Genomic DNA, 111,260 nt, shown 5'->3' on the forward strand with positions numbered 1-111,260 from the left:
CTGCCCTATGTTCTGCTGCACATACACTCCAGCAAAAAAAAGCAGCTTGGTATGGGAAGGGAGATGAGACAGGATGAGGGACCACTGTCTCCCACAAACACATGCAGCCAGAAGATAAAAGGGAATGGTTGAATACTAGATTAAATGCAAGCTTCGTGTAAATGATCACTTACAGAGACCTGATAAATGATTCTGTGCAACGCATTGTCAGAGGTTTTTCCCTGCCATTTTTGTTTTGCATGTGTATTTAGGAGCTTTTTCCCCTTGGAGGATAATGTTCAGGTTTTAAAATTTATATTAATCTGTCGCTACATTCAACTGTCACTCTGTGAAAGGGCTTCTTTTTTTTTTTAACAAAGTATCTTTTTTTTTTTCTTTTTAATGTGTTGCCTTATCAGAATGGAGTATTTAGGATAAGCCCTTCAACAGCAGTACTGCATAGGATGGGATGACACGTAGGAAGGCTGCTTTTTATAAAGTATGATCTCTTTTGACCCAAACAACTAATCAGAGTTTTAGAGGTTTTGTATTTACCCTCACTGGGGACTGGCAAGGGTCTTCACTGCAAATCTGTCTGCTCCTAAGGACAGTCTTCATTTCCAGAGAAAAGGAGGACTTGACCAGAGACAGAGGCTTGGCTGACAGATCCCCAACACTCCTTTCGGGCAAGAGTGCTGGCCCAAAAGCTCTCAGGGTGGTTTTTTTTTTCGTTTTGGTATGATTTTTTTCTTTTTTTTCCCCATTGGGTCAGGGGTGCTACTCTAAAGAAATTACAAATTGCTCCCTTCAGAGCAAAGGTCTTTGGCAGCCTCTGCTGGGTACCATCAGATGTACTCCCCTCCCTTGTTCTCCATCCCACCTTTCAGCTGGAGGTTACCCCACCCTGAGCTGCACTTCACCCACCCTCACCTCCTTGTCTGGTGCGGTTGTGAAAATCCCCCTGCGAGGTTCAGCCTGTGTGTTGACTGAGGCATACCATCAGCTCTGTCCTTCCACCTCTGCTTGGAACATGGACAGAGAGGGCACAATACGGGAAAGGTACTGAAAAAAAAAAAAAAAGATTGCAGAGGATGCCCATCAAATCCTCACATTTCTTGTTGTTGCTGTCCCAGATAGCCACCTGGGCTAACTGCCTGCCCGGGGTCTTGCTCAAGTCTGTACATTTGAGCCCCTATGGCCACAGAGGACACCCCTCTCTCACTCTGTGCTATCTCGATGCTTCGTATTCTGAACTTGTGACCTAACTAAAAATAGCATCAGATTACTGTGCCATGATCAATCAGTGTGTTCACTTCCTCTCATTCACTCTTTGCTATATACCTTCAATTATTCTTTCCCTCAATTGTTTTTTTTCTTCCCATCAAAATACCTGGAAGCATTCCAATAACTTCTTCCTGCTGCTAAACACGATCACTTTATTTGCTAATGTCCACTTGAATTTGATCTTGAACAGCACGATGGCTTTGCACATAATATTTCACATAGGGCCCTTGGTTTCAGTGCCGATTGCAAGATAAGAGATGTGCTAGTCCCACTTGTTTGAGTTCTGTTTTCTCCTCAGCTCTGGGAATTTCCATTTCACTTGTCTTCATTCCCACCAGCCACCCTGCATTTGGCCGTGTGATTGCTTTCCTCCTGGAACAGAGGGGACAGTCATTCAGCCTGCAGGTCATACCTAGATTATCTTTAATCACTAGGCACCTTCGCTGATAGCGATCTCATTTCTTTGTTCAGAATAAAGGAAAAACCCTCCATGAAAAGACAGAGGGTGTGAGGATGCTTCTGAATTAGTCACTGAAAAAAGGTCCAAGGCTCAATTCTTATTATCAGTCCCTCCAGTGGAAACACAGAGTAACTCCTGTAAAATCAGTGGAGCTGCAATGGTGTAGCTGAGATCCAGATCAAGATAGAGGGTTTGGAATATACTGCTCTGAGGTTTTTTTTTGTTGAAGACAGCTCATCTCCTGCTTTATGAGTTATTTTGAAGGTTTACTGTATCCGAGAAAGTAGAGCAGGAGTTCAGATTATGAACTTTGATTGCTCATGGTTTATTCAATATTTTTAATAAAGTTTGAAAAGGTTCCCTTCCATCAAAGAATGTCCCCTTTGATTAATCAATTGAATTTGATATTTTCTCCACAGAGAATACAAAGCAGTATACCCTTTTGCCAGTTGTTTACAGGCAGCTTCGCAACACAAAATAGAACAATTATTTTCTAAGTAAAAGAGCTGTGATCATAAATGTTAATAAACCACTTAATAGTGTAGGATCTTTTTCTTCCTTTAAAAAACACACAATAAGGACATATCAAGCCATTGTTAATATAATCTACATACTTTCCAAATAACATATTCAGGGAAACAGTCGTCATAAATGGCCTTCTTCACATGTACATCTGTAACAGCTGCAGTAGCAGCTCTGTTGGGCTTGATTTTATTCAGTGTTGCAGGATCAACATGAAATCTAGGCTGAAAATTAAAGGGAGTAAACGTCCCCCTGACAGTCAAGAAAATGGTTTTAGTCCAAGAGTATTTCTGGCCACAACTCGCTTTCAAAAGCAGCTTTGTCATTTGTGCCTGGCCAAGTCCCAATAAGTGCTATTATGATTTGTTACATTTTCTATAGAACCAGGGGACCATTTATTAGCCCCATGGTATTGTATTGAGCTTCAATTATGTAATAGTCATTATTCTGCTGAATATCCAAAGCTTTGTAAGAAAGTTTTAGTTATGGAAAGAAACGTATAAGGTTCTCAAATGATTTCGAGGAAGATCAAACTCCCCCTTTTTTGCTAGTTGAAAGAGGAAAGGTCCCTTCTTGATATAAATCATGAATAATTTGAATAGACTTTTTTCCTAAAGAAAAACTCCTTTTTCTTTGAAAGCCATTGATAGCTCAGGATTCAAGCAGAAAAGAATAAAAGAAGAAATAATAGTTTCTTCCTAGAAGAGAATGTGATATGTATGTTTCCAAATTAGCAAGATTTTAATTTAATTATAACTGAGGAATGTGCATGCATGTGTGATTTGCCTGCTAGTAAGTGAGGAATGAGGAGTGCCCCACTGTCTTGTTTGCTTGTTTAGCTGCCCAGTAAGGTTCAACACCACAAACTCTGCAAATTGAATGCCCATGGCCTTTAGTTTCCAACTGGTCTGAACCATCTGCATCTCCCAGACTTGTTGACAAATTACCTACCATAAAATATGTAGTTAACTAGTTACCTGACACCCATAACTTTTACCTGACTACCGTAAAATGATAACTAGTTACCTGACATCATCCTTTCTATCATCCCTTAGTGTTTCTTAAAAAAACACACCCCAAAACATAGATTTTAAAAAGCACTGACATCAAAATAACAATTGACCCTCTCCAAGCAGTTCTGCCCTTCACAAGCATTTTACATGACTGAAGGCTTCAACTTCCAGTTCTCGGAGGCTTCTCCTGCGAATTTTTCCCTGCTCTCTGTCAACAGCCAGACACTACCATGCTTGTAACCACCAGCCACCAGGTAAAAGTCAGTCCAGCTGTTGCCTCTGGTTTTTATTTTTTTTAAACTAATAACAAACACACCACACACACAACGCACGTACATCATACACGCAACAGCTGCTCTGCCTCAGAGTAGCAAACCCAGTTACTCGTAGGTATTCTCAGGAAATGGAAAAGCAACGCTCCCAAGGCTGGCAGTTTTCTGAAATGATCTTTCTATAATGTATGCTCAGTTTAACTGGTATGTTAGTAAAACGGCTCTAGCGTTATGCCAGTTGAAGAGAAAGTAGAAAGTAAATCCACAAGCTTTTTGTTCAGATAGACTTCAGTATCTCAAAAATTCACAAGCAATGGAAATTTGCTACCAAGGCTGAACCCTTGTTACAAAAACAACCAATTCAAACCCCGCTGCTACAATTCGATGTGACTACAGCCATTGCAGAGCAAGCATATGTATACTTGCATGTCCGTTTTGCCCTCTGTGAGGGCAAGCAAGCATAAAGCAGGTGATAATACATTTTGACCACAACCATGTCATCCCCCGGTTATTTTTGCAGTATAAATGAGTTAGATATCAATCAGATGCATTTGCATTTCATTCACTAATCCTACTCAAAGCAGCATTTAAGTGTCCTTATTTTTCACAATAAAAGAAGTTGGATACCCAGTTTATCTTAAAAAATGTGAATTGAAGTAAAATGCATTTGCAAGTTGCACATTTATTGGATCGAGTGAAATAAGGCATTAAGCCAGCATCTGATCTTGCTTGCCACTATGTAAACGATGAGTAAGTCTGCTAGGGTCAACAGAGCAGCAGCGGAGTCACATGAGTCACAGCACACTGCTCTTCGGAAAGATTTCTCCGTGGCTAAATATACTATTACAGTCGCTTCAGGAAAAGCTCTGCGTCAAGTTCTAATAAATGCTGGCAGTGATGCTGAGCTCTGAGCACTCATAAAGCCAAAAGGATGAACAGGAATTAACAAGTGGCCTTAAAAACCTATTGAGGAGAATGGAAGTTTTGTCTGCCCAAGAACTGAAGAATCAGAACTTTGGTAATGAAAATCATGACCTAATTTTTCTGCCACCCACATTTAGCCACCTTTTAAATAGGTCTGGGGAAAAAAAAGTAAAAAAGGAAACAGAATTTTCTTCAGGATCAAGTGCAGAAAATACCACTGAACTCAATAGCCTAGGTTTGTACAAGTTACCACTCAACTATGCAACAACATGGAGTTTGTTTCACTATAATTTTAACCAGGCTTGTCCCAGTAAATGGTGTCTTGCTCCTCCCAGGGGAATGCATTGAACAAACCTACTGTTATCAGTGCACGGGAACAGCCACACCGACAGAAGCCAATCCAACACCCCATCCCCGTGATCCAGCAAATGGTAATTCCAATAAATACCCTTTATATCTCCATCTGATATGCACAGTGCTGAATCTGGAAAAATGAGAGCTCAGTAAACCATAAAAGAGATGCCCTTTGGTCTTGTCTTTTTTCAGTGGGGTCATAATTTAGTGCTATTACAACAATAGTTCTAGGTAGCTAAAATTGCTTATCAAATGTAGTTTTTTTTTAACAAAGTAGTGAATTAGAGAATATTTCATAATTCCTTATGATTTTGTCTCCTACCTAGTCTTTCCACTGGAAGCCTGATTAAATGAGTATTATTTCTTCTTAAGTGGTTTTACAGGTCGTTTATCTTAGATTTATGAGTATCAACCTACTTTAGAAGGTATTAGATAGCTTTATCGTTTGACACGTATTCTCTAAATCATTTACAGTGCTCTCCATTTGCACTAGACGACCAGTAATCTTCTCAATATTAGGTTTTATTGACAATGCACCATATAGAGTTCTTATTATATGGTAATGATTTAAGATAGGTGAAAGATTGGGAACTAATAAATCCAAAAGCTCATTTTTGATTGTTGACACAGAGCTGAGGAATAACGTGCATCCATCTAAATCACTCCGTTTCTCAATAACGTCACACACATGCATGTTTAACCTGTTAGGAACACGGCGCAGAGATGTGCAAATAGTTCCTAATTCCTGCTTTGAGACTGGCGGACTCACGCTTAAATCTCTGTATTTACTCAGAGGAAACCACCAGTGGATGTGAGATTCCCCCGTCGTGTGGAAGCCCCTGCACTTGCCTTACACAGTGCGGCGGGTGTGGGTAATGATGGCCTCAAGCAGCCCGAGCACTCCTCTGTTATACCTGAGTCACGCCACGGTAAATATGCCTATCGAGATCAGGAAGCATTTTGCCTGAGTCAGGAGCTAGTAAGACTGAGAATAAGGGCTTAAAAATCAGCCCCATGATTTATATTTGTGAGACAGCATCAAAAGCTGTCATATATAACAAAGACATACCTTCGTGTAGCCCTACAAAATAATAATTGCACAGAAATACTGGCATTGATAGCAATTGAATTCAATTGAATAATTGATTCGACTACTTCAATAGATCACCCGCCGTATCTACATTACTCACAAAAAATTGGAGTAGAGGAAAAAAAAATTAAAGCAAGAGCCTTTGGTAGCAAATGAAAATCTCTCCATTGAGTTCCACAGAATTAAAGTCTCATCTGCAACCCTGTAATCCAAAGGTATGTCTTTGAAATGCAGTCAAGAGATCTGTATCAGTCCGGCTTTTATAGTGCGTCACTGGAAATGGCTTCTGGGGCACCGGAGCTGCGTGAACTGGCAATTTGTTAAGTTGAAACGTGGCATTTCGAAAAAAGGCTGGAATGATCTCGGAGCAAAACCAACGCAAAATCTGAATCCTGCTTTTATCCCCAACAGCCACCTGGTAAGAAAACTCCAGTGAAAAATTGGCATTAGTGGCAAAATTGTCCTGTGACAATTACACACGACTGTAACTGTGAATAGCAGGGCGGTACAGTAAAGAGGTGGCTTTCTCTCACCTTGCTCATTCAGAAAACAAACAACCCAAAAGCCCTTACTCAGGCGAGAGGCTTGGCAGGCTCACTCTGCTGTCTACAAATGATTTAGTAGCAGAGGAACTGGTGCCATGAAACGTTGAGAACTCCGAACTCCAACCAAAATAAAACACCTCGCTCAAAGCAATGCAGTAAGCATCGCTGTTACCTTGCCTTACTTCAGTAAAACCAGGCAGAGACTTGCTGGGGGAAGAGGGGGGGGGAGGGGGGGGAAATAATCTTCCCCAAATGAGCACTCCCCAGGGCTGTATGACACGAGGGAGCGCCTGCAGACCCCCAACCTAATAACGTATTAGCAGGCAATTTACTAACCTACTGTGAAATAGCAGAGACATCACAAGTTCCATTTCCCTTATTAATGGAGCTAACTGCATTCTGCAATGTGGGATCTACATTTTTGTAGGCTTGTTCCATTCACTCAGTTCCTAAATCAGAAAAATTTAGCAATCTTCAACATCTCTCAGTGATGAGTGAAATTTCTTTTACTACTGTGAAGAAGGGAGGAGGTCAAGAAGGCTTGGGAAAATTTGTTAGTACGATCTGTAATATGAATTTGGCAGAAAAAGAAATTGAGAACATTTCTTTGGAAAACAATCAAAGGGCGAAGTTTTCCTCTTGGAGCTGCATGGTAATTCATGACTTACATGCTCCAAAGAAACTTGCTACTCTGATGATGAGGATAGCAAAATATTCATGGTCTGCCTGACAGACCAAAGATGGTCATTTTTCCTCTGTTTGTCAGGATCTTTCTGTTCAGGCAGGGCCACGTGTGTGTCCCTCAACACACAGATAAAGATTGAGTGATGCATCTCTGCTCAGGAAGATTATAATCTAAGTTAGGTATGGCACAAAAAGTTAGAAACGACAAAAAGTAACAGGGCAGGTGGCAGAAATTTAGGCTCGGTCTTGTGGAGAACAACACATGCTTTCTCTTACCTGGATCTCAGCTGCTCCTCGTGTACATGAAAAGTCAGCGTCTTCGTGGTTAACCACTTACACCACCGCAACACACACAAGCGACCAATAAAACTGAGGACCTTGAGAGCCTCTGAGATGAGTGATCTTGAGCCTCCTGTATCCGTTCCAGCTGGGGTTCATCAACAACATAAAATTAAAGTGTGGAACTTCTTGCCATGGAATAGGCCAGGAGCAGAACTGAGTTCAAACAAGGACTAGACAAATTCATGGAGGAGATGTCCCTTGATTTCAAACCACTGTTGGGTCTTGGTGCATGCTTCAGCTCCACACGTTTCTAAAGCACTGATCAATGGAAGGCTGCGCCTTCAGGTGATGGATCCCTCTCAGGGTGCCCCGTTCCTATACTCTTCCCTAAGCATCTCCCATAGTCAATGCCAAAGGACCGACTCTGGGACACCTGGGTCCTGCTCTGTCCAGACATGACATTTCTTACACTATAATCAATGCAATCATAAAAATAGACTGTTTAGACAAGAAAATTGTGTTGGCTGCAGTTCAAAAGATATAAGATTCAAATTTTAAGAAAGTGTTGTATGAGACATCTTCAGAAAGAATTAAAAAGAGCTAAATGAAAACTTTTAAATATTCATATAGACTAACCTCAGTGGAGGGAGGCAAAATCCCAAGGCCTTCTTTGCAGTCACTGGAGGAACTGGCTCATATATAGAAGGTGCTTCAGAGCACCCTGCAGAGGCTCCTACCATCAGTCACCACCCACATCAGCATCCCAAACAGATACAGCTCCAGTAGCCTTTTTCTAGGAACAGAAAAGAACTATAGTCGTTTTAGGTGAGTAACTTTTATGGACCATTTTTCCTCGTAGCCTCAAAACAATCTTCTCCTGTTAGGCCACAGGTCTCCCCTCTTGCTTCCCCTACCCCACCTGCCGGGGTGCTTGTACCAACTCACATTTTCCTTTTTTGTTCTTTGAATCAGCTCATAAATACGGAAAATACGTACAACTATCAGCAGGCCTAGGCAACACTGTGAGTGCAGAATTCTACATGAACACAAGCCTCACGTTTAATGCAGTCTTTGTTGCGACAGTGACAGGGCAAGCTTTAAAGCAATGAGCTACTAAGTCAACTATGTAAAAAGTCAGGTTGTTTCTACCCTGGAAATATTTTACATTCTGTTCTTTCTGCAGTATTACTAATTCCAGGTTCTGTTTAATGCCCTGCATCTGAATGCGACTCTCAATTACATGAGTCACTGCAACCATCCTTTGATTTTTTTTCCATTTTTGTCACCTATGTGTAATCTGAATCCACAACCTGCTGGAGCCTGAAGTTCTGCACACGCGAAGTGCCACAACAAAATGGGCTGATATGTAACATTCAGTTTTGAGTTGCTGATGGCAAGCAACGCTGCCCGTGTGTTTTGTCACTGCTGTCACTTGCTTGTGAACCACAGCAGAGAAGTGGAGGTGGTTTCAGCTTGAACACAACCCCTCCCTAGACTGCTGGTGTACAGAAGAACTATGTGGTTGCACACTGTGGCACAGCAGGTATAACATCATCCTAAGGTGAGGGAGAAGGGAGAGGAACGAGGGTGAACTGCCCAGTCACCTGCAGTACTCTCACTGCTGCACGACATGCCACACTGACTGCTGCTACTAAAGAGTACAAACATCCCTTTCGCACCTCAGTAAATCTATAGGTGTTAGCTATGGATTCATTACCATCTTTGCCATGTACGTAACCCATGTTAAAGTTCTCTTCTACGGCTGTCTTCTGGGTTAGCCCAGGGTCAAACTGATGCTCTGGAGGCTTTTCAAATAAGTACAATAGGTACACCTGTATAAATGCGTTTTGGTGGTCAACTGAATCATGTGCTTAAGAGTCCAATTTAAATGGACCAATGCACACATTTTGTGGTCAGGTTGGCAGTGTGGGTTACTGAAGAAAACGTCTTTTTCTCACTTGTGAAAAGCTGAATTTGAAGCCTACGCACAGTGGCTTTTCTGGGAAAGCAAATTTTCTAGGAATGCCAGTTACAATTTTAGGAAGGAAACAATGTGGTAATTTTCAAATTCAAATCAAGGTTTGTCACAGAAGAAGAGAAGCAAGGCTTGAGAAGAAAAGGCCACGACAACCAACTATGAAACAGCTAAAAACCTGTTTTCTCTTTTTGTCTCCTTTCCCATCTTTTTCACGCCAGCTTCTTAACTAGAAAAACTGCTTTCCACCTCTCCTAAACTTCCGTCACTCTGTCAGTATAATGCAGGAAAGCACTGCCTAAAAATAGATCTTTTCTTTCACTAGAGAATAATTATTAATTGTTCACTGTCTCATTATGAAATCCTAGTGAAGACCAGGATTTTACCATGAAGATGCTAAAAAGCATCAATATTATACCTTACATGAGAAAAACTATAGTGTTTCATCTGTCCTCTGTCCCCTGGAAAACCATCACTTCTCTAGCACACAAGGTAGAACATAACAGCTCTTTCCTTCCTTTCTACAAGATCTCCCTGAGTTAAACTGAAAGCTCTGTAGGGTGGGAACCTGTCAGGAATGATGTTAAATACATGTATTGTAAAGAACTGTATTACATCAACAGTGTTGCAAAAAAAAAAAAAAAAAAAATCAGATTGTTATACCAAAGCCTCAACTGTAGGTCCCAGGAATGACAGTATAATTATTTTTAGAGATGACTATAGCAATAACTCAACATGACACGAGAGACCTGAGAAACAGCAAGCCTGATTTACACCAATGGAGAAGCCAGGAATGCAGAATGGAGACTGTTCTTAATGCACCATATTGCATCTGAACATTTTGTTCCTACCCATCTATCCAAGGCATGACGTTTTGCATTTCATATTAACATTCTGAAGACATTAAAGGATTCTTCAATTTGATGTTCATATGCTGTGTCAGAACACGCACTCTGCCCGCTTAGAGAGATGTCATGCTTACCTTTTACTCATCTTCCCTCCTTCAGCCTCCTGACCATCCTCCCTCCCACTCCCCAAAAGTCCCTGGGTCTAGTTTTATTGGTAACGTTATTTAGTTCAGCAGGAAGATAGTTACAAACACGGTTTGTGGGACTGGAACTTCGCTTGGGATTTCTGCAGTACCTCAGCTGTTATGCATATGTACTAAGACTGAACGCTAACAAATCATTGCAGTAATACTCGATGTTCTTCTACAATTTCTCATCTTCAAAGCACTTTAAAATTTCCCAGAGGTTCTACAAACTCTGGGAGAGGGAGGAAGAGATATGGGCAAAAAGCCTTTGTTTAGCATTGGTCTTTACATAAATCATGGTTAGTCCCTTTCTGCCTAGCGCTACAGCAGGAACGTTGTAGTCTGCAGATTGAAGTCTGAAGTGCTAAACAATGCTCAATTGCCAAGAACACATTTTTGCTAAAAAGTATTTAAAGTACTCTCTTTTTCATACGGACAGCTCTCTTCAGAAGTTCTGTTCTCACCTTTAAGTTCAAAACCAGGGAAACTCGTGACGGTAGCATAACATGTCGGGACGTGAATTTATGTATCAAAATAAAGGACATTTTGATTTCAGAGAGTTTTGGTAGCAAAAAAGTCGTATTTCAAAGCAATAAAACGACAAAGAACATAACCAGGAATCTTAACAATAGTAGAAGATTTTCAAAAGATTTTTTTTAAAGATAAAACTAATAATTCTCCAGGCGTGCCGTGGGTGTGCCAAGCAGACAGCCCGCCTGCAGCCGCTGAAGGCAGCTCGCACCGAGCGATCCTCGGGAGGGGCCGGTAGCGGAGCGCCCCCTGCCGGCCCCGCGCGCACCGCAAACACACTGTCGAGATATTTGCTTTTTTTTTTTTCCCCCCACTGGGCTGAGTCAGGCTTGCACACTTTTTTCATTATCACCATAAAAAATGAGGATGAAATGAAACAAAACCTAACTTTTTCCTTAATGGGAAACAAATATGAGACTGCAATGGATAAAACATTCAATTTCTTGAATATTCCGTTAAACATAACCCAATCCAGGCTTTACACTCGAAAGCCCAACTTGTAGTCAACACACTTGCTAGGGTGCAGAGTTCTGTACCGTAGCAATTAGTACAGGCTACGATTTTGAAGCACAGATGTTACTCACAAATACCTTAGGGCCGGGTGTCAAGAGGATTGGGCCAGACTCTTCTAGTGGTGCCCAGTGACAGGACAAGGGGCAACAGCCACAAACCGAAACATGGGAAGTTCCATCTAAATATGAGGAAAAACTTCTTTACTTTGAGGGTGACAGAGCACTGGAACAGGCTGCCCAGGGAGGTTGTGGAGTCTCCTTCTCTGGAGATATTCAAAACCTGCCTGGACACGACCCTCTGCAACCTGCTCTAGGTGAACCTGCTTTGGCAGGGGGTTGGACTAGATGATCTCCAGAGATCCCTTCCAACCCCAACCATTCTGTGCTTCTGTGATGTTAAACTGGTTCTTCTGAGGTCATTTATTTGGTTGGGTTCCTTTGGAGCTCAAAAAGTTTCTATAATGTCTGGCAAAATATGGGAACATTCTCAGATGAAAGGTCACATGCATTCCAGAAAAATTGCCGCTGAAATCAGAAGGAACTCTTCTTGGGAATAACTGTAAAAGTGCAAACTCTTCATTTATGCAGTTATTCATTTATGGTGGAAATAAAGAAGTGCAAGATATTAAATTTGTTTCAAAGCTTAGGAAGCAATTTAAAATGAAATACATATTATTAATGAATAACTACAGTGAAAAGGGTGTAATTACATGTTAATTAAATTCTCTCCTTATATCTGCAGTGCCTCAAAATGATGTTTTCTCTCTATGTATTCTCCCTCTAGCAAAATTTCCTGAAAAAACCCCCATAGGTGTAAAGCAGAAACTGTTAAATATTTCACAACCGGAAAAAGGAATGAAACTACAGCATTTCTTTTTAAATTAGGATTTCTATTCAGAAATAAACTGAACGTCAACATGTTTTAATTACACATCCTTCTGTTTATAAGCTACTTAAGTCTAAACTAAATAACAACACTGGCAGAACACAGTAAATTTGAGGAACTGGGATGAACTATTTCTAGGTAAATGTTAACAGAACCATTTTCCTTTACACAAAAATAATGACGTTCAGGCAGGGAGCCAGTCTTCTGTGCACACTATCCCCTACTGTCCAGTTCCTGTAAAATTCAACATCACTTTTCTTATCTGGCTATTTAGGACTTTTTAATTTTTCTGTTCTAAAGTAGAAGCTTCTTCTTGCATTTGCAGCTTTTCATTTATCTCTGCCTGTAAAGAAAATCAGAAGAAGGTGGTGGTTACGATGGAGCTATCTTAGGCTGCACATTGTCTTTGTGGTTTTGACACACTGTAGTGCAGTAAGACAGACATTATCCTACACACCTTCCTGTTTTGCAGACATAACGGTGTTTCAGCCTGTACTTCGGTGATAACACTTTATCGTATTACTGTGCACAACCCCGGTGTATGGTATGACTGCCATGCCTAGGAAGTGATCTGGGACAACCATTTCTCATGTAACCTTGGCTTGGGAGATAGGCTAATTTGCCTGTATTCTCAGACAGCCTTTACCAATAAACACCAAATCAGAAAAATTGCTTTGGGATTTGGTTGTTGCCACTGTTTTCCTTTGCTGCAGATGTTTGTTCTCTAGTGTAATACATTTTATTGAAACATTGCTGGAATTAGAAAGCATTACTGAAAATGAACAATAAAAAGCCCATATTTCTGTGATGCTGCTTGTCTGTCTTAATTACAAACACAATTATGAATGTGTATCTCATTCTGGAAATCCAAACTGCTGTAGACATTGAATGTTTAATTTACAATGTAACATTTGTGGGGAAGGTACAAGGGTTGTGACTTATTTTAGTGAAATGTTTGGCAATGATAATGCGTAGCAATCTTTAAATCTATATCATTTGGAAATGTGGGATCACTGGAAAAAAGGCCACAAATACTGGGGGCTTGTGTGGAATTTATGTATATTTCTCAGTATCAGCATTCATCACAGCAAAAATACATGAGAAATGGAAGGAGTACAATCACAGTCTCTCCAAGTGTCACAAAGTTTTGTTCAAATATCTGGAACAGGCTCAAAGGTGCTTTACAGACTCCACATAAACTGTTCCAAAACTTCTTAATGGACTTCATGTAATTTTGATAAAGTGAATGGATTTGGCCCAGAAAAGCTTGCAGTAACTTGCTGTTTTAGGAACTTTTTGGCTTGCCAGCCCTAGAAATCCCTACTGCTGCTATACTGCAACCTATCAATGGATAACCACAGTTAAAATGTTTTCAAAGTTCTCAGTAGCTCAGATTAGCATAAAAAAGCTGGAATTCCTCTTTCAACTTTGTCTCTGTAGAGATGGCCTTCACCATATTCAAATCCATCCTCCAGTATCAACAAATACATCCCCATCCCTTTACATTATGTGTATACTTAGCTGCTTTGCTGTGGAACACTGAGTCTCCAGGCTAACCCTCTCCCAGCCACTCCAGCTGCCTTTTCTTCTCCAGTTTTTATATGCCTCTGCCTCCAACTCTACCTTCAGTGAAAATCAGCTGCCACCACACTTCACTATGGCTGCTGTTGTGATCACTGAGTGTCAGCGCTGTGATTTCAGACTAAAAGTTGTTTTCTAGACTCAGCTAGAGCAAGTGATGCCTCATGTCCCCGGAGACGAAATGCAGATTGCGCAATCACAGTTCACACATAACAACAAAATGGTATGAGTTTGACCACGTATCAGGTAAAATTCTAATGACAAGATTACCTCAGAGGTCAACAAACTGAGAAATCAGGTGATACATTGGTGGAGGACTTCTAAAAACTACAAGGAAATTATTTTCTGTGTGTATAAGGAGATTTGCAAAAGAAATAATAATAAAAAAGAATTTTTCTAATCTGTGCAATTTTTGTAAAGAAAAAAGCTCTAAGCACTGAAGCTAATGAAATCAAGGTCAAGCGAACTATGCATTTCATTTTTTCTGTAGGTAGGGACAGGAATAAGACAACATAGGCAAGGTTCCCTCCTGTTTCTAAAGACATGTTGAAATGGAATATGAAATCAAATAGGTAGATCTAATGATGGCATCATTATTCCAATGTATATTCCCCATTCATACATAATCCATGTAAAGTAATTTATCAATATCACATTATTTTCAGACTATATGAGATATTTAATAAACTGCAGTTTAATAAATTGCTGCTTGATCAACAGTGTCCAATGTGCTGCATCAAAAGTTTAAAGTCCCTAATGCCACCTGGTTGTTGCAAACAAGACCAAATTCCACCAGTCCCTGGGTGGAACTGAGTCGTAGCTGGTTTGCTTTCAATAATTTCATATGCTTGAGGGAGCAGTTTACAAAACAACAATCAACTACGCTGCTGGCTTTCCACATGTTTCAATTTACAGACCTCCCTGCAGAGAAGCAGATCACCCTACAACAAACGTAAGTCCACTGACAATAGCTTCCTTCCCTTTCACGAACCCCAGAGAAAGAACTCATGGACTCCTCAGAGCCTGCAGACCACATACTGAAACGTGATGTGTTCCACTAAGGCAGCTCTTGTACAGCGATGCACCTACCAAATGAAGTCTAGAATTGGCATAAATGTGTTATTTCTTACACAGATTGAAGGATGTGTAACATAGATGCATCTAACAATTTATATTAAGCACACATTGCATATGCTCCATCACAGCAGCTGATCCTGAACCCCTGAAAAGGAATCTTATCACTGATACCACTGCGAGCAGGATTTGGCCCATGTTTCTTAACACATAGTAATGCTGAAGATATATGTTGTTATATTACTGAATATTTTTTATCTTATCACATGTAAGCTGACTAAGCTAGGAGTTATTTATAGAGGCTAATTCACATTTTTACAGCATATGGATGTGCTTTTTGCCAGCTTTAGCATGAATACAGTTTATGTTCATTAAGGCTGAGCTAGCTAATTAACCATAGACAGAATTAGTGAATAGCTTTCTAGGAATAGTACCTCAAGGTTGTCAATAATTTCATTTGGGATTTCACCCACTGCGGACTTCTCATCTTCAGCAGTGACGCCAGCCACAGCATCTGCCTTGAAGGACTCTACCTCTGGACAGGGCTCTTCCGGGCATCCCTCTTGGTCAGACCCCTAGCAGCAATCAGCCACAAGAAATACGTGAGTTAGAACATATTCCTGCTCTCTACAAGACCAAACAGTGTCAGCCCAAAGACACGCAACAATACGCGAAGCCTGCTTTTGAGAACTCCTGCTCTGACAGAGACCGTCAGTGTTTCTCACTGCCCAGGCCAGGCAGATCATGAGGTTATGAAGTCACGTGTGGAGAGCCCAGAGGTGCTGACTCGAATGTCCTCTGTTGACTGATCAATGCATTAAAAGCAACTTCATCCAATCTTAGAAGGGAATGCACACTATATTCTGAGGAATAAAGATCATCAGTGACTGGGCTCCAATGGGAATAAATGAGGTAGGAGACTCATAGAAAAATAGCTTTTTCCAAAAAAAAAAAAATGAACAAAACTCTATACTTTAGGTTCTGTCTCTGCAGCTGTTGGTGATATTATGGATGACGAACAGAAATCTGAAGGTATGCCTTCTTCCAGCAGAGCAGGGAAGGGAGGAACTGCAGGCTGGGCAAGTTCAATCATATACTGGCAGTATTTAAAAAAAATAAAGTAATTCAGGTTTAATTACAGCTCAGAGATTTAGAGCAGTTTTTTTTTAAATGGAAATGAAATGGCTGGGAAAACAACAAAAAACAATACCTTTTTTGTTACTATCCAGGTGCTCAGAACTGGAAAGAATACTGAAAATGATTATAGATCAGCTTTAATTTCTAGCTGCATCTCAAGGGGCCCTCTTTATAATACTTGGAAAGAACAGATGATTTTCATAATTTCATGACACTACAGCTTCTTACTCATGTGGATAATTAAGTTTAGAAAACACAGAGCTTAGGTAACATACAGTCTTCCCAATGCAAATTTGTCATTTCTGAACAGGGACCTTGTTGCATTTTGGAATTAAAGGGCCCAGCTGATCACCAGGGTATTCTTTCAAAGGAGTCAGCTGGAGTAAAGTTGTAGTGACACTGCCTCAAATAAGTCCTTAAGGAAAATATTTTAATATGTGACTATAATTTAAGAATCACTAACGGTCTGAGTTTTGCTGCTTCATCAGCTTGCTCTCATTTCTCTTCCCTGGGAACATGGGAACCACACTGGTATTCTGCTGGCGTGTGAACGGTGGCTCCAGGAATGCTCTGACAAGGAAATGGCTTTTCCCCCCAGAGCTGCTGGATGCAGCACTTAGTCCTTGCTTGGGCTCTCGTGAGTGATGCAGAAGGCAGCCCCAAGTCCTCTAAAGGGACAAGGTTTTGTGTTGTGTTTGTTTGGGTTTTTTTTAAAAAATGGATGACAGAGAACACATATGCCAAATAGGCGACAAAAGGCATTTTTGAACAAGCAAGGAACAGGGTACAATACTAAAATGGTGTGTTTGGGGCCTCTACAACACGAAGAGCCCACTGAGAATACCAGGCAGTTGTTCCAGTTCTGAGTCAGCTACTACAAACATGATTTTGCTTGGACGGTGTAAGTCAACTACATCAATTCACATCAGGGTAATTGCAGCTCCCATAAATGAATTTTCTCATACCTTTGAAATCATAGCTAGATTGATATTTGGTTTATTTAGTTACTTGCTACAGTTGAACATGCTGAAAATATTAAAGGTTCTATACATTCGCAAAAGTGATCGCAAACATTGAAAATAAACGTTGAGACCTAGCCATTGTACTTTATTGCATTAAAAATCTCCTTTCTAGTCCTAAAAGCTTTTCAGAAGTTATGATCGGACTCTGTCATTATCTTCAAGATTCCCTGTCATGTGTGAGCTCTCTAAAAAAGGTAGACAGTATTAGCCCATGTTTACAAGAACCCAAAAGGCTGACAGAAAGATTTCCAGAATTTAAGTGAGGAGAAAACCAGATTTTATAGAAGCATTTTCCTGTATCACTTGTGGCTCAAATTTTACAGCACTGTGCTAGTGCCTACAGACTCGCAAAGGGAATAGTCAGAAAGTTTAGTTTTTGCATCAAAACGAAAAAGCCTTAAGTTGAGCTAAATGTTATTCTAAAATAAAAAGAAGCTTTGTTTTCAAATTCTGTATTTTTTTTTAACTAGAGCTCTTTGGTTTTAGCAAATATTTCCATTTTCTCTGATTTCTTACCTTATATTTTCTTATTAAAAAATATTAGCTGAATTGGATAAGAATTCTCAATTACTTTCTGCTTCCTTAAAATAACATTTTTTGGTTAGGTAGTTAATTATTCACTCAAAATATTTTCTTTATTTAGATTAAATCATTATTCCATTTATTCCCTCCAGTCCAAATTTCAAAAAATGAAATAATGTAAAAAACTCGACCAGGTTTTAAAAATCAATTCCTGGCTGATCAAATACATTTTTGTAGCATGGATAAGATTTTCAGAGGTTCTGTTTTAGAATAATATTTTTACTTCACTCTGTCCTTTTAAAGAGAGCCATTTTTTTACTCATCTGTTCCACGTCTAATAATAACCCTTGGATCATTAAGAAATAGCTAAATTACAGCAGAACTAGTTGCTTTAATGAGCCATAATAGTCTCAACATTCAGCCAAAAGTTTTTTTAAAAGACTGTGAAACTTCAATGTAGAATATGAAGTATTTTGTTTAGTAATAATTAGTTTATGAGCAGTACTACAGTTTACAGCCAAAATATAGTGACCTAAAAATGCCATTCTGCATTGCTCCTTCCTATACATTGTGTCCTTAACAAGTCCAGGGGAAAATTAGAACGAATGAATTGTGGTGAGAGCCCGAAGCCAACAAACGTATTTAAATGAATCCTTCTGATGCAATACTTTCCTTTAAAAAATACAATTAAGTCTTTGTGTTTCCTTTGAACAAAACCTCATGTTTAATAGCACCAATGGCTCTGTAGTAAAATCTATTTAAAAACAGAGAAGGAGACACAGTAAGTTTTACACAGTTACAGTGGCTTTAAAAAATGTTGCTCGTTTCTGAAGTCTGAGTAAATTTATGGTGAATTACTTCCACTGACCTACATTAAAAAATTCATCCTCCTTTTTTAATTCCTGAACATTTGTCATTATGTGAGCATTATTCACAATGAAAAGATGTAGTACTCAAAGTGTCCTCTTGAATCAATACAACTATTGAAATGTGAGAAACAGTTTGGCAAGATGATAATGCCTTAAAATTCACTGGCAATATTTTCCTGCACGTTGCGGTCCAATGGGTCCATGAGAATTCAAACACAAAGAAATTGTAAGGCAGTTGCACAAATGCAGAGGGCATATCAGTGTTAGCTGCAGATAAAAGCATGCTCTGAAAGACACTGGAGGGAGCAGAAGTTAAATGCTATATTCTTGCTAACTCCTAGGTGCAGTGGGGTGCCAAAAGGCCGCTTGAATCTGGACAAGTTAGAGCAGGCTAGAGGCTGCTCTCACATTCAGCAGAGGTTAATGCAGGAAATATCATTCAGTGTCACCTTTACTTTCCCACCCCAGTTGCATCAAACCTCATCGTAGTCACAGCTGGGGACCGTAGCTAGTATTCAAACATTGCTCTCAATGCACAGCCCCATGCCACAATTTTTCTCTGGAATTCTTTCTAGTAAAAGTGCCTAAAGAGAAGTAAGCATAAAAAGTATCATGTTGTTCTGTACGTAAACCCACATACGTTTCTTGTTGTTGAGAGCTAGCAAATTACCTTTTTACAAATGTAGGCAGAGCAAAGACAATAAAATAGTATACAGGAAAATTTCTAAAACAGAATAATGGCAGGAAAGAAGACTGGTAAAGCATTCTAATAAACGAGTTCCACAGATGTGGTAGTTATTATAAAATTAGCTTTGCATAACTTACCAATATACCATTACATTTTCCCCCAGATGTTATCTGTTACTTAAATTAATTTTGCTTAAGTTACTATTATTGCAGATTTTATCCACACTGTATTTTATTATTTAAGTTTCTGTGGCATAAAGCAAGCCCTGGCTGATAGCATTACTTTTAATAATATATGTAAGAGGTTTTAGTGTTATACAAATGGCTGCTGGGTATATCTTAATAGTCATAGCACAGAACGTCTGCTCTCAAAATATTATGTAGATTAAAACCAGCTATTTACTTACACTCTAATTCAAGCCATTGGAAAGGTCTGCAGTATTTATGTATGTGGTATGAAGGAAACAATCTACTTGGGGAATAAATATCAGAGTTTGGAAATTAGCAAAGCTAAGGTCAAGGTCAGTTTGGATTTACTAACATACTTGCTGAAAATTAGAATTTATAGTTTATGTTTACTTCTTTCGTAAATGAGAAAGGAGACTGGGGAGGTGGTGTATCTGCCTCTGATACAAGGCTTTTGTATCACAGAAACATTTTAAAACCACCTTTTCAGCTTAATATTATCTGAAATTCTGTACTCCTCTCCACAGTCTTAACATAAATTGTCTGTAGCTAATCTTAACAAACATAGGAAAATAATTATTTATAAGGATTGGAAAAAACATCCCATGTTCAGTACGGACCATTTTTAAAGCCTTGTAACATCTTTCAAAGCCTTTCAGTGGATATGGATTTGATTTTATATGAATGACAGATGCATTTAAAAAAAGGGTGTTCTTTGTGTGCTATTCTCTACACATATCATCTGTGTAGTTTCTAATCGTATGCCATAGGACCTTACACTGCCAGAGGCCTGCACAGACTTCCCTCTTACATATGATCATATGTGAGATTTGCTATGAACCAAAATACGTAACACAGGATTTACATTAGTTTGCCATTCGTGCTAAGCATGCCCAGCTGCACACCTACAAACGCGCTGAGTTTCAGTTGCTGGAATCAAAGGCATTTACAAGACGTGGTTTGTTAGCTGCCTGTATTTCATGGGGTTGAATTTGAAGGAATAACTAACGGGCAGAGACGCACTGTCTCACAGACTCAAACCAGCCTGCCTTTGGATTTTTCCCCTCTTTAACCTGCCCACATATGCAAACACAACGAATCCACCCTACTTGCCGTCTGAGGCATCGCCCACCAGTGTTCTCACCGGTGAGGAGGCTTCTAGGAGACTGCTGATAGCTCTACAAATACATTTGCCATCCTATTTTGCAGCAATGCTATACACAAGGTCCAAAGGACTGAAGGATACTATGGAGCACTCAAAAACTTAATCTAGATACATGATCTGTGCAGTGTGACTGAGGTGGCAGAGCTTCCTTCTGAACGCCTTCACTGTACACATTTGTATTAATATTTAAAGTAGAATTAAGATCAATGAGGGACTAAACTTGGCTGCTGAAGTTTGTTCCCCAGTCGCTAATGATGCACATGGAAATTCTGTGTGCATGCTCCTGGGCAGGAGTTTTCAAACCACTATTCCTTAAATGAGACAAAAGTTCAGTAAGTCAAAGGTATACTTCATGCTCTTTTTCCTGCATCTCAGAATTCAAGTTAATAACGTTTTAAAGAGAGTTTTCTATGTTTCTGAGCTGAGATGTGAATTAACTTTGTTGACAATACACCAGTAATTAATCTAGTCCAAAATAGCGATCTGAAGCAATTTGGTGCCTACATTGACAAAACAGGATCTGCTCCTCCCCCCAGGAAGCTGTAAATCAGTCAGTGACATCTGGCCTCAAGGACATCAGAGTCATCTGAAATGTGGTAATTTATATTAATGAACATCAATATTAATTTTTAAATAAAAAGAATTTGCTACTGCCATTATGTTTACATACGGAATATTATTTATAGCTTGTGTTCCTCCTTTCCTACATTTTGCCCATAAATTGTTGTAGGGAAACACACTGTCATAGTTATAATTATTTTTCCTTGGAGTTAAAGCTTTTACATATCCTCTTACTGTTTTCGGTAACTGTATGAGGGCAACAACCAGGATTTTCTTGCTACTCCAGGAACTGCTGCCAATTTTAATGCTTGACAGAGGAGAAAAGGGTGGTTCTAAAAAAACAACCAAAGCCTTCCTCTCTAGAGATATCTTAATGCAGAATGCCCTCAATACCTAGATTCTGTAAGAATATCCTAACATAACAGAAAGAAAAATAATACTGAATTTACTGGGCTGCAGTCATCTACTTCTGCTTTTACCAAGCTTCCAATTATTACTGCCAATTTGCAAATTATTTAGAAAGACAAAATAAGAGAGATCCAAAAAAAAATCCCCAGCTGGCTTTTATGCTGAGGACACATTACTAAATGATTCACCTTGGAATGGTCACTCTGAATTCACATTGCGTTTAGTATTGCCAAATCTCCTAGAGTTATGGGATTACAAGAGAATCTCAGCTTTCATTTAAAAATAAAGTTAGTGTCTAGCTCTTATGCTTACAGAGGAAAGATTGAAAACATAAATCTTGAAAGCTCAAAACTAGACTGCAAGCAAAAAGAACCAAACAACAACTATTTTTAAGGAAGTCTCATGAATTTTTTGGGATCTGTCTCAGCATTTTAAACATTTGAGGTTAACAAACCCTTTTAAAAACAATGCATACAGATTCTGAGGAGGGGTGAAGGATTTTTTTTTTTTTTTTTTAGTACCTGAAAGTGCAACTCTTGCATTTCAGGGCTCTTCACAGTGCCGGCCCCCTCTTTCCACTTTAAGGGTAACCCATCAAACAAGCAAAGAGCAGGCAGCTCCTATTCTGGCTGTACAGTTATACTCAACAGGGATCTAAAGCCATTAAAAAAAAAAACAAACCAAAACCACAAGAACCTTTCCCACAGTAACCACCTAGCTGGATCTACAAATATTAAAAAAAAAGTAAGGCCTTTTTTTATTAGTCATGTGATCACATTAGAAAACCATAAAAGGAGGTTCTGTTGAACCCAATGCACAACAGGCAGTCTAATATTTTGGTGGCATACACCTTATCAGGCCAGAGCTTTACATTTCCTTGTTGTACATCTCTTTTTCCAAATCATTTAATCAGGAAAGATCTGATATGAATGCTGAAAACGTTACGATAAAAATGTGAACACATACTTGGCCAGGTGCATTTTGGTACCTCTTTCTGGGAGGAGGCTTCATACAAGACTTGCTGCAGTCTCATACTCTCAGAAAATCTATTTGCATGAGAGCAAGTGCCTTTGGCAACAAAATGGCCTATAAGAATTAAATTGCTTAGGGGGATGGTATTCATCACACCTGCTTTAGGGGCTTTGTCAACCCCCTAAACCCCTCCTTGTAGGAAGCACAAAGACAACTGCATGTCCTGAGAGACAGTCAGAGCAACCAAGATAAATGAAGAACCTAACAATTGTTTAATATACCCGCTCTGGACCAGAGCAAGCACAGCCTGTTACCTCTCCCATTGACTATACAGGGAACCTAGGAAAGCTGAGGTCCTCACTCAGGCTCCCCAGTTTGCCTGGTGCTGGGAAATATGAAATATTCCCCTTTTTTATTCAAAGGACCTCTGTAGAAGCTCAGCAGGGATTAACAGCACCACACATTCCTCCTGTAGCCCTGAGCACGTTCGGTAAAAGTCAGATGGCTGTTGGTACTATTCTGGGCTGTTTTTTCCAGGTGTTAACATCCGAGAGGCAGCAATGTCTCACCAACTATGACTGTTCCACAGGGCTTTAGGTCAGCCCTAAGAGTGCCAAAAAAATGCTAATGTAGACATGCCTATCTCCAGCATGTATGTCTATCTCTGGCATGGCTCACGCTCTGTACACGCCAGTTAGAGCAGGCGTGTGTCTAGGGAGCTGCGTGTTACCCCACCAGATTTCTCTTAGCTCAGTAAGCAGAGTCTTCAGGCTTTATCTAAATGCGAGTGCAACGTACATGAAAGAAGGGCACCAAGAAGATTCCCAAAAAACCTCAGAAAACATTAAAAGAAACTTTTGAAACAATAAGGATTCAAGAAGTGATTGGGAGCTCCTGCTGAGAAAGTCTGACAGCAGAAAAATAACCTTTTGCTGTTGATACGGTAATGTCTAATCACTGCCTTAAGTTGGACAGAGGTCCCACCTCCTGCCTTTGTCCACTGCCACTCATGAACAGCCGTCCCTTCCTATGGATTTCCTCTGAAACCAGCATTTGCTCCATGCAAGACTGGTCACGGACAAGCCCCTCACACAACTGCCCTGTACTCTGTACGTTCCTGCACCAGCAGCTGACAAAGGAACAGGCTCTGTCTAAACTCCTCTCAGTCACCAGGTGCATTAGATGTGAAGAGGCTTGTCTATATTGATTCACCCCTAGCTGATGCTACAGAAAAAAATAACTGCTCTAACATTTAAAAGGTTGCATTACAAAAAAAAAAAAAAAAAGAAAACAACCACCTAAAGAATATTGATTCTGAGCTAAGAGGAAAAAAAAATTGCTCACACAATTTAAAAACTACAATATAGATTTTTAAAAAAATATGCTACATTAGAAAACTTTTCAGGATATACAGTCACATAAAAATGGAGAGCTTGTGTTCTTTGTTATTACACCTAAAACATAAAGTCTTTGCCTGAGTGTGTAAGTTTCTGTTAAAACAACAATTTGTCCTGTGGACTGTAAATTCAATTACTGTTTTTATTGGAATCACATTTTGCTTTGGAAACAATCATGCAGAAAAACAACCAGTAACTTAGACATCTTAAAAACATCTCAAAACAGGCATGGCTCTGAGAACAAATCAGTTACGGTAATTCTTCCACTGTGAACTGCCATGTTTGTTAAATCCATTTCCATATTTTTAATTAACACCTAGTTCAAAAAAAAAAATCTTACTGTAGGTCATTTTAATCACAGATGGGAAAACAAATTTACTTTATCAGAAAATTGACTTGACACTATTTTAGGGACTTATTTTTCATGTTTTTATCATCAAAATTAAGTTATTAACATACATTTTCCAATTTGGGAATGCAGAAGTAAGCCAATTTTTCTCTCAAATTTCAGAGTTCCAGTTTTCAGTCACCTCTCTATGTGAAACTAGTCTATTTTAGCACCAGAATATTTGATCAATACACACAAAAACCCACAAAAGTAAGATATCAGTACTTCTTTACAATTGTGTTTCTGTATAACTTGAATCTGCAGTATTCTCACCATAGTTAGTCAAAAGAAACCATCACTTCCTTGTATCGGACTTAAATTTCATATCCCATTGTAAACAGGCTCTCCTTATTACAGTACATGTTCATAAATCTGTTTATACTGGAGCTCAGCTTGAATGCTGGGGTTAGTTTTAGCTCTATCTTATAATACTGTCATTCACATTAAATAAAAATACAGTTGGGGATAGGGGCAGGGTTAGTCTGGTGAATGCAAGAGTTAAACAAAGCTTTGTTTCAGCATAGCTTGGCTTGGTGGGTGACTTGAAATCTAAGACGTTTCCTCTTGGTAAACTGCCAAAGCCAACCACACCTTGGATGATGTGAGGTTGTTTTTGAGAAGGTAACATCTCCTTACAGATTATCTCCTCCCACTTCGACTTGGAAGGTTTCTGAGAAGAAGAGTCATCTCCATTTCTGTTGGGGCATGAAATGGTTTCTGGTGAAAAAGTGCATAAATCTCATTCTGCTTTGACTTTTTAGGAAGCTCATGACAAATCATATAATCAAATATGGATATTTCAAAATTTGTTTAAACAAAGGATGAGAAGAAACAAGCATTTCTACCAAACAATTTATCCCCAAATAAAAAAAAAAACACGAACCAACACTCACTTAACGCTGTCTCTCTTACAAACTCTAAGTTAACTTCATCTTTTAGAAAATTACCATACACACAAGTAACAAAACCAAAAAAATCTGACATTTGTTCAAAGAAGGTTTCTACAATCATACAGAATTTTAACACAAATCAGAATTGAGAGCAAACGCTTCAAACTCTGAAGTGAAAATCTTGAGTCGGTTATAGAACAAGTGAATACGGAGGGTACTGGATTGGCTTGTACACTATAGGCTTTCCTCTCCTTTGTCGTGTTTCATCTTTTTGAGAAACTGTTCTACAAGAACAGGCAAAGACAATGTGATCACAAAGTTTGCATATGGTTTGCCTGATGAGATAGAGACAATGTGTCTGTGACGGTCATCTTTTGATGGGAAAAAATGAAGCAATGATGTCAAAGGGATTCATCTATTTATTCCTTTTAGCAGCACATTTTCCCCGGCAGCATTCCTAAATAGCAACATCATAACTACCTAGAGGGAGCAAACGCCAAACAGCAGCACCTTCTCTTAAGAATGCACAGCTACACCCAGAGACATGACATGGCCTACTCTGAAGTTGCTGTCTTTCGATCTAACCCTCAGAAGAAAACACCTATCAGGAACATCAAACGTGTCTGGACTGCCAAGCAGAGAAGCTGAGGAGAGGGTAGAAAAATCTCTCATGGCTGGAAAACTCAGCCAGCAATAGAAAGAAAGGCGAGGCAAATGGGGACACAGGAACTAAATTGGTCCTGTGGAAGGAAAGACTCATTCAGCAGCTCAGGGAAAAGCGTGGGTCAATGTGCAGAGGAAGAGAGCGGGAGCAATGGGAAGTAGCTACAGAGCTGAATGTGTCACATGCGGAGGAGAGGCAGGGAGGCTGAACAGATCCACCTTCACCACTCTAGAAGCAAAGAGCAACTCTGAACTGTAATACTTGTTATTCTAGTCTCAAACTCCCCTTTGGCCCCAACTGCCAAGCATGCCAGACTGCACCAAGCAGCTGAACATCTGGTATCTCTTTTCACCAAACCAAGATTTAAACTTACTTTTCCAATAGATTCATAACCTGAAGATCATATCAAAGACGGCACTCTAAAGACTTCCGGAGGTGGGCCCTATTCACTTCCCTGTCTACGTCAGGCTATTTCCCTCCAATAATCCCTTGCTCCATCTAGACAAAATGCCATGTATCCCAGGTCCTCCTGTCATGATTATTTATTTTAATTTTAACATTTGGCAGAATGTGAAGCAACTCTCACCACTGCCACTGGGTTTGTGTTTTTATGTTGGCCCAGAAATATTCACCTATGCACTGAAATACAGTCTTTCTCCAGCTGACACAATCCATGTATATACACACACATATATATATATATCTGTAATTGCTAATTCATGTTTAAGCCTAGGACTAAAAAATCCAAACCAAAAAACAGCTTTTAAAGAAGGAATCGATACCAAGAGCTGAAAAGAGAAAAGACTCTACCGGAGTTCCTAAAGAGAAAAGACCTTACCAAATATAAAAGACAAATTTTCAGTATAGTCCCTCTGTACACACTATCTTCACATTTATAGGACTGACTGGATTAAGTGTTCTTGGCAGGTGTTCACTATATCACGTATACACCTTAATAAATCATATGGGATGCACAGCTTGGTGTGGAAGAAACAGAGCTGATAGGAGATACCTTTGAAAAACTTGGGCCCCAAACCAGAGACAGGTTATTTCTCCGTGACAACAAGTAACTTAACAGATATATTTGTCTCTCAATGGTAAATTAGTCTCAAAGCAACATCCTCCATCCGAGAAAGACCCTAAGGTGCTCTTAAAATACAAGTGATAGTCAATTTCAGCACTTTAACTGGATTTTTTTTACAGCCCTAAAATTATTAAAATTGTGAACTTTAAATAATTATATTTCAACCAGTGTTTTACTAGTTCTCTCCCTACTTTCTTCAATTTTAATTTTCTCACTTGTCAGCATCTCTTGGCAGTGAGAACAAGAAAGACCTCAAACCTTTGCTGATTGCTTTCCACGCAATCTGATTTCTATAAATTAGAAGTTGCTGATGGGGAAGCAGACAGCAGTACCCTTTGATCAAGATACACATCTTGATCTCTTTTATAATTTTTTTAAAAAACCAATAATATTACAACAAAAAAAAAGCCATCATACAAGCTTTTCGATCAAAGTGTGTCACTGTCTGCTTCCCAGTCAACATACTGACAGTAAATTGGCAAGGTGCCCGGGAAGAGCAGGCAGCAGCTGGTGGGTTTGATTACCATCTGTATAGCCACTAATGTATAAAATATTATGTCTCCATCTAGTGGGCACTTAGCAGGAAATTTGGAAATGGGTTGGAGTCTACTTCCGCGGATGGTAGAAGGAGCTTCGCTAGACTCCCCATCAGCAGAGCTGGGCTCTAAAGCTGTATCGCATTGGGAATCTATCTAAAGCAAGAAAGGCATTGAAGTGCCGCTGGTGGTTCCATCGCTGTGCTGGCACTTGCCCTTGAAATCATGTTTTCTCCAGAAGCATTCTTAGAATTCCTGTGCTTTCCCAACAAACCAGCTCTTTTTAACACTCTGCAGTCTTAATGGCCAAAATTTGAAAATGTAAAAGAGAGAAAAGGAAAAGGGAGGTGAGAGCAAGGATGCCATTACTGTCCAGAGCTCCTGAAATAAACAATAAGGAATGAGATGAATATGCCAAGACAACGTCTTCCTCTAAGAAGAATTAAACTACAGCGTATTAAAGCATTACCTCCCTGACTACTTGATGACAGGACATGCAAAATACTACGTTAACTTTCTCATACCATTTCAGATAACATCCTTGACCAAACAGCAACGGGCTAACATGAGATAGGCAAATTTGTTTTTCAGAAAACTGCCATGGAAACAGTCCTTGGGACACAGATTTTAGAATCCACATGGCCGCTCAAATAAAGGAGAAACTGAGGCACAAGGCAGCGCTGTGACAGCTCTCTCAGGACAGACACAGGACTAGAACAAATAGTGTTTAAAGGATGAATTCTACCGCCTTCATTATACCACCCTCCCTTTCATCGATTACCACCCTTTCTGACAAGAACTCCTCTAGCAATGCACTGACTGGACATATTTTATGCACAGCGTCTAGTGTGAAAACTGCATCCTAATGAAGAACTATCAGTAAAACAAAATGAAATAAAAAACAACAACAAGATCATACTATTGATTTTTTCCATCCACATATGGACTAGACCTAAATTCCCTTAGCTTGAGAAATCTGTTGAGATAACTCTCCAACATAGCATGATTACATTTCATTTAATGACTTCTCTGGATGCATGATAGGTCCTAAAATAGCTCTTCTTTTTCTGAATATCTTTTAATAAAGTTGTTTAAGATGCATTTTGATTTGACACACCTAAACTGCTTACAGTAAAGCATTTTCTACTTTTATCATATACTCCATTGCATTAGAAGTAAGCTTATTACTCTATAAATAACTCACTCAAAGCAACTTCAGTTTAACAGCACCTAATAGACACAATCACTTAAGGTAGCATGCTGGCAAATTTCAGCTTTAAATCAGAAGCCAATCTGTCTTTGTACAAAAAAAAAAAATCAACTCATCAGAAGAAAGCATCATTTTTAAGAAACTCAGGCATAAGCGCTTAAAAACGAAGTCAATACATGCCAACAACTTTGTGCTAATTTATTATATTGCTTGTTTGTGCAGGAAGGGGATGAGATTTCTTTCAGTCTAATCTAATTCCCTTTATTTCAACAGAAACTACAAGAATTAGAAATGAATGTTGTTCCCTCAACAATTTGCTATGATAGAAGCTTTATTTTTCAGGTCAGCACTCTCCATTTTTGATTGCTCAATGGGAGCATTGCACAACGGCTAAAAAAAGAAGGCTCTGAGACATTAGGAAATAGAAACTGCTGACTACCTGGTGAAGGAATAATGATTTATAATATATGAATAAGGGCAATAACTGGATAGCAGGCTGTACTCAAAAAAGCCTTAATTCACAGAGCTGACATCAGAAAGTCATAATCCATTGATCTAGCCTCAGAATGATGGATTATGACTTTTTAAGAACATGCAGACATGTCAGCTTCACGAGCATTCCGGGAATCGTAGTCCAAATTGTTTTACGGAGGTCATTTGAACAATTCCAGCTTTTTCCAATAAAGCCGATACACTAATATTTCGAAATGTAAAAGTTCTGTTGGATCCATTTGTTTCTTTCAAACCCTAAAAATCCTCCAACCAAATATCACAGGTTGCCATAACTTGTGATTGAAGAATTATTTTTTGTTAAATTACTTCAAGTCTGTGTAATTTTCTTACAGAGATGACAACAATTTTCCATCCTAATCGATTTTTATGTCAAAAAAATTTTGTATTCAAATTTGGAGGCGAAAAAAACAAGGCGCAAAGGGAAGGATTAATTACCATGTTTTCTTCCAGGAAGCGCACTGACATATACTATGCACATTCCCCCCTGGACTACTGCAAAAATATCTAATTTTTGACCTCTGACTCCTTCCTTTTTTGGACTCTGATTAGGTTTTAAACTATCACTGCCAAAAATAAAGTTATGATGTGAATTTAGATGGATTCTTTTATGAAAAGAAATAATACGCTTGCAATGTGTGAGTACCTAGAGGTTGAAATGTATTTTTTATAAAGAAGCTTATGACATACTAACTCAAAAAGAAATCTAGTCTCTTCAGTGAAATACTTGGAACTTCACTTTCCTCAAAAAGAAACACAGGCTAAGGTTATTGAGTGAAAAATTCAGGAAAGTTCCAGAGATCCTTTCACTGAGCATCACATACTTAGTTACATGTAACCACAATTTCATTCATAACATTCTATCACAAAATCTTCCACTGGCGTTTCCCCATTACAATTAAGTGAAACTACCTATAAATTAACAGCCGCTACATTAGACTAATTCAATGGCTCAGATGGGTAAGAGTTGTTCAAAAAATGCTTTCTGCTCCAGACAAGTGTTAGGAATAAAAAGAAAACCGCACATTAAATATAAAATATGACTAAATATTTTCAAGGTATACACATATTAAAACCATAAACAACCTGTGACTAAAACCTCTTCCAAAGGTATGAAAACTTTAGCATACAAGTAATAAGGCCTAAAGGACAAAAGAAACAAACCAAACCATGCCAGGGTTGCATATATCTATATTTTTCTTGCAAACTCCTTTGTATCTCCCCTTGTCTAGAAGGCTGAGTTTCTCCTTCTCTGGTGTTTCTCACCTTATTTCCCTTCTTACTGGTAAAATGTTTTTAAGAGAGTTTATTAATACAGTAACTACTTATGTGAAGCTTTTTTTTTTTTTTACTTTTGTATATGTTCATAACTAATGGCACTATGGAAAGAAGAAGTTGTCATAGGGCTCTTTTACAATGGTTGAAATGATTTATTTCACTAAAAGCCATGTACATTGAGCAAAAGCATCCTGGGTCCAGTCTCAGCCCAGATTTCAAAACAAACAATGACAACAAGACTAAAGGAAGAGAAAAGACAGCTGCAGAACAGTACCCTTTAAAATCTCAGTGGTTTATAGAACAAAAGGGAAAAATAATGCACTTTTTACAACAGTAGACAGAAGTAGTTTACTTCATTTTTACAACTAAATATGAAATGGCTAATAAAAATCACTGCCATGTTATACACACTCCTTCCTCTAAACACACCTAATCTTCTTTGAGGACTCCCGTAAAGGGATTGCATCACTGAAAAGCAACTACTTCTTTAAAGAAGCCTTAAACAAAAATAATGCTGCATAACTGATCAAAAGAGAGAGTACCTCATTCGATTAAGTTTACTGGGGAATTAACACTGGCAGGCTGTAATTACTCACTTGGAAGGCAGTCATGAGGACACCGCAGCCAACAGTTTTCTGCTTGTGATTTACATGCTTGAAGTAATGACAAGTGGTCAGGATATCAGTTGTGCATCTTCTTTCAAAGAGTCTGTTGTGCAGTGCCCTGGCAGCATCAAACCAGGTTCACTATTACTTCATCATCAAACCACCTTCTACCTGAATTTTCCTTGGATCCTTTCCGACCTAGTATTTACCCAGCTCAACTCAATTAAGCTTATGACATTAAATGAGACCAAATAGGGCAGCTACAACCTTCCTAACCTTTCCAGACTGAAGAATGAATACAGCCCTTAGGACTGCACACAGGGGAAGACAGGAGCCTGGTAAATTGGGTATCTCCTGATTCCTCCTCTTTTTTGGACCTATGCATTAGTCCTACCTCTTTTCTTGTTATTAAACTGATTGTATCCTTTCCTTGTCTCTACTGACACCACTAACTCATTTCACGTACATTATGAAGCAGCAGTCAGATGGTAACTTTCTGTCTTTAATGATGTGTGCTTGAACCAATGACCTTGAAGTGAAAGGCTCTGTAGATCTTTAGCATTCCCTTGATACTCCAGGCCCCTTTATTCATCTAGTTTATAAGCAAAACCTGTGTGCAAAAGGAACACTTACTCACAATTACTATTATGATCGTTCTGCTGTGGCAGTACATTACACTAAAAAAAATATGAATTATAAAGTGCATGGGTTAGTAAAATTTAAATCAAGCAAATGTTTAATATTAAGCCATTTCATCTTTTTCCAAAGTTCGGCAAATTTATTACAAAGCATTGAAATTGCACTTTAAGCCCTAAGGCTTGCAGTGTTGGAGCCTGTCTGATTAATGTAATTAAAAGAATAGCATAACTCAAAAATTATTAAAAATTAAATATATGTGGCCTTATTGTTTACTTCCAACTGATAGCATGATTTCTAGCTAAAAATTTGCACTGCTTAATACCTGACAAGTTGTTAAAGCACATCGCCTTTCTCCTGCTGTGCATATGATTAAAAGAGCAGAGGTTAAACATGGCAATAAAAAAATTGTGGAATTTATTTTTGGTCACAGTGGTGCTTAATTCCCCCTTCTCACTTTTACAATAAGCAGGTGCTGCTGAAGAGGTGGAAAGTCTCATGATAGGAGTGCATCAAGATGGAGAAGGGTAGGAAAATGCTTCCTTGGACAGTTTTCCTCCCTTCCACAGTCACTAAGTGTCTTGTATTGCAGCTTTTTATCTCAACCAAGACCCGGCTTGCAGGAGGAACCAAGCTATATGAATTAGATTACTAGCCATATGGAGCTTATGAGGCCTGATCCAGAGTAATGTTCAATGGGTGCAAAGCTGGCAAGTTTATGTGGCATTAAAGTTCTCTCTTAGACGGTGCTTGTGAGACACTTGCAAGTGTATGGCCAGCAAATGCTGGCTAGTGTGCTGGGGGATCCCAGAGGTCTAAGAGGCAGGTGTTATGGGATGGAAATCTAATTTTCTTTACTCTGAAACCACCGTAAAAAGGCTTACTTTTTTTGCAAATGTTGCCTGCTGATCTCCATTTTCTCCTGCAACAATTCTGCATTTTCCTTCAGCCATTTTACTGATCAGCAGCCCCTCCCAGTACGTGAGGTGGAAAACGAATGAAAAAATTAAAACAACTTGGCAAATGTACTTATATATACATATTTCATGTTAGCACAGTTATGCTTTAGAAATTATGGCAACAGCAATAGAATTTTGCTTCTGTGATCATGGATAATCAAAGCGACTGAAAAAAAAGCCAGTGCTGAAATATTTTCAAAGGTATGAAAGTCTTTACTGTTGTGTAATTTAAATTTACTTGCCATTACTTGAAATTTCCTTTTGTCTGTGTGATTAGAATTTAAATGCTTCCAAAGTATATTAACAAACTTAATTCCTGTTATATTGCAGAAATACTGCAGCAACCTTCTCTTAATGTTGAAAACTAACTAGGCTCCTTAATTTACTACATAAAATACAAAGCAAAATTAGTTAAAATGCGTTGAATGTGAAGTCTTATTTGGGAGTGATCCATAAGATGAACTAATACAGCACTTTCTACTCTACTTATACATACACATACATCACAAATCTATAGCAGTATTTTATACAACCATAAATATGGGATGTTTACATTTTTGCAAGAATATTTTTGAATTTAATAATTTTCAGTTTGAGGCCCAATTTTGCCACCACTACATACCATGTAGTGTCTATTTTAGATACAATCCTAGTAGATCCCCTGAAATTACTTGGGGTACAGTGGATTGAGGATACCTGAATTGGATTGTAAATCCGAACTGCACACTCAAAATTTATACCTGACAGCAGTAAAAGCAGCACAGACATCATGGGTTATCCCAGGATGCATTTGTCCAAAAGTCTCCATCTCAACGATTTCTTTAATTTTCAAATTCAAGATGTCATTTATGGGTAGGAATTACTGTTCTCTGAGGACAGAGTTCAATAGAATATTAGCGTCACATTGAAGTTTTTATGCAGCCCAAGTAAATTGGGTCTTAACAGGGAACTAGTTGACAGAGTCAATCTGACCTCCAGGTAAAAATGAAGCTGCAATACCCTGCTGCACCACTACTGCTTATTGTAGCGTTTGGCAAGTTTAGTGCACTCTTAGTGAGAACCTTTATTTATTCCCCCTGCCATACTGATCTTGCTGGACTTGACACACAGAATCCTATAAACGGCAGAAATCTATAAAAATGGCCTTACTGAATGCCACAGAGCAGGGTTTAGTTTGTTAACAGTCATGCTACCTTTTCTTTACTCTTCATCCATTCTTCCCCAATTAGATTTGACAGAAAGAGAAAAGGGAAAATAAAAAATAAAAAAATCAAACTCTGCCTTTCTGTATGGGTTGGAGGTATTGACACCTATCTGATTAAACAATTAATTTTGCTTCTAAAATTGGTAGTACATTAACAGATAAGTACTAAGGAAGAAAGCAGTTTGTCTTTTTAATTGGATTTATTCACTGCAAAGTGGAACAAGAACAATTCATGTTACAGTCTGCAAAGAGGTAAATGTATTAAAATGGTAATCGAGCACTGAAAAACTTTAGTGTCTAATTCCTGATTCCCAGAGCAACTCACAGTCCCCTGTTTAATATACCATGTCCTGTCGGCCATTTAGCGTACAGTCTTTAAACTTTCCTGTTTCCTACATAAACTTCCTTACCACAGACTTCTAAATTTTATTCTAACATACATGGTTTGCTGCTTATTAGTTTGTGTAATGTTCCTGCTACTACGAAAGAAAAAAAACATAATCCACACGACAAGTTCTCATTTTATCTTGCACTTGTCAAATATTAAGATTCTCCTAGTCTGTCAGACTTCTAAGCTTGTCTAATGTCTGTCATTTGTATCTAAAATTAATAAAGTCTATCCATGCTGTATGACTTTTCAGTTGCTCTGATTCTGATTACACACAATAATTTGTAATTTAAATTCACAAAAAATGTGCCAATGTAGCAATGTGTTTGCGTTGTCAGTTTTAAAGGCTTGGCCTTTATGACTCTGATACCAAAGCCCTGTTCTTCCGCTCATTACAAAGTTCCAGTAATGCTTGGACTGACCAATTACTTCTGGTAATTTGATTATGTACCCTCTTTCTTGTATTATTTAGCCATTGAACTGAGGATTGATCAGAACAAGAGACAATTAAATACACTGCAATAAAACCAGTATGAATAACAAGAGTAGGAACTGAAGTCAAACCAGCAGTAGTTAGGAAACAGGGAGATAAGACTGAAATCCTGTCTTTAACTTCTCCTATTGTGTTTTGCTGTGCCAGGGCTGCAAAGAAAAGGATATTATTTTTACATTCAGTAATTCAGAGAGCTATATTTGCAAGCACAGAAGGGAGGGAGGGACAAAAGATAAGATCTCTGTCATGGCAAAATGAGTAACATCTAGCTCCTTACTTCCATCTTGACAATTTCTTGATTTCTCAAACAAAATGTGGTTATTAAACAGAAATGAATGGTTCAGTACTGAGTTACATACCAGAATGCATGCACCTGTTAAGAGACTCAAGGGGTCATTCTCAAAATGGACAGAAACATAATGATGTTTTTAGAAATCCCACCGGAGGGCACCACAATGCACCACTGGTAGAGCTTAAAAAAAAAAAAAAAAGTCAACAACCTAGCCTCTAGCTATCACTTTCTTTTAACCTAGGCCTGCATGGACAACTGTAATGATACAAATTGAAAATAGTCTCCCGCAACAAGCCTAAGTGAGGGTAAAACCTTTAAATACTTCACTTGAAATATGATCATTACAGGTAATATAACATTTCTGCAAATGTGAATGTTCAGCTACATCCTAACTCCTGAAGAATACAAAAAGCTGGCGGAGTACCTTCCTTAGAACAAAAGAAAATCATTAAGAGTCCTAAATGTATAACTGACAGAGATGAAAATGATAAATGGGTGTCATGAATACAAAATGAATGCTAAGAAAAACTCTGAGAGAATGTTACGCAGATATTCAAAGTAGAATAAGCTCTAAGGAACATCCCTATCACTCCTTTGTTCTATTAAACAAGAGTAATACATGGAGTCTACACACATTATCAATGGTTGCAATGTATTGCAAATCTATTCACAACACACAACGTTCAGTGAATCTAAAGATCTAGACCTGAATTCCAGACAGTTAGTGCCTGAAACTTGCCCACAGCCTTGACCAATCCAAAATTCAACATTTCTCAAGGACGGGATGTTTTCACAACTCTGAGACCATATTTGGATGGCCTTGCTATAAATGAAGCACGCAACATTCATCTTTATCACTTAGAATCTATGCCATTTCCTTAGACTGTATTCACAAGCCAAATTTGATATGCACAGTCAAAATAAACTGCAGAGCAACTGCACAGAAGATATTGTTCCTTGTGCAGCGTTATTTGAAAAGAACAAAGAGACGACAAAACTTTTACCAAGCAATATGAATGCTAACACTAAGAAAATAGAGTAATACATGTATTAGCGTGTAATTCATGCAAAATGTTCTGTGCTGTCAGAGCAGTAACAATATTTTCTGCAATATGTTTTTACAGTATTGTTGTATTCTTGTAGAACCAACCAAAAAGATCAGAAGGCCCATTCATCATAAAAAGTGGAGAGCACAATGTTAATGTATTTCAGCTGAAAACATCCATGTTTGTTTGGGTTTTATCCTGGACACAGCACCATCTGCAGTGTAACTGCAGAACCTATGCAGGCTCTGGCATAGGTTTTGCCATCTGAGACAATGACAAAATTTGAGGGTGAAATCAGTCAGGGAAAAAAAAGGCCAAAAGTTCATACAAATACTCACCACCTTAGCATCTTAAGGTCAGCCAAAGATTCTGCCCACTCTTACAAGAAAGAAAAAGCAAACATTAGGTATAAACAATTGAGTATTCCTCCTCAGCTGTTTTAAGCTGGTCAAGAGGAGTCTCAGGATGACTTCACAATCAAATCTTCAACAGTGCAATGGGAAGCCAAACCATAAAATACTTCACGTAATAGTCTTAATCATGAAACACTCCACAAGACTACAGCTGCTGTCTTTTCCAGCCCACCCTGAGGAGATACAGTATAGCCTACCTATTCGATGTTTTTCTGAGTGCAATAGCTGGAAATATATAATGAAGTCTTAGTTTCTATAAGCAACGCAATGGATTGGAGTGAGACTTGCGAAGCACGAGGTTAGTTAAGGCTGGTCAAGGTTACTAATAGGAACCTATTTCACGAAACAGACGAACAAGAGATAGTGAAGCTCAACGGGCTGGAGCTGGTGGGAGCTGGCCATCAGCCCACACTGAAGAAGGGGACTGGAAGGACAAAACTTCCCCCTCTGCTCTGATGCTGGCAACCTGTAAATTACTCCTGCTAGTAGTGAAAGAAATAGTACAGGAACTTGGTCATGGCCCTTTTCTCTTATATAGCTGCACATGGACTACCTCAGCTTCATCTCTTTAGGTGCTCACTAGGTACGGGGAAAGGAGGACACGAAAAGCGTACTAAGCCCAAGTATATGGCTTTCCTTCCAGTACCATTTTGCAGCTTCTTTCCATATTTCTGGTGCCTCATAATATTGTTGCAGTGTATTCAGACTCTTGTGAAAGAATCAAGCATTATGCTTTGGAAAACGTCCATCCCTTTGCCAAATGTTTTCCCCATTTAAGCCCTAAGAAAAACATTTTGCATGACTACACTGAACCTAAATGGTGTCAAAGTCTTCCAAAAGTCTAGCAAGCTACAAAGAACAAATAATACAAGTGTTGAAGAAAACAGTTGTTTATTTAATATTCTATTTACACAGCTGGGATCTTAGGAATTTTATCCATCTGTGTATTTAGTAAGCAAGGCAAATTAATGTGAAGAATTGCCATTTTCTAAGTGAAAAAAAAACCCAGTAAAATTAAAAGAAGGCTCCCCCCAATCTGTCTTTCTCTGCTCCATTCCAGATAGACACGCACACCTCCCCCGTAACTACGAACCATGAAGTAACTGGAGAGGATTCTTCACAGACACATGTAATTTATAACAAAGACAGGAAAAGGCAACCCTAACTCAGAGCTTGCTGCCCTTCCTATAAAGTTCACCTCCTTACCAAGAAAAAGCAGAGCATAATTTGTTTGGTTTCTGTACTCAACTCCTTTTTCTTTTATTGTAAAAAAGTTTCCATTGTCCTTTTATGTTTTGATTATTGAGTAAGTTTAAAGACTTGCCAAACAGCCCTAGATTGTTAACAGACCACCACTATTTAACTTTGAATGCTTTAAAAAAATAAAGGCACAGTTCACATTAATATTCTATGCCCTCATTTTATTTATTATCTTTTCTTTGAAATTCAAACAATTTTCCTAGCTAAGGTTTATTAAATGTAAGCCTAAGTAGCAATATGAGTTACCTCACATACCAACCAGACATCCTATAAAACTCAGCTTTCTAATTAGTAACACTGCATTTTGCTGAGCTTGGCATATTTATAGGAAATCAAAATAACGTTTTATGAATTAAATATTCAAATACATCAGATTCAATGTTCAGTAAAATACTTTATGTTGTATCTTGTGACAAGTTGTAAAATTCAAGGTGAAATTAGAAAACATACAAACTTTCTGGTGCACTTTAAAAAGCTACTTTAAAGGATTGCAAAATTTGTCTTATTTAAACTTTGAATACACCCGTCCTTGTAACACCAACTAAAAGGATAAAAATTTATAAAAATGTATATTGATTATAAATCGTCACAGTAAAGAAATGCTATGCTGTTTATTTATATGAATAAGGTCAACATGTTATTCATAACATAAGGTTACAAGATATATGAATTTGATACATAAATATTCACCCATGGGGATACATTCCCATGAAATATCACACCTCTTGTCCATTCCACAGATACTTTTATAAATACAATTTAATATTCAAGATGATTAAAACCTGCAGATACAGGTAGGGGGTACAAAAACAGTTCATGGATCTCTGCCTGCTAATTAGCAAAAAATATGCTGAAATTTTGGAAATAGGGCAACTGCTCTGGCAAACCAGTCTCCAGTAAGTCACACTGGATGAGTAAGTCACACTGGACCAGCAAGGATCCAAATGATACCTGCTGGCAAGCAATTAAAAAAAGCAGCAAGCTACATTTGAACCAGCAAAATATAAATGAAACACAGTATTTTCTTGAATAACTCCTTGATCCATGCTATGTTACATGGAAGAGTTTAACAAAAAATGGTATTGTCCTGCAGCAGACATAATGCAATGGGATAATTAAATAAAATGTGTCCCTTTTTTTTTGGCAGATTCCTTACAAACATTATTCTTTAAACTACCTAAAAAATTAGGACAGAGTTTGCAAATTACTTTCTACCAACATGCAAGCAGCAGCCTACTTGGTTCTCACCAGCTTGCTTACAAAGCTCTTTTGACACAGTTTGCCACACTGGCTGACCTAGTAACCTGCTTTCTGGCTTCCCAGCTCCCCAACAACATGCCTTAAGGACAGCTGAGGGCACATTGGAGACCCCAGAATTACAGGGACCTTGCTCCAGCACAGCCAACTACGCTGTACAGCACCAGGATGGAGCTTGAGCTCTGAAATAGCCTTCAAGAGGTCTGCTTTGGAGTGAGGGAGTTTAAACGGAGACATAGCAATTCTGTTAAAAGTGTTTATTTATTGTTTTAAACTGGAATTAAACTGCAAAAATCTCAGAACCTTCCATGAAAAAAAAATCACTGATGTTTGCTCAGCTCCAATTATTTTGTTCTATGCTGGTCAAGTAAAACAACAAGAACTCCCAAAGGGCATCAACAGAGTAAGCTATTCAGGAATACTAGAAAAGTAAAACAAAATTCACAACCTAATAGTCTGCCTTCAGGTACTTAACCACTTTAAAATTTTCCCAAGTCGATACATTTCTACCAATCTCATTATCTACCATCAAAATTTACATACTGATTGATAAATATTTTTAAATATGTGCTACAGTCTTCTGATACAGCACTTAGTCATTTGGATCTTACAACATTCTGATGAGTAGCAGAAACGTTGTCATTAATACACTGTGTGCTCTTCCAGTCAAAGCCTACAATTCCTAGTCGACTTGCATTCCAGCACAAAAAAAGCCATTACTGCTGTTATCAGAACTATGTATGTTTACATACACACACACACACATACAGAAATCAAGCCACTTCCTAAATAAATAAAATACTCAGAGAGCACATCTGTGTATATATTAATTCCTGCACAGTTCTAGAAAGGTTTTACTGCCAACAATTCAAGTTTTTTTTCTCTCTCTTTTATTTAACATCACGCAGTCAAAAAATGTGATGCTTTGTCAACTGTACAACTGCAATAAAAAGTTATGATGAGCTTCAAAATATTTTTCATTCTAGTGTCTTTAGCTTTTCATCCTCCAGGGTTCTGAGCATTGTGACCCCAGTCACTTCTCACTTTACCTCTGTGTATATGAATAGGTCCATTGAAAGAAAAGTTCCCAAGTGCTTAAAAAGAGGCACTTGTTTAAACGCTGGCTGGGTCAGAACCATAGTGCTCTGCATACTGAAGGCATAGCTTATGTCAGTTATTTGGCATTTTTCCTGCCTTAAGTTTTACTTTCATGACTTCACACATGTTACCGAATTAAAAAGCAGGTTTGTTTTGTATTTGATGTTTCCTAAGAAAATAATTCTAAAAAACATTTTTGTCAACCATTCTCTAAAGGAAGATTTGCAAAAGTACTCAGCACCGGCTTATGAATGTGTTTCAGGGCAGCACAGTTCAGCTACGAAAACTCAGGAATGTTAAAATAGCTGTAGAAGACCATCAGCATGTGATCTACATGGAAGCATAACTGTTAAAGGTCAGAATATCTCTACTACTGGCAACTGTAGACAGTCTTTGAAAAACAAGGGTGGTTTCTACTGTGTAAGATATGCTTAAAACATTTCAGGTAATAATGCATACAATTCCAACAGACTCCACTTTTCATTCAGACTAATCACAAGTCCTTCAAGTTCTCTCTGGTTATAGCCATAGCAAACTTCAAGATCAAAGGACTGAATATCAGTGATTTTTGTCACAAAACCCACTAGGTCTCCAGCTGATTACTGTCTTCAGTAATCCAGTCTTGAGTACTACACACTTCTGTATTGGACATCAAATATTTCCCCTCAGACATCAAAATACCAAGTACCAGTTTGCTAGTTTTAAACATTCATAATCTTAAAATAATGAACATACTCCTGAAGCTGTAGTTTCGATCTTCGTAGTAGTAAAAGCTTGAGGAACATGTTTTGAAGGGAAAAAATAGATAAGGACATGGAAATTAAAGAAAAATGAGATATAACACAACATCGGTTTATCAAAGATACACAGTACCAGACTAATTTCATAGTTTATTAAATAAGATAACCAATTTTCTAGACAAAGAAAATGTGAGAGACATGATCAGTTCATGTGAGGGCAGGAATATCATACAGATGGGACTGAATGACCTTGAAGAATACTCATTCTTGTATTCACTATACAGTAATAAAGGAGAACCAGAGTAGCAGACTTACGACGAGACAGCCACATGATACAAGTATAAAATGTGCGACTGATTCTAGGACCTATCAATGTAGGCTATTCCCCGAGGAGAACAAGAAAGCACTATTGATATTGTACAAGACCTTGCTTTTATCTCAGTAACAACATTATGTGCAGTTTGGTCACTTATGTTCAAACAAAACTGATTTAAGTGGAACAATTCTAGAAAAAAAGCCAACAGGATGACTAGAGGCTGGTACGTATGTAAGAATGCACGTATCAAAAGCGTACCTTAAAAGCAAAGATTAGAGAAAGCTGGCTTTTCTAGTTTAGCTAAATGAAGGCTGACAATAAGATTGCTGTCTCTTTATACATTAGAAAAATAAACACTGGGGATGGAACAAGAACTAAAGGTCAGTACTGGCACAAATTGGCACAGGGACAAATGCACATAAGCTTGTCATGAATACACTTAGACTGGAAATGAGAAGTTTTATAACCATTACAGAAACCAGGCACCAGGGCAGCTTTCTAACCGGAATAGCAAAGACAAAAGTTAACTTTTTAAGCCAGAGTTTGACGAGTTTCTGAAGAGGATTATATATGTTTTCCTATGAGAAAGTGGCACTAGAGCTGACAGTTGAAGAGCATAGGACTGGCAGGGACCTCTTATTTCCTTCAAAGCAGTCTTGATGTCTTTGCCATGGTGATATTTACAAAACAAAGCTACAGAAAATCAACTCAGTGGTTTTTAAGCATTAGAAATATTTGAAACCTTCAAGCATTGAAAAGCGTACACTCCATTAGCTGGGGAATGAATCTCTCTAGTGTGAACTGATATGCTTATGGAAATGTTCTGGTTTCATACATCTCTAAAATGCAGTTCTCAAGAAATCATTGAGCAAATTTGTTTTAACAATGATTGATTAACCAATCTAAATATGATTACATATCAAAGTCAAGTCCCAGACTCCAGGTCTTTTGCCATCAGAAAAAAAAACTTCATTAGCTTTCAAATAGTATATTCTTCCTATCCACCCCCTTAAATTCAAACACAGAAGGGATTTTGTTCAAACTTTCAAAAAAAAACCAACCCACAATTGGATAAAGACCAGACATAGTCCAAAAGCTTAATGTTTCAGCAAGTAAGGAGTACATGGAAAGAAGGCAGTAATGGGAACTCTTTTGGAACTCTAAGTACAGAGGATGATATCTAGTGACTGCTATAATACTGAATCTGCACTGCCATTAAACTTAATCTCCGATATTTTTATTGCAACCTGACCCACTATGACATCTCTAAAGAAAATTACATTGTACGCTACTATTTCAAGAAGTCAAACTTAGCTAGTCATCTGGGCCATAAAATAGCAGATTACTCCATCAGGCTGGCTAAAGCAACCAGGAATAAAACTAGATTTACCAACCACATTATTTTTATTAGGAAATGTTTCAAAGCAGACATAATCCCAAAAGACCTTAGCCTCATTCCATCCAAAAATACACAACAGAGAGCAGCAAAAACATGAACTGCTGTATAAGGTACAATTTGTAAATGTGAGAAAAAAAATACAAGATGTGCTGTAACATATCTTCCTATCAAAGCAAAATAAATTAACTGAACATAGAAATAGAAAAGAATAAAAACTTCTACACAATTCATGTATTAACAATTTAAACCTTTGTTATAAGATCTGGCATGTGTTAATAGGAATTGCTTCATTGAATCCCTGCACATCAGGATTTAGTCTGTACTCCTTTTGCTTGCTTTGAAATTGCAGGCTAATAGAGGTGTACTAAATCACAGCTAGAGAGCAAAACCTCCAGAACGGGCAAAAGGGAAAAACAGTATCTTTAACACCAATATTCCTGAAGAACTCTGGTATGTTAGCGCTACGTGGATCTTATTTTGGATCATAGCCACAGAACAGCTAAAGCACTGCTGCTTCTGTAATCATTCTAAACGTGGGGAACTGCTCATAATAGTAACAGAAAAAAACAATGATTTTACTTGGCAATCTAAACACTTCTCAGTAATTCCTTGTACTGTCATGTTTTCTAACAGGTATTCATGCATACATAATATATAGGTCTTTGTAGATCTGGAATGAAGGAGAAGTAAGGGATTTGATAGCTGGAAAGGCAAGTTTTAAATTTTAAATACTGCCAGAGTAGGTTAGATGTATGATGTGTGTTTTATCATCTAACCAAGCATTCATGTCTTTCAGTTTTAACCTTTTTTTTTTTCCTAGGCAATATGATCACCTCAGGCAGTTTGGTTTAAAGGCTTTAGCCAATGTAAAAATATATTTAAATTAGCCAGGCATTTGTTATTTTTTTTTTTTTTTTAAAGACTTAAATACTGTCTGTATTTTACAAAGGTGGTTCTATTATGCTAGCTGCATCAAACACAGAATATTAATCAGGCTGTGAAGCTCCACTAATTATATGCCACATTTAAGTAACTTAAATTTTGTTAAGTGGCATGGCCACAGATATTGTATGCATAATCTAACTGAGCTTTGAGTCATTTCCCTTTTCTTGTCTGATTTTATTCTACACAGGAAATGACAGGGTCATTTGGAAATAACTGCAGCGAAAGATCAAAAAGGAAACCTGATTGAGAACGCTGTATAATTGCCTGTGCTAGAGAAAAAATAAAATCCAAAGAGTTTACAATCCATTGCTATAAGATTTCTCTAGAAAACACACACTGCGGTTTCTCTAAAAGGATATCCATTACAACACTAAGTACTGCTTTTATTTGTTGTAGCTGCATCTCTTTTAAAGAAGTCGGTCTTCTCATTAGGCTATTGGACTTTTATTCAGTAGGGAATACTTACAGCATACGTGGAGCACAAATTTACTCACTAAGCTAAAGCAAATCATTTCAGTTGAAGCAAATAACTTTACTGACTTGTCTCAAAGTCTTCATTTGCAAAAGGAGATAATACTGTAATTAAGCTCTTAGAACACCATGGTTCTTGTTATTTGGGTAAAACTGGCCATTACAATTTATAGTCCCCCATTCCAAAAGAACAGAGCTTTATCGCTGGAGCTAAAAGAAAACTTTTTAGACAGTAGCAGCACTCAGCTTAGAGTAAGGATCACATCCAGTTGTGGGCCACGGTGTGTCTACATGGGCTTTTTTTTTTTTTTTTTGGTAAGACGTTGATCTGCATAGCAAGACAGCAGTCAGCCTTTCAGCACCAATTTATCGTCTACTTCCAGCACTCCTGCCCCTTCTGTTCCCTGAGCAGACGCACCACAGAGCACAGGACTCCAGGGTGCTTCTGCCACAGCCATGCACACCAAACCACATCTGCCCCACTAACTTGTCAGGGTTTGAGCTGTTCATCTAAGGAACTGCAAACATAGAAGGTAATGCTCTCTTTTATGGATAAGCATTTCTAAATATAATAAAGTTGTAGCAAAAGAACTTGAAGTCTATGCTGGGTTCACCTCTCATCACATTTTAACACATAAAGCAAGTGCAAATAATGCCATAAATTTGTATGGGTAGCCTCAATGCCTTAAACTGTTACTTATCGAAGAACAGTGTACCACCCTTATCAAAATAAACTCTACAGGAATATAAGTATTGATTTTCTTGGGAATTGCAGTGTGCTTGGACAAATTAAAGACTCTGCCATGGAACTCAGAATACAAAACAGGCAGATTAAACTGAACTGGCGCATAGGTAAGAAATGGCCGTAAAAGAGCTAAAAATTGACACGAAGGTTTTTGTGACAGTTGTAACTGTAGATTGCACTTGTTCCTTTGACGGATCATCACCAAAGCAATTCACAGAAACACACTTCTGCCACTCCCTAGAGGAGGTGGTACCTTCAGCAGAGGTGGCACTGGCCAGCGGGCAGACTGTGCACAGCAACCACTCCTTTGTGGCTGGGATAGCATACTCTGAGCTTAGCCACCCAGAAATGGGGTTTAGGAAAACACAAAGACATTTCTTTCAAGTTAGTCTACAACTGATAAGATACCTTACCCAAATTTACACAAGAAATTACTTAATCAAGGCCTCATTAAAAATAATTTTACCAATTAGAAAGTGCTAACCAGCCATTGATCTGATTAGCTAATACAAAAAACAACCCTAATGCATTAACGCTGAAGTCCTGCTCTACTTATGTAATGCGTTTTGTCATTGATTTCATCATAGCTGGAATTTTAACCCACCTTACAAATGATGAGAATAATTTCCAAATATTTGCATCCATGTCAAATAAAGCCTTTCTTTTTTATAATATGGCTATTTAAAAGCAAAATGGGAAGAAATTATCCCACATCATTTACAAAGTCAAACCACCAGCTTAAAGTGTAAAGAAAATTTTCCAGTGCATTAACTTCACTGTGTACTGATAAGCTAAAATATAAGTGCCATCAAAAAAATTCCACTACCATGCCTCTCTGAGCAACCAGTTGTCTCCTAATATAAATTAGAAATGTAAATCCTTTTCAATGTATTTTAACCTGTATCCTCAAAATGCACAGTCAGGCTAAAGGAAGGTTTATTTGATGAATTGAATCTGTCCATTTGATTAAAGGCCAGATCCTGCATCAATGCATTTTCCTATGTATTTTTTCACACATAAGTTAGAATACATGACAAAGTTTACAGTCAAGCCCATGCACTATTATTAACCGAATTCTAGCTAGCTTGTTTCTTTACAGTCAGTATAATTAACTGTTGGTGCCTACAGTGGAAACAAAACTCTGTACATATACATGCATATATAAATATTAGGACTGTGGTCAGACTAGGCTTGATACACAACCTTTTCTGATTTTGATTGCTGATTTTAAAATAGAGTCATACTCATGCATTGCTAATTCAAATTACACGCATCAACTTACAAATACATAGACAAAAGTATTCCTAATTTAACACAACTAACATCTTAACCAAGCAATGCATTTACACTTTTTTGAAATCCAAAATTAATGTTGAATATGAGGATCAAAACCTCTAACTTGTATTCTTTAATCAGCCATTTTATGTTAATAATGGAGTAATGTTGACATCAAGTTGCTTTAAGCAATATAAAACATATGCCACAGTGCATTCATTAAATAACTCTGCATAATGAGTTCCGTCCATAAGTAATGACTTACCTCTTTACTTATCACAAGTTCTTCTCTAGGACTGTGGAAGAGGTATTCATATAGTTTATAGTGTTTAAATAAGCTGGAAAACAAGAGAAAATAGTACTATTACAGATGTAAATCTTTGTAAAGGTAACAATATTAAAAATTCTGTTCAACTAAGAGTTACTCTCCAGCATGGTAATACTCCAAATTTCAAAAAGAAATAGTGGTTTAACTTCAGGTACAATATGCAGAATATTTCGTTTACAGGATTTACTATCAGATGGTCGTAGAAAATACAGTACAATAGTTAAAAATACATCCACTTTGTCCGTATGAAATTGAACTCTGAGAAGACAAAGTTCTACTCTGAAAAAAGTAATTCCTGAAACACGCATCACCAGGATACTTATGCCTTTAATATCAGCAATAGTGGACAAGAAGGAAACAAAGCCAAATCAGCTTTCAGATTCTGGGATGGGCTGCCAGTCCAGGGAGCAAGTTTGATCCTGGGACACCAAAACAATAAAGAATGGAAGCATTTATTCTCTCAAGGTCATGTTTCAAAATCAGCATGTTATTTCCTTAAAGGAAAACTAAAAAACTAGATTGACACACTGGAGTTTTGTGTATTACAACAGAAGTAACTTAAAGTAGATTTTCTCAATGGCCTAAAATATTTATCTTCCTTAAAACATATATGGCTTTCCTTTTCACATGTTTTAAATACTTTTTCTTGTTCTCTTTCCTAATGATCAATGATATGGCATTTGTTTAATCAAAGGTTTGGTTTGTCACAGTCCATCTGTTACAATTACTTGTTCTCTTAAAATCATGATACAGAACTTCTGGCTTCCGATGTCATTTTGACATATGATTCAAAACACAGCTCTGTGATTTCATAGCAAGTCCAGGTGGAAGAATGATTCCAAGAGTTTATCGACTCCTGCCTGATGTATCCATGAAAGGTACGGCAATGTTTGCAGAGAACGTCTGTAACTGGTTCCTGTGCTTTCCAGCTAAGGACAGGACACAGGTTCCTTTCTTAAGGGAGCCACCAACTGGGATGGTGATGCCTCTTTGCTTGGTACTTGCAAGGCAACATCTGGTATACTGAGGGCCTGCTTTGAGGAGGACTTCGGACTAGATGGCCTCCAAAAGTCCCTTCCAACTTCCATTTTTCCATGGGTCTACAGAAATAACTACTACACCCAACATACACAATTATCTAACTAATGCTAGAGACACTGCTACTAGCTGCAGGATATCACGCAAATGCTATGAAACCATGTTTACAACACCAGTGTCTGGCCACACAACCCAGCATGGGCTGCTCTTTGAGACATGGCGCTGCCCAAGGCTCTCAGAGAGCCAGCCCCTGGAGGTGCCACCATGGCTGGCCACCCCACAGCACTGAGGCTTTTCTCCCACCCGTCAGTCTCATGCCCCGGCACGACCAGCAGAAGGGCTGGACCAGCCAGCTGCGTGCAAAGCAAGAGGCTGCTGCGGTGGGACGTAGGTGTCTGAAATACAATCCTGGCTCTGGGAGGTAACAGGGAAGCCAGCTGTGGGAGTCGATGCTCAGTACACACTATTTTAGCTGGCTGTCCTTCCCTGAATCACCATTGGTACTTACATGCTGCCACAGGCCACTGCCACCGTACCAGAGGTTCCACGAAATACTGCAGACCAGGGGCGATCTGGTCTAATTTAAGCAGTGCTAGAGTGCCAACTAACATACAGCAGTGGTTCTTCCAGCCCATGAAGCAGCTCAGAATTAGGAGACCGAAGTGGCAGCATGGCCTGCCTCTCTTATGCGACAACAGATCATCTTCCAGCAGTTAGTCAAATGCATCTGTGAAACTTTGAAATGCATTTTTACCCAAACAGGCGCAGACGTTTTGCACATATGTACAGATGCATTTCCTAATTTGGTGAGAAGTATTATGGCAGCTTCATTGAACATTTGGCTCTTTAAGTGCCATAAAAAAGTTTTATTCTACAGTTACATTTAATTCCGTCATTCAATTACCATTAGTTAAAAAACAAATTTGTTTACCAACTTGCATAAGAAATTTGGCTACCATAAGCTACAAGTTCCCTTCCCCCAGACCCCCAAAGCACATAGGCAATTAAGTTGTTACAATATTTGCCATTTCATTTGCAGTACATTTTTATTGTTGTACTTCACCAAAGAATTCCTGCCATGTTTCAGTGGAAATACAGGATTATGTTTAAGCAGATTTCAGGACTTAACCTGGAAATGACTCACCCCAATTTATGTAAATAAACGTGTCTCCTCACATACACACCTATTAATTGGTAAAATTCTAACAGGGATTATTTGAAAAAGACAAAAAATATTTTATGAACATTGTAGACACACAAGAAATAAGATATACATCTTTCAAACTGCACTGTCAGAACTTAACACTTCAGACTTTTTTTTCTTTTATTTATTCCAGTGCCTTGGAAAGGAGACAGATATATAGCACCTGAAAATCAGCTCTTCCCCTTCCTCTCTAGATGTGTTATGATATTCTTTATGGACTATTTTACAGGTACAGACAATTTATAATATTCCCCAAAACGAAGTGATTACTTTTGGCATTTCTGAATTTTTATTTATTTATTTTTTAATAGAACTCTGTTCACCCTGGCACCCTTAATCCTATATCAAGGAAAGAATTCCTCCATTTAACACTCTTTGAATCATATCATGGAAATTATACATCAGTATTTATTTTGACACAACAGTGTAATTTTCTTTCTTCTTTAAACATTATATAAAATGCTTTTTTCTTTGTATCTATTGTAAACGAAAAGATTCTGTACCAACGTTTGTAGCAATTAATAATTACTCTTGCAAATAAGCTTGTTAAGAATAGACCCTCTTATGATGTCATATGAGAATGTGAAGGTGATTAACAATGACATATTTCCCTAGCTCCGCTGCTTCCTGAAAGAAAATGTCAGGAGCTATGTTGATGTGTGTTTGCCCAAGGAGACAAGATAAAAAAGATGATAACTGTCACCCTCCACCAAACCTGAAGGTGTCATTATAGTTGCTGCAGAGTTTGTGCTGATGTGGTTAAGCATTTGTCCCCATTTCCATTGTAAATCCCATGGGTTTATAGCTCATCTGTAAAAAAGTGATCTGAACTAAAACATGTCATACTATCTTGAGTAGAAAAAAAAAGCTATAGGCCTATCATTTAAAATTAAAGAAAAAAATTGAAGAACAGGAAAAAATGTTGAAGTAATACATTAACTTGACTTGTAATAAAACTCAGTCAATGTATTTCTAAGTTCATAAAGTTCAAAATACACCCACATAAGAAGTGTGCTCATTCAGTTCTTATTTAGAAAAAAACATTCAAATGTCTGAAATAATGGATTGCATAAACTGGACACATAGGACACATTTCAGTGTCTGTGTATATATCCATGACTTTGTAACAGCACATACTTGTAATAAATTGAGCAGTTTGAACATACAACCGCATATTTGGTGGCCAAAATACCATTCTGCTGCAAAAGTCTTGTGGCTTGATTATATTCCCGCCCAGTTAATACTTCGGTGGTAGTAGGATGGAGCACCTAATCTCTTGGATGAAATTCTTGTGACTGTGAGGGAATTACTTCATGGACAAGATATCTCTCAATGGATAATTTACACAAGAGCTATAGACATGCTATTTGGAAAGAACATTTGTTCCAGATAAATATACAAAAGGCACAGACAGGAAGGGAGAAGAAGTTGAGTGAGACATCTTAAATGCCAAGTTTCCTTTTAGTTCAGGGCTAGTACTTGGCAGGACATTGGTTTGCCTTGACTACAGAAACTTGAGATTTAAAGAGATGTTCTCATTTCATACGGGAAGAACCTGAAGTTTTTTATATTTTCCATGAAAAAAAGAAACAAAAGAAAAAATTCAGAGAGCAGGAGAAAGAGACAAACTTTATAGCCCAATTGTAAGAGAAATTGCCTGTGATGGGTTTAAATCCTCAGCCTGAATCCGAGGGGACTGGGCTGTGGATTTCTGAGGGATACTGGAAGGCTATCATCTATCCTAGTATTTTTGTCTGTCTTCAAGAGGAAATACTTTTCTGCATCCAGGAAAACACCCTAAAAAAACCTCTTTGACATGTTAAACTTTTCCTAGCAAAAGAAGAGTCAGAAAATTCCCAACAATTCTATGTATGGATCAGTCATGACCGACCTTACTTTTTATGCCCATCTGCCACAAAATCTCTCCCCTCTAACCGCCATTCAGGTCAGAAAATGGGCTGAAGGGCTACAGATGTAGTATAGTGTATGAGCACATATTACAATAGTACATTTCCATCTCCTTGCCCTCAACGCTTACGGGTGATACAACAGCTTGAGAACCATTCTGTCCATCGTGTACTGGAAACAGTGGTATATGAGTATAGCCACTGTCCTAACTATGGCATTTCAATGGAGAAAGGTCTGTATACATTACTGTATAGTTAAGACTTTACATGGAGAGGTATGATTGGGTGCTATCAGACCCTGAAGATTTTTCTCAGATAAATAACAGAACTACTGCTGTTCGCGTCTCTTTCTGTGTCTCTGTTTAAAAGCTGAGATATGTCCTGAAACCTTTTCGTGTAGATACTGAACTTTTGTTAACTTTGAAATGCAGCATTTTTATGACTCCTATATGACCGTAGCCTTAGTTATGTAAAGTACAAAACTTTAAACCACTTAAGAAGTCCACTAGAGCTGTCAAGGCCAGACAAATACTTAAAGTTATAGACAAGACCTAGGATTTTGTTCAACTGGAATCTAAAAATGGAATGTTTTAACAGCAAACCAAGAATATTCTCTATACAGCTCTCTCCCCTTTCCCTTTTATCACCCAAAACAAAACCCAAAAGGAAGCTTTTCAGCCTAATCTTACTTTTTGATAAACTTCGAGTCTAAATTTATTTCCTGGGCTTTGACATCTGATGCCAGATCTTTACTGCTACTTGCATGTTCTCTCTTCTTTTTAATGTTTTACAGTTTGGTGTGTGCAGTATGTTGGCACAGTATGAACATATCCAATTAAATAATTTTAACTTATTTTATCAGCCGTCTTCCCACCATGTTAAATTATTCAAATAAGAAATAACGGATCCTGTAGAAATAAATACCTGATATTCAAGTAATCAATGACTGCTTTGGCTTGCTCAATGCTGAAGAAATTCAGGTCACCACTTCGTTCTGAATCAGTTTCTCCTATTCCAGCCATTGCTTTTCCAAGTTCTTTTAAATTATCTCCTAAGGTCATATGTTTGTCTGCAAAGTAATCCCAAAGAGCAAAAACTATGTATAAACATGAAAGGGTGAGGTGGGTTTTTTTGTCCCATTTTAATTATAATACTTCTTGAAGTTTAAGAAGTTACATTATGAGCCATGTAGAAACTTAAAAAGCAACAGCAGTCAAACAATTTTGCCTGTTGCCATTATTCTTATCAATAAAATGTGCATTAAAATTCCATCAGAAGATCACCAATCTACCTTCATAATGTAACAATCACAATAATGGGTGTTTAAGATACTACAGCTTGGCCTCTTACTTATGCAGAGATAACCACAGGCAGAATAGTATGTAAATTTGAGATGTATAGTATGTTTATCTTTAAAATAAATTTACTACTGTTTATATATAGTAAAAGATTGTTCTTCTGACCATGCTTCTTGTAATACAAACCTACTGGTTTCTGTATACAGGAACAGATGTTAAAGAGGGTAACCATTTTTTTTAAGTGCTTACAGTCATACTTGATTAAACACGAATATGCATAATACTCTGCACGTATCATCAAACTTGGAGACATTTTTGCACCCCCTCAAAACAGATAATTACTTTACATTTTTACCCTGGAAATCAAAACCAAATGCCAAAACAGCTTTGAATTAGATTTTACATTCTTTTTGTTAACTGTCTTGACAAAGAGGAAAATCTGAACTGTATATCAGTGTTTGCCGAACCTTTAAAAAGAAAGGATTCATCTTTTTGATTTGTGTATAGCATGTGCCGTCACTAGAATTACGCCGGAGTTTAAAAAAAAGTTTTGAACACAATTTACTACTTCTTTTTAAGTCTGAAAAATCTGGAGTAGAAAATGGGGAAATATCTACCAGTGGTGAAACAGATTTATATTCCTTATTGTTTTAATTCTCTGTGGATCTGCTCCTTGATTTTTGTACAGAAAACAAATTAAAAAACTTACAAGATTCTGGTCTTTATAGTTTTGCCCTTTAGTGGTACAGCAATCAAAACCCTGAAAATTTCACCTCAGTTTTCAGTAACAGAGGCAGCACAATATAAATAACCGTAACAGAAGAAACACTAAAGGAATACAGAGAATGTGGAGGAAATAGAATAGAAGCCATGGGAAATGAGAAAGAGCAATAGAACCAGAAATATCAGAGTTAGTAGGGAAGTGAAGTCACATAACAAGATCATGAGAAGTCACAACACCCAGGCCCAGGTCTGTCAACAGCTAGTCCCAATTTTCTCTTTCCTTTGCACAAGGGATTTTCAGCCCCATCTACCTCTCCCGGGAAGGCTCTCACAGTATTTCTGTGAGGTAAGGAGCACTTCACCCTCAATGTCTAGAAGATGACCCAAATCATGTAAGTAATTCAGCCTCGCTCCCAAATCAACCAAAGCCTCCAGCTCCCAAAACTCAGTTGTTCTCCCTCCTTTACCAGCCTTAAATGAGTTTCCACTACCCTCCTTCTCTAAATCCATGCTATTCTTGCTATTATGGTCAAATCAGCTTAATTCTCCAGGCTCTTGGGTCCAGTGTAGGGAAGGGAAAGAAAATGGTCATTAATATAGAAGACATTAGCATTTTGCTCTTAGTTGAAATGTTTGGTCTTGGAACTTGCACCAGCCGAGAACAGTAATTACAAGGAAATTCATCTCAGCCCTGGGCTACAGCATACTTTAGAAAATGGATTATTCTGTGAACTTAGCTATGAAAAAAATATAAGAAGTCTCCTGTAAGCATTTACAAACTGCATTTTCTTTCCCTAAAAGCCATTTATCTTAGCCAAATCCAAATGGATTTTCACAGGACAGCAAAAAGCAAATTCACAACACTTGCTTGCCAACCCTTATGTCTTTACTTCGAAGCATAAGGATATTAGAGCTGTTAAAAAAAAAGGCACAAAATAATATATTTTTTTTCCACAGCCTCTGTCTGCAAGCTCATTGAACTGTTCTACTTGTAATTTTATATATAAAAATTAACCAGAGGCAGACACTGCCATGGAAAATGTCAGCTTAAAGAGTTAAAGTTTGGCAACACTTTATGCAACTAAGGTCACATTCCTCAGTCAGCCAGCCAGCCAGCCAGCCAGCTTTAATAATCAATTGCGCTACCAGCCTGTCTAGTACACATGCATTACATGCAGTCTCATAAAACTAATTTCTGACATGTTTCCATTCTTCTCCATTGTTATATATAGTTAGCATATGTTAAGATACTTTCTCATTGGAGACAGGAAGGACAACTGGAATTCCAGTGATCATAAAGCACGTACATATTCTGTCAAAATTCCAAGTCAGAAAGGCCCTTGAACCAAATTACAATGAAAGAGTATAATAACTATTATAAGCTTGATTTTAAATATTCATCTTCTCTTTGAATGGAACCGCTGAGTCCTTTAGCTCTTCCTCTGGGATGGACTTTTCTCGACATAATCACCTTCAAAGTGAATGTTAAGTAAGCACTGTGATCTCTGAAAAACAGCTCTTAGAGGATGCTGCTACCATTTTTTCTCGTTATTTTGTTCCCACTAGACCCAAGCTACATGCTTTGCTGCAAATTTCCTTATAGCCACAGGAGCTACAGTCCTTTAATTGTCATTTTTCATCTTTGGTAGTGATGCCAGTTTACTTCCCTCACCAGTCTTTAGTTAATGGATATATTTTGTGCCAGAAGTGCAGCATTTGCCATATAGAAAGCTGCCTGAGAGTTGAACTCCAAGGATAAAATAAATGTAATTCACCTGCTGTAATGCTACAGGACGTACCGAATATCTCAAACAGCAGAGAAATGTGCCCAAGGCTACAGTGAGTCAGTCACTGAGACAGCTGGAATTGGAATTTAGGAGCTCCTTGCTCTCACTCTACTGTAATTATTATTTATTTTACCATAGCAAAGAAGAGGTCCTTCAGGACCTGGACCTTTTGTACCACATACTGTACAAACAAAGAAAGAGGGATATTCTGCTAAAAAGACTAAGATGTCTCTAACGAAAGTTTAACGTCTGCCAATAAGAATTATTTTCAGGTACAAGGTATAACATGTCAACATTCAAGAGGAAAATAAATCATTTTACAATTACTTGTAATCAAATATTGCTTTATTAAAATGACTGGAAAATATTCCTGCCTTCCACTTCAGATAGTTATTCTACGATTTTTAATTATACTTACCACTGAGGTTCTCCAACAGGAAATTCAATAGATCCATGAATCCTGAGAGCTGTATAAGACTGAAGTTCATTTCTTTAGCCCAACAAAATCCTGCAGTATAATAATCCAGCAAAATAGCTTCTTTCAAAGATGTCTTTAATTGTTTAAAATTCAGAAATTCTTCCAGTTTTCTAGAATAAATTGCAGAGTAAAATAATGAAATTTTAAAATAAATTACAGATTCCAAAGTTTAACTTAGTCTGCTAGTAATTATATCTCTGATATTTACTATTATTATATTATACATATATGTATATATCTTCCTGGAACTTAGCTACATCAGTTTCTAGATATGAATGTTTATGATCAGAGGACATACCAACTGAAAAAAGTAAACACACACCTACAGGTTTCAACAGACATTATTTAAATGTTAAGATATGATTAATGAAATAATAAAAACAGAAGTATTACAAAACCCAAAGAGAAATACAGCTGAAAATCCCTGAGAAAAATCAGTGTTTTTTCAGGAAGGGGTTTGTTGGATGAAAGGGAACAATTAGTCTCCACTTCATACTACCACTCTTTCACTCTGATTGAGATAGTTTTACAGTAATAAAAAGATCTTGCTTCCCTTTCAAGATTATTTTTCATGTAGCCTCTGAAGAAAAATTACATTTGAAAATGAATGTAAATAATATAAAATTACTGAAAGTATCTACAATATTTAGAAGTTTAAATTCCACTTCCATAGTGGTCAAGACATTTAAGAGACTCATCCTATTTTACTGGCACACTGTGGAAATTTTTCCACTTACTTTAACCTGAAAAAGTAATGAAAAAATACACTCCCTTGTAGGAGACCATGATGTTGCTGACACATTTGTGTCTACTCTATCCAAACACAGAATTAGTTATGTCTTTTATAATAATTGTGTGCATTTTTCCACATGAAGAGAGGGGATCAGGGCTAGGACTTCAGTTTGCAGTTCTTCCAGTACAACTTCAGCCATGTCTCGGGAAGGTAAGTTTTGCATTAAAGCAATCCTTTGCTTCTCAACTATACCTGACGATACAGGTGCCAGTTGTGACCACAGTTTCTAGTCCCCTGTAAAAGAGCAAAATCTTTTTTTCCCTGCCTTATTTCTCATTCCTTCCTAAGCAGGGCATTAATCTCAGACCTACTGATAGGCAACCGTTAGTTTTTCAGGGTTTTCACCAAGCCAGTAGAGATACACCGTCACACACGATGAGTCTCTTTTTTTTAATTAAAACCTCAATAGCTAACAAAGTAAAACATATAATCCAATCAGTTTTGTTTAAAACATGTATTCCTTTGTTCTGCATGACAAATTTGTACGGCTGTACACATGCGAGTCAGTTAAAAACACTTAACTGTGTACTGAAATAGAAGTGGAATGTGGCCAGCTGAACTTTCCAAGGTTTGAAACAGTCCATATCCTCTCTTTCTGAAGCTTCTGCCAACTCTGTGTTTTCATAATCAGAGCTTCTCAAGGATTTAGATTTTCTCTGATGCTGCTAACAATGCCAGTACTCGTCTTTTCAATATTCTGCAAGGCATGTCACTGACAACAGTATCTACAAATGACTGGGAAATGATGGGGCATTTAGACTTCCTAGTTACCCTGATGACTATTTCTTCCTTCACGGAAGGTGCTCAAGTCCTGTGGAGACGGACAGCAGTATAAAACTCCATGACAGACGGGAATGCAGGACATCAAAATTCTCACACTGAATCAGATCTGTTCTGATTTTCTAACCTTAGCTGTGGCCTTCAAACTGCTCTTGTGTATAGATATGACACACTGTGGTAAACTACCAAAATTTCAGTGCTGCTGCTGAACTGCTTAGAGTGCATAAAATACCCTGTAACTATCCTCTTTTCAGTCAGATACAGTATATACTTTACAATCCACTTGTACAGTGTGTATCTATCTATAAATACATATGTGATCAGCTGAGACTAAGAAGAAATGTACGATCCGTCAATGCTTTTCTTTTTAATCTTAATGAGAAAGTTTCACAATAAATTGCGTCCTTAAGCACATTTTAGTCTGCGGTGAGTTGTACGCTTCACTCTCCTCTAAAATAAGAGGCTTATCGTGCAAGAGAAAGCAGTAAATGAAAGAATTTTTTTTTATTATTATTTGACGGGAACAAATTTTCTTTCTAGCTTTCTTAAAAAGAAAATCCCAGGAAGAACTTTTTTTTTCCCCCCTTCAACAGAATATATTTCATTAATAATATTTCAATCTCTATTAAATGGTTTATCTATTCAGAGGGACAAGGTTGGATTTTCTTACTCCCTCCCACCCAAACAAGTTCAGTGGACCAGCCCTTTGGCTTTCAATTAACTAAGAATTTACTAGTGGACACAAGCGCTCCTAAATAATTTGGGCACTTCTGAAAAACCCCATCCTTAAAATATAAGTCTAGAGTCTCAGGTTGAACTCCTGACCTCCTAAATTTAGCTGCTATTAAGCACTAATAACAAGCGAGAGTGTTGCTAAAGGAAAGACAAGATGGGCTTACATCAGAAGTCTCTGGCTGCCTCCTCTTTCGCCAGTGCACCACAATGGCTACCTAAGGTATTACTAAGCTTTCCACCCCTTTCTGAACTTTTAAAACCTTTCTGATTTTTCAATAACTTATGTTACAGCACAGAATCTTAAATGTTTTAGCAAAAATGTTACGAAGTGAGACTTATAAAAAAAGCTCAGTACTGGCCTGTTCTTCTTTACATCCTAGTATTTCATTTACAGCATATTTAATACTATTGTAAACTCAGAAACCACATCAACATGAAATATCGGTGGGGAAAAAAAAGGAGTCGAAGGCAAATCAAGAGATATAGGAAATACAGTAGAACAAAGTAGATCTGAGATCAACAGTATTTCTTTCTATCTTTCATAAATCATATTAAATACCAATGATTTAACTGAACAATTAAAGACTAATGACGTAACCATCACAAAGGAAAACTAACAAATGGTCTATAATTTTTATTTCATTATTACACTGGCTCTAGCATTGTTATCATTGCCACTTACTTTTGAACTCCTTCTACATTTTCTTCTGACAAAGCAGTAATTTGGGGAGGAGAAAGAAACGTCCGATTAATGACCTTCTTTCCACCTATGGCATCCTGATCTTGATCTTCTTCCTACACACACATATGTATACAGGAATAGAATTTTAAAAGGTTTATTTTTTTTAAGTCAGTAACTTATCTAAAAACATTTTTATTTCAAGGAAGTATGCAAGGGATTAATTCAACAAATGCCAAAAATGTAACATAGCTATAATTATATAGCAGTAACACAATGCTGTAACACATTTTCACAAGAGAAAAGCTAGGCAGATGCATGGAAAATAGGTTTTTTATCTTAAATCCATGTGGGAACATAGTGACATATTATGTGCAGCACGAGATTAAATTAACTTGCAGGTAAAAACAATAGAAATACATACGTGCAAAAAAAAAAAAATCCATGAATCTAGATTTGAACAACATGATACTAGATTGCACAGTAATTAAATTTTAGAATCAGTTTCTGCTTAAGATATGAGTTCACATACACATTACCATGCTATTTGCTCTTCACCGTATATTTGATTGCATTTTCAGATTTACTGTCTGCACTGACTCCATCCCTAACCGAAAAAAAAGTCAAGATGTTTGCTGCAACACAATGATACTCATACAAGGATCAGACACTACTGTTTCAGGGAATGTCAGTATATTTGTAATACAGAAGGCAGTTCCTTATAGGAAACACAAGGATGTACATGTTATAGGTGATAACAGACTGAGAATGCACCAACAATGCAATGAGTCTTACAAAAATTAGGAACATTTGATGATATTTTATTTAGTGTATGTCACTGACCAAAAACATTCAACCACACACTTCAGTAAGAAATCTATGAAATAAATAAAACAGTGGAAAAACCCCCTATTTTACAATAGAATATGTAGGTGACAGTGAAGTGTCCAAGCACGTTACAAAATGTGAGATGAGCCAGACTCTTACGAGGGTGTGTGGCAGGGGAACAAGGAACAATGGTCACAGAATAGAAAAAAATCCTAAAAAAAAGAACAGAACAGAACCCTACAGAACAGAACAGAATCCAATAGAAAAGAACAGAATCTAACAGAATCCTACAGAATCTAATAGAAGAGAATTTAACAGAATTCAACAAAAAACAGAATCCAACAAAAAAGAACAGAATCCAACAAAAAAGAACAGAATCCAACAAAAGAGAACAGAATCCAACAAAAAAGAACAGAATCCAACAAAAAAGAACAGAATCCAACAGAATCTGTCGGAATCTGTCGGAATTTCATGGAAGCTGACGGAATCATCCGACGGAACCTCATAGAATCATCCGACGGAATCATCCGACGGAATCTAGCAATCTAATAAGGTCCAACAGGGTCCAACAGGGTCCAACAGAAAAGAATTTAACAGAATCGAGCAGAATCGAACAAACAAAATGCTACAGAATCCAATAGAAAAGAACAGACTCCTGCAGACTCCTGCAGAACATTTCTGTTCAAAGGGACCTACAATACATTAGCAGGGGACAGCATAAGGAAAAATATTTCACTATGAAGGTAACTAAGCATTAGAATAGGTTACCCAGAAAGGTGCAAGAATCTCCACCCTCGCAGGTTTTCAAGACTGAACTGGACAAAGCCCTGGTTTGCATTCAGTGCTGGCCCAGCTCTGGGCAGGCAGCTGAACCAGCTCATGTCCCAAAGATCCCTTCCAGCCTCATGACTGTGAGTCTAATGGGCGTGACCTGCTTCTGCACCAGGACACAAAAACCCGATAACTTACTTGTAGCAGGTACACTTCTACATCTGCGGGACTTGGGCTTTACAGAAGTGCAGCAAGGCAAAGCTTGAAGTATAATTTTTCTAGCTCACCTAGAGAGAGATACAAGTGGAAGAATTCCTAATTTTTGAGCCTGAACAGGATTGTCCTGGGCTACTAACCTACTAACTCTAGCGTTGGTCAAGGAGAGCCCCCAAATAAAGCTACACTGCTCCCCCTGCTGCTCCCAAACTGCAAGAGACACTGAAAGCTTTGGGGCCAGCTGAATTACAACACCCGAGACTGATGAAACAGGACTGACGGCAACAAAGATCATTTAGTGGACAGACTAGGTTTTTTCCTCTAATTATGTACTAAAGTACTTTCACATGTACTTTGACATGAAAAATTCTTGTTCCCAACTGTAAAGTTAGTCTCAGATACAATGTCTCATCAGAACAACAGGAATGAAGTAAACGAAGGCTTCCTTCAGATAGTCAGGAGCATTACAGTAGTCTGCCTTTTTTTTTTTTAACTAGCAATAATTCATGCAGTATAAAAAGAAGGAATCCTACAGTCAGTAATGTTGATGTAATTGAGGCTGCATGCCCTAGCTAGGAAAAAAAAAAAGAATGAATAGCTCAATGTGCTAACATTATACAATTATTGAAAGATATTTTTGAATAATTAGGAAAAATAGGAATGCTTTCCTGAAATGACCAGTGGTGTTACAAACCTGTTGAATAAGAAATTCTATAGGAGTAGGGAGAGCTGAATTAAAAGAATAACTTATATTGATGTTTTGGAAACTGAATTGGTACCAGTTCATCTCTTTCTCTCAGGATGCCCAATACATACGATACTTTATTATGTTTTTTTTGGCACCATTATATAAATGCCATATTACCAGTCAGTCAACACCTTACTGACCGTACTTCTTTATAAGGCAAAATGTTAATATTTTACAGGTATCACCCCAGATGGACTTTATTAGTATAGCACGAGGAATTTAGCACTGTATCGGAAAGAAAAGCTTAAGAAAGTTCAAGGCATAGTAGTTTTGTTCTCATCAAGCCATCTTCCAGCTTCTCCTCTGTGGTTACAAGCCAGGTGTGAGTACAAAAGAAGACCCTCCCAGAAGCACACTCTCAATGCCCTGCATGACACTCCTCCACCATTCAAGATCACAGCGGTAGCCCAGTAAATAGAGGTGCATCAAAAGTCTTTTTTTAGCTCCCACTGCTTATGTCTTGTGCTCTGAGGAACAGGTTAGTAGGTAAGAAGTTGAACATTCTGGAAAGCAACTTGTTACCTGAACTCCCAAGAAACTTACCCAAACTAACTCCTCACTGCTTCTTGAAAGGTATTGGGCAATATCCAGCATGTCAGAAAAAGCTTGTCCAAAAAGGAATTTTCTCCTGCCTCCACTATGTACCTGGCTTGCTACAGTATGAAACTGCCTAAGCCACATTGCATTGTCAGGCCCAGCACAGTTTACATGCTGATGCTTAGGCTCATCTCATTCTCTGAATTACAAACAGCAAGAAGGACCTCTGGGAAAATTTGCTGAAGTCTTAGTACGTAGTGTTATATTATGGCAATATATAAGATTGCAAAAATTTATTTAAAAATAGCTCCAGGTTCCTTGCACTCAGTCACCTATAATCTCTTCCAACACATTTAAAGGTCCTCTAGCATCAGAAACATATTCTTTAACCAACTAAAGTTTGCAGTTTAAACTTAAGAGGTATTCAAGCTGGTGTACCACAGTATTGCAGGTAAGGCTCTGCAATCTGCACATCAAAATCCAACAGTTTACATGGCAAGGTGAGCGCTTCCCATTTCACCATTTCATCATGTAGCGTCTGTAACGACATTCCCAGCAGCAACACCCCCCACCAATGCATTATTATCTTTGTTACTGCTCACGATAAGGATGGATTTGTGGCACAACTGTCCACTACAACAAGCACAGGTATCAGATAATAAGAAATACTGTTCCAAATGACTGATGTGAAAATATGGGAGAGAAAGAACATAATTTAGAAAATTAATTTTTAAAATTATCAATGTTTCTGTAAATAAAAAAAGTAGTGAAAGTCCATGAATCATTTGAACGATCCCGTATTTGTGGAAAGTTTCTGTTTGGTCAGAACCTTCACACACACACACGACTAAAAGCTTGTAATTATTTTGATTGAATAATGTTTTGTCATTTGATTGCTGTCTTTAACCACCACAGAAAATTCAAAGAGAAGTTATTTTATATACGTGTTCACTGATGTCAAAGAATTTACCGTTCATTTTACCGTTAACTGTAGTGACTGACTGAGGTAATCCAAGGTGAGTTAATTCTGATAACACTATCCTCATGCGTTGGGAAAAAAATCCCAAACCCATCCTACCAATACACACTCACAGCAGTAGACTTAACCTACTTAAATAAAGACAACTATTACAGAACTATTTGTTACTGTTTTATTTTCCTTTGAAGAATTTTTAGCTGTTCTGAATGTATAATATGTTTCTGGGTGTTCAATACGTTACTCCAAATGCTTTGGGCACCCCTTGTCAACAGCATCAAATCAAAATACCAAATCACGTATTCTAAAACAAAAGAATAAGATCTTCCTTGAATCTCTCAGCCAATGTTCACAGACCACCACGAAGAAGACAATTATTAGCAGAAGAGTGATACAGTTACACAGCAAATTGCAAAAACCCTCTGTGTTTGGGGGGGGTGGGATGAACTCTCTCTCAAAAACCCAAACCCCGAGTGAGCCATCCCTGGCTAGAACACATGTCTCACTACTTGCAGTGTTGGTGAGGGCCTCTCCAGAGTGGCAAAACCTTGAAACACAGCAATGGAAATTAGCACCAGTGTTCCTGAAGGAAAATAAGCTTGATCTTCAGGATGAGCCCTCTGCAGTGGCTGAAGATGTTATTTGTATTTGACAATGCACCACCGTGCTTTGCAAAACCATGACTTTCAAAAATATATTCACAAAGAAACAGCTTACCAGCTCCCTTAAATAACAGCAAATACCTGCATTGTAAGGAACCTGAGATCCTCCTGTCCTCACTCCATCAGGGAAGTTACACTGGACTAAACTCTCCTGCCACAGCCAGATAGTTTCCAGTATCTGAGCTAGCTCATTTAAAGCTAGCTTAGCTACTTCTGTCTGAGCGATACTGCTGATAGCAGTACAGATGTACCCTGAAAGTGTTGCATATCAGTTACAACTTTAATCAAAATGGGAATAAAAAAAACCCCACCAACACACCAGCAACACAGGCTGTTATTTGTATTATTATACACATTTTGTTATCGAGCTGTCAAATACTTCAGCAGAAGCAGAAAATCTTGAAGCTGTCTACATAAATAGGGCAGAAACAGAAATGCATTCACTGTTCCTGTTTGTTTTAAAAAAGCCCCACTTGTCCGCTCCCACAATGGGAAGTTAAAATTAATAGTTGCTATTTTCAGTCATACTATTTCTTTTGTTGTTAAACAAATGAGGAAACAGAAATAGTAACACTAATTTCAAGTACATTCAAAAGAGAACCATGCAAATATGTCAAATGCAAAAGATAAAACCCTCTGTGGAAGGAAAGCTTACAGAGGACCATTATAAACAACAGACCCTGGTAGTGTCCTTTCAATAACAAAATCTGTTTCAAAAATTTCACACAGTCCAAACGTCAAGATTTATGGATGACCAAATATATTATAACATTAAACTTTACTGATGTTTTCACAGCTGCAGATACTTATCGGGAAAAATGTTCTTAAAAATAAAGCAGCGGCAAGACTGGCTAAGATCAGGATTCAGATTTTCTAACACGCTTTCTGCTGAAAGTAATTACAAATCAGAACAATTATAAAAATATTCACTTTAAATCAAAAGGAATTGACTCAAGATCTCAGAAGCAATACAACAAAAACAATGGCAGGATACGGTGCTCCCTACAGCTTACATACAGACCATGCAAATCTAGCTTCAGCCAAAACTGGAGACTATATAATTTATAAAAATGCACAATTCCAGAGAGTTTACAATAAAAATAAATCATAAAGGGTAGTAGGAAGTATCACAAAGGTAAGCTATCGTGCGTAGAACAAACTTCAATACATAAGGAATAGAAAATACGTGGAAAAAAACCCAAACAAACGTTCACTGAATTCCTCTAAAGATTCCTTTTATAAAGCCACAAAGTAAAAGCGACAAAAATTTCAGTGGTACATTTCAAATGGATGTACAATATATTTTTGACAGCCTGTCATTTCCCGTACAGTACACCTTGTATTCTTTTACCATGACCTAACTGACTGCGTTACCCCAGTGTTACACTGTTCCAACAACCAAAGTATTTACAGAGAACACTAACAGAGAACACTGTGAAAGATGCATATATTTTTCATAATGCATTTAAAATACATAATAATACATTTCACATGGAAGAGGATTTATTTATTTAAGGAAACCTAAACATTAAGCTCTTGTACCAACAATCGCTAGGGTAGCTTCGTGCCAACAGACGCAACCATTACACCGGCTAAAAGCGGTTAGTCGCTTCCACAACAGTCACAGCAACTTCTCGGCCACCCAAGACAACAAAGCACTTCAAGTGGAAGAAAATTATCTTGTAGCAGCTACAGTTATACAGACAGGCTTCAGGGAGAAATTCTGAGCTGACGCAACACCTCATATGATCTTGGTAGGAATAACTTGTATTCTTATATTTCTCTTGACATGCAGCATGAGATGAGTTGCCTGACTGTCAGAAATCACACCAAGTAAAAAATTGCAATGCAAAAAATAAACAAAACAAGAAAAAAAAAAAAGATGAGGCCAAAGACAAGGAAAAAAAGCAAATATTAAGGAGGACTGTGGATTTGTGAAATCCTCTAGAGCACTCTGGCTACCTAAAGCAATGAAAGGTGAGAAGTAGAACCATGACATCGCTGGAAGCAAGGTGTGAGCTTGCTTCCACCCCCTCAGTGCTCTTTGAAGGGCGACTGTACAACTTTCCCTCAACAAGCAAAAACTAGGAGATTCCCACCGCCACAAACAAGCCAAGAAATGGCCATACGCTTAACAAGAGTCCGTAACCGATTGAAACCTGTCAGGCGGAGCTGGAAGTGGGTGAGAGCTCCCCAGCCGGGACTCAGCGGCCAGGCAGGGCCGGAGGGAGCCGGCCGGAGCCTCCGCGGGCCCTGGCGGGAGTCTCTCCCTTAAACTCCCTCGGGGACGAGGGTTACACAGGTGTGCATACCCACGCTGCATTTTTAACACCCCGCCCTTTTTACCTTCTCTGAAGCTTAGCGAAGACATTTAAAATAAATTATTAACAAAAAAAAAATAAGAGCGGGCGCGAAGGCGGCGGGGCACCATGGGGGCACAGCAGCCCCGGCCCTGCCCCCGCAGCTCGCCACCGCCCCGTCCCGCGGGATGGGCTAAGGCCGGTGAAGCGCGCGGGGGCCGAGCAGCAGCCCCGGCGGGGGCCGGCAGAAGCGGCGCGGAGGGGAGTACCTGCCCCGGCGCCGCCATGGTGCCCGCGGCTCGGCGTCACCGTCGCCCGGGAAACGGGGGCGGGTCCCGGGCCGTTGGCGGGGCGCGGAGCTCCGCCTCCCGGAGCCCGGCCGCCTGCTTTCACCCTGGCCAGGCGCCATCTTGGCTCCGCGGGGTGCTCAGGCCCGCGCCGCCTCGCGGGCTCACGGCGGGCCGCGGATGGCCTTTCCCCTCCGCAGGCTGCCCGCGGGCAGGGGCCTGGCGGGCCTCTGCGGCAGGTGCCTTGAGAGTAGCCCAGCATCGCCCGTGGGGCTTGGGGCAGGCAGGGCCGAGGCGAGCTGCCTTCGCAGCCCCTGCCTAGGACGCAGCTTACAGGTCCTTGGGGTGCCCGGTGGGGTGGCACCTGGAAGGAGCCTGCATGAGGAGGGATCCGTCTGCCTCATGGCTCCACCCGATCCTCTCTGTTCTTTGCCGCGTGCCCAGCCAGTCACTGTCACACCAGCACCAGGGAACTGCACAGTTCACGCAGCGAACACCACGGGTGGTGTTTGTAAGGAGGGCACGGGAGCGTAAGGACTGTGAGAAGACCAGTCCTGGTGAGAGGGCGGCAGAGGAGGTGTGAGGCACTCCTGCGCCCCGAGGGCTGTGCCGCCTCGGGGCCGATGCCCACATCTGCCTTCCGGATCCAGTGACCGCCGCCTCAAGGCCTGTGTGGAGAGGCTTTATGAGTCAATGGCTTAGGAACATCATGCACCATGAAGCAATGTTTCCATGCCCATTTTAATTTGGGTCTTACTGTTTTCCTAATCCAAATAAATAGTGCCAGTAACTACTGTAAGCATTGTTTGAATAACAGTTATAAGGATAGCATCACGCAATTATCCCTGCAGTTACCCTAACAACATACCAATGTTTTCAGCTTCTTGAAAACCATGTTCGAACTAAACACCTAAACCTAAACACAGTCCAAGAATGTCAACACCAATTACTATCGCTCAGATGTCAGCAGGCGTAAATCAGCCTGTCTGTTGGGACCAAAAGAGGGATACAGAATTACTCCAGCTAAGGATCTGGACTTAAATGTTCATATTTTATGTACAATTTAGGAATAATTTACAAACTAGAGTAAGTGGAAGAACAGTTGGAGACTAAACCGCATTCTCATTAGGATATATATCAGTATTTCTCGTTTCTCCTCTTTGTCCTGTTCTTTCTTCATTTTTTTTTTAAACTTAAGACTCATAAACTAAGGTGTGCTGAAACATTTTCTCTGTCAGATTTGTGTTGCATGCAGACTCACTGCAGCAGCAACAATTCAGAATAATAGCACTTACCTGCAAGATCAAGTAAAACGCAAGCATTTGGTGGGTGAATTGTAATGAGAACAAAGAAGCAGCTAACTTATTTTGCAAAGTTTATTGATGTGCTGAGGAAGCTGGTATGACAAAACAATTTCTTTGCAGTGCCCCACATAAAGCAAGGACCTCCTGGGATTTCTGCAGCTGTTTCAAGGTCTGCTGCTGTTTCTGAGCAGGTAGCCACTTTCTGAAGGTTGTCATCATCAGTTTCTTAAAATGTGCAAACCACTAAGTACAGTACCTGTGTCTTAGCTGGGTCACAAGAGACAAGAACCTGCCCATTACCTACTAAGATTCCAATTTATAGTTTGAGATTCGACATGTACGTAACTCCTCTTCCTGCTCAAACACCCTGACCCTCACTGACACACGTCCACCAATCGCGCTTCCAAAAGGAGTCAGAAATCTGTTTGAATGCGGTTCAGAGAGCTGGATCCTGCAGTGTTTTGTAGAATTATTCATAGTATTTTAAAGAATTGCTTAGCTCTGTGCAGAGCCCACACTGTGAATTCCCACAATTTGTGCTGCAGTACAGCTGCAGTTACTTCCCCTTTTACTGTGTATATAAATCTAACCAAATAAGAACATTATTCAGAGCTGCAAGTACCCCATGCAGTAAGGTGTAAAAACTGGGGAATTATATGTGGTATTTGGATACAATATAACATTGTATACATTCATTCTGATGTTATCTAGTTGGTAACAGGAAGATTTTGGATGTAACCCTGCATTCCTCTGGTACTGAAAATACTGACTTCCATGAACATTTTCAACGTGAAAGACATGGAGGCTCAAAGCCCTCAGAAGGAACTAATTCCATTTCTGTTACTCAATATTAAAGAATTGCATTCTTTCTTACACAAAGCCTGCACTGAGCAGGTTGATTGAAGCTGAGCACTGATTGAAGCTCAGCCCACATTTCCAGTAGTGAGCTCCTAAACTTCCTACTTTACAATCTAAATTTTTAGATAGTCAGTGTCACAAAGGTTAGCTATAAAAAAAAAAAAAGATACCAACAAAAAAGATTCAACTGTAGCGTTAAGCTATTCCTTCTCATTTCATGTGGATCCTTCATGTTTACAAAGCCTACATTTGTATGCACATGTGAGTATTTAAGGCAGCTTTTTAATTTCCTTCAAATGCAGGACAAAGTGCAACACAAAAGTAGTGATCTTTAGACTCTGATCTAGTCTTTTCCTACTACAGGGAACCATTTTCTGTGACTGCTAATGATCACAGAGACGCCAGGTCAGAGGAAAAGAACAGCTCCTGCTATAGAGCTCCTTCTCTCCACTGGCATGGCTGTGTTAGATGCAAAGGTTCCCTGGTGGTGTCAGTTCCAGCATGTGTAATTTAAACAGACCGTATTTTAAAATCTGACCTTACACAGTGTTACACAATAAGTGCTCTTCTACTTACCTGAGAAGCAACCAGAGTTCTGGTTTGTGAGGTTGTTTTGCCAAGGCCAGTATCACCCAGCATGAGTATCTCGGAGGGAACTCTTTCCTCTTCTTCTTTCTGTCTTTATTAAAGCTCTTCAGCTCACGGTGCCTGGGCCACCTCTAGCCTGTTAAAGGTAACCACAAGGCCCAATTACACTCAGCCCTGGCAGTGGCTGGGCAAAGAGCTCGTTGCTCTCCTCAATGTTCATCAGGTCCTCAGATTTTCATTTTGCTAATGATGCAGGGAAGCATCATGAATATAGCAATGACAAACTAGACTGCTGTCTTCATAGAAAGACTTTCCTATTCCTCACTAGATCACATCTTTTGAGGAGGGAGCAGACTCACCTGTGTCACCCAAGTCCATGTCAGAAGGGGAAAGCAGCCCTGTAAAGCTTCATGTACAGCTGTGACCTTTGATGGTGTTGACCACCTGCAACTGGAACAAAGCCAGCAGCTACAAGAGGGCTCCAAAATATTCCAGCGAGTCCTCCAGTTTTAATAACCAAGGTGATTCAGTCTGATTTTCTTACTTGTTTGCAGAGGTCTTTGCATTTCAGCAGTAGATGAAGTTTATGAATTTAAGAAAATGAATGATTTTTCAGAAGCCTTCTTTTAAAATGCAGTTTTTGTAAACTCCAAGCCTGTTCACACATCCTCCTGTTGACAGACATCCTATGAAAACATCCAATTGCAAACATGTTTCCCTTCACCCTTAGTTAAGCATCACCAAGCACAGTAATTATACGTAGGCAAATTCAGGAGGAAAAGTAGATGGGAATTCCTAGCAGAGCCTTGCGTGTTACAACATCAGATGGACGTACAGTTCCCCTGGCTGCCAGCCCACACGGCAACAAATTGCTTAAATTCCTGCCCTGTGGGACAAGGGTCAAAACCCCATGGGCATCTATGGAGATCTTGCACACAGTATTTGGGTTTGACCCTCTTAGTAACACATGGATAACTTGTGAAAGCAACAGCACATTAGTGCTACATGGCTCTTAGTAAGGAGTCACGCATTATTGTATGTAGGTGCATTAATCATCCTCTCCTGGCTCCTTTATAACATTCATCACAGATACTCTATCCAGGGAACAGTATTCCCTCTAGGTAATGTTCTTCTGTTTTACATATCATATATCTTCAGAGAAAAATTCAGGGCATGGTTATGTACTAGAAAAAGAAACACATAAATTCCAGGTTGTCAGAGAAACTTGTTTTTAAAACAAAAAGCTAATTCTGCCATTTCTCAGGCAATATCCAATTAAAGTAAGATAGAAGTACAAGAGGATAACTGCTTCAGTGTCTCAGCAGCAGGATGGACAGAGTCCCAAGTTATTTAGGGAGAGATGCTGCTTCTTTGAGCTCACCATTCTTCAATACAATCTAGCTCAGAATCTCTCCCTGTCTATTTAATTAATAGGTAGGCAAAATTTCCATGTGATTTGATAGTGATTTTGAGAGACTCGGAACGTTAGTACTTGGCCCAGCAATAAGAAAGTACAAGTTAAATTTAGCAAATCATAAATTTTCAATTATTCAAAACAATACGCACACAGTGAAATGAAAGAAGTAAAACATGTACTCTCTCAATGATTCCATTATCCTCTCCCCGTAAAGAGAAGTGGCTCAATGGAGGATAAAAGCAAATATTAGATTGATTCTTTTCTTCATCTTAGCCAAAAGACTGCTCTATCTAGTGCCAAGAAATTGAATTGAGGTTCATAGAAATCCTAGAAATTAGATAGAAAAGACCAGGGGACCTGTACTTTTTCCTGCCAACAAGAACTTCAAGAAGAAATATGAATTTATTTAACTCAAGACAGTCCCTTACTATGTATTACATTGTAGAAGTAATGTAAATGTGCATATAACATTGCAGTATGCTATCAATATGAACTAAGAAAGCTTAGGATTTTCTCCCCTCTAAGTACCTTTCAGTTCAAGAATGCAACCTATGAGACCTGATACACAAAATGAAGCAATATGGATAATATAGAGTGCAACTAAAACAAACCCAAAATCTCTGTAGATCTATAGGACTCTGCAGTCAGCATTCAGACCAGAATAATCCACTAAAAATTCCCAAATTTGGGAGGAGAGACAAAAAGAACAGTGCCGAACATTGAGGGACTCTAAGCCCCTCTCTAAGTCTTACACAGCCGTGAGTACACTGGTGACAATGAACAAACAAATCATTTAACATAAGCTTACCCCAGGTCTGTGGGTTTACTGAGAGCACTCAGGAAAGCAGCGTTTCACTGACAGAGCTGCATTCTTCAGGGGGACAAGCTGTTCAGTACAGAACATGCCAATTAATGCAGTAAGGAAAATGACCAGAAGAAATAACCCAAATTAAACAGCAAAATATATTATAATGGCAAACAGAGATAAAAGTTGTTAAATACCATTTTACATATATTTATATTATATAGGAAATATATATTATCTACTAAACATATATATGTAAGTATTGTTTTCGTGTAACGTATATAGTCTTTCTTCAGACTCCCTTTTGAGCTCAGATTCCCATCTCCTCTGTGTCTTTCCTAAAGATATAAACTGCCATTAATCTTGACAAGTTTGCATGAACTGGAATCTTGAACCCCATGCAAAAGACAAGACATTTGTCTTTTCGGCAGACTGTCTTCAAATTTCATTTTGATAGCCAAAACTTGACTTTTCAGTTTGAACTATTGTTTCATTCTGTTGGCAGACCAAAGAAGATGGAAAGGCACAACTGTGTAAAGTAAAAGCCTGAAACTATTATTACATCTTAATAACATAGCAAAGCCTGTGAAAAAATACAAATTCACTGATTCCATTGTCCTTGCCCTTTTGCCCCCAAATGGGAACAACATTCCTTTCAGAGATTTCATATTTTACTTCTTTCATGTCTTTGTTGTGAAGCTCTATTGATTTTTTGCCACCTTCTCCATATGATGTTAACCAGCTTTTAGAAAAACATATAACAATTTAGGGCAGTAAGTGAAAAAATATATCCAGCTGAAATTACAGGGGGATTTTCAATAGAGAGACTATAATTACCCAAGACACAAGTTGGCTTGTATACTGGAGCTTATGAAACCATCTTTTGAAAAAAAAAATGCCCTGTGACTTTCACACCAGCCTAGATCTGTGTGCAACTTTAAGCTTGTCACTATTTCCAGTTTAAATTGACTGTGTTTTTTCTTTGTACCTTTGTGAATAGTTTGCTTGTTGGACAACACAAACAGCTTCCAAGTTGTCTCAGTGTTTCTTTACTCATTTAATATGGACTGGCAAGCCTGAATTACTGGGACATAACATAATGTTTAAGTGATGTCTTGGAGTGGGATCGCAGCTATAGCAGCAATACCTGGAAAGCCTGTATGGCAAGCGTATCCCCACTGTACAGAGTGGGGTCTGTTCAAGAGAGTGAAATGTGTCACTGTGCAGTCCAGCAAAAAATCCTAAGTGTCTCTGCCACCAGAAGCAAGTAATAAAATTGGGGTAGATGGCACATGTGTTTTCTTGTGTGCTTGGAATCACACAGTACAAATCCCAGTGAGTGGATGAGCATGCTCAGGAAGAATGTGTCCATGTAGTCTCCTTAAATATCTAAGCATAAAGGTTATTCTGTGATCACTAGGCAATATGGTTAAAATTACAATGAAGCTGTTTGTTATTGCCCTTCCCGTTTTCTTCCCGGACTCATTTGAGGTTATGGACTCATCTTGGCAGAGTACATTAAAATAAAAGGGTATGTAACTCAGTAACCAGTCCTGGGAGCACTTTCCTTCCTGGATTCTGAATTTGAAATGTCTGCTGTACAAGCAGATGTTTATAGAGAGCTGCGAGGAGGACTTAATGTCCATATTCACTCCAAAAAGATTATGCAGTTGCATGTAAAAAATGAATTTGCAGAGCTCTAGAGAGCTTAAGTATATTACTTCTAGTAAAAATAAGTCATTGAGCAGAGGACCTGAGGCCAGCACATATATTTGTGCTAAGAATATCACTAACTGCACACCAGCTCTGCCTGTGATGGCATAAGGAACATCCATGGATTTCTTCTAGAACTGGGGTCAAACGTTTCCATAAGGTCTTTATTAAAATAATTCATGGATTTAATTAAGGCAGAATCTAAAATGAGCCTCTTGAAGAGTGAAAGTCTAATTAGTCTAACCCAGTCTAACCCATTCTTGAGTTCTTCAGTATCTTGGAACTCAAAATTCAAAGGAAGACAAAGATGGGGCACAGCTCACGTCTTTCCCTCAGCTTGAGCACCCAGACATACTCTGTTGATACTCATGACTGTGGAGTTATGAACAACAATGTCATATTTTAGTCCAAAGGGAGCAGAGTTACCCACATGCTTACCCTAGGAAATTTAGAAGGAGAATGAAAGCCTTGGTGCACTGTTTGACAATGTTCCTTGAACATGAGCTTATGTGTTTCCCATTTACTTGAAGAGAAATTTGAAGGAAGATGATAGAAGCTAATGAAGTTTCATTATTATAAAGCAATGTAAAAGAATCATTCTTGTTTTAACATCTGCGAATGCAGTCTTCCTCACAAACAAAACGTATGAGATTCTGCTCAAGTTTTAATGCTGTTTGGCATCTGTGCATATACTGTCAGGGATATTCAGAACCATTTACATTAACAGCAAATAATATTTTTACTCTAAAGAAGGGAGCATATCCTTATTGATATTCAGCAAGTGGTGCACTGTTGCAGCCAAGAGATAATTTACTCACTTGTCTGACTGGATTACATTACTCCTTGCATTTTGTAGTTTCATCTGTGAAAAATCGAACTTTGGTTCTACTGTTGTCATTTCCCATAATTCTTTAAAAACAATCTGTGGCAAAAGGAGAAAAAATAGCTCCAATAGAAACTGCTTCTGGGGATGGCATTTGAAAGGACATTATTTAGAGTTAATGAATTAGACTAAGTAGTTTGTCATATTCTTTACATGAACCGTGAGTCAGACTTTGTATACAAAGTATTTCTTCCATTTGTGTATTTTGTGAAGGCCACGACTTCCTTTGTTCCCTGGGAATGCTGCAATGAAAGCATTTGTCTTCAGCAGCACACGGCTTTGTTAGGATGCATGAGTAATATTGCCAAGTTGTTCTCCTCAACCTTTCGGTTCGCTCAGAACCAGCCATGCACCCACCCGTTGTCATCCCTAGTCAGGGCTCCCTTAACTCAGTGTTGCAGCCTCCAAACAGGACATCAGCTCATCGATTGACAGCAAAATCTAGAGGAGTTCAGCCTACACGAGGACGGCAGGACTGAGCCGTTATTTTTTTATAATATTAGCAATTAGAACTTGAATGCAGTAAAAATGTTAAGTCCCAAAAATGGAGGATCATGGATGCTCTTTCAGCTGTGATTCCTTCCTCTTTACTTCCTCTGATGTAAATTTCGAAACTCCCTTTGATGAAAAGAAGATCGAGCTCCAAAACCAGATGTGGCTTCAAAAGATTTCTTCCTTTTATTTCCTCTGATGTAAATTTTCCTACGCAAAACTGACTTAAAGTTTTATCTCCTGGCTTTATCAAGCACAATCTAATTTTAATTCTACCTCTTGCTTTTATACTGTCATACGGGTGACGTATTACTTTTTTGGTAACTACCTCTTCCATGTGACCCAAGCCAACAAAGACATTACTCTTGATAAATGACTATTTAAATTTTAACTGCCTCTGCCGCATTTTGAAGTATAAACTGTGACTGGATGTTTTATACACATAGAAGAGGAATATTTTTTCTCACAGCCACAGTGAAATGTTATTTTGTTGAAAATATAGATAAATTGAATGCAATCCAAATAAAGCATTTTTTTAAGTTGAACTCAGCCATGTAAATTTTTGATGCCAAAAAAGAACTAAAAGTCAGAGCCTGCTGGTAGGTTATCATAATGGAAACCATTTTTCCAGTCTTACCTACACCTTTTGCTGCTAATCATGAAAGCCATTATCACTCATGTAATAATGGCAAAGTAATCATAATTATTTCTATATCAGTCCAAAAAAAATCACTATAGGATTTCATCTGGTGTTAATAAAATGTAAATCATTACACTAAGTTGATAATATTTGTCTGGTTATGGAAAAAATGGACTCAATCTTCTTTCTCCCCACCCTGTATAATTAAACAAAAATCAGAAACCAATTTTTAGCCAAGCATTCATCAGAGTATGTATTGTTAACAGGTGTTGTATATTTCATTTCCCATGCACACAGTGTTGGAATGTAAAACTGTAATACTGCTCCTAGGAACAAGCAGCATAATTAAAATTCTTTGCGGGTTTGATTTCCTGGGTATTTTCTTCCTTTAAAATAACTACATTGTAAACAAGAGCCAATTTCTTAGATTTGATCTATGGGTTGTACAGCTTATACTTCAGGTTCAAAATTGTGATTTAGACAATAACACATAACAGCTGAATAGTTATTTATAATAGCACAGCACCTGCAGCAGATTGTCAGCTGAAAAAGCAAATCGAAATGCTTTCAAATTCTCTTGTGTATTATAATAGGAGTAGTAGTGGCCACTATAGATACAATAGTTAGGCGTGTAATGTAACTTTTGTTTCTAATTGCTTGCTATTTTCGCAATTTTATTGCTTTAAGATTGAAAACGTTCATATTTAGTGTCAGTCCATATGCATTTTAAAAAGTTCAGGCACAATTTAGCTTTTTGTTGATTATGGGGGTGTGTCAATGAAATTAAATATTAAATAGAACATCAAACTCTTTTCTCATAATTTCAAGATTTCCCACATTTCCCGGACTTCTGTACATGCATAATTAACACAACTTTGGATCTTTTTTTTCCATCTTAATTAATGCTGCTGATCTCTCTGGAAAAATTGGATCTGAAATTTTAAAACTATGAAGACATTTTTCTCACCTCAGTATGCAGCAGGATTTTCCTATGAGCCTTTTAGCAGCAGCTCCCATTTAAAATTCTGAAATTGTGCATATGCAGTTCCCTTTTATATTTGGTTCCCTCCTGGATTTAAAAGAGCATTGATCATTTGTATGATGATGTGATAATTCTGCAGTGATCTGAAACACATGTTAGGAAGAAATGTAACAGCTTGTTGCAGCAGATCCAGGACCATACACAAACTGTCAGTGTGCTGATGTAACCTCCACCCACAACACGAAGTCCATTTAGATGCACACAGTCCACCAAGCAACGTTCAGATTTCCACCAGAAGAAAGAATTGGTATGTGAATGTACAAGGACTGTTCCCAACATGCAAGCGTTCTAAACCCATTAGAATTTTCAAAGCAAGACAGTTTTAACTCTCTTGTCTATTAAACATCTATAAAAGTACCTATTTACCTTCTGACTGTTAACAAGGCATAAGATTGGTAATGTGCTTTGAGATCTTCAGTTGCAAGGTGACAGGCAGTATGAGTATGATGGTACGTGTCTATCTGAACAAGGAAAATTCTGTTAGCTTCTAGTAACACTAAAAACATAAGCAGAATTAGAATCTGTCTCCAGATGAAAGGAAAAATAGTTTTCAAGGAGCTAACTGCTTTAGAATAGAAACAATAGAAAAATAAAAGAACGAAATGACTGGCCTTTGATAGAGAAAGCTGTAATGGAGGCTAGAAGCAATCCACTTGCTCTGGGGTGATGGGATGATGTCATTGCCAATTAGCATGAGTATTTTGTTTTATAACATCCATCTATTCGATGTATGACCTATTTTAGTGTACAGCTACAAAATCATCCTTGGAGTGCTTCCACTGGCGCCAAGGGAGTTACTCCAGGAATTAGCTTGGCCAGTGAAGTAGTTCATATGCAATAGAAATGCTTACAGAAACTTAGTCAGAAAAAGAGTAATAGAGAGAGATTCTTTCTTGCCATAAATCTTCTTGGCTTTGTGCTAATGTTATTTATCCACTCGAGATAGGGAAGACATTATGTAATGTACGCATACTGTATAATACAGGATAGTGGCTTTGCAATGTAAACTGACCATTAGTAATGCAAAGCAACTTATTTTCATCTGCTAAATCATTACTGCAAATTTTCCTCCTGGGTTTTAACACGTTATAAATCTTGATGAAGTCAACATTTGTTCTCTTTATCCTTTACTTCTTAAAGTATTCACTCTACTTAAAATGCATATAAGCACACTGCAAGACCACTGAGCTTTATGTTATTTCAGTAGGACAATGTTTCCACTCCTGGGAAGTGGCTGATACCCCACATCTCAGCCCACCAGTCTAGCTGGGGAGGGCTCAGATGCTCCCCTGAGCATCCCTCACTCCACAGCGCCTGTACCACCATAAGACACAAAGGTTTTAAATGGGTTGAAGCACAGCTTGAGAAAGTCAAGAGGATCCATGGCTGTGGCACAGTGGCCCTACAGCCACCCACTAGCAGGGTGCCAGGGAACAAGGTGTAACAGCTCCTCCAGCATCCCCCTCCCCGGCAGTAACCAGTGTTCCTCTGGAGTGGTATGCACGTCTCAAGTGCCTTGGCAGCAATACGTGATAAAGCAGCTTTTGGCTATTTGGAGGTTAGCTGACTCAGGGGCTGACTCACATCCTGTTCAGCCTCTCATCCTTCAGTGGCGTGAGCACTTCTTGGCACTGCTTTTGTAAATACAACAGTAAACGATTTCTAGCAGTACATTCGGCCCCTTGCCAGCTGATGACACCAAACCAAATGTGACCGCTTCCACCAACTCACAGATCTGACATCTCAAACAAGTTGCCATATGGTAAGTTTGTAGATACAGGTTCACCTGGATTTATTTCATATGGTCACAATATCTATTTCACATACTCTCCCTTTTGCCAATAAAGAAAGGGTGGAATGAAAGCAGTGGCAGGCTGCTACTCACTCTGGAATGACTTCACGTTTGGTGAGAATACTTGGGCTTATTATTAACCCTTTGCCTATAACGCCTATACAGGACAGAATGATGTACTCATCTAGCTCCTGCCTTGGCCAGCTGCTTCTCATCAGTAAACCTGTGCAGCAGCTTCTACATTGTTGCACCCAACTCCCTCCCTAGAAGAGGAATTCTATGCCAAGGGAGTAGCTTTGCATCCAGTGCCAGGATTACTTGCATGCTGTATATTATTCTAAATGCCTTATAATATAACAACATTGCAAGAAATACACGGGCTTCTAGGGCACCTGTCCCATTCCACTTCCCATTGAAGATCCGCAAACACAGCCAGAGAGGCCCACTGACAACTCTTCCATGCTACTACACTTTCTTTGTAATGTTTTCTTTATCTCGCTGTTACTGTAGCCTCTGTCACCATGCATTCAAAGCAGGCGCATGAGAGCACAAGCTTGCTGCTGCAGTTGGCACTTCAGCTAACTTGGTTGCATGTAATCACACGGTCCAGTGATGTCTGTGCCAGGTGTCTCATCTTCATCCACAGATCTTATGGCATAATTTCACTGAACATTCAAAGGTGAACCTACTGGCACCTCAAGACAGTTAGATGGGCAGCATTTGTATATCTGTGGGGTCAAGAAAGCTGTAACAAATACACACACAGGTTCGTTATGGCAGAATGATCCTTAAAATTAAGATAAGGACTTTCATTTCCAGCTCTTAACTTCGCCTCTCACTAATTTTTCTGGTTTTGGTCAAGCCACTAACAGTCAGAGCTTAAAAAAGTGATTTCAACATCAAAATAGACACCCAAGATTTTCAAAAGCACCAAGGCGCTAATCTAACTTAGACCTTGAAGTGTTTTTAAAAAATCACCAAAGGTGTGTATCTGGACCTTTCAGGCAAACTTAAATTCTCTTTCAAGATTTGTCTCCACTTCCTCCAAATTCTTGATTTCATTATGTAATAACTGCATACACTTTTTAGATATCTTCTAAGTTCACAAGGATCTACTAAAATTATTTCATTAATATTTGTAAACCACAAATAAAGCTGTAAAGCTTTTTTCCTACAATAAGAATTACTCTTTTAGCATTGCATATATATATTCATGGGACGTATTTATTTGATTTAATAATCGCTACTCTGTGGGAAGCCCACAAAAATTAAGATTTAGCTGACATTCATTTATCCAGGAAATCCTGATTAGTGGAATCTTACATAAGAGATACAGAAAAGTAATACAGTATTCTCTTTAGGAATAGGCTCTGGGGATCTGGATTTTCCCTCTTCGGACAAGCACCTCCAGGGAATTTCAACCCAGGAATCAGAAACTTTTGCTCCTTCCTTTCATTCTCTTCCACGCCCATAAGTCATCTCTACTCTTTGAAGACTACCAAACAGCTGGCAAGGAGATGTCCTTTATTTTTAAATAGTACTTTGCTCTTTAAACAGTTCACCGACTAATAGTAACAGGTTAATAAGATAAAAGCATGAAGCACACTTTCTGCATGCTTTTCACGCAAGATGAATTCCCAAACACTTCATACCATATGTGCATACTGCAATTTGCCAGATAACCAAATCTAGTCATTGGTAACTCAGCTGACTTTCCCTTGTTGCAGTTAGCAAGGGTTATAAAAGCTTGTGTTTGTGTTCCACCAATGCTCGTGCGTTACGACACATTTTAAATTTAACGTCAGGGTTCAGTCTGTGGCCCAGTTCTGTTCACACTAGCTTCCGGACAGGTGCAGCAGAGCTGCCTTGGGTACGTGACTATCAGTGCCTTAAACAACGACTTGCCTCTCCTGGGGCAAGGATGCTGCCTTGCTCCTTATTGCACACACAGGGGCATGGAGCAGTCACTGGTTTTGTGTTTTTCTAATTATCATCACCACTCCTTTTTGGCAGGAACAAACGGTACACCACAGCAAAGCAGCCAGCAGCCATGACCAGTTGCTAAGCCTTCCACATAGCTAACAAGAATGTAATTTTTGGCTTCAGGCTACAGAAGTAGTTAAACTTGCCCCTTTGCATCTTCCCCCTCGCTCTGGTAGGCAGGAAATGCCTTTCCTCTGCCAATTCTATTAGGGTTTGATGAATGATGACCCCGTACTATCTTGTATTTACATCAAAGCGGCAGAATCACATTGACTTGTTATCCCATACCATTTGATGGTAGTCACTGCGCCACTGAATCCCCTATCTTATGCGACCATTTTGAGCTTGACAAGCTGCCTGACAGCAAACTGACACGAGATATTCTGAAAGCCTTATTCACTTTATATAGATTAAAGCAATATAAGCCCATAGGTTATATTTGACTATTGGAGATAAATAGTTTGTTAGCAATAATCCATCATATTTCAAACTATTTAGCAAAAGGCAGAGAAACTCTTAAAAGATACTATAATTAAAAGGCTGAGTAATTTATTTTAATAGTATGTATTTTAAAGTGCCCTCTGGGAGCAAAAGGATGTTTGTAGAGATAAAGCTGTAGGGAGTCATGCATTCATGCCAACACGTGTAGCTGAACCACCAATTTGGTTTTATTAATTTAGTTGCTGGATTTGTTCCTGATATCTACAGCTGTATTATCCCCTCATAGAGGTGGATGAGTGGGCGGAATGAGGTTGATTACAATTGATTTAGTAACCAAAAAGTAATTTTTTCCATTGTTTGTTCAGCACATTACTAAACATGTGGCTTAATTACAGTTGCCTTGTGTTCTTTTCAGTCTGGTATTGCTTATTTTACTGAGACACTGATTTATGCAAAATATTAATTGAAATAGAACACAGACTTACTACGAGAGCTGACATCCATGAAAACACTAGTTACTCATATTTTACACTGAGCCTATTGGACTTCTCAGGGGAATCAGTGTTTACAAGTTTAATTTGGAACAACACAGGCTCCCTCCTTCCAGAAACAGTGGTAGTGCATGTGCTGGATCCTGGAGAATGGGTCAGAAGAACTTTACTTTTTCCAACAGCTGCAAAGGGAAATCCTCAGAGTCCTTCAGTCAAAGTCTCAAAAATATGCTGAGGTAGCTGTTCCCTTTCAGTGTGATTGCAATAATTCTATGCAAATGTCTCATTAAAAGTAATACAACTTTATATAGCTGTAAATAAGCTACTGTGCTGTTGTAATGTCTTTCCAGGCCATTAAGTAGTACAATAAAGATTCATGGATTCTCTCAATAGGTTAGGTGATCAAAAAACCCACCAACCTCCCCCCGCCCCAAATCAAGCAACTATGCATTAAGAGATCATGTTTTGTTTTCAGAGTCATCTTTGTAATTAATCTGTTTGGAATATATCGTTCACTAAATATAAACAGAAAATAATGTCACAGAACTCATAACTCAATATATCCAGGAGGAATGTTTTTGTATCTCTTTTCCTATTCCGGATTTTAATTCAATCCGTTGAATTTCGCTGTCTCTTTTTCATAAACCAAATCTAATACACAATCAACTTTATAACCAGATAGTCAGAATGCAGAATTAAACGGTTTTGCAGAGACACACATAAAATCCTTCCAAATATTTTTAGGAGAGAGTATGAGAATTTTGTAACCTTCACTACCCACTAATAGGATTCAGACATTCACTGTGAAATGATCCAAATATTTCCTGGGTAACAGCCTTTGCAGTTATAATATTAATGTTTTAAAAAAATACATAGCTAATGCGCATTTCTCTACACTGCAGTACACAGATAGTCATAGAAACCAAACTAGACAACAAGGCGAGAGCAAAAGTGAGTCACGAAATCAAAGCCAGCAGAAACAGCAGAGAGGAGGGTTCGGATACCACCACTAAGACCACATCCAAGACCCTGGCAAGAATAAGAAACAGAGAGCAAATCCAAAAGGGAATTTAAAGTTTGGCCTATGATGAGGTGGGGTCCAGATACACAATTTCTCAGTGGTGTCATGAGGCAACTAAAATGTGTGTACACAGCGGTAGACAGTGCAGGGGTGTTATTGCCTCCTGCATTCCCCTCTGCCTGGCCTAGGCTTTGCTGAGAAGGTTTTCTTTTGCTTGGTACTTAAAACTAAGATAGGAAAATCAACAGATTTCCTATTAAGAATGAGAATACTAGACATTGTTGTGGGGCCATAAAGGGGTGTTAAAATGGATGCATGGTACATTTTTGCCTTAGTTTAACCTCCAAAGATTTTCAAGGATTCAGAAAAAGGAGGAAGTACAGCTAGACTCAAAGGAGAAAAAGAGGCGAGGGAAGGCAGGAGGGAGGAGAAGAGTTGAGGTTTCAGTGACTTCTTAACTTTAGTAACAAAGGACTAGATGATATTACAAGGTTGTGGGGGCATCAGGAGAAAAAAGGGAAGAGAGGCAGGGGAGGCATGGAAGATACAGTTCTCCTCCTCGCTGAAGTTAGCTAGAACAGGAGAAGGCCACTGTAAGTGCAAGGTACTATTAGACACGTGGTTACTCTTGAACGGCAACTGCTGTGCATACTGTCTGGTTTGCTTCTGCCTCCTTTCTCTCCCAAGCTGTCGTGGAAACAAGCCAGAGACAATTATTTCAAATCCTGAATGCTTTCAATGGCAATTTCAGGGGGCATAATGTACCTGATCCCTGCACTAGTGTCTGTAGGTGGGCACTGTGCGGGTTGTACAGTGAGGCAGTATCCTTGTAGCGGCAAGATCAGCTGCCACAGCCCCTAACTCAGTAAAACTACATTTTCCCCACTCTCCTGAGAATCTTGAAGCCTGTGCTGGAGCACATCAGTGCTCATCTTCTCTGTGAAGGTCTGAGCGCAGCCGCAGCGATTGCACAGCTCACAACTCAGTGTTGTACCCTGGAAAGGGAGGAAGAAGAAGGGCATAGAGTTGCAGAGCTACTCAAGTGTAGTTCGCTCAGAACAGATGCCAGGCACAGGGGGACAAGCCACCAGGGTCTCCAAACAAGGCATCTTCTCCTCCTTGAGGAAGTTCTAAGCCAAGGAGCTGAACCTGAGCAATTGCCAACCCAGGCAGCTCCTAACAAAGCTCATGGGCAACAGGCAGCACTGACAAGCAGAGTCTGGTTTTGTGAATCTTTGAATACTGTTTTCAAAAACTTTTCAGCTATTGGAGACTTCCCGGTGTTAGTGTCTTGCATCCTCCAAAGGTTTGTAGCAACCTATTAAACATAGTCTTTGTATGATACACCCCTAAAACTTTCCTCCTCTTGGAATGGAATCACAACATGAAGCAAGATGTGATTCAGTGATACAACATGAATAGTGACAATTTTAAAGAATGCAATTATAGGAGAAAAAATGCAAACCCATCACAGTCACCCTCACACAGTAGCTTGGAAACCTGAACCAACAGAAGAAAAATAAACCAACAGAGAAAGAAAGAGAAATAAACAACTCCAAAATGAATTGTTACTTCAAGATTGCAATATAATCTGTATAAAATATTTAAGCTGTTTTTCTATTTATTCCTGAACCTATAGTGATTAAAATGCAGCCATAATACACTGTGTTGCTCTTTTTTTTAATCACAAATGCAATTTTAAGCAAGTAGACAAACTCTAGGAAATTAAAGTGAATATTTATGTGCATATAAACTTCTTAATGGCAACATTCTTGCTGTGAGCACAGCAGCTGAAGAGGGTGGATTAAATTATTTTGGCCAGATCCTGTTACTATTGTTTTCATTGGCAAAATTCCCACTGACTTAATGGGAGCTGGATTAGATCCTGACTTGAATAAAGTACAATTCTCAGATGCATATATAACATAATCACTGATATTTCATACCTACACTCTAGTTTTCATGTCTGTTTTCCCTCTGTGAGTTTTACTAATGCTCTGAAAACACTAATCAGGTAAACTAAATACCAGTGATTAAAGGTGTGCAGTCCTATGTTTCCAGAATTTGGGAAAATTTGTGGTTTACACATATTTGGACTCAGAAACCACAGTCTGAATTATATCCAGCCTCTTGAGTACAGAGCTTCAAATCTTGGTATGTTGAGTCCCTGCACTTGCAGGCTTTGCAATGCATATGAATAGCATTTATTTAAAAGGCTAGGGAATTACAGCGCATTTGGCAGTCAGCAGATGCTGTTGGTATGATATTCTCTCTCTCTTTACCATTTCCATCATTCAGGAATATTCAGAGCATCCTGGATAAGCTAGGAAGCTCTTAGGCTTCATTCCTTCTGTCTTGAATGATGATCTCATACAGAAGAGAACAAGAAGACAAGGCTGTCCTCCGAGCATCCAGAAATTTTTCAGAGGAGACATTAATGTACAAAGGACACTGCTTCATCAGAGGTCTTATCTTAAAAGTAGTAATTCCACCTCCCTGGACAGTGTGCTTCGAAGACCACCATTCTTCAGGCAGATACTGCTCAGCTTCCGGTCAAATCTGGGACAGCCACTGGCTGTCACACCGGCAGTTCCACTTCAGAGGGATCTTGTCCTGGCGCATACATCTGACTTTGCTGTTCTCAGCAAGCCACTTCTAAAGATCGCTAAGTGTGTGCTCTGTAACAGTTTGCATGTACCAGACATGAAGTCTGAAGCCTAACTACCTGACTTCAGATGGACATATAAGAAGGAGAGAACAGCCCTGGAAGGAGGCTTAATCAGAACACCGAAGTTCAAGCTGCCCTTTAAGATACCTTGCTCCTAGAAAAAACATAAGCCAAAGTGGCGAGCCTGAGAGGTTCCCAGGACCACCAGAGCTAATGGGAATTAGTGGCTGTGTACTCCATATGCTCCGAGTCAGGCTCTGGTTGTGCATACACAGAGGGGAGTGGGTTTTCTGAACAAGTGCTCCAACTTTGTGAAGATTTCTCGGTGATTACTAGTGGCCCATCTTTGTTTCAGTTTGGGAAAGCAAGGTTACTCTAAAATGACAGTGTAATTTCCTATGCAGAGGCTGTTTCTCTGTATGACTCATCTATGTATTGTATTCCGAGATCTAAGTATGAATCATAGATAACTGATAGAAAAATGCAAATGAATCCATTAATTTTTATTTTTTTTTATTATGCTTTAAACAGAGCAACTTTTTTTTTTTTCTCATGACAGTGAAAGTTACTGGAAATAAATTGGATCGAATCCAATTGAGAAATCTTTGCATTATATAAAGCCGCAGGGTTTTTTGTTGTTGTTTCAATGGGGCTGGGGGTGTGGGGGTGGTTGTTGGTGCGGTTGATTTTTATTTTTTTTTTGCACTAAGCATACAGCTGAAGCTTTATGGCAAATGTCATTAGCAACAATGTAGTTAGCTTTTGTTTGTTTGTTTTAAGTGTAATAAAAGGAATAAAAGATTGACTGTTGATGGTTATTATTAGGTATCAGAGTAATGGGCTGTAGTTGAGAATCTAATACGGTAATTGCAGGGTTAATACCTAGCTTCTAATGAATGAGTATACATTTGAGAAATTCACTGCAGAGCTGTTTTATAGAGAATAACCTGCTGTAGCAGGTTAACCCTATAGCATAAGGGAGTAGTTTAGATATAAGAACGGAGAAGTCACTTATGGTGAGGACCTTTGAGAGGAGCAGATTGTGAGCACCAGCAGCACTGAGCCAGTTTTCAGGCACTGAGTGCCAGAACAAGCCAGCCGAGAGTCAGGTATTCTCTACCCAACGCTGGTACTGACAGTGCCTGGAGTCCTGAAGGGAGAGAAGCCAGGGGACCCATGGCCCCGCAATAGGTCTTGGGACCATCTCTTCAATCTCCAGGGACGCCTGTGAGGAAGAGGATGGTCACAGCTAAAGAAGGACATGTGGCATGGCTGGAACAATTAAGCTAACCCATTGACTTCTCTCCTGGACCATGCCACCTCTTCCACAGAAGAGGGAAGATGTGCAATTCCAAAAACTGCCTCTATCTATGATTGAAGTGTTTTGGTATCTGAATCTGTGCAGTCTTTGCACTGTCATTTGGTCTGAAACTGTGACACTACCGTCAACTAATCAATTAGGACTGCTTTGAACTTTAAGGAGTGCAGAACCAAACCTGTGGGTCTAATGAAAGCTGCCAGAGTAACAATATTAGATACAGAAACAAAGACCACCTCATTTCCAGTACTGGAATTTTACCATAGTTTTATCTTGTCTCACAGCTATTGTCCTTTACAGATAACCCAAATTAAAGTGTATGGCTTTTTGATACATTGTTTTCTGTATGCTGCTACTTCTCCTATTTTAAGACCGTAACACTGGTTCAGAAGAAGAGAGACTATTATGCCTGGCATAATGACCAAAACTCAAAATACCTTTTCCTGGAGTCCCTGGGGCAACAGGACATTTATTCCTTTGATGAAATTAAACTGACAATGTCAGCTTAATATTCTTCCATAAAGAGATTAGGCTAGCTTGTATGTAACTGTATTTTGGGATTCAGTACATGTCTACCTGTCCAAACCTCTGCTTTCTGGAAGGCCTATTGCTAGGTCTGATTCCTTACAAGTAGAGGGATTTTATAAGGTAACTGCCAAAGTAAGACAACATAAAAATGCGATGCTAGCTCTAATACTTACTTTATGCTTTTTTGAGACATTATATACTGAAGTAAAATAAAATGTAAACTTCATAAATCTCAAAATCTATAATTAAGAACAACACCTGACAAGATTATTTTTTCCAGCTGACAAATAAATGTCACTTTTAAAGGAATCTTCCACAGAACAATAAAAACAAGCAAAGGGGCAAAAATTGTTCTGTCTTCATTGGCAGAAAACACGGCAGGGTTTTTGATAAGTAGTTACAATGACTGCACTGTTGACTTGGCATACACATCAAAAGACTGACAGACTTGATTCATGTTTCTGTGCAATACAAACAATGACACGGAGGCCAGGTCTAGGCAGCTCTCCGCAAGTAACTGAAGGTAGCGTAAACAGATCCTAAAGAACAAGTAGCGCACAGTTCTGCTGTTAATAAAAATACTTGCAAGCTAGACATACACATTGCTATTTCATGTTTTTCTTCAGTTATTTCATTTTAAAAAGTCCTTTTTGCTTTGGGTCAGGCTAACCACTACAGTTACTCTGTAAAAAGCACCGATTTCTTGTAGCTGGTGGGGCATTTCTGCACTAACTGGTGTCAGTTTGCCCAGGTGATCTGCCTTCTGTTGCTGCAGAAGTGAAAATGCATTTGCAAATGAATACATGTTGACCCTGTACGCAAAGACACAAGAACTGGAATGTGTCTTGCTCGATTAGATATTAGCTGCGGCAGTTCTCCCTTGTCATTTCTGGGTTTGGAGTACTATTCTAAATAATATAGTACAAGCAGTTCTGCTTTTAAATACAATATTCTTTTCACCAGTACCAAGGCAAACGAATAGGAAATTACTAGCATCATAGCAAATTATGCTAGGTCAATACATAATGCTTTCATTTTCCAGATGTCTGAATTCAAGTCATTTCCTCTAAAGATGTCCATATGTATTCCAAATTAATAATGCATTTTCTTGTTATGTCTTATGGAAAACTATGCTAGTATATCATTCATACGAAAGTCAGAGGCAGTACACATTTAAAAACAAGAAACTCAGGAGCATGTATACTGGGGGGCTTGATAGAAGGATGAAAGGTAATAGGTTATTTTTGTTCAAAATTCTTTGCTTTGGTCACTAAAGCATGATTAGTTCTGTGTTCATCTCCAACATGCCTGATCTTAAACTGTTTAGGTCAACTATTGTCCTCAGATACTTGGGTAAGGTGAGGGGAACAGGGAGTCTTACTTGAAACAGAAGACATAAAGTTAAATGCTCTGAATGCAGCACTGATTAGGAATATAAAATTCCAACTTACTTGAAGTTCAACATATCTTAAAGTGGGCATTGAAGTAATTTTTAAAGTGAAAGAAGAAAGAAATCAAACACTTACAAAATGCTCTGTTTAAGCTGTCTTTTCACCCTAAAGGTGTGAGTTTTTACTAAACGCACTAAGCGTCATAGAAGTTCCCCTTGACTAGAAAATGCAGCCCAGGGCTCATGTAAAAAGATGAAGTTACATATTTTGAAAGTCTGCTAGCTTACATCCTCATTTAAAGCCAAAATAATTTAGTTTTAAACTTTTTATTGAAATCAAAATTTTGTCCAGGTGTTTTCTGTTCCTTTAGGAATTTTTATGTCCATTTTCTCTGAAAATTAGTTTAAGCAAGTCCCTGATTTGAGAGCTCCAGCATTTTAATCTGAGAAGAACTCATTCAGATAGCCCATCCAAGAAAGCAACGCAATAATCACATCTGGAGGCAAACAAAGCATAAATCACCGTGCTGGCAACCAGCCAAGACAGTAGGGGACAAATGTAAAAATATTACTGAACTGGCAGTACAATATTCTAACCACACGCTGTTAACAAGACAAAACAAGGTTGAACATTATTTCTATTGTCACAGATAATTGAATATGAGAAGGAAAGAAGAGCGGGGACTTGCAAACTGAGAGTCAAATTCAGTTGTGGAATAAGAGGGAGCAAGTCCTTTGAGAGACAATAGGAAAGCAGCACTTCTTTACATCAAAACCACACTTAACCCACAGGTATTCCAGTTGGGAAGGGTTAAGATTCAAAAGTTGGTATTTTCAGTAAGTGCTTTAATATTATATTCCTGATTTAAAATAGAATGACACAAGTTCAAAGCAAATCAGGCTGGAATGGCAGAGGGCACTTGGAATGCTACACACAGCGGTGACAGTTTAGTTTGTCATCAAAAAGCAAATATAACTGCATGAGATGAATGCCAAAGCAGCTCATTATGTAAAGATTTACATGATGCATAAAATTATTATCATCTAATGTTTAAATATAAGCAAGACACTCCAGTCCAGCTCAAGGATCCATTATTTTAGACATTGCTCAGAAGTAAAAGGGGTAACCTTTGCCACAAAAAGTAAGTTTTAAGAAATAATTTTTTAAATAATAATTACATCATCATGCAGGTAAATTCCCCAATGACCACCTTGCAATCTGCAATATCAAATGCAATCTGACACGATATCCATCACTACCCTCATATTAAAAAAGTCCCTACGATTGCAGGCAGAAAAATGCTGACTTTCTGAAAGGGATGGGACCTCAAGTACATGACACAAGACAAGCAAGAAGTGATAAACTACTTCCAAACATTGGGTGACAATGTATTACAGGTCTTGCAAGACTCATCTCCATGTTTCAAGCCTGATGAAGTGAAGCTGAATTTTTGCTTAGAACCTATTTACAAGGTTCCAAACTATTTTAGGTGCAAACACTAAACACAGCGAACGAAAAATCAGTAATTTGAGGAGCCTTCCACTTAGGGATGGAATTCTGAGAGAATTGATGACTGACACCAGCTGTAACAAACTGGAATTGCAACTAAATACTGAAATTATGCTTCAAGAGAAGCCACTGTTTCTTTAGATTCCTGCAAAGGCCAAGTGAGGCGTGAGTTCAAATTCATCAGAAATGGGTACCTTTGATACATGGTTAAAGAGAAAAGGAGTTTTCTGTAAATGCCAAGAAAATGATTAGGCAACACACAATGTCAGAAAGAATATGGAGACTTGAAATACCATTGTATGAATAATATTCACTATCAAAATGGCCTATTTCCATCACAGAGCAAATGTAAGACCATTTAAATGTAGATCTACAGCAACAGGCAGTTCTAGTTGCGCTCTAAGTCAGCTGAATGCAAGCCAGCTTCAGGCAGTTGCACCAGGTTGGTATCAGGGCCATGGAGAGGAAGCCAGATTGGTGTTTGCTTGGGCATCAGCTTGGGCGGTGGGGAGAGCACACACTGGGCTACCTACCCTGGGCCATTTTGATACATTCTGAGATGACCAGCAGACAGATTCCCACGTGTACCCCACCCTAGAAAAACCCCAATTACAGCACATTTCTGTGAAGGTCATAAACCTTAAGATGAGAATCCCCGAGTTCAGAGAAGCAGAAAGGGCAGACAGCATTAAACAACCAACTAAACAAGTGCCAGGCCTCCAGATATCACAAAAGAGATTTAAAATCAATTAGCATAAACAGATCCAAATTGGGAGTGGATTAATTTTGTGCCATTGCCTTACTCCCTATAAAGCCTCAGAACTACTTGGATGACACTAGTTTCCTGAAAAGAGTCTTTTACTAAGGGTTTGTGCACACTTTTGCTGTTTCTTGCCCGGGCCAATAATCTGTTTGGAAATCATTCTGCCTGTAAAGCAAGAAGGCACTACTATGTGAGAGCTTTCAGTCTGGTGACCCCCTCGAGCTTGATACCACACTTTGAACAATAGCACACAATACAAAAAGTGAATAGATATTCTTTTTCCTTAGCATAGAAAGCATACGTTGATACCTAAGGGCTAACGGTCACTGTAAAGCAGATCCCCCAATGCTATAAATCCCATAAATCTAGTTTCTGTAGAAGGAAACCACTGTACAACACGCTTTTTGGAGGAGGTCTGAGAGGAAGAGATAGGAGATTCAGAAACAAATCAGAAAGCCAGGTGAAAAAAAAGCTTAAGAAGTTTGATGAAACAGGATGAAAGCCCAATTGATGAGACACATTACTTCTATTCCTGTCAGCGTAAAGAAATTTGCTGAAGCACAAAGTGCATATAGTTGGCAAAGGAAACATGCAGTTAACTGCCTGATGAGAAAGAGAGGCAGAGCATTCATCCTTTCTTCTGTTAGCCAATAGTTAGCAATTGTGAGACTTATTTAATCTTGTGTTTTCTCTGAGAGCAGATAAAATTGAATGGAATTATGTTCTGTGCTGCTACCCTGCACGTGTGGGGCAGCACTAATAGGGCACCAGCACTGCTTGGGGCAGCTAACTTTCCGTGCTCGTGCTGGAGGGCTGGTCTCTCTAGGGCCCTTATGGTTCTCCAGCAAGTAGGAGAGAAGACACAATAAATTGCTCTGAACTGGGGGGTATGTGTGTTCCTGATTTCAGTTTTAGCAATACAAGATAGCTGTATAAAGCAGACCATGCCAATTCTCCTCTAAATATCAACCTTCTCCCAGCCATTTCCATTCCTGCCCTCTTTCTCCGAGTTGCATCAGAGTGGGATAAGCATATTATTTTGTGTGTCACATAAAAACAAAACACTGTGTTAAAACATTTTCATTACCAACAGCCTCTTAAAAGATTATTTTGGAAATCCATTTTCATTTTCCAATACTTTGTCCCTTCCTAATTCTGTCATATCCCCCTTTCTCTACCACAGCTTTATAAGTCTGCTCACACTCACTTCTAATTCTTTGTCTTGCAGCCAGTGTTTGTCCATGATGCAGAGGATAAAGGATTATTCACCAGAACACAGTGGCCCCCACCCATACTCTTTAGAGCAAGTTAAGAAAGATGTTTAAGAACTGCTCTCCCTTAACACATGGTCACAGTTAAGAGTAAAAAATAAAAACTGCCTATAAAATGAAAAAACTGTTTAGAAAAATGTAATATGGAGGGGTGGCTGGAAAGCACGTTTTCTTGTTTTCAGGCTTTATTTACTTGTTTATTTTAACTCAGCTGGGGATGAAACTCATATACACACAAGGAGTTCCTCTCGCTGGGGGAAGCTCAGCAAAGCAGATGCTAGCGTCAGTTCTATAACTGCTGATAGCAGGAGGAAGCTGGTACGCCTGTTTTCTAATCCAGGCAGCACACCCAGAACCTGACTGATGGCTCTGCCACGAACCTGTGCACCTCCAGCCTGGAGGTATGAGCATGCTGGGCTGCAGAGCTTGGAGAGTGCTCCAGAGCTGGGGATCTGGGTACGCCTCAAAGCTGGGCAATCCCGGTTTGGGGAACACCCACCCTCTATCAGTGGGAACTATTATTGAGGAGCCTTCAACAAGATGAGGAGCACAGCAGGCTTGAGTCATTTTCTTTCTGCCCCCATCGTACCCCCCAAATATCCTTGAGAGTCGGTAAGCACCAATTTTCTCTTGCCAAGATACCATACAACAGAAGGAATCTGTGCCTGCCCTTTTCTCCACTTTGTATGTCTAGAATAGTCCTCTGGGTGTTTCACCTGGTGGAATATCTGACCATGCTGCCAATATTTGAGTATGTTCATCAATCAAAAAATAAATCTGGTTACAAACTCAGCTACATGTGACAATAATGCCAAACTAATTAGATTCTTGATAGAAATTTGTCATATTCTATCACTTTGCTTTGCTTTCAATACCTGATTCTGACCTTATGCCAGTTTTGCACTGAAACAACTCGTTTGACTTCAGTGGAGCTAATGCTGATTTGTAGCAGCAGGCAATCAGAATAAGGCTCTTATTTTTTCTTGGCAATGTGTCCCCGGGGAAAGCTTGTCCATCTCCAGCAGCTGTTGCTTTGCTACATCTGTCTAACTTTCCTTTTTAGTGTCCATTTTTTCAAGGTTTTTTTTATGTCAATCAGTGTGAGATAACATCATTGAGTTTTCCCTCTTGCAATCAAGTTTTAGCAATCACAGCCAGATGTTGTTTTCATTACAACCCCAACCCCTTTTCAATAAAGTTTCAATGTTTAACTATCAAAGGCACTCTTTACTTTCCTTTCAATTGCCAGATCTTAATGCTTTCATAATCTATTTCACCCTGACATCCTGTCTGTCTACAAATCTGGCATGTTTGATCACCCCTGAATGTTTGCCTTTGTATTCTTTTCACTTTCTTTTCCTGTTTCTTCTGCAGAGTGTACTTTATCCTCAAACCAGGTCAGTCCAAAATACTACAATGCATTTCTCTGTCTAAAGATATTTAGAGATCATTAGATAGCAGGTGGGGGAGGGCAGATGGAGGCAGATGAAAATTTATCCATGTCAGGATCCAAACTTTAAAGAACTGCTTGATCCTTTTCTTCCGAAATTCTGCACATATATGTAGCGATATAGTTGATATATTCAGTATTACATTCTGTGTCTATAGGGATAAGTGCCTTCACAACCAAACCTGCATTTGATTTTTATGTTATAAAATACAGACAGTTTGGCATCTAAGGAAATGTTTCTATAAGAGAAGAAAAAATAAAATACTTTAAACAAAATCACCACCTCCACATTGTACATTGCTCAGGGGCTCTTATGTGGCTACAGAGTTGTGCTAACAAGAGGATATAATCTTACTCAGGGAGGAAAGTAAGAACAGAAGGTCAAATTCCTCTCTGCAGAATGAGAGGTTTCACATGTACAGCCAAGGTGTGAGGAATTCAAGTAAGCCTACAGCAGGCATAGCAAATGAGTAAGCAGTATAAAATTTATCTGAATGATTTCATGAACTATGTAATCATTTCTGTCTTGAGTGCAAGCCAGGCTTGCTCTCACCAGTTCTGAAGCAGGGGAAGAATGGGCCAGAGCCAAGACTTTACCATTGTGTATTTGCCAACTCATAGCAATGGAACAATGACTACACTTTCCTGAAGGAGCCGCCTGGCTCTTAGAAATGTAGGTTAGTGTAATGTGTGGCAGATATAAGAAAGGGGTTTCAGAGCTAATCCTGTATTCAATTTTATTACAAGCTTAATTCCCAAATGGTCCTATATATGAGCAGATCTTCATCATATGATATTTCCTCTCTGCAGAATACAGGGGTTCTTATTTAGGCTTCAATCTTGCAATCCAATCAACAGTGGCAGTTCTTATGTCCAAGAGGATAGGCACCCAGTTCCAATGAATTAATGATACAGGCTACATCCATATAGATAAGATTGAAGGACTGGACTTATTCTGAAGGAAATCTATATTTCTTAAACATAAACTTGAAAAGGATTGAGAATTACGCTCTAATCAGCACTGAGTTTACTCTGTCATGCTTTGAAGAATCTGGCATATGAAATCAATAGGAAACGTGACAGTGAAGGTATCTGTCATCATGCACCTCGTCATTACCTGCATTGTGCCAACTGCCAAAAGGAATGGAGGGTGGTATAACAGCTGCTAAACAAAGAGCAGGATTACCTGGTTTATATCAAAGATTTCTCCTGATCTTTTACTACAGGAAAAAAAAAACCCAGCTTGTTAAATTAAAACACAACTCATGAGTACATCAGTGAACATGATTGAAGAGCTAAGTGAATTACTCCTTTTCAAAAATCCATTTCAACTTCTGCAGTTTCTTTGCTAAAAGCAATGACATTTAACAGAATTCTTTAGATCACTTCTGTAATGCAATGTCCTAATTACAGTAAACGCTCTCTGTACTTTACCAGTAGCTTGATAAAATTGATTTGATTTTTCTTTTCATTAGCAAAGGAAGCAAAAAATTAAAGCCATGGTTACAGACAGGTTGGAAAACAGAGTTGCATTATGCTTAGGAACCGCTATGAAGAGAAAAGCTGAAGAGAAAGAGAGGCCTAAAGAAATCTAGTGTTTGTTGTTAGCATAACTGAAACAAAGGTATAACCCACTTCGAATACATTTTGGATATGTACTCATTTACATTAGAGCTTTCAGTAGAAAAATTATGGAAGTGCTTAACTACAGCTATTTGGTGCCGAGTACTCACATTTTTTCGTATGGAAAAGACACAATATAAAAACCACAGGCCATACGGTCAACTACTTTCAGCCCACTGGCCACAAGGAGAAAGTCTAGCTGGTGATCCACCTCTCATTGGGGATTGTTTAGAATGGTAACATGAAGGCTGGTGGCCAGATTCGTCGCTTTGGAAGATAAAAGGAGCTCAGTAACAATTTCAATAGTATGCAGAACACATTCCACTTGTGCTGTTTCATTTCTGCAGATGTGAGCTTGGGTGCAACACCTACATCAGCATTTTGGCTAAGAGTGACTGGGACATGCAACTGGGTTCTGTGCACTTGCATGCAGCCGGGACAAGATGCCTCACTCATGCTTGACGATGGTGGTTGCTAAACCACCAGGTAAGGTTTCTGATGTAGAGTCTAACTAGGTATGTTTTTAATATAATGGGCAGACTAAAAAATGTTAGAATAAAAATACTGGCCAGCAGGTGCTGCTGGGAGGGAAGAGCATGAGCTACATCTCTTTTGCCTTATCTCCTCCTCACTACTTGATTATAACACTAAACCTGTTTAAACTGGAATGTTTCCAGTTTCAATCTGAGCCTCAAAGGTCAGATATTTTACAGCCCCATTTGCCTATACCGTCAGCAGGCTCAATATTCACTTTTTAAAGTAATGGTGATGAGCTGGTGGCTTTGTGTTCCATGTCCCTGATGTCCTGTCATAGCTTCCCCCACCATACAGAGAGGAAAGGAAAGATCCTCCTGGCATTTATGAAAATCACAGCCCCTTTATAGACAAGGGAAGGAAAGACTGGCTTCTCAGCAACAGGTACCTGAGAAAAATAAGCAAGGCACTTCATTTCCTCTCTCTCCCACTTCCCCACCTGTTTAGCAGGGTTGAAAACTTTCTCAGCTCAGGGTGCTGCTTTTGTGAAAATAAAGTCAATTTTTGCTTATGAAGCCTTCAGTCACTGCAGCGATGACGGCCATACGTTAGATAAGTGCTTTCTGTGAGAAAGTATTTTTTAAATTGTGGAGCCCAAACAACTATTGAGCTAGGAACAAAGAAACAGGATAAGATAATTTCTCCGCTATCACATTTTTGAGTGTTACAGTGAGGAGGAAAAAAAAAAGTCACTCAACTCTAACATATCTGACAAATATGTATTACCCAATTATCTCTAGAAACACTTTTCCATTCCACTATTTGTTTTCCCTTTTAAGGTCCAAACTTGCAAACTTTTCTCAAGCACAGCTTGCTCTACAGGATAACTGTGTTCTGTTGAGGAAAAGATTTCAGATCCTGGGCACTATGGTCATATGAATGAGGAAGAAAGTGCAGTATATGAATGAGATCAAGATAAGAAATAAAGCAAGTCTTATATTCCATTCCAGCTTATGATTTGCTATTCACTTAAGCGGGACCAGATCAAGACAGGTATTTAAAGATGATATTAATTTCTAATGCAGGAAGATCCTGAGGTGGAAATGAAGACAAATCACAAAAGTTTTTTCCTCCTATTTCTGTATTATTGTGTTATTTAGATTGATTAGTGAGAACTAGCATCAGTTTCATTCATATATCCCAAGATGTCCAGAATTGTCACAAGTTTACCTGATGTCTGTGTCCCTGAGTGATGTATTCTGTACTTTTATTTCTGATGACATTGAAGATGCAGCCAGAAAAGTCCTATTGGCGAAACATCTGAGGAGAGTCAGGAGGGTAAGTTATCCCAGCTAAGTGCAGGAATACTTTATGAAGTCTAGTTTTTTCAGTTGTGTTTTGTTGTTGTTGGAGTGTGGCAAATGAGCTGGCTGCTGAAAGCTCCCTAAAGACAAAAAGAAATCTCAGTGTTGGGGCAATCCACACTAGAGATGGAGGGCACAGAACTTGACCAAGGCAACATCACTGCCACTGGGGCAGTACACCTCTGTAAGAGCAGCAATGGCTAGCATAGTGCGAGGCACTGAAATACTGTCTGTGCTCATCTGCCACAGCAGAGCTCCCTTCCCAGCCCACCCTCCTGAAGCTGGTGCCTGGGCTACAGCACTGAGATCCAGGGTGAGCCTCCACTGCTAAAAACAGGGCAAGGAGTAAGCTCTTGCTCCTTACTCAGCAAGATTCACAGAATCACAGAATCACAGAATGTTAGGGATTGGAAGGGACCTCGAAAGATCATCTAGTCCAATCCCCCTGCCGGGGCAGGATTGCCTAGACCATATCACACAGGAACGCGTCCAGGCGGGTTTTGAATGTCTCCAGAGAAGGAGACTCCACAACCTCTCTGGGCAGCCTGTTCCAGTGTTCAGTCACCCTCACCGTAAAGAAGTTTTTCCTCAAATTTAAGTGGAGCCTCCTGTGTTCCAGCTTGCACCCATTGCCCCTTGTCCTGTCAAGGGATGTCACTGAGAAGAGCCTGGCTCCATCCTCTTGACACTTGCCCTTTACATATTTATAAACATTCATGAGGTCACCCCTCAGTCTCCTCTTCTCCAAGCTAAAGAGACCCAGCTCCCTCAGCCTCTCCTCATAAGGGAGATGTTCCACCCCCTTAATCATCTTCGTGGCTCTGCGCTGGACTCTCTCTAGCAGTTCCCTGTCCTTCTTGAACTGAGGGGCCCAGAACTGGACACAATACTCCAGATGCGGCCTCACCAGGGCAGAGTAGAGGGGGAGGAGAACCTCTCTTGACCTGCTGACCACACCCCTTCTAATACAGCCCAGGATGCCATTGGCCTTCTTGGCCACAAGGGCACACTGCTGGCTCATGGTCATCCTGTTGTCCACTAGGACCCCCAGGTCCCTTTCCCCTACTCTGGTCTCCAACAGCTCTGCCCCCAACTTGTACTGGTACATGGGGTTGTTCTTGCCCAGATGCAGGACTCTACACTTGCCCTTGTTATATTTCATTAAATTTCTCCCCGCCCAACTCTCCAGCCTGTCCAGGTCTCTCTGAATGGCTGCGCAGCCTTCCGGCGCGTCAGCCACTCCTCCCAGTTTTGTGTCATCAGCGAACTTGCTGACAGCGCACTCTATTCCCTCATCCAAGTCATTAATGAATATATTGAATAGAACTGGTCCCAGTACCGACCCTTGCGGGACTCCGCTAGACACAGACCTCCAACTGGACTCTGTCCCACTGACCACTACTCTCTGGCTTCTTTCCTTCAGCCAGTTCACAATCCACCTCACTACCCGATCATCCAGACCACACTTCCCCAGTTTAGCTGCGAGGATGCTGTGGGAGACTGTGTCAAACGTTTTACTGAAATCGAGATAGACCACATCCACAGCTTTACCATCATCTATTCACCGGGTAACATCCTCATAAAAGGCTATCAAGTTGGTTGAGCAAGACTTCCCCTTGGTGAAGCCATGCTGAGTGCCCCTAATGATCCCCCTATCCTTGATGTGCCTAGAGACAGCACCAAGAACAAGTTGCTCCATCACCTTTCCGGGGATGGAGGTGAGGCTGACCAGTCTATAGTTACCCGGGTCCTCCTTCCTGCCCTTTTTGAAGACTGGAGTGACATTCGCTTTCCTCCAGTCCTCAGGCACCTCTCCCGTTGCCCACAACTTAGCAAAGATGATGGAGAGTGGCCTAGCAATGACTTCCGCCAGCTCCCTCAGCACCCGCGGGTGCATCCCATCAGGGCCCATGGATTTATGGACGTCCAGGTTGCTTAATTGGTCCCTGACCCAGCCCTCATCAACCAAGACAGATTCCTCCTCTATCCTGACTTCTTCTGAGGCCTCAGGGGTCCGGGGCTCCTCAGGACAGCCTCCAACAGTATAGACAGAGGCAAAGAAGGCATTCAGTAACTCCGCCTTCTTTTTATCCTCTGTCTCCAGGACCCCCACCTCATTCATCAGTGGGCCTACATTGCCTCTAGTGTTGGCTTTACCTGCAATGTATTTGAAGAAGCCCTTTCTGTTGTCCTTGACCTCTCTTGCAAGGTTTAATTCCAAGGAGGCCTTAGCTTTCCTAGTTGCCTCCCTACATCCTCTGACAACAGACTTATATTCCTCCCAAGTGGCCAGCCCCACCTTCCATGATCTGTACACCCTCTTCTTCCACTTGAGTTTGCCCAGCAGTTCCCTGTTCAACCATGCAGGTCTCCTGGTACCCTTCCTTGACTTCCTACCTGTTGGGATGCTCTGATCTTGAGCTCGGAAGAAGCAGTCCTTGAATGCCAACCAACTATCTTGGGCCCCCTTACCTTCTAGTACCCTGTCCCATGGGATTTCCCCTAGCAATTGCTTGAAAAGGCCAAAGTTGGCCCTCCTGAAGTTCAGGGTTGTGATTCTGCTAGCTATTCTGTTCCTGCCACATGAGATCCCGAACTCTACCATCTCATGGTCACTACAACCAAGGCTGCCCTCAACCTTCACCTCTTCAACCAGACCCTCCTTGTTAGTGAGGATCAGATCCAGCAGCGCTCCTCTCCTAGTTGGCTCATCCACCATTTGCATCAGAAAGTTATCATCAACGCACTGGAGGAACCTCCTGGACTGGGGATGGCTGGCTGAGTAGGCCTCCCAGCAAATATCAGGGTAGTTGAAATCCCCCACAACAACCAGGCCCTGTAATTGAGAGACTGCTCTCAGCTGCCTGTAGAAGGCCTCATCACCCTCCTCATCCTGATCCGGTGGCCTGTAATAGACACCCACAACAGTATCGCCCCTGCCAGCCTGCCCCTTAATTCGCACCCACAAACTCTCAACTCGCTCCTGATCTGCCTCTGGACAGAACTCAATACATTCTAGCTGCTCACTCACATAAAGAGCAACTCCACCACCTCTCCTTAGCGGCCTGTCTTTCCTGAACAGGACATAGCCATCCATGACCACATTCCAGTCATGCGAGGCGTCCCACCAAGTCTCTGTAATTGCCACTAGATCATAGCCCCCCGACCGAACACAGATTTCTAACTCCTCCTGCTTATTCCCCATGCTGCGTGCATTGGTGTACAGGCATTTCAGGGAGCGAGCTGGGCACACCGATTTCACCCCAGGTGGATGGGAGATTACTCTTGCTTCCCCCACTTTCCCCCCCCCCCAACAATACTGCAGCAAGTAAGCCTGCAAGCAGAAAGGTCATCTCAAAGGGCTTTTGCCCTCTCCAACATATGCAGAAGCAAGGCAACAGGGATTCAGGGATACAGCTTTTTAAGATGAAAACCTTTGGAGACTGCTGCTGTACTTTCTCTGGAGCTCTGTTCCTCTTGCTATAGAGAGAAGATAAATATGAGCTCATTTCCTATTGAAACACACAAAATGTAAAATAAATATTGCCATATATGCAGAGGATTTCATTTCCTGTAACAGCATCCAAACACCCTTACCAATGTTTACCTCACTACACCAACTCAATTTTATTATTAAGTAATGGAGTCAGATCATCAATTTTACAGGATATTCTCTAAATGAGCTGTCAGATATACACCAGCATATTTCAGGTGTTACTGAGCTATTTGCTGGCCTGCCTAAGGTGCAGTGCATGAACACAAGCTTAGGATAACTAGGTCATCATGGTGCTCCCTACCCAAATATAGACTGCATTGAACCAAAAGTATTGGGGTATTTCATTAAATATCACATTTCCATGAGCTGTTTTATCTGCTACTGATGATCTTGAGACAAAGATCGTTACAGTAACTTTAGCCTATGTTCTCATCCTGCACTCACAGAGCTCCAGTTTTACTCTGCACATTTGGCAGGACTTGGTATCTCTCAGCTTGTTTCACTGTCCAGAGGGCTCTCCCTGGCCCCTGCACAGCAGCCCCCATCCCTCCTCATCTCCCCTCCAAAGGCACAGGACTGAAATGGCCCTGCAGAGTTTGGAGGGAACAGGATCTCCTGCTTGTGCAATTAAAGGCTGCAAGAGAAATTGGCTGCATAGTATCCTCACCCCTAGCTCTGCTCCCTAGTTCCTGGTAAAAGATCAAAGATGAGGGAGGGAGAAGTGGCTTTTGCTGGATCTTGAGATGAAATGGCAGGCTGCAGACCTGAACCACTGCTGCTCTTATCTTCTGTAATCATTCAGCTACTTTGCTCCTGCCCTGCCTGTCCGTAAAATCAAGGAATGTAAAGGAATGCATTTGGCCCAAAGCTATTACTTTGCTTTAATTCCTTTCACAGAGAAAATTCGCTTCAACAGTTTGATATGAATATTTTTTTTTTTTTAAAGAATAGATGATCTTAGCTGCCTCCTGCAGATAAGACTTCTGAGTTTTAAAGCTCCCTGTTTTCATTCCAATACTTTGATTAGAGGTTTCAAGACATTCATTTGGTCATTTTAACTTCTTTTCTCTAGAAAGCGGTAAAGGTTACAGTGGAAAAAAAAAAAAAAGCAGCAAAAAAGTCCTGAAAGAGGACTTCCACTTTTCCGTGTTATATATAGTAAAATTTTCCAGAGAAAGTTGGCATTGTAACACACTGGACAACCCACATTCATCCTGTTTGAGTCTTGAGACACAGCCTGAGCATGGGAAGATACAGGTCGGTTGAAGTCACTGGAACTGCACTGGCTCAAATCAGCAATGGCCAAGAAGTGGTGGACCTATATGGAAGGTTTTGTCAGACTTGAACTGTTGGTAGGACAATGATGACAAAATCCCAAAACTCAACAGAAAAAGGAGCTATCATGCTGCATAGGGATAAATTCAGCACTGTGTCAGGCTAGGGAGAAGAAATATCAGGTTACTGGGTCAGGTGTGAGATGTGCAAAGACAGCACAGTGTGTCCAGCCCCACATTACCTGCATGGGAACAAAAGATGTCTCAAAGCATGCAAAAAATTGGCCATTCTTGCCATAAACCTACAGAGAGTCTGACTGATAGTGTTTCACATGTGTGTTACTTTTTTGATTCTGTTCACGGGCTTAAGGGTTGGGTGGCACCTCCCAGTTTCATTTTATATAGCTGCCCTGATTCCTGTGGTATTAGACTTATTTCTGATAATAATCAATTAGATTTTGCATGTATGCGAGTACATGCATGAAAGCTTGTCCTTAGCAATGCTGTTTTAGCAAAGCTTGCCTTCCAACCCCAACATAAAAGCATATCTTAGCAAAAATTGCTGTAGAGGAAAAAGAAGCACATTGGAATGAAATTATTTTTTAAAAGTGTCTCTTGGAAATATTTTGCTTAAAGTAATGTAAATTGATCTATAAGTGTTATTTCACAGCTTGCCAATAACAGCAAATAAAACATGCTCCCCTACTAGTGTTGCATTAAGACGTAATAGTTGAAATATTTTTGTTTGTTTGTATTGATTTAAAGAGGCAATAGGAGCAGCTACTACTTAGTTCTAATGCAAATGTGGTTTTCCTTTCCTTGATCACAATGTTTGCTCCTTGCAGTGAAAAACAGCTCATCACTTAGTTTCACATCAAGTAAATATATAAATAACCCCTGTCCCCCAAATGAAAATCCTCAGTGAGACTTCAAAATTGTGATGCATTTTTAAAATTCCATACCAGAAGTTTTTCAGACCTGATATTTTAAAGAAATTGCTTTTTGAGAAATTCAAATGCCACTGCTAAACAAAACAAAAACATCTTTTGAGATGCCTACTGTATATAATTTTTTCTATAACTTCTATCAGTACTTTTTTCTTTAACTTTTGTTTACAACTTAAAAGGGTTCAAAAGATGCTGTTTCCCTCCACAGCAAACAAGTTTGCTATCTAATGGATGGCAAGATACCCACTACAAATTCATATCCACCATTGTGTACAGGAAACTGGAGTACTTGCATTTAACCTGAAAATCCTCTTTAATCCCTGCCATTCAGATAGTACCTGAAAAGGTGTCCCTTCACCTGGGAAATGAGAAACACGTGTATATCAGTTTTCTGGCTCAGCTGCTGTGATTCACTATTCCCACACACGACAACCATGGTTCCTTTGGCCCAGAGTATCTCCTGCATTAATACACTACTTTTCTCTTTCAAGAAACAATCACAGTACTACAGTAATGACTGCGGTCCGTGTGGCTGCTGAGGACTACCGCTTCCTCACAAACACAGAGTTAAGGCAGAAAGTAAGGAAGATGGCAAAAGGAAAAATAAGAACAAAAAATGAATGAGCCAAACAATGGAAATAGAATTAGTTTGGGCAATGTTTCCATTTACGCCAGTGTGGTACATAACAGACACTTTCTTTCCCTCTCCCCACCCCTCCTACCTCCCTTTCAAGATGTTTTCATTGCAGGTCCTGTTGTTTACATGTTTTATATCATTTGAATGATATTGAAACGAAGCCTTTCATTATATTCTGACTTTGCTACTGTGACCAGCAGCTACATTACTCACTGTTTGTTTCATATGTGTAATCAACTTTTTTACCTCTTTGGTTGCTTTTTTCCCCTCCTGATGCACAATAAGAGACGTGAGATTTCTTAGGCCAGCAGGGAAAGCAGAATCCATGGGAGCAGAAGGAAGTGGTTACAGGTATTAGGCAAAGCTGCCACCTTAAGCTTGAAGAATTATAGTTGTTCTCCACTGGTGACGTGGCTAACTTTCTTTTGTTAGTGTAACAGTGTATTTAATGTTCATCTGAGTCTTTAAATTGGCTTAGCAATAAATACTCCTCATTTACATTTTTATGATGCAAAAGCTATAGATCATCAGAAGGTTTTGATTTTTATCTTGGTAACTTCATAAGAGGGGTTTTTTTCCCCTTTAAATGCTCTCTCTTCACAGTCACTTAACAGTTTCATTGCTAAAATTTTCCTGGATGTTTTTGTTTCAATAAGCATCTCATTGTTAAGCCTTAATATTTATTTATTTGATTCTTTCCTCTTATGTTGAACACTGTTCCCAAACTATATTCAGACATTCCAAGGCCTACATATTTCGGTTTTTGGGCATGGATATGAACCCCTTTTAATTTGGTTTCTTTTGGGTTTTTTAAACTGTGTTAAGACTTAGTTTTTTCCTGGTGGTTTGTTTTTTGGGTTTTTTTTTGTTTGTTTTTTTGTTTTTTGGTTGGTTTTTTTTTTTTAAATCACAGGAGTCCATAAAACTATACCCTAGATACATGGCACAGAGCTTTGAGAAACAGATTATTCTCTTTTGAACCCTATATCAACAAATAAAAAGCTCACAGTCCCCAAACTTACTCATAGACCTCAGATTTTCCTTGTGGGCAAGGGACTGCAGAGGACCGTAGTTATGTCCTTGCCCTTACCTTCAAACAAGTCTGTCTGATATTTTTCCTTGTTTATTTTTCCCCAGCTGTCTCTGGAAGTAGCTGACTGCCCACAGCATGGCTGGGCTTGCCACCATGACTGGGGGCAGAAGTGGCTTGCAAGGGCAACATCTGGGGTGCTGCAGGCCTGCTCTTGGGATGCCTTCCTCACACAGCAGCCTAACACTGAGACAGGCAAGGTAGGCCTGGAGCTCACGAGCCATCCGGGCAAACACAGCTAGAGGACAAAAGCAGCAGTCAGGCTTGGAGTCGCCTTTTGCTGATGAGGCAACAACTAGAATTACTGCCCAGGTGCATTGTAGGCTGGTGCACGAATCACTGGGTATCAGTATGCCCTGCCTCATTGCTCCCTTCTCAGGAACATACTGTTGGGACAGACCCCATTGGTTTGACTTGTAGATCTCACACGTAACTAACCTTGCAGATGTGCTTTTCTACAGTACAAACCACTGTTCTCAGTGAAGACCTCAAAAACCACCACCCACTGAAGACCTTGCAAATAGTTGCTCCAATCTGCACACAGACACCCTCTCTGCACTGCTCTTTTTTCCATTGCTTCTCTACAAGCCTCCCACAATTTTGCTCTTCACTCATAAAGACAGCATAGTTTGTTTCCCAAATTGGAGTTTGGCTAGAAGTCTGCTGAAGGATATTCATCCACTGATGTTCTCTGAGAAAACTAACAGCGTTTTTATTCCCATCAGAACTGGTCACTTAGTTGACTATGCTACATAATGAGTGATAGACCAAGCCACATGTTATAACTCGCATTCCCCAGTGACTCAACATCAAGTCTTTCAGTCTCTTTTCAAAGCTTATAGAAAAAACAATCTTAAAAGCTCCACTACATCAAGGGTCCCTTTAGGCCAAGATGAAAAGCAGATTCACATTTATCAATCCTTGAACAAGAAAACTATCAATCACTGAAAATACTTAATGCAAAACAGTGAAGAATGTTTGCTAAAGGCAAACAGTACTGAGCACAGTGTTACTCAGGAATACAGGGTAAAGTCAAATACCGATTGTCTCTGCAGATACGCACAACGTATACATGACACAAAGACACACTGCCCTTTGCCTAAACAAATCAAGATCTATAAATCATGCTGACACTCATCACAGTTTAACTCTCTCACCTGAGAAATTACATCATTCTTGCTGTTTATGACTTGCAGGGGTGCAGTGGAACGGAGTTTGTCCTTGTGAAATTTAACCATTTCCATGGTATTTTCAGAGGTCTGGTAATATCAGCAAGCCTTTCCGTGTTGCTGTAAGTAAGGAGTGATGACATATTGTTGCATGGTATGCAGTGTAGTTGTTATTGCTGGAACAGAGTACTTGCAATTTTTGCCTTGCCAGACAGCAAAGGCACAGCTAAGACTGCCTGTTTACATGCAGCAACATATTTCTCTAGAGGAGTTTGCCATATTAACTCTCACTAGCCAATTTTAATAAGACCAATTTGTACTGAAAAATGGATTAACGATACAAGGCAATTACTTAGCACTGCATGTGTGCAAGTAAAACAACTTTTTCAGGAAGGGAATAGAGTCAGTCACCTCTAACAAGGCCTGTGCACATAACCTAATCTCGTTTGTTCTGTGGGGTTCCTAAGATGTCTATTATAATGATATCCAATTTTGGATTTCAGTTATTTCCTACATTCAAAGAAAACAGCCTTTTATTGGCTACACTGATCTCTCAGAATTGGAAACACATTATATTGCTAAAACTAAGGTCCACAGACAATTAGCATGAGCTACATTTACTCAGTAAGTCACGTATTTCAGTCTCTGCAGTGCCATGGAAGTCTTTGAAATGTGTCCTAAGCAGCTACAACAGTATTTCAAAGATCCCCTTAAATTCCCACAAATTTAGACATAGTGATACCAAGCAATTGACAATCTCCAAGAAACATTCAGTAAAAAAAAAACCCCCAAACTTTTCAACAATTAAATTATCACAGGAAAAAGATCAGAAAGTGTAGTACTATGAAACCAATTTATTCAGCCCCAAGGAACACTAGCAGGGTAACAGCCTGATTTCTTTTAAGATTGGTGTGTTGCAATTGATTGACTCAATATCTGGGAGTGTATATACAAACTTCGGTTGTAGCTGTTCCTACTTTTCTGTGACTTTCCCTGGTATCTAACAAGTGATGTGACAGCTTTTCTCCTGGTTGGTGAAACATGTGAAAACTTGATGGTCTCTGACTTCCATCATTCCATTAACTGTTGGCTCATTTTGACCAAATTTATTTGGTACAGAACAATAAAAAAATACAGACTTGTTTATATACGTCTAAAACTGATGCAAATACCACTGCAATTTCTGAAAGAATTCCAAAGGTTAGAGTCACAAATGTTAATATATATATGAATGGCAACATATACATGATTGTTTGCAAGCTATCGGGAACATTCTCTGAAGTACAACAATTTTTCCTTCATACTCGGACACTCTCTGACCAGGCAGAAGAGTTTGCTCTCAGTCCTTGATGGTTTGGATCAATCCATCTCAGCAGGTTGGGTTGGAGCAGTCTAGCATACAGATGGAGCTGTTCGAACATACGCCAACTGGCTCTTATCTGAAAGTATGGCCAGCTAGCTGAGGACCATAACTACCTCTGATTCTGATTACATTCCTACAATGACTTGAAATGGAGGTGCTGGTGTAGCATCAAGAGACATGAACCCTTTGCTGGGAAAATACAAGAACTCTCGTATCACTGCTTGCTGCAAGATCAATAGAAACAGAACTGAACAAGAAAAGCATTGGTACAAAGTTAATTTTTGGGTATGTGCCCACCAACATTTATGTTGATTTTTCCCCTGCATATGAATCACACACACACACAAAAAGCAAAACACAGCTCTCATTCTAGTATCGCATTTTGGGGCCAGCTCTCAACTACAATTTATTCATTCCAAATGAACTATGAGCAAAACTCAAATGCAGCCACATGGCACCACAGTTTAAAAAGAGAAGCCTGTAGTAGTCAGAATGTGGGGAATTAGCTTAGTAAAGTGAGAGCAGCTGCATTCTTTGGTCTAAAAACTAAAGCAAAATGAACGTGCATTGCAGTTGTTGGGGAAATATTTGTTAAGATACCTATTTGTTTGCTCTCTGATTTTGGCGAAGTGTCTAGTGGCATTATTACAAGAATAGCTTTTGTAGCAGAACTTTCAAGCGAGTCCAAATGGGGAAATGCTGAAACTCTCATGAGAAATATCTACTCTTGTGACACTTCCTGCCTTATGTTTAGAAGAGAAGGGACTGAACAGGCATCCAGAATGACTAAAACTAAATATTTGATGATTTGTGTAAATATAGAGAAGCAGAGAGAGAAAAGTGCCACACAGTGGTCACTTGAATCACTATTTTTCCTCATTATTCACTCCCAACTAGGCCAACGAAACTGCCAAAGGGAATGCCTAGCAGAAGTGTTTGAAACTATCAGCTCCCTGGTGACCTATATATCCTTATGTGGTTATATACCCAACTCATGTCAATCACTGCAGCTTCTTTAAAATCAGTGCTGCTACTTTCAGCATCTGTCCCAAGGATTTCAGATTTTTTTCTTCTTTCGAGCAGAGCCAGTAGCATCCATTTCTTTCATTACGGTGGGGTAGCAGCTTCAGGTGAGTAAGAGTTATGGTGACAGTCACCCATCACGACCAAAGCTATTTATTATTTGCAGCATTGTGCAAATATGAGTGGGAGCCAGGGTATATCTAAAGTAACCAAGGAGATTCTTCTTAGGCTTCAGAGCTCTATCATACATAAAACAGCTTCATTTGCTGAAGTTGTGCAGTGAAAGAGTGAGGTCAATACAGGGAGAGAAAGGCAGAAAACAAGTTTACAGACCCTGAGGCTACTGAAAAAGAAAGGGCAGGCACACAACCACCTTATACAAATGGCTCCTTTGAAAACACAAACTCAGTTTGTCTTATGTTTGATAAGGTGCAGAAGGAGAAAATTTTAATCTTGCAAAAGTACCTGGCCTTTAATCTGGGACATAAGGAAACATCAGTGAGAGAAACAGCAAAAATCTTCACGCTTTTGAACATGATCATCATTTGGCACTCTAATTTTCAATGCCGTTTGCTGAAACTATACTTTTGGCCAGTTTATCAGTCATAGAAGGAATAATCAAGGGGAGTCTCTGATGAATATTGCATTTCGTGGTGCCAGCATTTTGTTCTCATTGCATTTCCTGAGAGTGTTGCTAGTGACCCCCTCACTATGCTTATGCATTACATGGCTGCCTCTGTGGTGATGATTGCCAGGCTTCCCCTGCTGGGCTTCAGTGTGCACCTCCATGGTTCACATGCCTCAAGTCTAAACTCTCGCTAAACTATTTGAATTTTGATTAATTTCTGTAACTGTATGATGAAATAATTGAAACTTGTGCATATATATTATCAAAACATGATAAGCACCTCATGTAAGCATCATATTTGACTTCAAATAGTCACTTTATGCCATGTAGAAATTAATCACAAAGGAGAGTTCATTAGAGCAGACCTGCTCTGCCAGGTACTCCCAGACAATGGATCCTGAAGACACACAGATGTTTGGACAGAACAGCATTAGAGGAGCATAGCTTTGGATGACATGGCTGCTTAAGGCTGACCTCAGTTATTGCCTTCATAGTAACTGCACAGAAATGTTTCATTGCTCTTAATTTCCTTTTCAACCCAGGTTAAAGGTCTAAAAAAACATGGAGAGAAGCTGTCCAGAATCCACTGCTTTTACTCCCTAGAAAGGCCCTGCAGACATAACTTGCCCTGCCTGCCTTCCTGCCATCCTTGTCTGCAGTAGCACAGTCTCCAGCTGGGCTTCTGCTTGGAAAACCAGTGCTCCAAGCGATGGGGTGTTTCGTAGAGAGGCACTAAGCTTGTCTCACCAAGAGCTCTCAGTAGGAATTTCCACAGCACCACATCAAGGCTCTTGATTGCAACATTTAGGACAAAGGCTATTATTGTCTCATTTATTATGTTCATAAAGCTTTGAGAACATTTCAGGGGCTAGGTTAGTTTTAAATGGCAGCTACAGGTTTTCTGCTGCTCCTCTGTTGTCTCCATTTCACTGTAAGGGACTAAGCAATCTAAGCAAGATTTACTAGCACTACTTGTTCATCAGCAGCATAATAAAAACTGTAGACTTAATTTACAAGTACATTTTTCTCTAGGAAGCTAAAGGGTTATCAGAAAGTGGTTCTTCCTTACAGCTCTGATGGTCTGGGAATGAGGAAAGTTTTTCACCCATACCTTCTCCATTTACATCTCTGAGGCATGTCAAAAATATCTAGCGCTTTTTTTTTTCTTCCCCTGCTAGCTGATTTACAACCTTTTTTTTTTTTTTTGTTTCCCAACTTTGTGAAATCTTAATTTCTGGCAGTTTTCACAAGCTGCACTTCAGAGTTGTTCCATCCATGTAGTGACTTCATCTCAGAACAGCCAAGATAAACAACTCTAGCCATTTCATAGCATTTCATGTATCTCTTGATAATTTCCAGATTTTCCTATATTTCTTATGAATCTGGTAACATAGTATCACACATTTTAGCAATCTGCTGTTGTTTCACTCAACAGCTGTAATGACATGTTCTCCAATTTAGATTTTTCCAATTTATATTAAAGCTGCAATGCCTCTGATTACACAGGGCTAAAAGCACTCCTGGACTGGCAAAATTTAAAATCTACTCCAACCCCCAGTTAGTGTAAAGAAAAAGGCTTCAAATAACACCATTTATTGAACCATTAATTAGTATTCTACTTCACTGACCTTTTCAGGATGTCTAAGACCCATGGAAATAGAGGCTTCTTGAAAAACAAAAGACTAAAACATCCACTTTAGTTACACACCAAAGGCATAATATTCCCTCATATATTAATGTGTGTATTGGAAAAGAAGCAGGACAATTCTGTTTCATAAAGCGGGGACAAACAGGTAAATTTAGGCAATGATGTTAACAACACTAAATATTTTTTCAAATGTCAAAGGTCAGTGTTTTCAGATGATGGGAATTACCCCATACCCAGTACTTGAAAGAATTTATAAAGCCATTGATTTAGTCTCCTAGCATTAGAATTTAGGAGTCTAAGTTTAGGGTCCATTTTGGAAAAGAAAAGAGAAAAAAAAAAATCAAGGTAAAAAAATAATGTTCTGTCACATAGTTCATGCTCTGAAAGTCTCTGAGACTTCAAGAAGTTTGAGAACAGATGCTACCAGCTAAATAGGACAAAAAAAATCCAGCTGATACTGAGTACATTAGCGTAATTTATGCATTCATAAAACTGATAGACACATTTCTGAAAATCTTAAAGTAGAAGTAATAATGGAGCTAGTCAGCAATTTACCACTAGCAATTAGTCATTCTCACAATATTCACAACATTCAGTTTTGTTCTCATTATTCGAGGAAGTAATGATTAATTGATAAAAGTTTAGCAAGTATATTAATAGCAGGTGCTCCTAATTGCAAACTCTCAGGGATAATTTGGTCTGAGCTACTTTACACTAATCTGCACAGCATTAGTCATAACAGTCTGTAATTTTACTTCTAGAACAACTTTTTCCTAGTCACTATAATCTAATTAAAAATTTTAGCTAGTTATTTGTATGGAGACCATTGCTGAATTGTAAATGTGAGAGCCTGATTACCATAAAAGATTAAAGAAGAGGTCCTTAAAAAATATGTCCCACCAATTAAAAGCCCTCGCTAATTGGTTTCAGAGATAGCTCTGTTTTAAAGTACTTTTAAGGATAACATATACCCTCATCTCAGAATCACAGAATCGTCTTGGTTGGAAAGGACCTTTAAGATCATCGAGTCCAACCATTAACCTAACACTACCTAGTCAACCACTAAACAATATCCCTAAACAATATAGTTTGAAACCCAATTCCATTGTTCGCATCCCCCATCTTTTCTGAACTGAAGCTTCCTTTTAACAGCAAACACTTTGCTCAGAGGCTGGACAAAATCAGTGGAAAAAGCTGCATTCAGCTACCTGTTAATTTCTGCACTTGCTGCGCTCCCAGAAGGCTCATTGAGGTAAATAAACTCAAGCTACTGGGCAAGCAACTGTTAGCAAACAGTTGCAAACAGTTATCAAACAATGAGACAAATAAGCGCTTACTTACAATAGCCAAAGAACTGAACAATGGAATTTTTTATTCAGTTGGTCTTTGGGCAAATCAGCTATATCAGCTCTTGTTCTTCAAAAAAAAAAAAAAAAAAAAAAAAGTCTTTACTCCCAAATTATTGCACAAACCATTTAATATTGTATTTTTCAAGCAAAGGGTGGTACATGCCAGGAATTGCTACATTTTCATACGTACCATCTGAGAGGTATCTGAAACCCTGCACCAATAGCGCTGGGGTTCATACCCATGTAAATACAATGTGAATTCACCCCAGCTCCTCCCTCTCCCTCTAAAGCATCTTCCATTCCCTAGTCATCTCCCCGCCTTGAACGACTCCTAGTTCCTGGTGTTAGGCAGGCAAAGATCTGGTTAGGTACGCAGTACTTAAAGAAAGGAGTTACGTTGTAGCAAATGCAATTTGCAGCATGAAAACACAGCAACACCAGCGAACTGCAGAAGGACGATCATAATTGCTGACAGCGTCAGCCAGCACAGCAAAAGCTTCACACGGCCACGAGTTACAAACTATGCAGATAGACCTCAGAGCCATGTGAGAGTGGAGCAAAACGGAACCACAGCGCTCTGCAATCCTACAGCTCCACAGCAGGAGGGAGCTAAGCTTGACTTGTGGCCAAGGCCCGGTGACCTTGGCTTCAGCACCCTGCTTGCTCCGCTGTGCATAGCCAGCAGCCCCCAGGGCAGTGCAACCCTGTGGGCAGTGGTGGGAGATGCTCTTGCCTGGACTGCCTACAAGCTGTTACAAGCTGGGATCTGGGAAATCCCTTGATCATGTGGTAAGCCCTTGTGGATGCAGTAACAAGTCAAAAATCAAAATACTCCCAGCAGCAAGTCCTTTTTTTCAATGCCATTTTACAGAGATGGCTCTTCTTACAAAGAAGAAGTAATAACAACAACAACAAACAGTGTATCATTCTATATGGAGCAGGTAGATTTTTGACAGGTCATTTAAAGACCTTCTTTGATGTTTATTGTACTTGAGAAATGCTCAGGTCTCTTCCATGATACCACAGATGAGGTCTTATCTCCTCAAAACATGAAAATGAATGGTCAGTTCAAACTCACTTGGAAATACTTTCTGCATATACTCAATTTTCTTATAGAATTTCACATTGTGGCTTATCTGACAGCTAAAAAGCCAAGCTTGGTGAGTGCTCTCTGCGTTCCTGGTTGTCCCATTGGCATGTAAGCTGATCACAAAACAGAACTGGAAGCAAGCCACAGCTAACTCCTCTCATCTGCTGTTCTTAGTAACAGTGGGGAGGTTGGATGTGGTATTTGATTTGAAACCAGAAGCAGCTGCCAAACAGATGTTCTTGCTGAGACATGCAAAACTTTGTGCTATACATCTTCAACCAAAATGACAGTCCAAATCTTCTAGCTAATGGCTAAGCCACCTTCTTTTGCAAGGCTTTGGGAAAGAGATGCAGTACAGACTAGGCTGCATAAAAGAATTGCTGAACCTTGTGACTAGGATGGGAACTTCCCTTTGGGATGCTAAGGATCTTGCCTGTGTGTGCATTTACCCAGTCTACAATAAATAAAACTAAAACCTAGGTATTGTCAGATGACTGTAAGAATAGGTGAAAATTACAGGCCCTTAGCTCCTCTCTGACAAGGGTCATGCCACATGCACAGTATCTAGAATTTAATATCTGAAGCCAGTGTTTAAGCTAGGAGCCCAGATTTG

The 111,260-nt window shown here is 39.2% G+C and overlaps 1 protein-coding gene across 1 annotated transcript; it reads right to left on the reverse strand.

Moving 5' to 3' along the window:
• Nucleotides 1–12,626: 12,626 nt before the first annotated feature.
• Nucleotides 12,627–65,104, reverse strand: CABCOCO1 (ciliary associated calcium binding coiled-coil 1). The gene is made up of 8 exons (XM_068397416.1): nt 65,087–65,104; nt 57,783–57,895; nt 54,733–54,902; nt 51,431–51,575; nt 46,295–46,367; nt 15,975–16,097; nt 15,436–15,576; nt 12,627–12,689 (listed from the first exon to the last, which is right to left on the reverse strand). Exons 1-8 carry the CDS (start codon nt 65,102–65,104, stop codon nt 12,627–12,629), a joined length of 846 nt encoding a protein of 281 aa, XP_068253517.1.
• Nucleotides 65,105–111,260: the final 46,156 nt, after the last annotated feature.

This window comes from Nyctibius grandis, chromosome 4 (genome assembly GCF_013368605.1).
Source record: "Nyctibius grandis isolate bNycGra1 chromosome 4, bNycGra1.pri, whole genome shotgun sequence".
Classification (NCBI taxonomy): Eukaryota; Metazoa; Chordata; class Aves; order Nyctibiiformes; family Nyctibiidae; genus Nyctibius; species Nyctibius grandis.

Coding starts and splice junctions, on each gene's coding strand:
- CABCOCO1 (XM_068397416.1), bottom strand. Junction 16,098..46,294: donor AACTTGTGATAAGTAAAGAG/GTAAGTCATTAC, acceptor AAATACTGCCAG/TATATGATTGAACTTGCCCA. Junction 15,577..15,974: donor CTGCAGAGACAGAACCTAAA/GTATAGAGTTTT, acceptor GATTGCTGCTAG/GGGTCTGACCAAGAGGGATG.